Genomic DNA, 144,179 nt, shown 5'->3' on the forward strand with positions numbered 1-144,179 from the left:
TCTATGGCTGGGCCAGCCGAACAGTGGCAAGAAGGCTGGAACCACGCAACATTTACTTTATCTTAGTTCACCAAAACAAGGTTTCAGCTGCAGTTTCAAAGAAGCAGAAACCACGACCAGCCGGCAGCGGCAGCTGATGAGAACCAGAGAAGAGGGCAGCCCGCTGTGAGACAGCTGAAGGGCTGCGTGGGTTTATCTCCAGTGGGCTCCTCTAAAATGGTGGCGGGGACAGACACCTGTGGGCTCCCGGCTGGCAGAAAGTTTTGTGCCATTTGTGAAAGCTGAGCACGACGGGGGACAAAATCCCAACGAGGGGCCATTGCAGTACACCGTGAAGAAAAAGCCAGTCTCCTTTACTGCTGCCCTCGTCCTAACTTCAGTTCGTCACTACGATAATCTTGGCGTGCAAGAGAATATTTCTCCTATAACCTCCCATTCTTGTTCCCGCTTGCTCAGTTTTCGGTGTCTTGCTGACAACGCTTAGCTTGGTTAAGTAGCACGACTCTGCTATAAATCTCAGGTACAGCTCTGTTCGCAGCAAGTTAGACCAAATGGCAGCTAAAACTCTGGCAACTCCCTGCAGCCTGCTTTTGCAGGACTCCTCCAACTTTTCCTGCCTTTGGTGGATCAAAATCAGTGGGAGGCAACTATTATTATTTTTAGCAGAAAGCAGAGTGCAGGAACCATAAACTGGCTGGAAAGGTCCGAAATGTGGAAAATCTGAAATTATACAAAGGCTTGTTTTCAGTCCCCATTTATTATCATAAAGCAGCAAAATCTGATTCTCTTCCTATCACTAAAGCTTTCTCACTGACCGGTTTGCCACATTTCTGTTGGCACCTCTCACCACAGGTGTCCTTGATCCAAGGTTTGTATCTGTGATTCAAACAGTAACGAAGGAATGCAAATATTTCAAATATTGAATTAGTTTGGATTGAATGTCATTTTTGAGCAGTTTTGGATGTTTGCCTTTAAAAGAAGCAATAAAGAAGCAAAAAAAGAAAAAAAGCACCCACCTTTTAAATTTAGCTTTCTGCACTAAGGTGATTAACTCTCTTCCATCCCAATCCCCCCAGTCACCCTGTGTTTTTACTCTAGTATTTGTATTACCACTTTGAGAATAAGTTTCTTATGATTTTGCTTTGTGGAAAACTATGCGCCAGCTTTAAAGCTTCTACAGTAAGTTTTTATTTATGAGTCATTTGTACCAAAACCAGACACTTTTGGAACTGAATGCTGCCAAGTCAGGACATCTAAGGAAAACAAAACTGAAAATTTAACATTAAATCTTTTTAAAGTTCCTTACAATGATCTGACAGCAGAAAACCTCCTGCCTCTCGTGATATTTAGAATTTCATATTTTGTCATATATTCTCCTAACTGTAAGGAAGCAGTCAGAGGTGATAATTTCTGTTTAGGTAGTATGTCTGCGCTTTTGCAACAGTTTAAGCATTATTATACTTGCCATTTTAAAACAGGTGATGCCAAGCAAATTTTTGGAGCCGTCACCCTTTGGCCACACGTACACATGTGCTGACGTGGGACAAAGGTTTTCTCAGCGGGAGCTCATACTTTCTGCTCTACTCATACCTATTGGGGACCTTAACGAGCATTTATCATGCTGGTCTAAGTTGCTCTCTCTCTTTCTGTCTTGCCATGATGAGTATATGATCAGAGCAAGTGACGTCAAAGCCCCAAAAGTTCGTATCTGCAACACTCGGTTACATAGTCCTGCTTTTTCCTTGGGTCTTTCTCTCCCATGTGTTCAAATCAGCTCCTACGTAGACAAGAAAAGGAATGAACGCAATGAGCAGCAGAACTTTGTCATTCAGAAGTGACTTCTAGCTTGCCATTCAATCTACCCTTTTGCAAACACAAGTCTTTTTACTGCAAGGATGCTAGGGAAGTTAATAAGCAGATGTTACAGATCTTATACTAATGATCTTAATAAAGACTAGAAAGACTGCTTTTCAAATAGGTAAAATCACGTAACATGATATTTCCTATTTGCATGTTTTAAATATGAGACAAAGCATGGGCTCTCTTGATAATTCAGTTCCATTTTAGTAGTAAAATGCTTCTGGATTAGGTATGAATTAATCTAAAAAGCTAAGTATGTAGAACAAATAGGAGTCTCTCCACTCCTATTTTTGAATTTAAAAAGAGGATTGGGATGAAAAAGAAAGCCAAAACATCTCCCAGTATAACATAAAAAGAACAAAATACATCATATCTTCATTGAGGCAATCTTAGCAGCTTTACGCAAATATTTCTGACTGACCATAAAGATTTGTAATGTTTCAAAGGGAATGTGACAAAAATCATTAACGTTTCATACAAATCAATTATACCTCCTTCCAAGTACTTTGAAGTCTTTCAAAATCAAAAAACTGGTTATAAAATGTTCTTTCCAGATCTTTCCCTTTAATCTTTCAAACATTCACTTTGCCAGCTAAATCAAACTCACTTGCTGAACACAAAATATCTACACAAACAAAGATGAACATTTTTGCATTTGTGGAATTTAAGCTGCTGCCCCCCTAGAGCTCAAATGAATGCTGCAGAGTCATCCTGGCTGTCGTTTTACTAGATTGCTTGTTTGTTTGTTTGTGTGTTTTGTTTTTAAGGAAAAACTAACTTTTAGTATCTCTGTGGTTCCACCTAACCAACTAGAGAAAACCTGCTACCGTATGGGACATACGTCACCACTTCTGTGCTTTATTATTTGCTACTATCTTTTTTTCTCATTAGGAATCCAAGTCACTAACCATGTTCGATGGAAAAATACAAGTTTACTGAAGGCTGCAACTGAGTTTTGACTCTCAGGAAATGCAGTTCTAACTCATTTCCTCAAGTGCCTGCCTATATATTTGGGGATGGCCAAGATACACAATTTATACCATTCAGGCATTCTCCAGACATTCGAAGTGGGATGCAATTTTCTCTAATCCTAGATTTGCCCATTTTTTCCACTTTGCCAGCCAAAAAAACGTGTTTAGAGGATGCGTTATAGGTGCCTGTGGCAACTGGGTATGTTTATCAGGGCATCTGTTGTTGCACCTTTTTACTGCTCTGTCAGAAAACTATTTCCTTTTATTGCAATTGGAGTTTTCAGTTTTCTTTCAAGAAACCCCTCCAATATTCAGAGAGCCTTTCGGTGCGTGCTATTAGTGCCAAAAAATAAAGTTTTACCAGACCTCTTCCCAACATCTACTTTATATGCACCACTGCCTATTTTTTATTAGGTGTTATTTGGTATCTTTTCCACACTATCCCTCCTCACACAAGAAGAATGAGTCAACCCTTTTCTCTTAGTCTCTGCAGCTTATACGTATTAAAATTTCAAGCCAAAACTGGACTTTGCAACCGTCATGTGTTTTTTCCCATAAGCACGCAAGCTGTAAATTGTCAGTTTTAAAGCTACCTGCGCAACAGTACAATCTGAGCCTCCTCCACAAGTGTACTGCCATTTGTGTTTTAATTTTCCAGTTACGCTCTGTATTTCCATAGGGAGCCTCCCGTTTCATAGTCTTTCCTGGACAGTGGTGCAGGGCGTACCATTACTTTCACGGTTTTTGCATGTGGTCCTCTGAAGCCTTCAAGCTGGGGGGAGCTCAACAGAAAACGTTGTGGCAGAAATGGCCAGGGAAATCCCTACTGCGGGGTCTGCGTCCCTCCAGCTCCGGCGTGTTGTGGTGCCGGGCTGGGTGCTACCAGGGGCACCGTCCCCGCTCAGGACAAGGGGCAAATGGGGTAGCAAAGGTTTTACTGAAGGCTGTGAAGTTCTGGTGGGGCTGGACCTCACTGGGAGGAGAGAGATGATCGAGGAGGGCAATCACCAGTCTTGGAGCTCTTTGAGAAAACCCTCAGATCTGATTTTCTGGCGTGACTTCAGACTTTCCTCCACACTACGACCACGCTCGGTGATCACTGGACTGTGTGATGATCAGGGTGTTTGTCTCTGGGCCCGATCCTGAACTGCAAACTCAACCTGACCTCAAACCTGCCTCATCACTACGGACTTGCCTGGTGATCCGGGCTCTCGGTCCAACTCGGATCCCGTCACCGGCCCCTCTCTGCTCACCTTGCCGGGGGCTGCGGGACTGGGGCCGTGCTGGCCCGCTCTGTGCCCTGCTCCTGCCTCGCCGCCAGCCGCAGCTCCCGTCTCGCCCTCCCTCAAGGGAAGGGAACCTGCCCCTGCTGCTCCCTGACAAATGCTTCCCCTCTGATCTAAAGGCCAGGACACCGAAGCTTCTCAAAAATACAATTTTTTAAAAATACAGAAAAAAAGCAACTGACTTTTTCTGCCTAACTTTCTCAAGAAGACATTTTGAGTGAAACTTTTCAGAAACAAGTCATCCCAAGAAGGGCACCTGGTCTGGAACATTTCACCCCAATGGTTGAAACGTGGCAGGTCTGAAACTCTGCTCTAAGTGGCTCTGAAATGTTTCTTTATGTTTCCGTGCCATTTTGCAAGAAAGGGATGCAGGGACTGACGAGAAGAATGGAAAGAGGGGCCTGGGCAAGTCAGCAAGGCATCATGAAGGAGCTAGAGGAAGCAAAAGGAGCAGAAGGTCAGTCTTTCCTCTCCGGGAGCTCCAGTCATTCCTAGGAAAGAAACGTGAGCTGAAAATTGACTCCAACTGCTGCAACCAGCTCAGATTCGCCATCCCGGTGTAAGAGAGCAGGCAGGAATTTCAAGTGGCATCTTGACCAGTCGCACTCAGAGCTGACATACTTTGGGGAAATATGGACAAACGCTCTGGTTTAGAGAGCTAAGTATTATTCCTGCTATTGCCATGGGATTGTTTATGCAAATGAATGTCATGCAGGAAGGGTTTAGAAGGAATGAAAAATATGACAGCCTGTAAGTCAAGACACTAAATTGGGTAGTTGAAGTGAAAGGGACTCTTAAGTCAGACTTCTTAACTTTAGCCTTTTTTTAAGCTCAGTGCCTGATTTAACTACAGGGAAAAGAAGGCCTTTGTTAATGACTTAATCCTTTGCCTTTCACTGAAAAAGCTTGTGCATGTAACATACAAAAATCATAGAGCAACACTGAGAAATACTAGCACTGGTGTTTCTTATCTTTGCACTTCACAGGTAAGTATGTCATCTTGGCAGTAAAATGGAGGTGACCGTGCTTAAAGCAGCTGTAACTTTCCCCTCCCCACATACCAGAGAACCAAAAACTGGAGACATCCCTCCTGGAAAATTAAACATTTTCAAAAATACTTAATCTTCTGTGTTCTGTTCAGCAAATTTGGGGGGTTGTTTTGGGTTTTTTTTTGCCTTCTTTCTTCCTTTTTTCACATGCAGCACAGACCATTTACAAAAAGAATTACAGGTGGCTTCCTGAGAGTAGTGATCCAGGAGAAGAGGAAAGGGACAGCAGCCTTAGGATGTTTTCTATTTACAAATCCCAACCAGGAGGTTTCTGTTCCCTCTCATGCTACTTTACAAAACTGTCTTGAAAACAACAATCAAGCCACAAAATTATTCAGCTACTAGTTTTCCAATGTTACTATGAAATAATTCAGATATTGCACGCCCCAGTGTTTTGGGGTTTGGGTTTTTTTTTCACTTGTGTTTTGTTAAAGAATGATTTTTGTAAGGCTGACCTAATGTATTTGTGATTTCCCTCTGGGACTCTTGAATGGAAGTGCTAGGGAGGAGAAAAGCTTTTATGTGGCTTTCCCTTCCCCATATCTTCTTTGCTGATCTAGAACCATCTGATCTTGGCTTGTGCCTAAAGGCAAATAGACCAGAACTGTAACTGCGGTGTGATGGTTTCAGTGATTTTACAGAAGAAGGTTTCATCACAATGTTCCCCCTTCTTCCCAAATCTTGAGTAACAAAAAGCCATAAACCAAAGAAAAAAACATTTCAGAGCAAGGTGAGGAGAAGCCAGGAAATGGTTTGTGATGGCAGGAATTAGGGGAACTTAGTTGAAATTAGGGATGGCAATGTGTATTGCTATCACTCCATGACTTAATGAACTTCAACAACAAGCCTGAATATTTTTAAAGGCCCTTGGGAGAGCAGAAAAGAGAATTTCTGATCTCTGAAAACACCAAAGAAGTTTTACTGGTTTTTTTCTATCAAATTACCAGCTGCTATGGTTAAAAACAAATCCTGCCACCATCTATTTTGTTAATTCTTTGTTTTTTTCAGAAAAAAGAGTATAACTTGTAGACCAAAACCTTATGTAGGTCACTAAGGTTGCATAAAATACTGTGTAAATGCTGTCATAAAACCAAACAAAGCAAAATTATTCTGCCGTAAATAACATGTGGTTACCATTTGTTTACAATTTAGTCCAGCTATCAAAACAAGCTAAACATTTTGATAAACGGTTCACAGTCATTTTGTAAAAAGCACAGATTAGGGGAGGTATATCCAACATCTGCTCTTCTAGCTGAACCTCAGCTCCCTCTGCCTGGGCAATACGCAAGCTACCAGAGCCCGGGGTCAGGCTACATAGGCTAATGGTCTATGCTGCTCACTGCATTTTGCGCTGATGAGCTGATTCCAGTGAAGCCATCCTAATATTTTAAAAGAGAAGAAAGAACTGCGATGAATTCCCTCTTTGTTTCATTTAATTCTTTATGAAAGAAAGGATTTATAAAGAAGAGTGGGACTGGGGTTGACAACATAGCATTTTCTTAGTACACAAATGACTTAAAATCAGCAATTGTAATTTGTCTGGAGGATAAACACGGAAATATTTTGCACTAAAGAGCTGTTGGAAGTGATGTGCAGAGGGGGAATGTCTGGTTGCCTGTGGAGACTGAAGGGAGGCTTGCTTCAAAGCCAAGTTTCAAATATCATCTGTTTTCACTATAACACTATGTAACAAAACAAGCCCCAGTAAAATTTTCATTTAAGTGGGAGAGAATTTAATTGTTTTGCTTTTTTTCACTGTCATCTCTCCTCTAATTCAGAAAGATGTTTGAAGGAATTTTGTTTGCTTGGGTCTTGGACATAAATAAAGAATGTGCACTGCTCCGGAACAGATGAAGTGTTGCAAATTGGAACTAAAAATGTAAACATGTTGGGAAGTTAGGAGCGTGTATGTGAGAATGTGTACGTGTGGATGCATTTTTTGTGAAGTGAAAGAGTTTATATAACAAAAACTTTCAAAATCTACGGATAAAGACTCTGTCCATAATAAGGTTAACTATCAACGAATGCTTTTTTCTCCCCAGTTTACTGTGTTTTCATAAGTAGGCTAGAGAAAAAGAGATCAAGCAAAACTACTCAGTGAAGACCGGCACTAAAGTGAATCTGCTATGCAACCCTAAAATCAGAAATGCTGTCTATCTTCTAGCTAAGTATCAAGTGCACGTGTTATTGCAGAAAGGACATAAACTGCATCGGTGGACAATTGCTTGCAACTGACAGATAGGAAACCTGGAAGGGATGAGCAAAATGACCCCTGGTCTTAAGTTTCTCTCTTGTGGCAGGGTGATACTCTGGGCAGGCGATTCCTGCGTGACAAGGAGTCTCACGCAATAAGGATGCACACTGAAAAACGGCCAAAGTATGGCATTCAAAGTTGCACGGCTACTACCTGGACTGACTGTGTGACATTAATTGTGGCTATAGCTTGATTTTGTGCTCAGTGTGTGAGTAAAATGGTAGTTAAAGATGCCCAAGAGAGCAAACAACTAAATAAAATACCGTAACCTCTTTTAAAAAAGGAAAAGGGAAGACCTCTCGGGGGAAGGTGGGGCTCATGTCTCCTGAAGTCAGGTTATTGGGGTCAGCAGAGCCCCATCGTATATAGTCTGGCAAACCCCGCTACTGACAGCGCATCCATTACTTACCACACTGCCCTAGCGAAGGCATCTGAGGAAAGAATCCAGTGACAAATACTTGGGCAAGATTGAGCAATTCAGTCCCCAAGAGAGGTGAGATTAGCAACGCACCGTGCGGCAGCCAGCTGAGGCCTGACGACGGGTAGCTGTACTTTGTGCTGCTGATGGATGAGGCTCGTTTTAACGCCTGGAAATCCTGTGGAGGGCAACAGCACGTAATGGAGCAAAGGGATGGATGCCCAGGGGACAGGTCCTGGAAAAAACAGCTAGTGCAGCGTGTGCTGATATGTATGACGATATAGACACAATAATTGAAATGGAAAAAACCCATCCAGAACGGGAGAAAGACACGTTCGGTTATGCAACCCACTCTGTTTATAAGGCAAAAGGAAAGTCTGTACTCCCACCTGATTTTCGGAGGACTGCCTTACACAACACTAGCACAGCGTGGCCCACTTGTGAGCACAATATAAATAATTCCCAAAGAGAACTGTCCTATTGTTCCTGTCCTCTCTGCCAAAGCTTCAGTCGCCACAAAAGCATGGCATCTCTCTTCATCCAAGCTGGTCAAATTTTGAAATGTTTTCTGGTAACTGTAGGCTCAGAGCAAAAAGTTCAGGGAAATGAACAGAATTTGACTTCCTAGGGAGCTCGAGCGTGTGCCTGACCGGCTTTGATTTCTAAGAGGCAAGCTCTACGTGTACATTTCCTATAGCATGACCTTACGCTCGTAAAAATCTTTCGGAGACGACGGAAACCCTGCTTAGGGAACCTCAGATTCTAGCTGCTGGGCAGACTGGTTGCCACTGGTTATAATCTCACTGGCAATGTATCAGTGTTGTGCTGTTCTGCTGACTGACACATTGCCTGAACAAAGAAAATCCAGGAGACAAGCCTAAGATTGAGTTAAGGCTGTAACTAGAGAGGTCTAAAGGCTTGTCTGACTGGTGAGAGGGCCTAACCTTAGGGGAAAAGCATAAACAGGTACTTTTTAACACGTCTTTCTGACATTGATCACTTGTGGTCTAAGAAGGCTTCAGCCAGGGATGCAGCCTTTCTTCAGCTCAAATGCTATTACATCATCTCTCCCTTTTACCCAGTTACGTATTTTCATCAAACCCATAGGGACCCTGATCTTTGAGATGTCCCGCTCTCTCCCCTACCAAAATGTGACTGAAACTAGCCAATAGGTTCTGAAAGCTGAGGAAAACTAAGGACAGACACATGTACAAAGTGATGGCGTTTCCATAGTAAATCAGGCTGAAACACTTTCCGGCATTAAAATATTATGCAGAAGCTATCATAAGGTCATTCCATAAAATAGAAGAGCTCAAAAGAGAGACTTGCATGGTCTTAAACTATGGTCATAGGTCAACTCAACAATGTTTGAAGAGCAAGGATGCCAGGAAGTGGGAAGAACAATAACAAAGCCTAACGTTTACAATAGAAGAGGAGGCAGACACGAAAGCCAAGTCAGAGGCAAAGAGAAGTTACAGTATGAAAAATACTAATAATCACCCCCTGCCCATGATATTTTAACTGTGTTCAGCTGCTTTGAAATTGTCTTCTCGATATATGCTTTTGTGCAGGCAGCAAGCTTTTGACATCGGTTCCCTAAACCACACTGAACACACAGTAAAGCATTATGAACCATTTTTCACCTAATCCATTTTTACAAAAGTAATGGCTGCCGCCTGTTTCACCCTTTGCTTTTGATGATGCCGGGCATCATGCTGGGCAAAGAAGACAATGTTGTTCAAGGTTTCTTGGAAAAAATCTCTGTTGTTATTATTTGGCAGTTCCCTAAAAGTGCTGCACTGAGGAAAAAGCAAATGCTGAAAACAACTGAGAAAAAGACACTCCTTGTTTTCTCCGTTCATCCCCCTCCCTATTTCTACTCTACTCTACTTTAAAAGTAGGTGAACTGGATCCAGAAGATCAAAGGATCATCTCAGCATGGAAAAGTATTCCTTTTCAAGGAGCTGCTGGGAAGCAGTATAGAGAAATCAACACAGTAAGACGTTAATTGTGAACAGTTTAGCTCTCCGTGGGGAAGGATTCCCCACGTCCCTGAAAAATGGTGTAAACTGTGCTACAAGAAATCACTCGAGGATTATGGAATCTGCTGGGAGCAGGGAGTCAGCTGAATGCTAGAGATCATTTGTTTGAAAGCAAAAAGGATAATCACAATTCTTAGGAGAGTTACCATTTAAAATGGGCCTTACAAGTTTTTTCCACTGTCCAATTCTTCACAGCAGGGTAATTCAAGTGTGCTCAAGTTCTCACCACTACGAGTGACATACAGGGCAAGGTTTATCAAACACTTGATGGTAATCACCTATAAAAAGAACTGTTCATATAAATGTAAAAAATTATTCCCAGATCCCCTTCTTCTGGCCTGTCCTTTTCAGCACTCAGATGCATGCTCTTTCCAGTAAAACACTGGTCCCAAGCCTAGCATCCACTTCACTACAACTTGGTTCCACAGACCAGGACAGAGGCAATAATGAAGCACAAAAAGGGATTTCTAGTATACATGGAACACAATGTCCTCAGACAGAGCAGACAGCTTTCAAATACAAGCTCATATACTAGAACATACAAGAACTTGATAAGCAAAAAGTATATTATCTAAATCAGAGAATACTATTATTTACCATTTCATTCCTTCAGGGAGAGGGTACCAGTCTGATGCAAAAAAAAATCAACTGTCTGCAAAGAGAATGTTTGTTCAGAATTTTCCTTTCCACCCATTTACCTGAAAATGGGAAATACACTGAATGAGAAAATAATCCACTTGCTTAAGGTCAAGACACTGACTTAACTTTTTTTAAAAAATCCAAATAAAACTGTTTCACGCTACAACTATCCTCACCCAACAACCTGCATTTTAATTTATAGCCATTTAAACTTGTTTCCTCAAAATGAGTAGAAGTATGTGGAGACACATCCTATGCTAAGCTTGTTTCTGTCACTCGTCTTTTCTGTATGGCATGGGGTATGTTATTTTAATTTTCTGCTTAGTTTCCCTCATAATGCACTAGGCCATGGAACTCCCTTAAAAGAATATTGTATTAGCAAAGTTAGACAGTTAAACACAACGCAGGAATATCCAGAGCTTCCCAAATTAATGCAAACGTTTTTGGAAGCACTAACAAACTTGTAATTTAGCACTGAACATCAATCTCTGCTCACAGCTGGAGTAAAATCTTGGTGGCAGGAAAAGGGCTGCCGGAGCACTGCGGTACTCCTCACATCTTCCGTTAAAGCATTCAGTATTGATTTTTACCAGAGACAGAACTGCAAGACTAAGCAAGCCACAGGCCTGAGCTAATGTGGCAGTTCCTGTTTTGCCTGTAAAGTGAGTGGACTGAACGGAGACACCATCGCATGAAGTATCAGAATAACCCTTTGGACACTAGTGCAGGCATTTGACCTGCTGACGTTTCAGACAAGGTGCCAAATTTTCTGAAGAGTAGGAAAATACACGTTCCGTTTTGCAGACAAATCCATTGTAACGCTGTAACCTTGTATCAGCTTTTCAGAGATAAAACTGGATTCCCAGAAAGCTTAAGACCATGATGAACTTCAGTTTCTTGCTATGTAACATCATGGAAAGCAAAATTGACCTGCTCACACTCGACGTGCTGATCTTAGTGATAGTCTCTTTTCCAAGTACAGTATATAGAGCTTCCTATGACTTCTTTTCACAGAATGTCAAACTATACACTTACTCGCTGGTGCAAATAACACACTGGAAAGAAAAATAAGAGAGAGGAAGAGACCCAGCTTGGAAAAAGAACCATCAATTTTCTTTTCAAATGTAGCTGAACAGAAGAGTTGAGAGGAAACAGATTAATGATTAAGAGTGCGAAACTAGGACTTCAGTGTAAAGTTATTATCATGTCCAGATGTTGTTTTTGCCTTTGACAGTCATTTGAGGTTTCACTTACATAAATACAGATATGCATCTAGTCTTAAGGCACCTACATGCATTTAAAATGCCTGCAATATCTTTAAGAAACTGACCTTTATACATTCTGTACTCCAGTTCACCTGTGAAGTGAGGAAGATGGTGATAGGGTAAAAAAAAACCAAGTTTGTTTAAACACTGAGTACATAATTTACTATTAGTACATAATTAGTATTAATAGATACATTCAGCAACGAGCTGAAATAGTTCTGGATAATGATCTTAAATCCATGTAAAGTTTGGGTATATTAGATGTGTACGACTGACACCTCTTAACGTATACTGCATCTCTTAAAAGTTCTTTGCTGTTGGAAGCTTTTTAAAAATCAAAGTCACTTAAAAATGGACTTCTTCCCTTGAAAGTATTGCGTATTTCTGATTACTGTGCAGCCAAGTTGAAATACTCCCTCCATCTTCTATTCCAAAACAGATGGCAAATAATGAGCAAGTTGGAATATCCTCTGCTTATAGTATTTAGCTTGCGGTTAAGGACTTTCCAACTTTCTGGGTTAGCACCATCTCACTAGAAAACTGCTGTAGATCAAGGAGGACTAGCACAGCTGACATAATTCAGTCTCAAACCAACCTTCCTATACTTAATAGCTTCTTGTGTCAGCATGTGTCCTAAGCTAAAACATCTCAGATTGAATTTGGCTACAATCTAAGAGTACAGGGATGTGTTTTGCAGACGAGATTGGCAGGAACAGAGGAGCTTAATGTGGTCAGAGGTTCCGAAGGCAGTGGAAGCACTATGGCTGCTGATGCACCCAAGGTAAAAATGGAAGGTTTTATCTTCTCTTCCCTAGTTCCTCTCAGTTTAGACACTTAAGATTTTTACTGTGCAGTGTGCCACCACTCAAGTGGGAGAGGAGACAAAGTGGCAAGAGTTTTCTTAACGTTTCTCCAAGCCTACCAAGATTGTACTATTCCAAAGTAAACAGCTACCCTGAAAAAAACCCACAAGTCTTAAGCAATTAAATTCACCATGCCTACTCATGAAATTGTTATTCTGTGACATATGTAATTACCAATTAATTATCCCTCATTTTAACAAGTGACAGTAGGCTAGAGGCTTTATTTTTCATTCCACGTAAAAATACATCTGTAGTGGTGTAAAAGACAATTGATTTTAGGTTTTTCAGACTAAAATTAACACAAAAAGTTTCTTCAAACTGATAAAACAATGGAAGTCACACCTCCTTAAATGTGTTTTGGTAACCTTGTTTATTCCTTTAAAAAAATAATTAACTACTATGTCTCAAGTCTTTAAATCATGCTACTTCTTTACATAGGTTAATATCAGTTCAAGACTATCAAACATACAGTCCTTATTAATTTCAGTCTTTCTTAAATTTTCTTGTTAGAATAGTGGCTACGGTTTGTTCAGTTCTTGTCTAGTCAGTTTGCTAATATGGCTTATGTTGAACTCTAAACCCCTGTTTTCAAAACTCTCCTCCTTCAGCTAGCAGATTGATGCAACTTCAGCAAAACTAGTTTTAGCGAAACATGATTTGCAGAGATTTCAGAAGAATTTTCATTATCTTGTTTAAACTAAGATATGGCAATAAAATAGAACCACAACTTTGGTTTACAAAGCATAGCTTTAATTATACAGATTGCTTCAATGAGTTTTCAAATATAGATTTAAAAAAGTCACCAGTGTTTTACTATATGCTTTCTGAAATAACATTATAACATCTACTTTTGAAATACTTATTGCTAATATCTTAATATTTGTCGAGTTTTACCAAGTGTTAACTATTGAATATTTTTGTTTAAGTGTTCAATAATAATTAACTCATCATTGAAATGCCATCTATAGACATTCTCTAGTGTATATATGCTTTTGCAGGAATTCAGGCATTACTCTGATTTACAGGTTATGAAGAGCTTAAGTATGTCTGCTAGACTGAAATGGGAGCCATGCTTAAGTTACAGAAAAAAAAGCAGCTAACCTACTGAAGTGGCGTAAATAAGAGAGAAGGTAATGACTCGGTCATAAAAGCTAACAAATTTATATACTTACAACTTCAGTTTTAGTCTTTTCTTGGTCTCATGAAGAATGTGAAATACCAGAAGTGGATGATTGCCTGGCCCACAGCATTCTAGTATAATCACAATAATCCGGGGAATTCAAATAGATTGTGAAGAATTTCACGTGGAACAAATTGTATTAAAGAAGATTCTTTAATGAAATGTCATTTTTGACTCATGGAGTAGATTAAGTAATTTGGAGGGAAGTCTTCAGGGCCAGTCAGGCTCCAAGTGGATTTCTTTATGTTGTTCCCTAACACACACCTCAAGAGGTAGCAAGGTAGTTTTATCATTACACAAACTGAATTTTGGCTTCTTTGCTGAAATTATCAGCAAAGGCACCAACTTGGAGGTGATTTCTTATCCTATGCAAACTGCTCAGCCACAGCTCCTTTTGAATAAGCCCAACAGCAGTCAGAAAGTGGTTTCTACTGACCCATGTGACAGTGAACAAGTAGTGAGAATCTGGTATTCCATTAATAATCTCCCAGTCACTTGCTTCTTTCACAGTGTCATTTTCAAACCAATCTTGCAATGTCTGTAGCTTTCTACACCACTGTAACCTGAATTTGATAAATCAACTCTTCTACAGAGCAGGAATTTCTTTAACAACTTTGTTCAGACTCTAACGTGACATTGAATAGCAGTATATACTTTGAAAATAGATTCAGATCGGGTTTTAATATATTTCTCAGTTGTATTTTAGTTTCTCCGAGAGTATCACTGATTTGCAATCACCTTAAGATAGCTGACTTCTGTGTAATTCTTGTTGTGTCACTTGAGAATATAGTATATTAGAAAAAAAAAAATACAGTTCATCAATGAAACACTTTCATTTTGAAAAAAGTTACTTTACCTGTAAGTTATGGGACAGAAAGAAGGCAACTTAGGTTAATTGTGTTACATAGAAAATGCAGTAACGACCAGAATACAGTCTTAGAGGCCTGGAGGTTTAGAGGTGTGGAATTTTTGGTTTTACAAAGTAGTTTCAGAAGAATCAGAAAGGAATCTGAAATGATGCAGCATAAAAATTGCAAGGATCTCACGATTAATTTTCATCCTGGAAAGGTTCAGGCTGAAACACGCTGCCTGTTCAAACCTTCTGGTAGAGAACATGGAGGATCATAGCTCTTAAAAATGCTGTCAGATAAACATGTCACCCATGTGACCAATGCAAAACCATCGTCTGCTAAAGCTCCAAAGGCATTAGCACTTAACAGAGGTTTCCAAAGGCCAAAATCAGTCTCTTCAGTCACTAAATGAAGATTCACTATCAGAACTGTCTTCTGCTTTCCCATCATCTCCCCAGGCAGGCACAGGGGCATCTGGGGTCCTGCAGGCAACAAAAATGTTCTATTGTAAATCCTAGAAAGTGGCTGAGAACACAAGCAACTTAGCATGTAGTGCTAATGTTCTTTCAGTACAATTGCATGCACTTTATTTCCACAACACTTAACAGATTAACTGTTTATGGTTTACAAACTCACACCTTATTGGTATTGCTCCACTTACAACTGAAAAATAAACACTAGAAACTGTAATTCACTGGACATCAAAACTCTGTAGACATTGGTTTGAATGCGCACCTTTGAGGTTATTGGAAATAATGACAGATCACTAAGAAGTGGCAAACACTTGTAGAAAGAGTTGAAAGCAGGCAATACTGATTAATTCAGTTTTTTTTCAGTCTTCAGAGGTTCTAGGGCTGAAAGGAACATGCTGTACACCATTAAGCAGTGTAAATAGTACATGAAAAAAATAAGACAGGAAATGAACAATATTGTATCCAACTAAAACTGCAGGGATAATTTAGAGAAGCAAAAAAGAATTACTCAGAGTGGAATTTGGCTAGAACATTGGGTTAAATTTGACATGCAAGAGCAGCCATGGGATTTTTATTGACTATAAATGATCAGACCTCTTGTATTTAGTTTTGAAGAGAATATTTAAGATGGATCTTAATGTGTTGAAACATTTGCTCAGGCAATCTACTGGGAATGAAAGGGAGAGAAACAAGCCATCTAAAGACTAACTAACACTACTGGCTGAAGGTGCTGGCTCTCCCTCGAGACTCCCTCGTAAGTATGTAATGAGTTTGACCATACAAGCAAGACTGAGCCTGGTAAATTCTGAAACCAAGGTGGAAAATATACATGCAATTATACTCGGGGAAGAGGAAGAATGATCTTCACAGAAACTAGCTTCTTGTATGATAGTTAACTGCTCTCTTTCATAAAACATTACATTTTAAACTAAGCCAACAATTGTATTATTCGTCCCGTTGTTATTTATCTTGGGGCTACCCGTGTGTCATGCCACAGAATTTCTCTTCCAACTTCAGTTCTGTTCATTATAATTCCTCTGTTGGAAATCCTTAGGGTACCTTTAAAGTGTTTCTAAACATTTTGGGTGCAAAAATGAGAAGTGCATTAAAGAACCGTAAGACAGCCTTCTCCCTCCCCCCTGCACACCTCTAAAATAAATTAAGAAAGCGTTTACTTTCTCATGCAAATAACACTTCACAATATTATTCCTTGTTACCGTGGCAATGACAAAACAGAAGAGCTGTGCAAAGACATGTGATCTGGAGAGACCAGTGCAAAAACTCTCCCCTAGTAAGGAGAGGAAGATGGCAATGAGTTCCTTTAGCTCATGAGAGCAGGACAAACTCTCCTGGAATTGTAGACAGGCAAGAGAGGAAGGATAAGAAACAAAAGTTAAAAATAGATAAATTGGGAGCGTCAAACTCTGTAAAAAGTTGAGAAAGGAGTGGTAACAGAAGTAAAACAGATGAAGGAAGAGAGTATAAACAACTCCATATTATTAGAATTAGCATCTCTGCAGCCACAAAAAACCCATGCTCAGTCACTGGCAAATAGCTGGGAGAGTCTGCAGTAAGTGACTGAGCATACAGCAATATGCACATTTTCCTGATCTTCATTGGAACTGAGTGAGCAGGCCTAAGGAACCTGAAGATCCAAGAAATGTGGTGTGAATGGCAATATATATATACATATATATATATAAAAGTCTGTGATATTGAGACAAGAAAGCAAGAAATTTAAAAGGTCACCCCTGACTCCTCAAAATATTATGCATTATGCACCTTGGCAAATATTTAGCTTTCTTTAACCAGGCAGATTCGCTATACTATAAAAAATTGCTATACACTTTTCAAACCAATAACGTTTTAAAGAAAATCTGCCTAAGCATTACTATTGCACAGAATCTTTGAAGATGGACTTTGAGACCAAACCCCAAACATATTCCCTGAGCCCAAATCCACAGTAATAATGTTTCTGTCTTAACCCAAAAGCAGGTTACCCAAAGACCCAAAAGACAATCCAAAAGCAGGTACTTTTTAAAAAAGCTTTTGAAATTGTAACGTATTATCTTATTTTTATCTACTATAAAAATCCATCCAAACATAAAGAAATAGCAGCATTTACAGAAAGGTATGGACCAGAAATGCAGAGTAAAAAATACAACATTTTTAACACACATATACTAAACCCATGTTTGATAAACCTGTCTCAGACTTGCACAGGTTCTTACTTGTGTTCTTTTTCTTATTTCTCATTTAATCAGTAAAAATACGGAATGAGGAGTAACTACTTTAGGCTTATTTAGACACCAGGAAGTAGCTGGGAAATAAAGCAACTCAACATATGACCAATACTTCAGTTTTCCTATATTTTTATTTATTTTATTAAACAAGTGGCTAGTTTCAGAATAAGCCTTTCCAAAATGTAAAAAGACTTCACTGGAAAGGACAAGCGAACTTTCTAATACATTGACAGTTTTGGAGAGGATGCAAAAGTGTTTCAAACAGTTTAGTGGCTACAATGTAAGAATGGAAGTTAATATTTCACCAGTTCAACAAATTCTGTGAAATAGTACAGTAAAATGAAATTACATGTCAAATGTAAAATAAGCCTAAAATTCATGCTTATGGCCAGACAAATAGCTCTGAAAATAAGTATCTATTCTTAGTAGTCTTCACATCAGGTTAGCTCAATCAACAGTCACAATTTTGAACTGCTGACTTCAATTTACACTGTCAATGTTGAAGTAAAGTTGTACGCTCCATCTACAGAGGGAATCTGGAAACAACTGTGTTGTCCCTCATGCATCCAGCAAAATAAAACAGACTTTGTTCTTATTACTCTATAGTGATGACATGTTGTTATTGAAGTGTTGAAAGAAAGTATCTGGGTAAAACCTCATACTCTTAACAGTACAGTGAAAATGGCTACTGATGTATTATTTGATTTCTCATCGCTAAATGCTCATTGTCAAATGTTACCTTGTCATTGCTCTATCCTTTTCCTTGAACTGCACCACCTCTGCTTGGCTTGGAACAAGTCCTTCCATTTCCTCTCAAGTCTGAATGGTAAAGTCCTGCAGCTTTCTGTTTGGGAGGGTGCAGTACCTACCCATTTATATTCTAGTCTCTGTATTTCCTGGGCCTCGCCTTAGACTAGACAATATTGAGAAGACAGCTCATACCTGAGATTGCATTCCTCTTCCTTTGGTACTAATGGCCCTCTTCAGACCTATAAAATGCTAAAAACAGCCTTTCACAGAAGACTTCAAAACCTGTTTTAATGCAGATAACTTAGATTCACAACCTTTTCTAACACTTTTTCCCAAGTTTTTTAAGCACATGGTTGCATTCCAACCCTACTGAAAGTTACAAATTACTTACTCGAGAAGGTCTGGATTTAGCCCTTCAGAAATCATTTTGTTTCGTATTGCCATTACAGGAACACCCTGTGTAAGAGGAGGAAGAATAATATCAAACTACTGGACACAAACAGGTGAACTAAGTTCCATAGGTTCTTTTAGGCTACATTTTCATCCAAATTTATGCATATCACTTGTTGAACAAGAGCATGGAATGATAATCTCAGTTGTCATCAGTATGAACCTAGAAAGCGAGAAATGACTGAGATCAAAGGCCCTTTTAATCCTTCTTATATTTATGACAAAACATCTACAGAAAGTTGCACGGACGGAATCGGGAATGGACAGATATATCTGCAATTCATGCAGACAAAACAGGAAGCTGAAGTTATGTGTATGGATAAGAATGTGAAGAAAGCACAAAGTAGCACAAAGACAGCAGAGAACAGTTGTGCTAGAAAGATGAAGACTCGGACACGCTGAAGGTATAGCCAAAGAGGGAGGAAAACCAGGAAAGTGCATCTGCTGCTGCTCCGGAAGGATACCTTAAGGCAGTGCTAAAAATTGGAAAAGTCTTTAAAAAGCATGCAGAAAAAGGCAAACAGGACATGAGAACAGAAGCACAATTTAAAAGTGATTCCTACAAATACAAGTGCTTGTACAGTCAGGCTTGAATCTTCTATGACTTCTGGACAGATTTTAGCCAACTATGTACGTGTTAAAAAAATTCCGTCCTTTCACTGCAAGTCCCTCCACAGTTTCTACACTTTATTTTATTCAGCAACACCTAAACATGCCCTCATCTTGGATCACATACCCAAGAACACTTTGACCCACGTCGTCTTACGAGATACGTTCCAACAAACTGCTCCTATGTTTCCACTAGAGCTGCTCAGACAATTTGTTGCTTTGCCATCCCTGTTGCAAACCATCAGAAAAAGCCACCTGGACCACTGCATGCCAAGATAGAAGGGGAAAAAAAAAGGGAAAAAAAAAAAAAAAAAAAAAAAAAAAAGGAGGACACAATTTCTGATTTCCAAGGGACAAAGCTATTGGTGGTCTAGGAAAGTCAGGAGACGCCTCGCAACCTAAATGAAAAGTTGTGTAGGATTCTTTTGGCACAGGACAAATATCTTTTGTCCAAAGTAAGTAAAATAGTGATAAAATAAAGGGCAGCCATGACTAAAGTTCCAGAGAAGCATGTGGTACTAGTGACAGTTGCGGTAGATAACCTGGCAAAGTGAGAGCTAAGCTAGCTGTCTTAACTGTGTTTTCCTTGTGCAGTTTCACAGTAAGAATCACAATCAAGACATGTACATTGCAAAGGGGAAAGTATTTGAGTATTTCACGACAGTTTAAAATATTCGCTTATTCTAGTATAGATTTGCACACCAGGGATTGAGTGTCTATACACTGTCTCATACTGTCTAATGTTTTTTCTCTCGCTTGACTGCTCTTAGGGTTCCTTTCTCCAGCTCAAAAAATCACTGATGAAGTGTTTATGCGTCATTTCAAACCAAGTGAAAACAAGATTGAGTCAGATCAGGCAAAGCAGAATTCGTATTTGCTTTCCAATGAAAGGGAGCTCAGTATATGAACTTCTAAGAATGGATTGGAAACGGTTATGCTTTTAAGTTCACACTTGGAGAAGCATTTTATTCCAAAACTGTATGCATCAAAATATGTAAGAAAAAAACCCTCTCAATACCCTCATATATCATAGATTTACAAAACTAATCTGAAGTTTAATCAAAATACCCTTTAAAGTGCATTTTTTTCCTGAAGGAAAACAAGTAATATTGTACCTATATATGTTTATAATACAATTAGAGCATTCAATTACTTTCTCTTTCATAATTTTATAAGTTTTGCTCTGGAAAATCAGAGCCTGATACTGCTGTGACCCTAAATCTTACTAAAATAAAACAGACAACTATTCTAAATCTAAACAATAACTACACCGTTGAGCAATCCCAAGCACAAATACAGGCTGGGTGGAGAATGAATTGAGAGCAGCCCTGCAGAGAAGGACTTGGGGGTGTTATTTGACGAGAAGCTTAACAGGACCTGGCAACGTGCACTTGCAGCCCAGAAAGCCAACCACATCCCAGGCTGCATCAAAAGAAGTGTGACCAGCAGGTCGAGGGAGGTGATTCTCCCCCTCTGCTCCCCTCTCATGAGACCCCACCTGCAGTACTGCGTTCAGCTCTGGGGCCCCCAACATAAGGACATGGACCTGTTCGAGCGAGTCTGGAGGAGGGCCGCCAAGATGATCAGAGGGCTGGAGCACCTCTCCTATGAGGACAGGCTGAGAGAGTTGGGATTGTTCAGCCTGGAGAAGAGAAGGCTCCAGGGAGACATTATAGCAGCCTTCCAGTACCTAATGGGGGCCTACAAGAAAGCCAGAGAGTGACCTTTTACAAGGGCAGGTAGTGACAGGGCAAGGGCTAATGGCTTTACACTGAAAGGGGGTAGATTTAGATTAGATATAAGGAGGGAGTTCTTCACTGTGAGGGTGGTGCGGCAGTGGAACAGGTTGCCCAAAGAGGCTGTGGCTGCCCCATCCCTGGCAGTGTTCAAGGCCAGGTCAGATGGGGCTTTGACCAACCTGGTCTAGTGGAAGGTGTCCCTGCCCATGGCAGGGGGGGTGGGGCTAGATGATCATTAAAGGTCCCTTCCAACCCAAACCATGGTATGATTGTATGATTCTACATTGAGCATACAGGTCCACTGAAACGGCACAGGTGTACTTTTCTAACATAGAAGCCAATAGTAAATTTCCATTGCATTTGTCTCTGCCCATTTAAGATTTGAAATAATCCAAATCACTACACATTCATCCCAGTATACCCCAGCCCTACTCCCAGCCTGGTCCTGTGGCTCGGGAAGTGTGCAGGTTCTGGAGAAGCCACAGTACATATAGCAATCTTGCTGCAAAATATGTTTTGGTTCTCCATAGTGCAGAAGGAGGTCACATAACCATCAGTGTTGGCAATTCCTGATGATCAGTGCGCTCTCCATGTTTGTTTTTTATTTCAGTCCTTTAAAGCAAGGATCAGTTTGTATCAGGCCAGTCAGTATCTTGGCATCTATGCAGTCATGTTTGGTGTTTAGAATCAAGTAAGAGTATTTGTACTTTAAACATGAAGTTTATCTGAAATCGTGGACTGCTCCTCTCACACCGTCAATAGAATTGTTCTGAACATTTACTATAGCAAATAGGATAGACAACAATATATATAGTATGTATATACAACAAAATATTGTATATTTTAAAAAATAGGAATTTAGTATGCTCAACTGCACTCCATTGAAATGAGTTTGTTACTATTTCACAGAACAGCTCTATTTAGTGTAAAAGAAGTATTTCTTCATGGTGTTAATTCTTAAATACTACAAATATTGTGAGCAATAAATAAATGATCAGTTCAAACAAATCTTCAGCTAGAAGCTTAATTCGGGCAAATAAATAACACGAACTGAAATATTTGACTGGACAAGAAGACAAGTCTGGCAAATACAAAAACACACATTAATTTGTAGTATGTTAGTTTGACTTTCCTATGACACTATTTACAACTGGCAGAGGAGTCACCAGGAACTGCCAGTACAAAGGATAAATGTGGAAAGTGAGATCTCACTCCTCTAGCAGTCACCAAAAAAAAGTCAAAGTAATTAGACCATCCAGCACTTTCACATCCACTTTGAAGCCTGGCATTAAATCAATACACTAACATAGCGTTCTACTCTCTGCTACTACCCCACTGCTGGGTTTTCCACATGGTTTGTAATAAGCTACCCATAAAGTGCCAATTTGTGATTCAAATGAAAAATAAGGTCTGGAACATCATCCAAAGTACCAAGCACACCAATTGCAATAATTGCTCTGAAGAGGGAGTGAAACCATGAAGTTAGTTTTAACATAAGCAACACTTTACTAATACTATGACACAGTCATATTTTCCAGAATTATAATATGTATTTTAGAGGAAAATTTCCACTGACAGCTTGAAAATAAAGACAGATTTTTTTCTTTGTTTCCAATCTCATTTTTAATTTTGTGGACGTGAAGATAAGAGCTCTTAAAAAATGTCCCATTCACCTTTTCACTCCCTTCATTCATTTTCACACATGTAAATATTGAGATTACATTCATTTATTTCCTATTTATCTGTAGAACAGCCCACAGAGAGAGAGGTAAACAAAACCTGCATCATGAATAACAGAAAACTGAAGTGGAGCCAAGTAGTGAAGCAATTCTTGTGTCTCTATTTTGAATGCTACAGAAATATCAAATATTCCTGCTCTGGACTATACTAGCAAAGCTGTATTTTGTACCTTACAGCAAAACCAAACTGTGATCATGTCTGTGTGTAGGGAATGACAACAATTCTGCCAGAATAAGTACACTTTCAGTGGCATCTTCTGTGAGTCCAGCTAATACCACTCTGCATTTACACATCTTCACACCTTCAGTTGACAAGTATATTGGCAGAATTTTGTACAAAGCTGAAGCTCATTTATTAGAGATGTGCTAGAAATATTGTGATGTTTTCCTAGCTTAAAGATTACTGTTGCAAGATATATCTTCAGACACGTAATGTTCACTTACAGTGGTGTGTGACGTTCCACCTAAAATAATGGAGTACCCAAAGAATGATAAGAGAACTGACTTACCACTTGTACCATTTTGAGATATCTGGCATATCTTGGATCCTTGGCCACAGTTCTGACATTTTCTGTTACTACCTCTGTTTTCTGTAACCCTTCTTCATGTATATTGTTCTGCTGCATACAAAGAAGATAACACTTTAATGGTTAGGTATGCAGACCAGAAGCATGGAGAGATTTCAATCAATAAAATTTGTAATTTGAGAGTAAAGCGCAACACTTCCTCATCAAGATTATTCTGATTTACACTCATAGTATGAGAGATTTCCAAGATGTATGAACACACAAAACCCAGCTCTTTCGTTATTCACTGTCACAAGTGAGACTTCCTACTTTTAGTCACAATTTTAAATTATTGCACAGTATGTGGAAAAAAAAGCGCCTTTAATAGCCCTGTTAAGTTTGTTGTATTTAATGAATAAAACAGAACTAAATTTAAATGCTCACTTTATTAAAAAAAAAAATTTTAAGGGTTATATCTATATATCTCCTGTAGTGGTCCAATGCATTTTTTCCTCAAAACATTTATTTGATTCCCTGAAAAATGTTTCCTACAGATCATATAACTTTTAAACTATAGGTTTTAGTATAAACCATTAACCAAAAGGATAACATAACAAAATAAAAAAATTCTTGAGAGTAATTAATTTATAAAAAAGAAAAATTACATGAAGATATAGTACTATTTAAAGGACAACAGAAAAGTGCATATTTGCTATTAAACTAACCATTTGAAAGTAGCATTGGAAATCTCCTTTCAGGAATATCTGTCCCTACTTTAACATCTGCGAGGAGGAACATTTTAAAGAAAACGAAATAACAGGGACTCATTCTCTAACATGACTGAAGCACGCAATGCTAACTGTCCATTCTGTTTCCCATGTTGCTGGCTGCAAATTAAGAGTTACAGTCTTTAACAGGCAGGGAAAAGCAGCAGACTACTCCAGCTATTGCTGCTCCACAGCAACTTCCACCAAATAAAAGAATGAGCAGAGATTGAAATTAGAGATTCCAAGAAAAGAAAATATAATAGGAAACCAGGGAAAGAATTCCATCCACAAATGAGCCAGAAAGCCTCACTTAGTGAAGTGGTAATGACAGGATTTAAGTCTGGGTTAAAAAACCCAACCAAACACACACACACAAAAAACCAAACAACAAAAAATTAATTGCAGGGATAGGATCTTAATGTTATTCACTTACAATAAGCTGGCATTTTCTGTACATAGATGATAATATATAGAAAACATTCACTGTAATAACCTCTTTAAAATCAAGTATGCTAGAAACTCCAATTTGAGCTGAAAGCTCACATTCTAAAGGAAGGAGAAAAGAATTGGAATTATGTGTTTCAAACTGTTATTTTCATTCATGACCTTCCCAGTCCCCTGATGTAATTCACGTTCATATTTTAGTGTGATTGAAGAAGAGCAAGGAGGCATCTACCATCAGATTTGAGTTAGTTCCAATTACTTAAGCCACATATTCAAGAAAGAGAATACCCTTTTTTGTTTTAAGACATTCATTAAAACAGTTTCATTAGTGAAAAACATAGGTTTAGATCTTTACAGTTGATTGCTCTCTTCCAATAGACTTGCTTCTTCCATCTATTTCAAATGAGACTAGAAACTTGATGTGGAGAGGTATATTCCTTCAGTGTATTAGTTATGCTTCATTACTTACTCCAGACTGAGGTGATACAGCTGTCTGTTGATCTGTAGTAGTTTGTCCCACAGGACCATTTGTAACACTGTTCATATTTGCACTGGACACTTCAAATTTGACATCTTCTAGGCCAGGAATAGAGGCTAACTGCACAAAACATCATCAAATAAGCAATGAGCATATCATAAGTCCATGTGTACAATAAAATCTGCAGTATGCTGCTTACCATATACTCCCCAGGTAGGTTTCACATTAGTAAAATCATAACTTTTTATCACTAGTTTTGGTATTTTGATTGGCAAAAAAAAAAAAAAAAAAAAAAAAGATTTTTCTAATCAGGTGGCTTCTACAACAAAACCCCCAAAACACTGCATTGGAGCTTTCACTGCTAACACAGGGCTGCAGTGCAGGAAAGGCTTTGACACCTTCCTAGCATTTTGCTGCTGCACTTATCAACCACACAAAAGCCATGCCATCTTCTCTGCTACTTCCTCTACAGTGAAGAAATCATTACAAGAACAGCTCTATTACCTAACAGATAGGCGACTGGTTACAGATTTTGCCATCTTCTACATATTTCACTCTTTTTTAAGGAGATGCTGAGAGTGCAAATTAAATACACCACATATCTATTTGAAGGAAATTCTATTTAACATGATTATGAAGAATTCTGCAAGAATTATCAATACTGATCATTCCTAAATATTTTTAAATCAGTAAGAGTTAGTAAGCATTGTTTGTAGTACTACAGTATTTTTTTCACAAAGATCTTAATGAATGATTTCAAAATGTCCTACCCCTGCTCCCAGAAAAAACAAGCAAAATTGCTTCCATCATTATTGAAAGAAGGATTGGTTAAAACTCTACAGTGGGTGGTTTTTTGGTTTGGGGATATTTTTTTTTTTCTTTTAGCAAATTAAATGATAATATATGACTATAGATTATATCCTTTTGTCATTTTAGCTAAAGAAGATACATCAGATGCATTTGTGTTAGCTTAGATCCAATTCAGGTCACATTTCAATATCCAAAGTTTTACAAGGCATCTATCTAGCTACTTATACCAGTTGAAATCTTTACAGTCCGGTAACACAAAGATACTTTTGCTTTACAAAGGGGGCAAAAATTTCTTATTACAGTTTGCACGGCAAATGCTATTTCTTACTGCAACCCTGCAACACAAGTTGCATGTTTTAATATCGGAAAACTCCTCTCCATTTTCTTAAAACCAAACATTGCAATAAAATCAACATAAGTAATCTGCCATATAGTTTAGTTGCCTTTTCAAGATCCAAGTGCTCCTTTCCTGTTCAGTATGCTTAACAGAGACAAACCCAACATTTCCACTATGTGCTGTTGGTTCCTTTCTTCCATATCAACTACATGTTCAAACATTACGCAATATAAGTGGCAATGCATGCTAAGTGAGAATTTGCCGTGTGAGCAGTTTGCATTAACTCCTTCAAATCATTATGAAAACTTATTTGCTCAATTCAGGCTATGAAAAGGAAGCTAGTTCATGTATGTAGGAGGCTGTCACTGTTAGAAGACAAAGTCTGTACACATACAAACCTTTGCATCCAAAATATTGAGTGTTGTTTCAATTTGTTGGATACGGAGAGACAGCGCTGACAATTTCTAGAATAGAAAACAATTAGGACGTAAAAACACTCCCCTAGGCACTTGTACATATAAACCAGTTCAGATCTAGCTAAACAAAATCACTTTTGTCTTCTACCTGCTGAAGGCAGAGTAGAGTGTAAATGAGATGATAACGTTATGAAATTAATGAAGCAATGGCATTCCTTTTTATTACAGTAGCTACACTGGTTCAATTTTTAAATAATTTTACTAGGCAGTTAGTTTTCCCAAATAATGACTGACAGAAATGAAGACAGACTATGTACAAAAGAAAGCCAAAGTAAATAGGGTATTACTTTGGACAACTGGAGAATAATGGTAGACATATTGTACTCTCACAGTTACCAAAAAACCTTTCTTCAAAGCTTTTTCCAAATGTGGAAGATGTGATGTGTGTGTATGTAACTGAGCAAATACAAAGTAGAAAAATCTGATAAAGAATACAGCAGGTGATTGAAAGTCCTATACAGTCAAAATGCACAGTGAACCAGAACTAACCAGAAGCTTTATATGCTCCAGGTGCACCTCAATCACATTTTGACACCTCTTTTTTTTTTTAAATACAACTTAAGTTTTTCTAAATTACTCTATAAGAACTGTCACTCTTTTAACTAATCACTACCATACTCCACCAGACCTGTCCAAGTGAAGTTGGCTAGCACACTGGCTGGCAGATATGTACCACTCTGACAGCTTTCTGGCACATTGGCAAGATTCTGCCTGGCTCTGAAGCAGAACTTTAACACCCTAAGAAAATGGCAGTTCTGCCAATATGCTAGAAAAAGTAAAAAGAGACTGACAGGAGCTAGTCTTTTTGGATAGTGCACTGACTTGTTTACAGATGGTTCTTTGTTCGTGAAGAGGAGTTAGTTCCTATTGAAAGGAACTATGTGCCCTACATGTAGCTGGGGAAAGAGGAGGAAAGATGTACAAAAGACAGTTATATAACTTTATGGGTCAGTTCAACTAGACGAGAGCCAAGAAATTTAGAGTTAAGGATGGCGTCAGCCCTAATTTTGAATTTCTTGGCTTCTGTTGATTTACACTGGGAACTTTCACATTAAAAACACTTCTATACTTCATAAATACAAAAAACTTTTCAAGGAGTTTACAAACCAACTATTTAGTCTGTTGAGTAACAACATGTTTAGGTTAACTAATAACTGTTTTATTAAGTAGACTTCACAGCATTGCTGCGTGCTCAAGATGGCTTTAAATATATGTGTTCTGATTTCCACAGTGCCTATGTAAGAGGTAATTTTGAGATCATGTGACAACTGAGTTCTGGACAACTGACAACAGCATCACCAGGCAGTTACACTGTCCCATGTATCAAGTTACAATAAGTTTAAAAAACTAGAAAAAAATTACATTTTATCCTCTGAAGCTCCATATGTTGATGTGGTAGCCAAATTTTATACTTGTCACGGGTCTGGCTCTAAACTTTACTAACAAATAACAGAATTTCTCAGATTACATAGCCTAGTTTAATTGCATTTGACTGCTGCCCTAGCCCTGCTGGCTAGGGCTGTATAGTAGCCTTTGTTGAATAAGCTAGCGAACAGTTACAAAAAACCCACTAATGACAAGAAGGTTAAGCTCAAAGCCACATTAGAAAAGTCCCTTTCTACAAGGGAGGAAGCACTCTTGTCCTGTTCAGTGGACAAGTCTAGTCCTGTCAATCTGGTATATTTCCATTGACACTAAAGTCATCACAAAAACTTACTAACACTAAATATATGTATTTTTCTCTTTTTTACAAGACACTAGAATTAACTGCTTCATGTTCCATACTAATCACTTGCCAAAAATTTCTTTTTTTCCCCTGCATCAAAATTATTTACCTTCAGAGCTTAGTGTATCACCCTTTTAAATTAAAGGTGGTAAAATCTGAAAGCAAGTTTTGATGCACAGATGAGAGGGATACTGACTGTCAAAGTGGATTCAGCACCATAGGAATATGGCATCCTTCTTCCAAAATGACAATATCCACAGATGGAGCTGCTCAGAACAAATTCCATGTATCAAAAAGTTCAAAGACTGTGCCAAACACAAAAGTTTAAGGCAACAAGATTAAGTGTGGTATAATCAGCAGTTCATGTGGCTATCTTGGGGAAAAAAAATCTGTCTTAAGCATTTAGTCAAGAGAAACCTTGAACAGAAAGCAGACTAAATTTTTTTGGTTTAAGCTACCAGTATTGTTGCATCAAAAATATTTAAGTGAATAGTTCTCATTTCTAGGGTTTTTTTAATTGTATAAATTGACAGCTGGGAAAATAATAAACATACCTCTTCGCAAACAGTAGAAAAGCGGTTGAGAAACTGCACTGTGTGTACCACAAACTGGTTTAGAAATGCTACAGTTCTTTTCTGCTGAATAGCAGGAACCTGCATTAAATAATATAAGAAAATTAGATCACACATAGTTGTCAATTCCCACATTTGGATTCAAAGACCTGTTGAAAAATGTAAATGTTTTAGAAGAAATTATTTTAGAAATCTGTCCTAAGTGTGCTTGCTATGAACGCACATATATACAAACAAATTTTTAATATACATATATGTATACATGCATACAAATACTTTTTCGCTAAAAATCTACTAACATGACAGTTGAAAAGTTGCGGGATACACAGAAAAGGCAACAAGAACCACGTAAGTGAAGGACTGTTATCTTACTTAAGAAAACACTTTTAGATGAAATTGTGAACATTCCTGAAAATCAGTGTTAAAATTTTTAAAACACAGAGAGGAAATCAGAATCTTTCCTTCCAAAGCTTAAGAGGGAAAAGCAAACTTGGTCATCCATACAAATACTCAGTTACAACGAACACTATAATCAAAAGTAAAGAGCAGTGAAACTGCTGTCTCAGTCTTTAGTGGCTACCTACACTTTTCCTTATTTGCAAGTCCAGACTATCCTAAATTACCCTTTAGTGTCACTCCTCCAAGTCAGATCTGATGCACACATACTTTTCAGACCAAAAGGTAGGATGTTATGTTTGTCAGAAAGAAGTCTGGTGCTCATAATGTAACAGACAGTTGGCATTTTTATTTAAACTGTTACACAAGACTGGAATCAGGATCATTCCTGCAAATGTTTATGTATAAAATTATAGTGCCTCAGGGTTCATTACCTTGGACAATTGCTTTAAGTCTTAAACTTCACACAGGAAATTTCTCTATGGAATCGTAATTAGTTAAAGTGAAGGATTTACAAGGAAAAATATTTGCAGCCAAGCTTCAGCTGCACCAAACAATAGTTTGTGAATATAGCGACTCTCTGGCCTTCACCTCATCTCTGGTCTTCCATTTGTCAGCGCAGCCATTCACGACACTTTGCTAATCTTAAGACATCCTGATTTTTTGTGAGGCTTTTGTTGCCACTATCTCAAGTTGTCAGCCCATGCACGCGTACGGCAGGGTTTGCTAAAGCTCAACCCCGTAGTTTCAAAACTGTCAAACAGTGCTTACGACCTTATCAGAAATTCATGGGGTAGCACAGGGGATGGAAGGATCATTGGGGCAACAGGAACGTCCCACCTTTATGCTCTGTATTTGAGAAACGGCTAAAAAAATGGGTTTGCATCATTAAAAGACACGAATAAGCAGCTTTGCACGGGATTTGCCTCACAGCTGTAAGACTGCAACGGCCTAGCCTTTAAATATCAGGCTACCGCCTTTGGAAAACATTAAGACCGTGCTCCTGGAGACCCAGCTTAAGACAAGGCGAACCGCCTCCCCCCCACCCCCCAAGCCCCGCTGCGGGATCTCGGCCGCCGGTACGAAGGCGGCGGTCCTCGCCCGCGGCAGCAGAGCAGGGGCAGGGAGGGGGTCCGGCGAGGCCGCGGCGGGGGCTGAGGGGCTCGCCCGACCGCCGGGCCGGGCCGGGGAGCGGAGCGAGAAGGGGCTCGCCCAGCACCAGGGCCAGCGCAGCCGCCGCCAGGGGAGGAAGCGGGACAGCTCCGGGCCGCCGGGCGAGCGCAGCCCGTACCTTGGTGAGGTCAATGCCGGAGCCCACAATGGGCAGCCCGTCCTCGTCCATCCCCGCGGGGCCGTAGGCCGCGGGACGGAGAGCGGCCCCGCAGCCACCGAGCCGCCTCCCGCCGCACCCCGGAAGCCCCCGGCGGCTCCGTACGCGGCCTCTTGACCTCGGCCCGGAAACAAAACCTCCACTCCCAGAGGAGTGGGGGGCGGACCCGTGGGTCTGCGCATGCGCCGTCTCCTCCCCCCAGCACAATGCCTCATGGGAAACGTAGTCCGAGGGAGGGCGGGAGGCGCGGGGCCGGGGCGGGCACAGGCCAAGCCGGCCTGGCCTGCTGCTCCCGAAGGATGGCCGCACTCCTTTTCCCCAAACTTGTGTGGTCGGTTCTGCAAATCGCCCCTGCCAGGCCGCGGCCAGGCGAGGGGAGCCCCCCTCCTCGATCGTGGTCCTGCTTCAGGTCACACCGGTTCACAGCAGTATGGGCATCACAGCCCCAGGGCAAGGCTCTGGGTGAGGCAGGTTGTGAAGATAAAACGTCTTCCCCAGCGGTCTCGGACATCAGAGGAATGATGAGGAAAGCCAGTGATGAGGCCGTTTCTGTGCTCTTGTGCATCATTTGGGTGGTGAAGGGCCAGGCTTTGAATGTGGAGAATAAAAATAACGAGCACCGAATGACCCTGGGATCTTCTGAAAAAGATGAGAGCATGGCTGCAATCACGTTAGGAAGGGTTCCTGCACTTTAATGCTTACACAAAGGGAAAAAAAAGGGGTATGGTAAATCCAGCTGTTGTTTTTGTTTTGTTCAGCAGTACCTATCACTTGATTCTCAAGCGTAGGCTATAAGTAGGTCTGTTCCTTTTCACCAAAGGAACCTCAGAGGCACCAGGCTCCAAGAAAAAGCGGAATAGCATGTAGGTTCGCAAATGTTCCTCCTGAAGAATTTCCTAACTGGAAAATAATCAACCTGGTTTTTTTTATCTTCGAGTGGTTGCTTGTATTATTTTTCTCTACAACAGATTGAAAGGGCTGATCAGACCATTTAGAAGTAAGGTCCCAATACGAAGAGAGGTCGAACCACTCGTAACACGTTGCATCATCACAAAGGGCTTCCCGTCTCTCTTTTGCTCCCCACTGATGGCTACCTGCACTCATTTTACCATTTGTCAGTTACAGCACCCGGTGATCCCTTCCTTAAGGCTGTTCAAATTGCTGTCTTGGTGGAGAACTAGCGTTAGAGGAGGGTCTGTTTTCTGCCTGGTCCACGAGTTGAATCATATCAGCCAAAGCATGTGTTTAACACCAGAGTCTGGTGAGCAGGGTTACGGAGTAAGACCTTGCTGGCTTTGATAGCAAAAATACAGATAACTCTACCACCTCATGCAACTTCACCCATGGCATTTCAGGAGAACAGCAACAGAAATACTTCTTGGTTGGCCACACATCTGATTTTTTATGTTGTGCTTGACTGAGCTCTATGGCTGAAAGTGATAGGCACAGTGAAAGCTTAGAAATGGGACCTGAACTCTTGGTACTACCGATACTGTGCTAATAAAATTTTGAATGTGAGATCTACAGTTACATACAAGAGAGAGATTGTGAGCTGAACAGAAAGTATATTTGATCCCATTTTGTATGATATTAAATAATCCAGCTTCTGTATCTTCAACAGGTCTTCTAGGAGCCAAGACATCTTTTCTCTGGGATGGCCAGACAACTGATGAGGATCAAAGCCATTAAAGAACAAGTCATTAAACATTTGAGGACATGTTGCCTCTCTGGAGAGTCAGGAATGGCAAGTGCATATAGATCATAGGTCTAACTCCCAAGATGATTAACTATGAATGAAAGATGAGAAATGACGTTTAAATCCCCAAAGACAGGGCTCCAGCCAGAGAATTACACACACTTGCATTTGTAAGTAAACCCCAACTCAAACAGTACATGGAAATGCCATCTATTGGGTTATTTCATGAAAACTATTGACTCTCAGAATTTATTCTCACGTTAGCCAGGAATAATCAATTCAGAAAAGAATCTATCCTTTGGAAATGGGATGGGATGTCAAACTGAACACTGAATTCCCAGTCCTGATGTCTGGGCTAAGTTCGGAGAATCTAGGCTAAGCAACGAAAAATCCTGGAATGATGATGTGTGCTATGTTTGTTATTACATCAGAACAAAAGACTACCAACAGCTCAACCTGTTAAGTAAAACTACTTCATTTAAATTCTAAGGTTGTGTACTATTGGAAGGCAAGACAAATTGAGGTGATTTGGGGTCCTTGTTTACAGTGAATCCAGATAAAGTGTAGTGGAGGAAATACTTGGTGAAAATTCTTCATGGTTACATCTAAATGCTGGTACATTTAATAAAAAAATCTAAATTTAGAGCACTTAAGAATCAAACATAGTCTGAGGCTATCAGTAGGAAGCTTCTCATGGGATGAGATAAATAAAGATGCACTTATTACTTTAATGCCTTGAAGATTAGAACCCAAATGTGCTATGCTAATTTTGGTTTAAAATTTAACAAAATTCTCAATTTACCTGCAAATTATTACAGTTTGCTAAGCATTCTACAAACCCATACACAGAATCCACTGTAGCTATACACAGAATTGGATCTGCTACTCAAGTTTACATGAAGTTCTCATTTATGTACTGAAGCAGCTTTTCTTTGATTTTATATTTATTACTTTCACAATATATTTATTAGTAACCTGCTGTCATACCCACATCATTATTACTCTCTTACTAAAACACTATAGCAAAGTCTTTTTGCCCATACTGTTTGAATTATTGAACAACCTGTGTTTCATACTATGTTTTGGAGCAATGACATGTAGTTGGCAATTTCTCCCATCTCCCTAAGGAAGGACAGGGGGTTAGCCTACAAAGTTCAGTAGGTTTAATCTAGTTTATAGGAATTGTACAAATTTTTGCTTGGCAAAGGAGCTGTTTGTTTAAATTATCTAAGTGAATTATCTTGCCACCTTAATTACCTCACAAAAAACCCCTAAGTTGTTATATTCAAGAAGAATTAATCTCATTTACCATGAAATGTCCATAATACAAGTTTTCCAGGCAATGCCACAGAAATTTAATAATGTAAATGCTTAATCAAATCTTATCTGAATCTCTTGGTCTGTAAAGCTGGACAAGAAATCTCACAAGAATATGCTCTTCAGTGAACTTTCTGGTACTTCCTGCTTTTAATTTGGCCAAAAATACTGCATAGAAAAGTGCAACACAGCACTTTTTCTCCCAGCTGGAGTTAGGAAATGCAGGGTATGAAAAGTGAAAAACAGAGAGTAGAGGAAAATGATCCAAATTTTTCCAAAACCTCTGAAAAATGTTTTAATTGAACTGGTTTGTTGAACTGGAACTATTAATGACTGAACCCCCAATGGGAGGATTTATAAAAAATAAGTGAGTGTTAATATCCAGATTTACAGTGTGTATGATTTGAAAATGTATTTTGTACCAGCACCCATACCAGATGATAAATGTCAAATTAAGGAATAAATACTGTACAGCATGTAACTGCTGGCAGTTTATACCCTATGTATGTGTACATATATATGCAGGCATTTAAAGGCACAGTCATGCAGCTCCACCTTTCAGCGAAAGAAAGATTAAAGACTGTTTAACAGTTACTGAAATGCAGTTCAGCTGAACATTAATATTTTGAAGATGTTAACCTTAGAGATGCTGAGGCTAACTTGGAATGCAAAAGCTTTGTGTACAGAAAACTGATCAAGGCTTTGTCCTCATCATTACTAAAAATATTTTGTCTTGTGATTAGCGTACACTAAAAAGTAGAGGCAACAGCATGGGTATCAAAGCACTGAAACTCATCTGCTATATGTATTTTTATATTGCACAAAATCAGAGCCTCTAGTCAATTGCAAAACAAAACTGCACAAGCTGAAAAAAACTGGCAAGTGCTACTGTAACTTACAATGTTCATATGCATTTTGTATGCTTATATACTGTTACAGGTCCCAAGACACAATATTCTGTTAGAATCAGCACAGAACTCAAATAGCTATACAACTGAGAGGCAAGTTAAACAGAAACAAAAAGCTGATCCAAAAAAATTTCCAGACATGGTGTCACCTGATCCTCCATAGGGGCAATAGTTGTTTTTACTAAGGTGGTCCAATGAACAGCTGAAAAGGTCAGAGTGTGGATTAACATTTTTTTTATTTCCCATGGAGTCTTCTAAATCCATGCTTGCAAAGGGTATTCTGGCAAAGCTTTCTATATGAAATTGATACTGCCTCAATGATTTTTCCCTCAACTGAATTAAAAAAAAAGTCTATCTCAATAAAGTAGGTATGTCAGAATATGTACAAATGTAGCAAACAGAAGGTTCAGAGAATTATCAACCCTTGACAGTTAAATAGACTGAGAAATACAAATGTCAGGTGTTATGTACATTCATTCATTCAAAAAAAAAAACAAAATGGAAATTAAATGATAAATGGTTTGCAGTTCTCTGAAAATGGCTCTTCGAGTTTCAATTTTCCAAGCACTGTGCTAAGGCAACATCAGAGGATTAACTAATTATTTTGTTACGTACAGAAGAACATGGGGAACATGCTAAAAACATTAGCTGCTCATTTTTATTTTTATTTTTTCTAAATAGCCATTTTATACTGGAAAGAAGTAATACGAAGAGCTTTGCACTTGGCAAGATGATTCCAATCCTTGGTAAATAGTTTTTAGTCCTTAAAGAACCAGAGTATTAAAAACAAGCATCCTGGCTTCTGAATTAACTGCAGAACAAAAGAATTTCTGCCCTCTGCCCCTTGGGTTTTAATCAATTTTAAATAAAGAAGTCTCAGTCAAAATGCACCTGCACATACCTAACACAAATTGCCTTTGTCAATATGAGTACTGAGTATAATGTATGATATTCTGCATAGCTAGGTGCTATGTAAAGCTTTGCTCTGAGAGTGTACAGAAAAAAAATAAATCTGCTTCAGTTTCACTACACATCCAAAAGGATAGCAGTGCCCCAGTCCAGTCCTTCCTCTCAGACCCACAAAGATTTGTAGCTGTGCCTGCGAGCCAGTTAAACCTCCCATTAAGTTTGTACTCTCTGGTCAAACTATGGATACGAGATGAACAAAGTGCTGTATCTTGAAACATCCTCCGGTCTGCTTATTTTAAAGTTCAAGCACACACCAGTCAAGACTGGAACCTATGAGGAACTTTATATTCATCTTTTAGGTAAATTTTGGTGGCAGTTGGAAAGCAAAATTTCTCAAGGATAAGAAATGATGAAAAATGAATAATGGTCTTACTTTTTAAAAGGTGACTGTAATCTCGCTTTTTGCTGTCCTAATTCTGAACTGGTTGTATGTGTCCAGCATAAATAGGGACAAACAAAAGAGTGTTTTAAAATCTAACTACTGCTAATAAGGATGGCTACGATGCTGTAAGGAGCTGTTACACTAGCTGAACATCTTGATATCACTTCACTTGCAAAAGCATGCAAAAAGGATACCGAAGGCAGGAGTTGTCTCTGCCTTTTACTCTTTCCTCTTTTACTTCATGTCTGGGTCTTGTATGGGAGGAACAAGAAAAAATATGCTCCTAGAAAGCAGAATGTCTTTGATTGTCCTGTAAAAGGCCAGAAGTAAAAGGCTGTAAACAGAAAAAACCCATATGCTGTTTCACGTACTTGGAAGTAAATCCCTCTGTCATCTTAAGAGAAATAATACTTAAAATTATCATACTGATGATAGCTTCTTCACTGTTAGTGGTAACTAGTTTATTCATCAAATACATTCACAGACACCATTTTATGACAGCACATTATTGCATTTCTGTCTTATAAGATAGTGATGGTCGGGAAAGTTAATACAGAGACAGGTGTTCTTTCTGTAGGTACTCTGGACAATTTCAAAGTATTTGAGCCGTGTTAATTGAGCAAGATTGCCAGACTGAGATTGCTGGATACAAAATCTCTTAAAAAAATGCTTTAAAAAATTCATTTCACACCAAATACCATGTTAAAAAAGTGTACATTTTATTTTAAGGGAAGTAACCAAGTATCAGATGTATGATAACCGATTTTACAAAAGCTCTTGTATTTGCAAGCTAAAAATCAAACACAAATGTTTCATATTTCACTTGTTCCTTTCTTATGTTCTCCAAGTGAATAAATACCAGTACAAAGAGTAAATTCCTTTGTTTTACTAGAAAAGAGACATTATGCTGTAAAGTTCAAACTGAAGACAAATGCTTATTTTACATTTCAGTTACCCAGAAGAAAATTTTATGATCTCCTCCGACTGCACATAATGGAAGAGTTCTATGCCATGTTAAACCGGATCCTACAGCTGCAGTGCCAGTAAGAATGGGCTTTAAAAAAAAAAAAAAAAAAAAAAAAAAAAAAAAAAAAGAGAGAGAAGTATCAATACAAATTACCATGTAAATGATTTCTATACCACATATATCAAGTTGCATAGACAAATAAACACCATAGATTTAGCACTCCTTACAAATACAGTTAAAATACAACAGAAATCCAACTGAAAAATCTGATTATCTGCTACTTAGTTCCAGTAGCTACTTACTACCTTTAAGTAAGATACAGCAAAATATTCCATGATAACAAATGTTTCAACTATTTTCATTATTATTAACATTATTATTATTTTAAAGGCATACTTTCAAACTTAGAAACCTTTTTAAATGACATTAGTTCCTGTTATTTAAGCATACTCACAACTAATATGTTTGGAGGTAATATTTTTACTGTAAGCATTACAAATGTATACAAACTCCAGCAAAACCAAAATATTTCCTATGCTTTGCATTCATTGTTTCTGGATATATTTTCATTAATGATTTAAAATATAATTAGTTCAAACCTGTAAAATACACAACCAGCTAGTTTTAGCATCTTTAGAATTAGAAATACTGAAAATTTATTAAATAACAGGTTAAATGTGTTTTTCTTCCCCTTAGCACCGATAAGGCAAAGCAAAATAAAACATATAGATTAAGCAGCTTTTAAAAGAGCAGGTTAAGTGTGGTGTGGTTTTTTCTCCCTTAGCATGGATGACACAAAACAAAACAAAATAGGTAGACTAAGCAGCATTTCTGGATGGTTTGGGCTAGTTTTTAATTGTAGCTTTTAACTATTTATGACCCTGATTTGAAGAGAACAGATGCAACTCCAGTCAAAAGCTGAACTCAGAAATTTACCTGGGGATGTCCTAAATGATGAACAAGCAGTTGAGTAGTTGTCTTTCCTGGATATCCAGTGGTTGCAAACAGATTTTCATTCACTCGGGACCACCTATGAATAAAATGAATGTACTTTTCAAATATCCCTATCAGACTATCAGAAGTGCACAGGAAGTGGAGTTCTCTTCCTTGTGGTTAACTGTGTGAAGCTGTCCGATATTCCACTAACATCAGAGAAATAAATTCAGAGAAATGGCTTGTAAATGATTCACCACCCGCAGCCCCATATGCATGTTGTTGTAAAAAAGAAAAAAATCATGGGAATGTAGGTCATTCACAAATTTCACAAAGTTTATAGACCAGGTCCCCCTAAAAATTATTTAAGCGAGACGCAGCCAGGTCCCTAAGCTCATAACTGCCTGCATATACATAGATTTATATAGACAAAACCCACAGAACAGAGACAACACTTATACCTGAATAATCTGGCTCGATCGACATGGACGGGTCTCTTATCCTGTGGATAACTAAAACAGACATTCAGGGTAAAAACTGTTCTGCAAACAACTACAGCTCATACTATAAGTACCAAAAGCATGTATCATTTAAACAGTGAAGGGGACACATTGTCTACTCTCTGTGAAGAAGCTGAGGGAAAACCAGAGCATTCCTGCAGCTTACATCTCAGTTTGGAGTAGGAAAACTGAAGTAGTTATCCAGTTTATTATGGTTCAATAATTATCTATTTATGACTTAGAAGAAATTTTAACAAACACATAAAACTTACAGTGAAAAGTAAACAGTAGTCAGATGCTGTCTCAAATGGACAAAAAGACAGACAATGTTATTTTTAACAGATAAATAAAGATGAAACAAAGAATACCAGGGAATGATCTGTATTGATTTCATAATTCCTGATGAATGTTCATTTATTTACTGATTAGGTGATATAATATATAAAGCATTTAAGTGCTGTATTAGCAACATAGCCACATCTCTTCATGCACTGCTTAAGAAGAGAATAAAGAAACCTATCTCCTCTGTATAAAAATACCTGGAGCAAGTGATATCCCAGATTAGCCAATCACTTCCAGCAACTGCTCCAATTTTAAGAGTATTCTTTAAACACCAGTCTGCTGACATCAGCGGTGTTTGTTCACACTCTAGGGAAAGAATGGCCTGCTGTGTAATTAGATCATAGAATCGTATTGTTCCATTCTTCTCCGCTACCATCAGCTGTTAAGAGAAATCAACAGAAAGTTGTAAACTTCACATGTAATGAATCTTAGTATCTTTTCTACTCTATAGCAAACCTAGCATACTTTCAAGCAAATATTAATATTAAAATAGGTACAATTTTTCACTTTGTACCAGAAAACATTCTCCTGAACACCAATCAATAAAAAGCACTTTTATGCTACTGTCACATTGTTATACATAATATATCTTTAGGTACCTACATATATAATTTTGGTGCTTAGAAGCACCAGTTCTTAACCACCAATGCACTGTGCATTTAGAATTGTATAGCAAAAAGTTATCCTTTTAAAATTAAAAAGTTCCTGTTCTGAGTACAAAGAACTGACTGACAGACATGGTGCTGTACAAGGAAACAACAGTATTAATCAGTGTAACTGTAGAATCTGGATTCACGCTTACTGATTTTATATAATATCTCTTACTTCATCCTGTAACAGTCTGCAACAGATTTTATCTCGACTTTTTCCATGAAAGCAATATATTCAAGCAGTTGTTTATTAAGTATTGTAGTAAGAGCTTCCTGATTAAATGATGAAAGGTATTTTCTCCATGAGGAGACGATGGTTTCCAGATAGTCATGGAAGTCAAGGAATGCAAAGAAGCATTAAAACCAATACTCCAGTAACATCCAAGTTTATTTGGAAAAACCGAGATGTCACCAAAACATGCTCTTCTGCAAACTACAGGACATGGTGCAGTAAGCCTTTTGATTTGCAATAAGCTTTTCAGCAACCATCAAGTCTGTCAAGTTTTACTAGCTTTTTGAGGGGGGGGCTCGTTAAAAAAACAAACAAACAAACAAAAACCTCCTGTGCTTACTCTTTGATAAGGGTCAAAGAAAAGACAAGCTAATATGTAAGAATGCAATATTTTGGGGCAAATCTAGTAATTTTGTTGTGCTAACAAAGTAGCCCAGTAGCAAACAGTAGCAAACATTCAATTGTGATACCACCTGAATCAACAGTTTTCCTAGTTTTCTTAGTAAGGACTGGATATTGATATTGGTGGAAAGTGTGATGAGAATAGAAATCCTTCTTCCCTATTGCTGTGTAAATATTTTGATACCTCATTTGACTGCTTTTCTGGTTTAAGTGTGTGTTTTTGTGGTAATCTGAACAACTATTTGTAGCTGCTTAAGGCAGTTATTGATTGGCACAACAGGAATAATAAATACAAGATTGCAAGGACTAGACCATTAATGAAGCTGAATGTTTTGGTATATATCAGCTGATTAATCCTTCCTAGTACAATAAACAGATAAGTATAAAAACACAGTTTATTGATTTGTTTTGATTTTTCAGCACATATTTCATATATTCAAGCAAGAACAACAACAAAAAAAATCCCTTACTAACTTCAAACAGATACTTTTCAAAACTTGGCATGCTTTATAAGAGTCTATGTTATTGGTGAACTGTGTTACCATGACTGAGAAAAACTTGAACTTTTCACTGGTAACTGTAAGTTAATATGTAATCAGCAGAACAGTTACCAACAACAATTGATGTATGTAATCAAGAAGGAGTATTTCTGATGGGAGGAGTGAGGGACTGAGGGTAAAATGATTAGAATGAGAAGGAGAATTCATTTACAGTGACTTCACATTAGCAGATCCAACCAATATCCAGTTACAAAGTACACTAGCTCCCCAAACTTCATTCTTACTACAGCATCAAAGATTCATAGTTTAGATAAATCCACCCTCCTGTTATTTTAAAGGTGGTGAGGGTGAAGAGCTGGAAAACACAACCTTAAAAGCCTCCTCAGGATGCCAGCAAACACTCATTCCAGGAGAACGTAAAACAAAATGGGCCTTCTCATTTCCTTCCAAATCCCAGACCCTAAAGCAAAAAAAACCAAAAAAGCACAAAGTATTAAACTATCTATTGCCATTTGACAGCAAATAAATTAACTTTCAGTGCCTCAATACATTCACAAAGGAAGTGACTAAATGAAAAAATGTTTGTGCTTTATCACTTCAAAAGTCAGTAAAAGTCAGTGCTGAAGGTAATATATTTAACGTTCACGAAGTAGGCAGAGCCTCTGTTTAAAAGGACAATATCAAAATAATTTGACAAGTTTAGTTGTCTAGACATGAAATCTAGATGATACATTCCCACTTCATTCCTAAGTCAACACTACAGCCTTTGTACTATACCATAAATAACAGTGAGACAATACAAAGCAGGAAGGTCAGTGTTGGTGTAGCTGATACAAGCAACCTATAATGAAGTACCAAGCAACTTAAATCATGAACATTACCATGTAAAGGATAAGACCATGCACTGAAGTATTTTGCTTGTCTAATCTATGAATTTCCATTTTTTCCTGGTAAGACAAGATTGGGTAATGGAAATATAAGCAACTAAAAATGAAGCTAAGACAAACAAAAGGATCTACGCTAGGTAGCACTAGCCCACAAAGGGTCTTGGCAAGCTTTCGACAAATAAATCACATATGCCAGTTTAATCTTTTCCTTTAGAAGCACCTACAGTACATATTAGCAGTTAAAAAAAACCCTAAAAAATCAACAATATTTGGTCAATATGGATTGACAGGGAAGCATATGCTGAAACACCAAAACTAGGTTAGGTGATGAGTGAGTTTTCTTTGGATGCATTTGATATGAGTGTTAATGAACCATGAAGCTACTTCATTTAGAAAATGCAACTAAACCAAAACTGAGACTATTTTACTTCACAGCCACTGCTCAGCTGCCTCTTTTTCTACAAAATCAGTAGCTCAGTTGCAGGACAAAGACATCATAGTTGTGAACATCAGTCTGAACCAGAAGGCTGCATGCTATTCATATGCATTTGCACACTGAAACATACACATATATCCTTCTTCCTTGGCATGCAAAACCTTAGAAACAGCCAATTTTTTAAGTAGTGTTCTGCTCAGTCTTTTGAGTTAGATGAGTGGCTATGTACTATTATTGTTTATTCTAGAGGATTTTTGCTGACTTCCTCCAGACTTTTTCAGTTTATATCTCACCAGGGTGCTTAGAGCCTTATATTTAAGAGATTTCAAAAAACTCTTAAATAATACATCATAAGTCTAGACAAAATATATGGGAATAAAGTAAATATATTTAATGAACAATGTTGTTTTCTTATGCCAAACCACAACAGATCAAATATTTGTTCTCCCTGTAGAAAACACAGGGTCTCTAATCTTGAAGAATCAGTGTTCTTATTAAAAAAAGTCAAAACAAAAACCTGACAACTGTTTAAAAAAATGAAATATCTACTTGATTAGGTAATTTAGAAACATACAATACTTTCTTCTACTGCCAAAAATTTTGCCTTGTAGATTTGTCCAAGTCAAATCAACACTTTCCATGTGTATTTACTGTGCAGGGAGAAAATTATGATATAACAGAAGATGGTGAATCATTTTGGCCAAAGGAGCATGCCATCATGTTTCCTTCCCTGAAATGAGTGAGGTTATTAGGTGTTGAGACAGAAATTTATTCTTTCTACCTCCCTATGTTTGTTTTTTATAAAATGCCAAACTTGTATCTCTTACTTTGTAAGAATGGTAAGATTGTTAATAACAAACAGTATAAGAAGGGGAAAAAAAGTATAAATGCCCCTCTTATATTTCCTTCTTTCTTGATTGATAACAAAGATGGTATCAAACAAAAACCAAACAAAAAACCAAACCAGGCAATACATATCAAAATAGATCCTTGTCTGAATGCATCAAGTCCATGCTGGTATGGAAGTTTACAATTACATATGTGTTCAATTAACTCTTTTCAATATTTCTTTGTGACTAACCCAAGTAAAAAATGTGCAAAGACCAAAATTTAGCCAAACTGATTTTCAGTTACTCAATTGCTCAGTAATCATAACCAAATCAGCTACAGATGCTAAAAAACCCCTCTAGTTTTGTCCACATTCCTATCATGTAAATCAATCCCATTCAAAACCCTTGAAACTTGACTAATATTACCATGATTTTATACCAAAGCAAACTAGTGTCTAATTTTCTTCAAACATCCTTATTTTTTGTAACCCTGCAATGTGTCACCCTCTTACCTCTCCTCCTCCTCCCACCAACCATTGTTGTATAGACTTGTTATTGGGCTTGTGGTATTTTTATTGATATTTAAAAAAGCTTCCACTATAAATTTGAAGGAGAAAAGTTTGAATAACCACAGCTGAAACAAGGGCCAAAGTCTGAATAATGGAAAGCCTCAAAAATAATATGTAATCTGCTCCGTAAATTCATTATTTTTTAAGTAACTAAGGACTGAGAAACTACATACTGCAGTGCTCACAAAATTTAAACTAACACAAAATACAGATAGTTTGCAAATGCCGTTAAAGAAGATTGAGATACTAGTTGTCGTGGTTTAAACCCAGCCAGCAGCTAAGCACCACGCAGCCGCTCACTCACTCCGCCCCCTCACCCCGTGGGATGGTGGAGAACATCAGGAAAAGAAGCAAAACTCGTGGGTTGAGATAAGAACGGTTTAATAGAACAGAAAAGAAGAAACTAATGATGATAATGATAACACTAATAAAATAACAACAGTAATAATAAAAGAATTGGAATGTACAAATGATGCACAGTGCAATTGTTCACCACCCGCCGACGGACACCCCATTAGTCCCTAAGCGGCGATCCCCTGCCCCCACTCCTCCCAGTTCCTATACTAGATGTGACCTCACATGGTATGGAATACCCTGTTGGCCAGTTTGGGTCAGCTGCCCTGGCTGTGTCCTGTGCCAACTTCTTGTGCCCCTCCAGCTTGCTCACTGGCTGGGCATGAGAAGCTGAAAAATCCTTGACTTTAGACTAAACACTACTTAGCAACAACTGAAAACATCAGTGTGTTATCAACATTCTTCTTATACTGAATCCAAAACACAGCACTATACCAGCTACTAGGGAGACAATTAACTCTATCCCAGCCAAAACCAGGACATTAGTACACTTCTCGTCACCCACATCCTATGATTAAACAAACAAATGACAACTGCAGTTATCTCAAAGCGCGAAGATATTCAAACTACATTGGAACAACTATATTGTATGTTGTATGCATGAATACGGATAATGACATGCTGCATATATGCAGTAATTTTATCACACAATGGACTTTTATTAAAGTTGGCAAAGTATTCATTAGAACATCTGAAAACCTGTCTTGTGGCAATGGAGATTATCCTTATTTTATATTCTAACTTTCTGAATTCTGAATAATTCTAACTAGAGAGCAACCCCAAATCTAACTGAATAAAAATCATCATTTGCAATAGCAAAAGACCAAAACCATATCGCAACCTTCAAGCATTTCTCAAATCCCCAGAAGATGGAAGTAAAAAAGGGAATTCTTTCAACATAAGGTTTCCAACAATTTTAGTGACTGGAGTGGGGGCTAGAACAAACCTTGACATCTGATACCATTCCCAACCACAAAGCATGATCAACTATACTTGAAACATTACTCACAGATTGCTGTCTGACCTACTCTTAAAAATGCCCAACATGGTTTGTTTTTTTTAAATAATATCTAACTTAAATACTTAAATACCCCTTGCTGATGTTTCTTTATATCTCCATTGGACATATTCCATGTGCAAGGAAAATCCTATCACCCCTGAAAAGCCTAGAGGACTGCGGAGAAGGAGAGATTCCTGTTACAGAGATCACACAATGAAGTTAAAGAGCGAAATTGTTCCTCATTAAGCACGAGCAAGGAGAGGAAAATCTCAGAAAAGGAAAATGGAAGTGCAGAGATTAGTTAACACCATGGAGAATACCATCAACACTGGCCTTGTCTCAGGTCTTCTGCCAACTCCATATGGAGGTGGTTATCAAAGACCTGAATAGGACACTAGGCAGGACATGAAAGAACAGAAGGCTGAAGTGGAACTGTAGAAATCCCTTCTAGCCGTTCAGAAGAAGAAAAAGGTTTAATATTCAAGATAATTTTTAGTCACTTATTTTATTTTACTGACAAAATAAAGAATTTAAGTTTTTATAAATCAGGTAATGCACTGCCCAACCAACCGTTCACCGCTGCAGAATCTGTAGCAGAATTCCCTATTCAGCACACTGTGCGAAACAAGCCACAAGAGTGGTTGCATGGGGAGAAAGGGAAGATTCATCTCTGCTGTCTAGCACTAGTCCACCAGGCACAGCCATCTTAAACTATCTCCTGACTCAGCATACAGGTTCCTAAATTTGTGCCTGTAGAACCTTTCCTTCACTTATTTTTGATCCATGAAATAAAAGCCTTTTCACAGAGTAAATGTATAAATACTCTTTCAGAAAGTTGATACATGTTCACCATTTTCTTTTGGTGGTCAAAGCAAATGTCAATGTTATTAAAGAATTAGTAATTAGAATCTTTCAGATTTGGGCATTAAAATCCATGTTACCTCTAGCCTCTTGTAATACCTACTTGGATATGCAAGCATTGATCTATTTTCACTGGTAACTGTGATTCTGATTATCCCCTGCAATGTTGGTAGAAGTGGGAGAGGCAGGGGAGCTGCACATGTACTATCTCAAGGGTCTCAACTGACTTCTTTGCTATGTGAATTTCAGAACATGCACACTCAGAAATGAGTCCAAGAAATAAACACTATTACTGCTGAAATATCCTTAAAGTTATCTAGAGTAAAGCCAGAGACTAAGCAGTATTTTTGCAAAAATGTGAAGCTTCTGTTGTATCCTTTCAACCAAAGAAAAATTAGCTGTTAAGAGTTATCAGCTTATTGTTTCAATGTTGATGTAAAACTAAATGTTTCTGTGGTATGACTGTTACTGAGAAACTCAACTACAATTCTGCCAATGACTTTATAAACTACAAGGTAACTGCTAAACAAATCCAATGCAATGATTTCTATTTAAAACAATTTATAGGCTAGAGTACATTCTAGGACTGTAGCTACCATTTCATCCACATACTTTGAAGACTTTCAAACTAAAGGCTTATTCATACACAGTTAAGACCAGACTGAAATAACTTTCCAAACATTTGATTTGAAAAGTGTGTTTGGTTTTTGTTTTTGGTTTTTTTTTTTAAGCTGACTGGATACTGTAACAGGAGACCAGTTAATACTTGCATATTGATTGTGAAGTACAACAGAAGTTGTTGGTTAATACTTGCATCATGACTGTAAAGTATAACAGAAATTGTGTAAGACTACATTTGGGGGACATACAGGGATGCATACAAAAAGTGTGCAGTCAAAAGACTAGATTCTTAAAAATAATCCAAGACTCTCCTTTATTTTCATCAATGATAATGCATAATTAGCTTGATAATTGTAATTGGCATACCTCAGAAAGGATAAATATTTTGGTGTGATATTTCTTATATTAAGGGACACTGGGGAATTCTATCACACAAACAGATGAAGATAGAACAACATGAAGTAAGATATCTTTTTTTTAAAATTTTGGCAAAAATCCATAACTGAGTGCTCTAGGAATGGGAAGATATAAATAAAATATAATTTTGGAGGCAGGAATAAGTGAGGAAGGCAACTTTTCAATATAGCTAAAGACTGAAATATTTATTGAATTAACAAGGTAAGACTCAAGTGCAACAAGCACTGGCAACACATTAAAGAACACAAGACAAAAAAACCCAAACAAGTTACCATTGGCTTTCCTTCATATTGCCTAGAGAAAGACCTACACAAAATAACTAAGACATAAGAGTACCATGTAAACAAATACACTATAGATTAAAACCCCCTGAAAACAGATGAAACACTACGATAAATTTTGAGACTCTAGTTAATTTAGTTTCCAGTGATATCAAACCTTTCCCCACAATCTCTGTCCAGGGAGCAAAACTAATCTTCTGATGGACTGGCTTTTGTGGTATGTGCAAACAGAGAAGGCTGAACTTGACAGTGACTGATAAATAAATTCACAAAGTCCTTCTCTATGAAGAAACATGAGCCACAGCGTAAGTAACTGAACAGAACTCAGAAAGGAATCAAAGATCAAGTACTTTCACAGATAAAGTGGAAGATAAGTCAACTGTACGTTCTTTTCTATTACGCACACATAAAGAGAGGAAGATGATGTAGTTTAAGGAATAATTAAAAAAAAAGAGAAAGGGAGGGAGAGAGAGGGATGGATGAGTCCTTTTCAGCTTTTTAAAATACAATCCAATCCAGCACTTCGTGACCATAAGAAAGTGCCATGCTGCCATTATTAAGGGCCTGACACTGTCAGTAATCTTTCAGTTCAATATCAGTATGGAGTATGAGGTGGTTATCAATCAGATTGAATTAACCTTTTAACAGTCAGAATTTAATTTTTAGCATGCATATGAGACTAGTGGGTTTTACCAGGACGGTATTTTGCATGAAATAATCCAAGAAACATCAGATAATGTCAAAAAGGGAGGGGTGTCTGTTAAGCTCGTGCTGTTTTCCAAACATTTCCTATGTTCTTCTTGCAAAGGCTTCATTAAGTATCAGAACAAAATGATTTGTACATCTGAATCCCTACAGCCTCCTGTATTGTGTTTCCAAATCATAATGAAAAAGCCAGCAGTTTTTTTCTTTTTTTTTAAGAGGGGTGCACAGGGAGTTGCACATCCAGTTCTCATTAGCAAAGCAGGACTTGCATGTTCCTATACTTAATGCAAATGATCAAAGTGTATAATGCTTTATAATTTTAAGGAATTAAATGAAATATTCCTTAAAGCTATCATATAAGTTTTTATTCATTAAGCATGCTCTTATGATACCAAGAAATGGACAAGCAAATTACTTTAATTACAAATAAATATTACATAGAATTTTGAAACTGAGATATGAAAGGTAGATCATGAAGAAAAAACAATTAGATATGAAGGAAAACAATTAGATTAAATCCAGGAGGTAATTTACTTTTCTTTTCTGTCATGACCAAGTTTGGCTTTCAGCAGAAATGTATAAATATACTAAATTTGATATTTTAATGTATACAAAAGATATTTACTTGTATTTTTTTCACTTCAATTATACTCAATATGTTATAAATAAAACTGAGTCAAGTTTTTGTTTAGTATAACAGTAGTTATTTTAGCTATTTCCTCTGCCAGTCTTTTACCATCTTCTTTAGAATTTTGCAGTCAAGCTTTAGAAATGATTTTATTTTCTTTCTCCATTTTTTAAGAAAGAGTAAAGCAATTATGAAATGCCTAAAAAAGTGAAATACAGCAAAATTTGAAAATTACAATATCCTGCCAAAGGTATAAATTAGCTATGTGCTTATCAACTGCTTCATCCATCTTGGAACACAGCCATCCTTGGGACAAAATGAAGGAAGTAACATATGATATTTAGGACCCAGAATTTGAATTTTTCAATCACCTTTGCAGATGTAATTTTTACCTACAGGAATTTTGATCTTTAATATAAATGCAGTTGTAACTGCAATGTGGTGGGTTTTAAGTGTCTTCCAAAGGTGTCTTCTTTCAGAAAAGCAATTCTTTTTAAGGTTTTATTAGTTTTGAGATTCTCAGTGCAGAGAAATGTGGGATTATGAATGCGTACAGCATATTTACATACCAACACCTCTTCACTTGTCTATGAATGCACATAACACTTTTCTTCACAACTATGTAACATAGATGGCTACTGCAGTTATTTTTATGCAAGAGTATTTTTAATTCAGTTCTACTTCACAGCTGGGAAAAAGTCCTGTGTTGTGAGACCAACAAAGCCAACAAAGACTACGTGCAAGAAACAACAAGAATTCCTGAATGATATAGCAGCAATTCAATGGTAAGAACATTGAATATCACCAGTATCTGAGTTACACTGTCTGTCTTCCAACCAAAATGACTGAACCCAGCTCTGAGATGTCACTGTTGCAGCAGCTTGTAGCAAGATTTTTTAGTGCATGAAAACTGAAAATTTGAGTTCCATGGATATCTCTGCTAAACTTACTGCTGAGTGAAAACCAGGTAAGATCTAAACATGTTTGTGTATATTCTGTACATACTGAGGCATTTATTAAGACTTAAAAGTGGAACTCTAACAGAACAATACCCAAGCATTCAAAACTTCATGTTCTTGTACTAATTGTTCTAGAACTTTATTCCAAAGGTATTAACAGATGATGTATCCTGAGAACAATTTCAGGATAGAAACTCAGTACAGACAGAAGAATTATTCCTCTTCTTACATTACTGCTGAAGCAAATTACACAGTAAGTAAGGAATGATTTTGGTAAGTCCCAAGGAATGCATTTTCCATTAGTTTTGAAAGTGTAACCTTTAAATTCAATAAAAAAAGTCTTCATGCTCCACATGCATGAATGGAAAAAATAAGAACTGAAGTAGCCAAAAAAAATCCTACTTATTTCCCATGGCTTTTAGCCAAAGGCGTTATGGTTTACTGCATAAAATATCTTTCAGAGTTACTAAGTTGAAAACTTGATAGTATACATTAATTATATCATTTTTATTTCCTTTTAATTTATTATCAATTAGACTACTGGTTTTAAAACAGTTCCCTTTCATCCTAGGAACACTGAGCATTTCACAAAATAAATTTCATAAAAAAAAGGCCACACATTCAAACAGCTCTTTACTGAATAAGCCCAATATTAGTTTAGATTTACTGAAGAAATTAAGAATAGGAAATAAATCAGAACAAGCTACGAATAAGTCATATACTTCTACTCTTCATTCCTAACGATTTTGTTGGGAATATGGACAGGGCGTCTATGGAAAATCTGTCTACTGGACTAAGTAGTATTTCTGAGTTCCCTAGGGGTGTTAAAATCACAGGCCTTTTAGATTTTCTATTTATGCAGGGCAGAGTAGCTCTACTAAAGCTACTAAACTGTGATTAATATCAGTTGATGATCTACCCTTTAAAAAATCTCATACATAGAGTAATCATTCTAAGAGCTATTCCCTTCTCTCTTAAGCCATCTTCTACCTGCTAAGTGAAAAATGACCTTTTTTTCCCCCCTGAGTACTATTTGGTTATTTATATAGGAATTGGTATGGTGGTATCTTCAAAGAGCAAATACATGATTCGTGTAATCACAGAAAAAAAGCTAAACCAGTTCCTTAATCGAGAGAAGTTTTGAATTATCACAGCTATTACAAAGAAAAGTCAAAGATAATGCTTTCTCAAGTCTCTTGCTGCTACCATTGCAGTAGCCTTGCAAAGCCTGCATGGCTGCCCTCCTGATCTCTCCAACTGTGAGCTGCATTGGAGAGATAAGAATAGTAGCTTTACAGATTCATGTGCACTACTAGAAGAGGAGGATGGGGGACCTATTCACAAGGAAAAACTCCCGTACTACAAAACCTTAACCAGTGTTTTTCAAAGTATTTAACCACCATGCTTCCTTTATACTTCCAGTTACAAATAACTAAATACATGGGTTTGAAGCAGCTATAATCATGGTATTATGAGCTGCCAGTAGCACTGTATTAGTATGGTACTGTCCTTAGGCTATGTAATCCCACCTCCTAGTAAGGCTAATAAATTTGGGTAGACAGACAAGTTCACATACATATACTGGTTTTAAACTTGACTGATGATGACAGAATAGGTAAGAGAGGGGCTGTATAGTTCAGTGCTGAGCTATGCATGTCCTCTCTCCTATTCTCATTCCTTTTATTCCTGTCCCAGCAGGGGAAATGATAGTGTACATAACTCCAAGACAGTTTTTTCACATTGTATCTTGTTAGTTCAAAACGTTGCTTTGAAAAAAAACAACCCCCAAGTCACAACAAAAAGCCAGTCCACAACTTGGTTAACAAGACTAGTCCACTTGTTCTCTTGTTAGTGGGCTATGAAGGCTCACCAAAAAAAAAATAACAAAAACGCTTATTTATTTAAGCAAGCATATAAAGCATACACGCCCAGAAAAAGCCAAACACTATCTCAATAATGTTTTGAAGAAAATGCATACCTGCAGGTGTGATCATCACTTACACTTGCAACTTCTTGACCTTCTTTGGGAGCAAACACCAGATCATTAATGTAATCTGAGTGGCCATCAAATGTCTGTCAACCAGAAAAAAGAAATACTTTTACCTTATCGCCGACTGTTCCATCAGTTCACAATGTATTTAACAGACCCACTAAAAGAAAGATGTATCAGTGTTAAGATAAAGCCATCATTTTACATGGAAGGTAAAAAAAGTATTTATCAGTAACTGGAGTTCTTTAAAATATTTAATTCATGTGTAGATTCATACTGTAGGTGAAAAGACTCCCCACTATGCCTTGTAGTTGCTACAGAGGTCAGCTTGATGCTCTTGCTTGACAGAGATCAGTGAATCACACCAGAACTTTTTAATCTCCTTTCAACCACTGAATTTTGAAGGTAAAAGATAATAAATCTCAGAAAGAAAGAGAAGAATGAGCAGGAAGTGGATGTATGCATGATCTACATATCTTAAAGAACTCCGATTACTGGTAAGTAACTCTTATCTCTGAAGAGTAGTTTTTACTAGGGGTTTCTGCAAGCAGCAAGAGTGTTTTCCTGAAGGAGCAATAAAACACCACTTGTCCAGTATATGCCCTCTTCCTAGCAGTCAGCACACAAATTGCCTGAGGATATGTCCACTAAAGATGGCAGACCAAAAGGCTACCTTTCGAAAAAACAGTGAAAAAACTCTCAGTGAAAGATGAAACAAGACAATGCACACTGAAGACTTTAAGAAAACAAAAAATGAGGAATAACAGTACAAGCAAAACCAAGCAAGCTGTACAACACCTTAGCAATTAAGCACAATTTCTATTATGCATTTGAGAAGAACAGACACAGTGCTTTGTGCTCTCTACTTTATATGCTGTTGTGCTGAAGAGGAAAGAAAATGGGGTATAGTGCACACTCTTCTTTTACTGTGAAATAATAGATCATCCATTCTCAAATAATAGGATATGAGCACTCATGGTGTGAATGTACATGTGAACTGTCACTCAAAAGCAAACATTTACAGTTGTATCAGAAAGCATGAAGTCATGTCAAAGGGAACCTTGTTACTGTGTAATTGTTCTCGCCTGAAGCTTCTTAATCATGACATTTTTATTTCAAAGGACTGAGAATAATTTATCTGTAACAAAAACCAACTTAGCAGCATAGCTTTTCTGAATAAAAGCAAAATCCCAGTTTTAGTAAAAATTAAAAGTTAGGTAATTTTTACATATTTTGAAGGCTTTTCAGCTATCTTGGCCATAATATCAAGACACCTTTTTTTTTTCTCAATTCTATGAAGTGTTTTGTACTTATTGACAGACATCAGTAATCTTTTGAGGTTTACAGTATCCTCAAAAACCTAGGTTAAAGAACTTATGCATATTTAGCATTAAGCAAGCATGCAAAACTCATCTCATTTAGGGTCCAGTCAAAGTGCAAAGTACATTCAAATTCATTCACATGGGGACTAGGTATGAATAAATCACCTCTGGTTTTATTAGAAAATCTGTAGCTAGTTAAGATACCAGTTTGCTCCATCTGAGGATTTACACGTATTTTCTCTCATTAAGTACACCTAGGGTCTTTTTGACAGAAATCTCACTTAAAATTTTAAGTCAGGCAAATGTTCATGTGTAGATGTTGTATCTGTTACTGTTCCATCCTCTTCAGTCCCACTGATAAAGTCTCAAGGCATAGCTGCTCTTGTTTTGCCCAGCAAGGTATCATAAAAAGGAGACAAAAATATCTTCTGGATAATAGCATGACATGGAGAGATTGCAGAAGAAAGCAAGGTCGAATGAAAACAACCAGTTCCACAGTTTTCTGAAAGGAAAACACACTATCTGTTCTCTAAAGGTAGCTATTCTGAGGAACAAATGCAGAACTGATTAAAAAAAAAAAAATCTCTCAAGCATGCACAATAACTAAATCACCCTCTCTAAAAATTTTATGAATGCCTCATCAATTCAATACAGAAACATTTTCGGCAGCCAACTTAATTTTTTGCAATAGCTCATAATTTTATTAAAACCTAGTGGCTTATACTAGAACTAATACATCCTAAGATGATGCTAAACTATTTAGACAGAAATGCCAAGTTTTTTGAAAATTTTCAGCATTCTGAATTCAAATATCCTGCCTCATTTTACTTCCACAGTTCTGATGAAATATGCTTTTTATTAAACAAAATTTGAAGCAGGAGAAAGAAGCCACAATCCACTTCCAAATGAAAACCTCAAAAGAAGAAAAAGATTTCATGAAGATCCATCAGTCATATTTTACCTTTTGTTTGTTGTTCTGGGCTTGATCCAACCCATAAATTTTGGATTAGTCGTGTTGACAAAGTAATGGAAAACTCAGTATGCTTCAAGTTCCTTGTTGATAATTACACCAAGACACTTTTTCCACTGGGAAAACAGAGTAAGATTACTCCGTCTATCCCTCCAGAAGCAACACATACTAATTGTTTACTATAAAAGACAAAATGTTCAGGGATTACATTTTAACTGTAATCACATACTTCCTTCAGCTTTATTTGCACATTTTGTACCTCTCCTGAAAATCCCATGTGTAAAGTGTGCACCGTACAATGGATCAAAGTCTTCCACGTGTTCATTGTAAGTTCAACCTCAGGTTTATGAAGTAGCTTTTCTGAGGTATCAATTGACTCTTAGTAAAAAACCACCATATCAAACTTTATTGAAAGCCAGCTCAGCATAGCTCACTGAGTATTTGTGAACATCTGAGATTTTGCAAATACTTTAAATCAGAGTTAGATGTTACTTTTTTCTTGACAAGAAGTATATAGTACAATGATCGTCCAGGTAGAAGAAATTAAGATGACTACCTGGGGAAAATATTTTCCAAACTTTTTGTCAAAAAACCCCCAGAAGATAGTCTCAAAGACAACATTTTTATCAATATAAACATACTAGTCCACATTCTTCCTTTTCACTAATGAGTTCCTCACTATTAGGTAAAAATAGCTATTTTTAGCTGTTTTCTGACTATTTTTAACAGTAGACCAAGCTGACCCAGTAACAATATGGATTTTTACTTTTTCCTCAGTCTCAGTACATCCTTAATGAAGTTCTTAGACTGTTAATTCCAGTGGTGGAGCTGGCATAAACAAAGCTAATAGCTTTAATGTTAAATTCAAGCCAATGATCTTTAGTCTCCTTATGTCAAAAAATTAAGAAGCATCCATGATATCTTCAGCTGACAAAAATCAAATCCTGTGATCCTTCTGTCTACATTAGACAGTAGAGGAGCCTATTTATACCAACTGGAGTTGAGTAATTAAGATATTGTAATTGCTTGTTTCCTTCTGGGGCAAAACAACTTCCATACTTCTAGTACTTACAGCTGTGGCTGTTCAGCCTAAATACCATGTTCTAATGTCCAACGCCTGTTGTATTAATACTCTGTAGTCTCTATACTCACTAGAAAAGAAGTCCTAATGGTAGAAGAATCAGTTCTCCACCAAACCTTTTTGTATGAAAAATAACTGCTATCTTAATGGAAATGTAAATGTGGCATTTCAAATTTATTTCTAGGCATCCAGTCAAAGCTACTGTGTAATAAATTCCCCTAAATTAGAAGTGCATGTTTTGAAGTGTCATGTGTGTTGGTCAGATACCAGAAAAAAATCTTGTCAGAACTGGGAAAACAATAACCCATCACAGAAATTCTATTCTGAAAAAACAGCACTCAGCAGACTGTGCTACTGAGTTACCCCATTTGCTTCTCTGGTTGATAATATAGATCATGCATTGATAATAAGCTAGGAAAAATCATCTCATTGAGTATATTAAAAATTATTGTTGTTTTAAAAGTGTGTTGTTTGTAATCTCATTCTAATTCAGTAATAAACAGCTTACTAGAATTCTCCGTTAGAATAAACTTGCTTATTTGAACTTGTATGTTAAAAGTTTAAGCTCATGAATTATCAAAGGTGTGTTTGTGTGAAATTATAACACTGATTATTTGTCTAGAAGCAATTAGTTCCTAATGAGCAAAATGGCAAATCCCATTGGTAATTCCTAGTGTTAAGTCTGGGCTGTATCCCACATCAAAGTGGAGAGTCTGAAAGATGGTGCAGACATGAAGTCTACTCTGAAAGGTATAAAAGAATACATTTTGCTAAGGACCAGATGATGTAGGGACAGGAAGAGGTATGAAAGTTATGAACTATTACAGCTGTCACATTCAATTTTTGGCAAAACCACATAAAATTGTTGATCATTAATTAACCCCCAATAAAAATAATTAACATGTTTCATATTTATTAAACATGTGGAAATAAACACTCATCCATGGCTTGAACCAGTGTCCACTGAAGTCAAGAGACTTCTCATTGATTTTAGCAGACAGTCCATCGGGTCCCTTGTTAATCCAAAATAAATAAATAAATAAAAATTTAGATGCTGAATTTAGCTGAATAGAGCCTGTAGCACCACATTCATCCATATGTTTGATTATTTCCACTTATTAACCATCCATCATCTACACTGTTATTGATGATTTCATCCATTCTCTTTCTTCTGTGTGCTTAAGTTCTATAAATTTCTCAAATTGCAATAGACATACATAATTAAGTAACTTTACATTCTGCTAAAAAGTTAAAAGATTTAATTCACAACTTAACATTAAAGCCTGTTGTCTGCAGTATCATAAAACTGGCAGATATTATATAAATAGATAACTTTAATAAGGAATGACAGACATCAACTCACAAGCAAACGGCTTTAAGAACTTTTAGAAATATTTTGTCAGAAGTGCCATCCAAGTTGATTGTAACTATGTCAGTTATCCTACTGCCTGGGTGACAAAGCCATGTAAGATGACCAAATATGAAAGAAGGAAATTAAGGGTAGGTGCACGTATGAAGTATCATAAAAAGTACTTTTTTTAAAGAAAAGACATTCTGGTTTTTAGTAACATCCATCTTTTCTTCTTATGCCACACCTTTATTCATTCCATTATCAGTATGGCCACATAAGTGAAATCTTTAATTCACTTAGTTTCTATACAATAAATATAATTGTCTTACTAATACAAATTACCAAACCACAAATGAAATTCCATTATTTTCTCCTTTATACTCAATACATAACTCTCACCAAAAGAGGCATTACCATATTCCAAAGCACTAAAAAAGAAGCAACTCTCTCCCCTGAGTTTTATAGTATTACTTAGCCTTGCTTATCCTTGGCTGAGACCTCAACAAAACAAATTCAAACTGGTTAGCACAAACATCTAATTAATATTAGTACTTGGACTGGGACACTGTTTCAAAGGCAGAATTTTGAAGAATATGTATACATCCAAGTGACATAGGAGCTGACATGTCTTGCAAAGAAAAGAAATCACCAGAAAACCAATTTTCAGCTTATAAAGCGAAGACAGCATTTAGACCTGTCTTCTTTTATATCACTGGTTTAGGAACACTACCACCTACACTGAAAGAAAAGCAAGTGAAATTGTATTCAAAGTAGACATTTCCTTTGTCTCCATCTTAGAAATAAACAAGTGACAGCCTATGAGCATGTTTAGTGTATCTGTCTGCAGTTATATACTAAATTCAGTATTCCTTCTATTAAATTTTCTACTGTTTGAAAGAGTTGTATTGCAACTTCCAGTTCCCCATGAAAGAGAAATTACTAAATTTGCTTTTCTTGTAGAGGAGTCCAGTAACCTATACCACATAAAATTTTACAGGTCTGTATATAAAGGAACCTTATCCAACATGGTACTTGAAATTTACCTGTAGAACATTCTGTTTGTGTGTACATTTTAGATGATCCATAAGCCTCTACTTGCTTTTCTTCAATTTGGTTAAATTGTTACATAAATACTTCTAAATCAAAAGATCACATAGCTGATAATTACAGTTATTCCCACTTTAAAGACTGAAAAGTATATACACTTGTCCTGGTTTCGGCTGGAATAAAGTTAATTTTCTTCTAAATGTGTATCCCAATGTTTGAAGGTCCCACCACCCATTGCTCTCAGTGTAGTCCTTACCAATCCATTGTATCGCTACATTTTCCTGGAGGCTGGTGCATGACAGGGGATGTGATATACCCACTCAATGCCATGCTCTTTGGACCACGTGTCTATGAAGTTGTTTCGGAAATTAGTCCCATTGTCTAACTCAATTCTTTCTGGGGTGCCATGTCACCATAAGACTTGTTCTTCAAGGCCCAGGATAGTGTTCTGTGCAGTGGCACGGGATACATTTCCAGCCATCCAGTGGTTGCTTCCGCCATTCTAAGCACACGGCACTTGCCTTGGTGGGTTTGTGGGAGTGTGATATAGTCAATCTGCCAGGCCTCCCCATATTTATATTTCAGCCATCGTCCTCCATACCACAGAGGTTTTAACTGCTTGGCTTGCTTGACTGCAGCGCATGTTTCACGTTCATCGATAACCTGGATATATAAAATGGGGGGATTTGGCTGGGGGGCACTGCGGCTCAGGGATTGGCTGGACATCAGTCAGCAGGTAGTAAGCAATTGTATTGTGCATCACTTGTTTTGCATATTCTATTAGTAGTAGTAGTACTATTTTTCCCTCCTTTTCTGTCCTATTAAACTGCCTTTATCTCAACACACAAGTTCTACTCCCCCTCGCCCTGATTCTCTCCCCCATCCCACTGTGGGGTGGGGAGTGAGCAAGCGGCTGTGTGGTGCTTAGTTGTCAGCCAGGGTTAAACCACGACAACAATACAATGATTTTCCCTAGAGATGATGGATATAGGATCTGTCACAGTTCAGTGCTCTATCTCACACAGGACATTAAGCAAAATGGGCCAGAAGGGCAATTAAACATTGGACTTCACTAAAGACTAAATAATTTTCTAAAAATCAGCTTAGCTGCCCTTACCTTAAATTCATTCTTGTCCTGCAGGTCTGAAGTGAATAGCCTTAACTTCCTATCAGAAGCTGCAGTACAAAACCTAAACTCGACAGACAAAGAAAAGCCCTTCAGTCAATTAACACTGCAATAGCTGACTTTTTATCAGTTTCTCTTCAGTTTAAACCTGCAAAGTGACATGCAAAGGAACATTCAGATTTTGAAAAAACCCCAAGCTTCCATCTTAACTTTTCTGCTTTGGCAACAAGCAGAGTTATAATTGGAACCTATTGATAAAATAGTGCTTATCAGGTGCCACGAATACTTTTTCATGGAAAGAAACACAAAATATTTTAAAAAGCTAAATCTGAAACAACTATCAATTACCTGAAATATCTCTCATAACAGCCACTCAGACTTCCCTTGGAAGAAGTTAAGTGGCAGAGCACAAAAAAGAACCCTCATTATCACTGTTTTAAAATACTGAAACATAAATTCATAAACCAATTTCTAACATATTTTAAACACGAGACTGTACAAAAATGCAGCAGTAAGCACCATCATAATTTTGAAGAGGCTTACAAGCTATTGAGAACATTTTAATTCTTAAGTACATATTTAAGAGTTAACTATCTTTCTAGATTTACACCTTAACGGGTCTCACAAACAACATCTCACCTACTCCTAAACACAGCCCATACTATGCAGACCATTACAAATAGCTTTATAAAGCAGGCCATTACAATAGCCTCATACTTCGTAAAGTTCTTAAAAGAATTCCTTCTTCACAGATGTACAAAAGAAAGAACTAACTACATTTTAGGTCCATTAAAATAATGAATAAGGAAAAGAAAAATATTTACTGCTAGTTCACTGGGGGGAGGAGCATTTATTATAAATACCTTATCTGGGGAGGTAAAGCATCAAGTCTAGTTTCTGGACTCCATGCTATGGCATCAACTCGGATTCCATGATGAAACGTTCTTAGTGTCTTATATTGCATGCCTTCCACTTCCGCATCCTCCTCCTATAGAAACAATGTAGTTAGCTAATCCAGAACAATGTCTTGATGGCTTCTAGCAAGTCAGATTGATATGAAATTGAAAGGCTTTCAAAATTACATGTATCTGGGATCTTTTTAGATTGTAACACCCTCAAAGTAAAAACCTGGAACATAGAGAAAGTATTAACTTGAAATATGTAAGTACTTAAAAATACATGACATGATTCTAGTCTCAAGCCTGAGGCCAATGCAGAGCACAAAAATCAGAACTGAGCTACAAAGATGCTGAGCCCATTCTTTGTACAAGTAATATCTTCACAGATACAACTAAAGCCACTTATAGCAGCATGGTAACAAGAAACAATGGGAACAAAAGCAAGCACGTCATTTAAGCTATCTTCTCTCCAAGTTGTTTTTACACTATGGAGAAATGCTAACACTTCCAGAACAACATTCTTCAAACATCAGGAGCTAGAAAGGTACCCGCTGTCACCTAACACGACCAAAATTATAACTTGTCTATTCTTCCCACTGGTGAGCACACTGGATGGCAGGAAAGGTGAAACAAGAGTTGGGGTTGTGGACTCAGTCAATCAGCTGACCTCTAAAAAACTTTTAAAAGTTTTCAAAACATCTAATGGAGCACCTGAAAGGATATTTCTACAAAATTTTCTGTCACAATTCTGCTTTAAGGTAAAGAACCTCTCTGTGTGCCCTCTGCATAATGTCGAAGCTAGGAAGAACCTAGCTGAGGAAGCATGAAATTATCCAGAGTTTTTCAATGGTTCTTGAAGCAAGGAGCAAGAACAGCATTTTCTTCCCCTACTCTGAAATACTCAATGACTCCACATGTGGAAGAGAAGGGAAGATATGAAAATTATAGAAAAACTACCTTGTACCAGTGGTTGTCAAAATTTTTTCTTTTCAAGTCCTATACCAGAAACAAGATAGAGGGCAATACTGATGACAGTAGGTTTTTGTGGTTAGCACTAGGTGCTTTTCAGAAAATTTCCAACAGTAAGACTTTGGGGAATAATAATAATAATAATACCAATTATGCTGTTATTTGTATTAGATAAAGTACAAAAATAATACTGTATAATAGAGAAGTGAGTTGAAGAAAAAAAGCTTAAATATAGATTCCAAAGATAACAGTTGTCTCCTATTGATTTTCAAGCATCTAGGCAAAGAAACCCCTAATTAAAAAAACTTATACAGTATAAAAATATACAGTACACAGTATTTTACATTTTTAAAACTTTCATAATATGATGACTCTAAATAATTTCAAGGTAAGAAAACATATTTTACAGTTTCTCACAGCCTGTGAGAGAGATCCAATAAAAACAACTGGGAAAGCAAAAAAAAAAAAAAAAAGTTTAGGTAATTATTTCTACAGTCCTTCCTTAAAAGAAATACCTAAAAAATTAACACAGACACTTTAGTTGTAAAGTTGAAAGTAGTTGTAATCTTTGCTGTTTCACAGGCTAGCTGAAAGCTTTAGAAGGTAATCTAAATAGCAAATGTACATAGAACAAAATATAACTATGCAAAAAAGGGAGCCAATTACCCTGTGATGATAAAGAACGTACAGCAAATATTAAGTCATATACTTCCAAAGTTGCGTGCTTAAGTTCTCAGAAAGCAGTCACCAACATTAGCAAGAGATACTAAAATGGGATTACTCTTCCAGTAGAGCACTCCCATTTTCTTTGCAGTCTATTCAGGGACTGCAGTGATAGGATGAGAGCTAACGGTTTTAAACTGAAATAGGGTAGGTTTAGATTAAATATTAGGAAAAAATTCTTTACTGTGAGGGTGGTGAGACACTGGAACAGGTTGCCCAGAGAAGTTGTAGATGCTCCATCCCTGGATGCGTTCAAAGCCAGGTTGGATGGGGCTTTGAGCAGCCTGGTCTAGTGGAAGGCGTCCCTGCCCATGGCAGGGGAACTGGAACTTGATGATCTTTAAGGTCCCTTCCAACCCAAACCATTCTACAATTCTATTCAAACGGAACTTTATACCAGCAGAATGGTAAGTTATACCATTGTGGATGTTATGTATATACTTATATTTTTTCTTGAAGAACAAATATCCCAGACTTGCTAATGTAATAAACAAGTAAAACCCTCCCCTGTTTAAATGGGGAGGGAAGGAAACAGGAAAGCGACGAGGGTCTTTGTGCAGTAAAGGTGTGGGCAAAGTAAATTTCAGGAAGCAACTAATAAAATCAACAACAACACAAACTAACCTGAAATCTGCACGTCCCAACAACTACGTAATTATTGCCACCATATGCAATGAGGGAACATGCATCTCCACTATCAAACGGATTGAATTTTACCACGTGCACATAATCTTCACAATCCACAGTGTAAGCTGTGTTTCTAGTAGAATCTTGCTTCATTTTCAGTGGACTAAGTCAAGGTATCATGGAAGTGATGTCTTCTTCAGGAAGAAAATCTACATTCCTACACAGAAAGTTTTAAAAAGCACGCATTACTCATTTGTGTTAAGAAAAAATGTAAAAGGTATTTGTGGCACAACAAATCAAAATTTCCTGTAATGTCGTATTTAAGAACACAAAAGCTGCCCTTAGGCTCATTATTTTTAGGTGTTGTAGTTTCATCAATCAAAAGATTAACTAACCTAACTAACATACATTCAAAACCATCTCTATAGACTTCAGCAATAACCGCAGGTTTTGTGCTACTGCTGGCAACCCAATACCAAGACAAGAAATTACGTGACCGTACACACCAGAAGAGTCACATACAGAATTTTAAAACTTTCAACCAAATGACAAGAAATGACACATTACTACCTTCAAATTCTCTTTGCTTGTGTACCTTTTTAAAGACTCTGTGTGTCTAACTAAAAGCAGAGTTAATCATGGCTGCAAAGCTGTAAATGAAAATAGTATCATGCATAATATTGAAACATGGTTTCATGACTTAAGCCACTCCAACTGCGGACTGAGCACCTATACCTCTGTGTACCAAAGAACTTGTACTTTACTGCATTCAACCAATTTTCAAGCATATCAGGTTCCTGTGCTAGAACACAAGAGGCCAAGATACACAACTGATTTCTGAATCACTCCTTTTAGTCCCAGCACAGATTTGACACTAGTTTAAGCCTTTGGGGAAATCAGATCTTTAATTACACACCACGTGGAAAACCAGCTTTAAATCTCAGACCTTTGACAGATTTTGCTGCGTTAACGACCTGCAGGTCTCAGCATCCAAGACTGAATACTTTGCTTGGGAGCCACCTGGGTCTGACACAGGCATCACCAAAATGCAGAGAGACTCTCCGTAGTTGCAATGTTTATTTATTAAGAAAAACCACCACATCAACGTAAATACTTTAACCATATAGGTTGTACAGCTATGCTCCTAAGGCCAAGTGCAAATCTTAACCCTATCCGTGGTTTTCTTCCTTTAAGGCTTCCCACGAACACAAGCCGCCAGACTTGTGTGAAAATACCAAGAATGGTATTAGTTGCAACCCTTTAGGAAACACAATTCAGGCAACCGAGCCGAGTGGGTGCCCGTTACCTGCCCCCCACTCCCTTTAACTTCCTACTCCCTCCTTTTCCCTTCAGGGCCCAGCCGCCACTCCCGAGCCAGGCTGCCAGCGACTCCGCCGGTCCCACAGCCCTACCGGCCCTCTGGCAAGGGCGAGGGCCCGGGGCTCGTCCGCACAGCAGGCGGGGTCTGACGGGGCTCTGAGCTCCCCTCACCTCAGGGCGGGACGCCCGCCTCACACGCACCTCCGCGCCCCAAATCACCCACCGGCACCACCAGCGCCTCTCCCGCCAACAGCCAGCCGCCCCTCCCACCCCAGGAACAGCAACCCCGGCCTTCCGGGTCAACGGCTCCCGCTCTCTCATTGGGCAGCTGCGGAGGATTTAAATTTAAACCGCCGCTGAGGGCACTTGCGCGTTCTAACCGTCCCGCTGCGCGAGCGGCTCTCGCCTTCCCGCCCGCGCAGGTAGCGCCGCAAGAAAAGCGGGAGCGGTTCAGCCGCGCCGCGGGTGGGGTGTAAGGGCCGCGGTCCGCCTCAGGGGGAGGCGGGGGTGCCGCGGGTTCGCGTCCCGCCTGAGGCGGGGGAGCTGCGCCAGGCTGGACCCTGGGGAGGGAGGACGGGACGGGGCCCTGAGGCGGCCGCAGCCGGGGGTTTTCAGCTGGGGGAGCGGGGGCGGTAACGGTAGTGTCGGCTCGTGGGGTTTCGGGCTTGTTTCGCAGGCTTTTTGGCTTGCTCGGGCTGTTTCTGCTCCGAGTGACAGGTCTTGTCCCTTGGAAACCCCTCAGAGTGGGGTGAGAGAGGGAAGTGTCTCCGGAGAGATTTCTGTCAGCCCCGCGCTGACTTGCACCTGCCTACCTGTTTCACCCTCTGTGGCCCGCATGCCTCGTTCATGTCAAGGTAAGATAATAAAGTAGGCAGTCCCCTTCAAACGTTCTGGAGTGTAAGTAATTGCAGTTGCTGTTGCAGTCTTGCTTGTTATCTGATGTCTCCTGTTTCCCGTGTCCCTCTCCTACATTTCATCATTTCTCCTGGTCATACCAATCACCAAAAAAACTGCTGTGGACTGTGCCTTAGCTAGGTGAAATAAGGGGAAAGGTTGGTTTTGTGTTCTGAAAGTGAGTGGTATGGGTATTGCTCCTGTACTGTCACTGCAGTGTTAGGGAGCTATGTTTCAGTAAAGAACAAGTTTAAAGAGGGCAAATTTTTCAAAGAGTCTCATGTACCTGTGTCTTGACAAATGCAAAAAGGTGAAAAAGCCTGGAGCGTGAAGCAGTCAAATTCAAAACTGATACTGAAACTCATTGCCAAAGGAAGTAGGGGAGATAATGACTTATCAAATGAAAAAAAGAAAAAATACTATATAGGTAACAAAAGCATTTAGAGATGTCTTTGTTAGTAAGTCTTAGAAATATTAAATCTCTTGTTTCCAGGTTTGAAACGTTCTGATAGGCACTGGCCTGAATGTATAGAGAATACGGATAGTATAGAAGACACTCTCTGGGGCATTCAGACTGGCTGCTTTCAGAGACAAAAGACTGTCATATTTGCGATAATGTTTATTCTTTTATGTTGGCATCAGTACAAGGAAAATAAGGGGTTTTCATGGAGACGTCATACGTAAGCACTTTTAACCCATTATCTTCATAGTTGCTCTGTCATAGCTGAGGCGAGTCTTACTAGACTTTTGGTTTAGTGAGAAGATTTTATTCTAGGAACTTGATCTGCAAGAAGATACAACAAGATTTGCACAGCTTATGCTGTGGTGGAAGGTGAAGTCGTGCATAGGCCTCTTGCATAGTAATATTAATTTTTATTTCTCTTAATTATTTCTATCTTCTACTCTAGACAATGAGTGCTTTCCAGCAAAAGATTTTAAACTCAATCAAGTGTTTCAGAAGACAATGGCCTTTATTTTCAAACTCTGAAAGGACTACTGTATGTGGAGCAGACTGCATGCTGATGGCATTACAACTGTCAATGGCTGAAGTCAATAAAGAGGTTAGCATTCTTTCAGTATGTTCTTGGTACTCAGTACATCTCAAACGTGGTTCACTTACTGCGTTTTTTGCTTAGACACCTACCTGAAATGGCCATTTTGGTCACTTCATTGTTGTTTTAACTGAGGGACAGATGCAGCGAAGCACTAAAATTAGTATGATTAAGCATACTGTTGAATCAGGGCTTAGAAAAAGAACCGCAAGACAGATGGGAGGATGGAAATGTTTTAAGTGTATATCTGAGTACAGTATTTTTGCTGCCATATACTGGGGAATGCTTTAGATACTAGTAGTATGAACTCTGTTTCTTTGGTGAAAACTGGAAAACTTGCTACAGTTGCAAAATTACTGGTTGCATGTATTCTGAGGTCTGACTCAAATAGAAGGACCTCAGCTGAAGAAGTTTAAAGACATGAAGCGGGGACTGGTATGTAAATCAAAGAGCAGGCTGTGGATGAAAATGAGGAGTCTAGCTGTGAAAGAGGAGGGCTAAGAGTAAGCAGTAAGGAAGTCACAGGTTTCAGGGGAAAGAGGAAGTGGTGGCAGGGAAGTGGCATCGGGAAGATGTAGAGTATGATAGTATGGAAAGGTCTGCAATAAAGATGGCTGTGAGAAAACAGAGATTATGATGAACATTGGATAAGACACCAAGATTTGGGAGCAAGGTGAAAACAGGTGCAGAATACTGCATATAACAAAACTCAACTGTAAAGGCAAAGTACTGGAAGACCTTCAGCTATAAGTAAGACCTTGTTTATTCTAAACATAAATATTTAGATTGTAATAGTTTTTTAAAAATATATATATGCAGCTTGTTTTAAAGTTATTTTTAAAGCTATGCTGAATAAAAATATAATATTTTTGCTTTTTTCTGTTCTATTAGCACCGTGGAGATTTCACAGTATCGCTTAGTGATGTGTTGGAAACTTGGAAATATTTGTTACATGACAAACTGGGATTATCATACGAGAACATGAAAGAACCTGAAAATTATGCTGACGTAAAAGAAGCTTATCATGCCTTCTTAGCAAGAACCAATATGTTAGATCTCATAGACATATATCAGAAGTTTTATGGTCTTGGACTTGTATCTGAAGATGAAAGCATAGCCCCTGTAAGTATTTGTTTGTTTGATCTCTGATATTGTTTTGACATATTTTTGATTCCAGTTATGGATTTATGACACTTCTAAATATACACAGGAGCTCTGAATTATTCACAAGTTACTTTGGTCTTCTATTGGGGAAGCAGATGAGTTTAAATTACTAAATATTTTAAAGAGATCTTAAATTCACTTCAAAATTCTTTCTTTCTGTTGTCCTGCTGGGTGGGTGGGTCCCACAGCTCTTCTATGAGTATATCACTCTTTGCCAGAAATGGAACTGAAAAATGAATTGTAGAGATTTGGTAAGACTGGAACAAAGCTTCGTGATTAACACTTGTCATGGAGTTTTGGTTGTATGTTTGTCATGCTTTAACCCCAGCCAGCAACTAAACACCACGCAGCCATTCGCTCGCTCGTCCCTGCTCCCAGTGGGATGGGGAGGAGAATCAGAAAAAGAAGTAAAACTCATGGGTTGAGATAAGAATGGTTTAATAACTAAAGTAAACTAAATTATAATAATTAATAATTGTAATGAAAAGGAATAAAACAACAACAAAAATGAGGTAAATAAAACCCAAGAAAATACAAGTGATGCACAATGCAATTGCTTACCACCCGGTGACCGATACCTGAGCAGCAATCCGTCCCTCCTGCCCAACTCCCCCCAGTTTATATACTGAGCGTGACATTCTATGGTATGGAATATCCCTTTGGCTAGCTTGGGTCAGCTGTCCTGTCTGTGCTTTCTCCCAGCTTGTACACCTGCTTGCTGGCAGAGCATGGGAAACTGAAAAATCCTTAACTTAGGATAAGTGCTACTTAGCAACAACTAAAACATCAGTGTGTTATTAACATTGTTCTCACACTAAATCCAAAACACACTGTACCAGCTACTAAAAAGAAAATTAACTCTATCCTAGCTGAAAGCAGGACAATGTTGATATGCAGTCAAAATATTTTTAATGGTTATCATTTTAAAAATAGCATACTTTTAAAAGCAAAAACTATCCTATACTACATGTAGTTCCATGTTAGATTTTTCTAGAAACCAGAAGAGGTTCCACTTAGCCACTCAGTCAGCAGCTCTGTTGCAGTTTATTGTGGCTCAGATGTTCTTACGACACTGCACGTGAGGCCATCGTCTAGGCTAGAGAAGTTCTAGTGTGTATTCCACTCTTAGACAATGAAAGTCTATGAAAAATGAATTTGATTAATCTCTATCTTATTGGATAAAAATGTATGTAAATAGCAATTAAGATAAGTTTGAAACACAAGCATTCCACATGATTTTATTTGATTCTGTGCTCTCTAGAGCATGGAAAGGTCAAAAGGATATTGATACTGAAAAAAATCATGAATGTTGGATTTAGATGCACATACTTCTAGCTTGTAATGAAAATTAGAGAGGAGTTAATTGTCTGCTTTTACTGCCCGCTCTCAGCATTGCAGACTTTTTTCTTTTATTCCTGTTTTCATGGGGAAGATAGAGAACTTGAGTACCTTAATGACCTCATTCTAAACATGATATAGGATACTAAATGTTCTCCAAAACATAAGCAGCTGCTTTTAGTGCAAGTGTATTACAGAACTCTTTGAAATATCTTTTCTAAGTTAATTTGAATCTTACACCTCATTTCTCTACTAACACAGTTGTACTTTTAAACACTAGAACCAAAAGTAGGTTGTAAGGGCTGCGTTAACCTCAAAACACTAGCAAACTGGTGGAGACATAGTTTCACCAGGTTTTAATACTACTTTTGCTTTCTAGTCATCTTCATATTTAAGTTTATTCTGATTTTGTTATTAAAGGTTCAACTGTTGGAATTTATTTCTGGCATAATGAATGTACAAGAAAATAATGGTTATGTTCTTTCTACTCCTTCTACACCAGTCAACAGACAGAGCCAGAAGAATGTAAAGGTAAAAATTATTTCTCTTTTGTAATGTTCTGTATATATTGAAAAGATGAAATATAACAGTTTCCTTTTCCAATTACTGGTATTAAAATATTGCTGGTTTAAAAAACCGGAACGTGTGTATTCAAACTCTGTATCAGTTGAGTATATTGCAGGTGTGTGTATGGGGCTAAGTGCAGAAATTTATATTCTGGCAGACAGTCCTTTTATGGCAAGCACTTGATGTAGACTTAAATCTGCCTTGAAACGCCAGAGAATAAATTTTTCAAGTACACCATCACTCAAACATTGCCTTGACTAAGAGTTAAATGATTTGCCCAATGCTGCAAAGTGAAAGTGGAAGGTGAAGTAAACTTTGCTTTCACTTTATTAGCTCTTACTGCCTTACATATGGAAGAAACCTGAATAGCCACTGTAGTGGTAGCTGTAGAAAAGCAAACAAGGTTTGTCTGTTCCAGTAGAGGACTTGAGAACTTTCTGGGAATACTGGATTCTTTTCTTTTACCCTTTCAACCCCCAAAACAAGAATCTCAGAATACTATATAACAATGTCTGAAATACTAGAGCTTTAGTCATTTCCAAGCTTGCTTTTCTCATGATAAGTGGCAACTTCAATTCAATATTTGAGTACAACTCAAAATATTTTTCTGAACGAGAAAATATTTTCTGAACTAAGGTTCTCCCCAAGACAGCACTTCCACCACTAACATAATGGCTTTCTTGCTCCTCTGACTTCTGTAGTAAAAATATTCCTTCTCTTAAATCTATCTTTTCAGACTGTCACGTATACATGTTTTGTTTTGGTTTTTTTTATACTGCCTGCATTTTTGTTGTATACATCCCATTGAGTAAGAAGAAATTCCATAGCAAATATAGGTTTTCTCATTGTTTTTCCTTTTGTTAATGGCCTTTTTTGTGGTCTTTGCTTGCAACAAAACTGTAAATTCTTCAGTTCTTGGACTGTTGTTCTTACAAGGTCCAGAACAGTGCTGCAATATAAACAATTGCAATGTTATGTTTTGGTTATGTGGGTGAAGCTGGGTCACAATTTATGTACAAACTCAATCAGTGGAGTTTCTGTGATTGAAATCCCCTGGGAGCCAAGGGGAAAATTACTGAATCTGGGGGAGAGCTGGCAAGTTGTTTAAAATCTTAGCCTATTTGAAGTTAATGACAAATCCTTATGTGGTTTAGTAGTGCTAGTATTTTGCCTTGGGATAGAAAGGGAATATCTGTGAAGAGGTTTCCAAGTAGAAATTGATAGCCAATTTTAATAGCTAGAGATCCAACCCTCAAATATTTTGTGAATATTCAACTACAGTATATGTAATTTTAACATATTAATCATGCTTGCTTTTGTCAATACTTCCAGAATCCCCATACATAAAGTAGCATTTTGAAATTATGCAAGGTGAAATTCTTACTCTTCCAAAAATAATATCAGTACATATCTAATTAGCTTTCAAAAAGAAGGAACATAATTTAGTAGCGGGATGACCAATTTGTGTGATGCTTTCTTTTACAGGTGACAATGCTGGCAAAGAAGTGTGTTTGTTCATATTTAAGCCTGTTGGTGAATTCTAAAGATGATCTGTCATTGGCTCATATTCTAAATGTTCCTGAAAGAGGACTTGGTAGAGAAGCCTTCACTAACCTAAAACATGCCTCACAGAAGAGAAAAATGTCCATTTTCCTGGTATGTGTGTCAAATGAAACTTGCTGTAGATCAGAGGCAATGAAATAGCTCTATAAACATAAACTGTTGCTTTAATCTCATATGCAAGACTGACATTTGCAAGCCAAGTCAAATACCACCATAAACACAGTTTCTAGGTTAAAAAGACACAACAGAGATTCTATGTGAAGACATCAGTGCTTGCTTGGTCACGAGATCTAAAGATGCTCGGAGAAAATAATTGTGTGCATGTGTGCCTCTAGAGCTCTAAAATGTGATACCATAAAAACAGGCATTGAGACTGTTCGTCCCAAATAGTGACAGAAATTGTGAAAACGTTTACTATCTTAAACATGAATATAAGATACGCTTTTTGTAATTGCTTTTAAAATGTTGAAGTCTTGGTAAATAGTGTGAAGTGAGGTCATGAGTATGCATATCAAAGAAAAAAGACAGAGGAAGAAAAGATGGCATTAGACTAGATGTTGCTCCTTACCAAATACCTCTAAAAGCAATTGTGGTGGGTTAACCCAGGTGCCCACCAAAGCCGCTCTATCAGTCCCCCTCCTCAGATGGACAGGGGAGAGAAAATATAACAAAAAGCTCATGGGTTGAGATAAGGACAGGGAGAGATCACTCACCAGTTACTGTCATGGGCAAAACAGACTTGACTTGAGAAAAATTAATTTAACTTACTACCAATCAAGTCAGAGTAGGGTAATAAGAAGTAAAACCAAATCTTAAAACACCTTCCTCCCACCCCTCCCTTCTTCCTGGGCTGAACTCTGCTCCTGATTTTCTCTACCTGCTCCCTGGCAGCAGCACAGGGGAACAGAAATGGGAGTTGGGGTCAGTTCATCACATGTTGTGTCTGTGGCTTCATCCTCCTCAGGGGCGGGACTCCTCACACTCTTCCCCTGCTCCAGCATGGGGTCCCTCCCATGCGAGACAGTCGTCCATGAACTTCTCCAACGTGAGTCCTTCCCGCTGGCTACAGTTCACGAGCTGCTCCAGCGTGGGTCCCTTCCATGGAGTGCAGTCCTTCAGGCACAGACTGCTCCAGCGTGGGTCCCCTGCAGGGTCACAAGTCCTGCCAGAAAACCTGCTCCAGCGTGGGCTCCTCTCTCCATGGGGCCACAGGTCCTGCCAGGAGCCTGCTCCAGCGTGGGCTTCCCACGGGGTCACAGCCTCCTTCAGGCATCCCCCTGCTCCGGCATGGGGTCCTACCCAGGCTGCAGGTGGAGATCTGCTCCACTGTGGACCTCCCTGGGCTGCAGGGGGACAGCCTGCCTCACCATGGTCTTCACCACAGGCTGCAGGGGAATCTCTGCTCCGGCACCTAGAGCACCTCCTCCCCCTCCTTCTGCACTGACCTTGGTGTCTGCAGGGCTGTTTCTCTTGCATGTTCTCAGTCCTCTCTCCAGCTGCTGTTTCTGTGTGCCCTGAAACTTTTTTTTTCCATCTTAAATATGTTATCACAGAGGTGCTAACCACTATCGCTGATGGGCTCGACCTTGGCCAGCGGCAGGTCCGTCTTAGAGCTGGCTGGTATTGGCTCTGTTGGACATGGGGGAAGCTTCTAGCAGCTTCTCACAGAAGTCACTCCTGTAGCCCCCAGCTACCAAAACCTTGCCACACAAGCCCAATGCAGCAATGAGTTTGGGTTAAAAAAATATCACAAAGCAGTATTAATATTAACAAAACTAAGCCACTAACAATGTGTTACAATGAGCTCCAGTTTTAAAGCGCTGTAAGTGTGTATTTTGGTTAAATAGTAAATCAGCATTTTTCTGTGCATTTGTTAAACTTGAGACATTTGGAACCTAAAGTATTTCTGTGTGTAAATTACTTTTTTTAGAGCAACTTGGTGATAAAACCCTGCCTTTGACATGTACACTAGAACAGAGGCCAAAAATCGGAAGGGCGGTATTGTAGTATTTTCAGCTTTGACTAGGAATTTGGGGAGGGTAATGCTTTCCAGTTATTTGCAGCTTGATTGGTCTTGAAATACTCTTTAAGATGTGATTGGTATGGGACATTCCTGCTCATTTTATTCTCAAAGGCACAGAGCTGAAAGAAAAACCTCGAGACAGTGGTATATTCTCTCAATGCACTTGTGTAGGAATATAAAAAGTTACAGCATCAATGTGCAATGCTCATAGGCTTGCTGCTAAAGAATCTAGTTTGGTATGTGAGGTGTATTTATACTTACAGTAGTTATAGTCAGCACAGAGCCATCTCAAAAATAGTTGGAATAAGATGAGTAAGAATCCTTTCTCCAAAGAACCACTATAGTCCTTTATATTCAAAATAATCAAATTTTGCATGCATGGTGGCCTCAGTGCAGACAACAGCAGACCAAGGAAAAACAGTATGGGTATGTAACAATCACTGAAGCAGCTGCATTCTCAGATTTTTATGGTTGAATAAATATGGAAAATTTGTGAAATCTCAGTTCCAGAATTAATTATTTTAGCTCCTAATGCTCTGTTAACATTGTATAAAAAAAAGTATGTGCTTGGACTGGATTTATTACCTCTTCCTCACAGTTGCCAGAGGGGAAACTTCTCTACCGTGTAAAGAAATCTTCTTTTCTGGCATCTGTGTCTTGTAGAAATCTTGCAAAGCCAGAATATTTTCCATTGGGAAAGCAAGGTCCTATGAACTGTACTTGATCCACAGGAAATCTTTAGCACAAAGACAGGAATACTGGCAGGTTTACTTTCTTTGCTAGAGTAATTCCAGTTGTACTCTTTCCAGTCCTAAGAGCTTTATGATTTAGCTGTATAGTCTGAAATTAAAATTTATATGTAGAATTAATATTACTGCATCTGTGTCAAGCGTGTTGGATTGTCATCTTTACTTTCACCTTTCTAGAGAACTGCTAAGCTTTTTATTCTGACTGTTGCCTTAAAGTTTGAGGAGTTGTCCTCTAAGGCGTACTGCTTTTGGGACATCTCTTGTTTTCAGTGTCTTTATAGCATATAAAAATATATGGAAACTTTCAGAATTGGGTACCTGTATGGTATGTTCTATATGACAGAAGCCTTAACTGTCACTATTATTCAGAAGATTTGAGTATACATTATTTTTATTTGCGCCTCTGAAAATAAATATACTACTGAAGTCAACTTTTACATGCTTATGTTAAAATTGTTCTTGGGTCATAGACAGCTGTCTGAATATAACAGTAGTTTCTGTGAGGTCAGCACAAGCATTTAAACATCAGCAACAACAAAAAAATTCTATACCCTGTGTTAATAAAGTTTTTTCTAAGCTGTCAAAAGGCCAATGAAAATATAAATTAGCTGGGTCACTTTTGCTTTGGCTTGTGTTTTTTTTTTTATACTGCTGCACTATTTAAGTATTGATCTTGCAAATATTTATGGTGAGATGTACAAAGCTTAAGAGGTATTCTATTGATATCAGTTAAATTCTTTCTGCTATCAACCAGCTGTTATACAGTTTGCAAATCTGTAGGAGAGGCTCACTTCAACATATATATATTTTGTGTATGTCTAAAGTTTCATATTTCTGAATATTTCTTCTAATAGATGGCAACATCTTTTATCCGAACCATAGAACTTGGAGGAAGAGGCTGTGCATCTTCATTATTTGATCCTTTAAAAGCCCATGTAAAGGGGCTTTCAAACTTTGTTAATTTTATTGACAAGCTGCAAGAAATTGTTGGTGAAATCTTAAATCCAAGGTAATAGAATTTCTGTTATATTTTTGTCTTGTTGAGCACCTTTTTTTTTCCTTTCTTGTGCATGTGTCTCGAGGAGAGGGAATGAAAGAAAATCTAATCATTTACTTATTTAATAATTCAGAGTAAATGTTTACAACTCAAACCTTATTAGGAAATATAAAAATTTGAAAAACAATTGGGGCAAGCTTATAGATTTTTAAGGTTACTCTTTGTATTACATTTTTATGAAATCAGTGGATGTATGGCTGTTTGGTTAGTTCCCTAGTTGTAAATGAACTTCCAAAGATTTCAATCTTGTGGGTCTGGTAAGTACCTAAACTAATGTGCTTTACTTCTTGCTTGTTAATTACTTTCTTTTTGTCATTTTGTTTTATATACCTTTATATAAAGGAGTCTTTATTGCTGCTGACAAATGGTGACATCAGTTATTTAGCCTTTCTTTTCTTTTTAACCTCATAAGTGAAGCATAAGAATTATTTCTTAGGAAGGGTCTGGTGATTTTAAATGTTTTTCAAGACCTGAAGTTAGTCTTTTGGGCAGGCTTATAAATGTGACATTAATTAGAGAAGTGTAAGTGTAACACAGGAATTTGAATTGGTAAGTGCTGGCATTAGTACAGAGAGAAGAGCAATTTTCTTAAGCATTATAGAAGTTAGTATTTTTTTTCATTTATAATCAGTAATTTTTCTATAAAAAAATTTAGCAAATCAGCTGTCCTTCATACTAAAGAATCTTTTTTTTAGACTGAATTGAGTCTAATCTGCACAGCTGAAAACAAAATGTTATAAGCAAGCCATAAGCATTATTTAAATTACTGTTCAGATTGCATTGAGGCTGGAAATGGGAGGTATTTCTGAAGTTGTTTTGCAGTTTTTGTTTTACTTTTAAATTGTGTTTCTTTGTTTTCATTTCAACATCCTGGATGCCAGAGACATGCTGTCTGTGCTGGTGATTAAAGAAAACTTTTGATTCAACATCTAATGTATCCTTTTAGATTTATTTAAATCATCTGGCACTGTACGTTGATAAAAATGAGAAATGGAAAGACACTTATGTGCATGAACTTACTTTTCAGGGTGGAAAGACCACTTTTTTAGGTATATACAGTTCAGCAAAGTGTAACATAAAATGCTATGTCTTGTTAATTACCCTTCTGTTTAAGGCATGTGAGAAAAATCAGAGTGGAATAGTTGCTGGGAATTATCAGTTTCTAATTTGGAGAATTCTCTAGAGCTTGGAAATTCTTTTCAGCGTTCAGCTATTTATTCTGTTGCTTCCTCTGCTGTATCTGCTGTCCCATTTATTCTGGGATATATATCTCATTAACATCAGATGCTGGTGTGTTCATTAGTTTGCATGTATACATGTAGGTGTTATTGGTTGTATCACTGACCAAGAATGGAAGGTAGTTGCACAGTGGTGTTTCTAGTATCTCTTGTATTCTATATAGGCTTTATAACCTCACGATGTAAAATACTGCTATTTCTATGTATGTATCTATATAGTAGCTCAGTGCTTATAGAAATATACCAATCAGTTGGCTGTCTTTGAAAGAATCTTCATTAGTATGCTGAAGTTCTCAGATATTATAGGACTGGTATATAGCTTAGAAACTGTAAAAGTCACAACATTGATGAACAAAAAAGTATTTCTCTGAAGTGTTTGGTAAGCCATATGAGCGAGGACTGTCTGTATGCCCTGCCTGTGATGTGACAGTTATGAATTCCGGAATATGCAGTTTTACACAAGAAATTTCTCTAGTTCTTTTACTACTGCATTCTGAAGAGCAGAGGGAGAAAAGCAACAATGCAGCAAAAGATCCCATTGTTTAATCTCTAGAAGCCTGCTGGGAAATCTAAGCAAACGACAACCTGTCTGTAGTATTGCTGTTTCTCCGATGCAGAGATCAGCCAAGTTGCAAAAAACAGGTCTTGGTATTTGCTATGCCACAAGAAAAATGCAGTATTTTTGGTTGTTTACTTAATGATTAGAAGTCTGTTATTTCAGTTTCATCTTGTTACAGTGGACATCTTATGAAACTTGAACTTGAATAAAATACAAAGTAGCCAAATAAATGCTTGGTACATTGTGGAACACGTTGAAAAGAGGCTTTCTTCATCTGCCTGAGTTAAGTTCCTTTGCTTTGGAAACCTAGAAACCAAATTGAAGATGTTGGACGGTGATGAGGTGTGCTTAATAATGTTTTGAACATAACAGGACATATGGTGCAACCAAGCACCTGCCAACCTATGGAGAATAACAAAAATGTGTTTCTCATCCTCAAGTCATTAGGCTAAGAAAGTGAGTAGTAGATAAATAAGGGAAGGGAAAACTGTCAGAGTGGAAATTTAATGAAACTATGATGATTTGATTCAAATATGGCACGAAGTGCAAGCAGACCTGATAGCAGGAGAAATGGAAAGATATAATGAACTTAGGTAGTTTCAAGGTGTGTTCACTGAGCGGAACCTACATTCTTACAAATCTCTGGAATTTTGAAATGGTTCAATTTTGCCTCTCCTTGTTCTCCAGATGCCTAAGATTAGAAGAAATCATTAATCTTTCACGAATCAGTAGCATGAACATTCCTTAAAGTTTGGGGATGCTGTAAAACTTGTAACACTAAAACTATTTACCGATTCTTGGACAGTGTTTATGCAGTAAATAGAGAGCTTGCATGTTCTACTTTTTGTGCCTGTTTCTTGACAAGAAACATATCAATGTTGTATTTGTCAGTGAAGTGGATGATTATTATACACCTGAGGATCTGGAAACTCTTTTCTGTTGGTATAAATGAAAAGGTGCAGTACTAATCCATCATTCTGGACATGTTTCTCTTTTAGGCCAAACAATAATGCTTCTTGCATCTGGAAAGAACTTATTCTATTTCTGGAATGACTTTTTTCAAGTTCATAAAATGTGTGTCGTGGTTTAACCCCAGCCAGCAACTAATGTGCGTGACTTAAAACTGAATGATGGAATGGCATTTGTCTTATTGGTTACTGCACTTGTTGGCTCATATAGAGATGCGTGTGTGTGTATATACATATATATATACACAATTCAAAAGCCTCAACTGATTTTGTAGAGTAGCAAAGTTGGTAGATGGGCAGTAAATTTTTGTCTTGAATTGGGCCCTGACTTCGCTGTAAGCACTGACCACTAGGTGCCACTATTGCACAGCTCACTTTAGTAGCTGTTTAAAGTTAGCTGTATTGTTTCATTCAACACATTTGAGTGAGTGTGATGCTTTGGAGTGGGTCTTCATTTCACGTCCGTGAGCAGTCTTCTGCAGTCAGTTGTAGAAGTTATACAGCTTGACTTGATCATGCACGTGGATTAGTGCATTGAGCTTTCCCTTGACAGGGAAAATGCTATTTCTTATGTGTTGTCTTTGTGAAGCTGTGATTGCATCTGGACATGCAGTAGTATTTTGGGAGAGAAAGCACATGAGACTTCATCTGGTCTTGTGCTGAATGTTTGAGTTAATTGGATAGCATTCACACAGCCCTGGAGTTTTGTGTTCTAAAGTTGCTGGAGGGTTGTGCAAGCATGTGCAAAACATTGTCTATAGGACTCCTTAAATGTAGGATCATAGAACGATTCAGGCTCGAAGGAGCATCAGGAAGTTTTTGGTCCAACATCGTGCTCAAAGCAGGGTCAATTATGGGGTCAGCCTAGGTTAATCAGGGCTTTATGCAGTCAAGCTTTGTGCAGTCTCCATTCCTGGAGGTTTTCAGTCTCTCTTGGCAACCAGTTCCACTGCTTGAGTGTCCTCATGGTGAAAAGTTTTTTTCCTTATGTCAGGTTGGGACCTCTCTTGTTTCAATTTATGCCTGTTGTCTCTTTTTCTTCCACTGACTGCCAACATGAGGAGCCTGGCTCCATCTTCTTGGTTACCTTCTTGTAGGTATTGGAAAGCTGTTAGATCCCCCTGAAGCTTGCTGTTCCCTTAGCTGCTTCTCACAGGGCATGTCTCCCTAACCAGCTTGGCAGCCCTCTGCTGAACTTGCTCCAGTTTATCAATGTTTTTTGTGGACTGGGGGGCCCAAAACTGGACACAGTATTCTAAATTTGGTCCAACTAGTGCTGATTAGAGAGGGATAATCACATTCCTCAGACTACTGGCTATGCTACCGTTGATGCAGCCAAGGATACTGTTGGCCGCCTTTGCTGCCAAGGCACGCTCCTGGCTCATGGTTAGCTTGCTGAACACGCATCAAGACTCCCAGGTCCTTTTACATAGAGCTGCTCCCTAGCGTGTATCATTGCAAGGGGTTATCCTTTTCCAAGACTTTGCATGTCCTGTTGAATTTCATATGGTTCCTGTCAGCCCATTACTCCCATCTATTTAGGTATCTCTGCATGGCAGCTCTGCCCTCAAGCATATTGACCATTCCATCCAATTTGGTGTCATCTGCAAGCTTGATGAGCATGTATTTTTATCAGTGAGTCACCACCAGACATTTAAAAGAAAAAAAACAGGTTCCAGGATAGTCCCCTATGGTACTCCATTTGTTACTGGCCTCCAGATACAGTACATGTTTACTACTTTCTAAGTTGGATCATCCAACTAGTTTTTAACACATCTAGTTGTCTGTCCATCCAGACTGTAACATCCAAACTTCCATGTTGAGAGTATTTTCTGACAGTGTTGAAAGCTTTGCTAAAATCAAGGTAAGTGGCATCCACCATTCTCCCCTGGTCTGCAGAGCCAGTCTACTATAGGAAGCAAGCAGATTGGTCAGGCATAATTTACACTTGATAAATCTATGCTTACCATTATCAGCCTGCACCTAATCCTTTGCATGCCCATAAATGTTTTCTCAGAGGACATTTTACATTATTTTCTCAGGTAACAAAGTGAGGCAGCTGAGCCTGTGTTCCCCAAACTACCCTTCTGGTCTTTTTTGCAAACACTTGTGTTTCTCCATTTGTCAGGGACCTCCCCTGTTTCTAGATTATTTGTTCATAACCTGTCCCTTCTTCATCATCCTGTGTAAAGCCTTTTTGCATTGAAGCTCTGTCATCAGTTCACTGTTTAGCCAAGCTGGTCTACTGATATTTCTACATGTTTTTCTGAATATTGTGATGGACTGTTCTTGTGCTTGTAATATGCTGTCATTAATAAAGTGTCAGCTTTCCTGAGCTCCTTTGCCTTTTAGAATTATCTCACATGGGATTCCATGTACCAGTTCACCGAATAAGCTGAAATCTGCTCTCCTAAAGTCATGGTCTATACTACTTGCTTTCCTCTCTCCCCTAGGATCTTGAACTCCAGTATTGCATGATTGCTACAGCCAAGGCTGCCACTGATTCTTTTTTTTTTTTTTCCTCCACATCCCTGACCAGTTCTTCTTTGTTAGTGAATAGCAGACCCAGCTGTGTGTAACCCTGTGTGTCACCCATCCAGTATCCCTGACACCCTCTAGATATCTTGACTGCTTGCATCCTGTTGTGATGCTCTTCCAGCAGATGTTGGGGCAGTGCCCTGTAAGAACCAGGGTCTGATACAGAGCCTGCTGAGACTTGCTTTAAGAATACTTTGCCTGTTTCCTCACATGTATTGGGTTGACTATAGCAAACTCTGAACCTGATTCACAAGCTCTCAATGACCTTCTTGTCTGTCCAGTAGAAGAGCTCCTCCATACCTCTGAGCTGCTCCTGCATACAGAGGGCAATCCCCAAACTTGTCTTTCCTGAAGAGCTTGTTGTATTCATCCTTTGCAGCACTCCAGCTGTCAGGCTGTCCCACCATGTCTTGGTTATTCCAATGAAGTTGTAGCTCTGTAACCATGAGGAGCTTATTCCTTCTAACTGGTTTTATTGTGTTTTATTGGATAAATCTATTTACACTGTTTTAGAGTATTTGCAATGCGCTGTTTCTCAGTAAAATACTGGGAACTTAGACACTCTAACCTTAGTTTCTAAACTAATAGCATCATTGAAATGAAGAATATTTTGATGTTTAAATATTTACAGTGAAAGTTACTGATTATATAGAATGACCCAAATTAAGCCTATATTACCATTCTAACATGTTAACAAACATTGTGCTTGTGACTTAATTAAGGATGCTCTTGCATTTTGAAGAAATAGAAAAATATCAGAAAGGCTTATGTAAGAAAATAATTATTTAATAAGAAAAAAAATTATGTTTAAACCAGACTCTTAAAAAATTTTCCCTGAAAATGCTTGCCACTTCAAAGACTAAGGTACTTTAACAGAATTTTGAAGTAAATTATCTGCTTTACATAAACATTTAACTTTCTAATGGAAATACTGATATACTCTAATCTGATTGTCTTCATTTAAATTTAATGTTGAGAATGTTTTAAAATATATTTAGAAGTAAAAAATTTTTAAAATAAACTTAATTGTGGTTTAAATTGGATTTGCCAGAAAATAGAAAACTTTAGTTGAAAAAGCTGATCTTTTGAGGGTAACTCTGACTTGAGACATCGCAGTTCAAATGTGGTATCTTAAGTGTCCCAATTGTACAGTACTGCATTTAATTAAATTGTGATTTGGTAATTTACTTTCCCATTCCTTAACTCTCTAATTTAGGCTGGTGCTGGAGAATACACGGAGCATTATGTCCTAGATATTGAAATTCAAGTATAGTCCCTTAATTAAAAAAGACACGGAGGCTGTGTTTCTGTGGCACTTTTATATCAGTGCTGGATTGAAGAATCTTACCCTTATGCCATCATACAGATATCAAACTACTAGTTCATCTGTTTCCATGGCCTCTCTCTAATCCAGATTTGAGAAGCAGTCTGGCAGCTCCCTGCCCATAATTCCAATCCTGGTAACTTTCAGTAAATTGCACGAAAGTGATTATGTCTAGAGGGAACTATTAAGTTGGATATGTTATGGTGGAACAATGGAACCGTAGCATGGAACATGCATGGCTGCTCATCAAGAATCTTACTCTGACAAGAGTAGTTGTTTACTTTTATATTAGCTTTGTCACTGGACTTGAGGAGCGTTGCTTGGTATGACTATCCAAAATTAATCTTGGTGAGAGCAGACACTCACAGAACACCAACTTTTTTTTTGTTTTCAGTAAGTTCTTGGGAAGATAACAGATCTTTTAGATGGTGGCACTTCCTGAGGAAGAGTCAGTGTGGTTTCTTCCACCAAGCTAAAAGATAGAAATTTTTGGCAATACAGCAAAAGCGGCAGCAGCGACATGGAAAAATACTTAGCAACAGGATTCTTTTTTGCTGTGCTTTTACTGTGGGTCTAATAAAATGCAAACTCCGAAGGGTCCAAGGTAGGGTCTTCACCTAATATTTCTGTATAATTTAAAAAATTAGAGTAATAATGCATTCATCTGTTGTTTGAGGTGGAATTTTTTAGTACTATGAGTGTTTTGATACAATTACTTTTTCTTTTATAGATACATTTAAAATCTAGATGAGTTCACTGATACAATTTTATTGTTGAAATTTTGATATCTAAATTAACATGAACTACTGATTTTTAAAAAACTTTATGCATATAACATAATTAGAAAAAATATTTGTTTTACTTTAAAGGCACAGTTACTGCTCTGTTAAAAGCATTTGTATTTTGTATTGTTTCTTAGATAAATTTTGTCCTGCTCTTCTACCCAGGTAGATGAAGTTCTAGACTTAGATTGCTACTCTCTTCATATAGTTTTAAATTAAAAAATTGCATAACTGTTCAGGTCTTATCAAGCTCCAAATCAGCTCTCTAAATCCATAACAAAGAAAAAAGCTGTGATCCCCTCCCACCCCATGATCTCTAGGTGTTTGTAATCTGTTTTAAGACATTTGTTCCCACTACATAAGTTAGATAGTTATATATTTGTGATGTATTTTTTACCTCTGTTGGAGAAGCTGAATGAATAAAAATGTTGACCTTAGTATAATAGAATTTTGATATATTATTTTCTGTTCTTGGAATAGGCTTCAGGAGTCTGTTCTGCTTTTTATCAGGTTTTGAATATTGTCCATATCCTCAACTCTTTTTTTTTCTGTATGCTACTTTAGTCTTTTCCGCAAAGATGTATTTCCAGAAAAATAAAAGTGCTTCTGCATCATATTAACTTTGCACACTAAGGCCCCAGTTCTGTAAGAAGAGCTCTTGCGGATGTTGTTTAGATTTTAGGTAAGTAGAGGAGCTTGTTTATGTGTTAATCTCAGTAGGAACAAAATAGACAAGGCATGCAATTAGTTTCTTATAAATTAATTACCTTAACATAAGAAAAGACGGTTTGATAAGGAAAATGAGATAGAAATAGATAGGACTGGGGCACAGATGATGTAAGGCCAAAAGGGTTCAAGCAGGCGCAAGATCTGAGAATATTTTTAGTAGAAGCAACCAGTGACAGAAGATAGGATTTATACAATGCCTCGTTAACAAGTAGAGTTTTACATTGTACTATTTTTTTTAAACTCCCTTTAGAAGCACTGATGCAAATAAGGCATTTTTAGCATGTGATTCACTTTATCTTTCATGTAGATATATGTTTTTCTCTAGCTATAAGATGGGTGAGGTGAATCTCACCTGAACTGTCTAGTCCTCTTTTAGTGCTGGTTCATGCTGAAGATGGTAAGCCATTCCTTCTGTCAGTTGATCTAAAATGTTTGGGAACTTGTTAATGTAAAAAAAAAAAGTTAACTGAACATTGTCGGCAAAACTAAACACTTAGAGGCTGCCAGTGAAGTCTTAGTTCACCCGCCTGAGATGCATGCTTTAACAGTCTTTAATCATGTGACCACATGCTTTCTTCTCACCACCTGACCAGTAGTCCTGGCTTTTGTGGATAGGAAATAAGAATGTAAATTGAGACTGTGTAATGGAAGATAGTAGTGCTTGTTGGACCCTCTCCAGCTGCTGAAGCAAATGAAGAATAGTGCAGGCCATCAAAGAAGGGAAGGGGTGCTTGGTTCTAGGTCTCTTCTGCTATGGACTTACTATGGAATAATGGACAGATATGCTGATGGTCACATTTGACTCCACTCAGTAGAAGATCACCACTGTACTGTTGGATCCAGGCTTTTGTGTCTGAACATTCCCTGCCAGACAGTGGAAGGTGGTTGTTTCTAAAGGGTTGGGTTGTTTAGCATTTATAGTTACTCTGATGGATTTTCTTTGGTTATTTCTATCATAGATAAAGTTAACAGTGGGTTTTCTAGTTGAGATTTCTTTCAGTTCATACTTTTTGAACAAAGAAATATTGTTGCACATGACTCTGAACAGAAGATGATATTATTTATTAGCTTTTAAAAAAATTTGCTATTTTACATCTGTCATAGTTGTAACTGACAGATGTTTACTGCTAACTGGATTTAATAAGAGTCCTCCTTCAGTATGATTTAAAAGACCATGGATGTGAGACTGAAGCACTTTATCATAGAATATTTCATGCCAGCAGCCTACGATCTGAATGAAACATCAGAGAAAGCTTGTTAGCAGGCACGCTGACTGGAAAGGGGCAAGCTCTCTCCAGTTCTCTATTGCCTTACACTAAACAAAGCAATGCCATTTGTCTATCAAGTTCATTCTTGAATTCACTTAGGTTTCTTGCTCCTCTTTCAGAATTAAGAAGAACTAAAATTCTTATCTTTTGCTGCTGTAATAATTATCTGAAGACTGATAACTTTGACCATGTAATTCCATATTCAAAACAAACTTTGCTGCCCTTCTAGCTGTTAGGAACTGCAAAGTGGATAACAGTTTTCAACCTTATTCCATTCATAGACATTTTTTTCTAGTACAATGCCAGATATTTTAAGTTCATTTAAGTTCAACTGATTTGTTATGTAATATAAACCCATAAAAGAGTAATATCAGAGCAATCTGGCAGAGGGTGTCTTTTTTGTAAAAAAAACCAAATAAAACAAAACCAACCCAAACCAAACAAAAAAACCAACCACCCTCCCCCCCAAAAAACACCCCCCCAAAAAAAAACCCACAAAACCCAACCAAAACACAAACAACCAACCCCCCAAAAACCCAAGTTGCATTTTTACCACATTTTCCTTTTATCTTCATGCTTTTATAGTTAATCTTTTTAAACCTCACTAACAATGAAGTCCTAATAGTGCATCTGAAATTGCTCAGGTAACTTGATTGCTTTAAATGGAACTATTACATTTATTGTTGAATTAATGTATAGTTTCATTTTAAAGATGGTTGTTTCTTAAGTTGTTTTTGATCCAGTGAATTGTCTTATCAGGGAAAAGGATGCTACTTTTTTTACCACAGAAAGGACTCTACAAACATAGACAGAGCCCTAGCCATCTCCATTTGTGCTCTAGATGGCATCTACAGAGATTAAAAGGATGCCTCTCCTATTGAGACTGACTTGACTGTACTTTTTGAAACTGCTAGACATTGTCAGTTAGGGCTTTCTGTAGTAAGCTTTGAAATATTCATGAAATAGCACAAATAAGGTAGATTCAACATTTTATAAGTATATTCAAGACTAATAAAACAAACCTCACAACATAACTTATTTTGTTGTATTCTGGTGTAAAATGGCATAAGCTATGGCACACTGTTTCAGTACTAATCCACACACATTAGATCAGCATTTTATGTCTTGGCCTGTTTATATAAATTCTGGTTGAAGTATGAATAAACTTTTCCTTTTCTTTGCTCCAGTTAGTACTGTGTGTATCTGATGGGGGACTGGAACTCTTTCTTGGAAAAGAAGGAATATGGGGAGAAAAAGAGATTAAATGAACTTTACTTCTAATAGCAAATATCCTTAGTTGGCATTGGGTAATAGAGGCAAAAAACTAAACATAGAAAATACTTTTATCACAGGGTTTTTTTTTCCTCAGTGAAAAGCTACAAGGTAATTGAGTCACATACAGAGCATAACATTTAAATTAAGGGCATGATTATTTTAATTAACTGATGCCCAGTGCTATATGTATAATAATACTTTTTCTTCCAGCATACATACATGTATATGTGTGTAAAATGTGTGAAAATTATAACGACGTAGATAAGCTTAAGATACCTGTAGACAGAAAGGACTGAACCTGGCTTTCAAAGACAACTTCAGTTAATCCTTTCACTTGCTGGTTTGTCTTGGAGTTCTAGGTTCAACACAGTATTTATGGAACTGATACTACTCATTTAGTACAATGCTTTTCTCATTTGAGGGTATTATTTTGGAAACTCTCAGTATAGGGCTGAGGGAAATAAAGCAGTTTGGCAAGAAGCATCAAGAGACTTGGCTACAGTTCCTATATGCATCTTTGAGACAACTTTTCTTCAGCAGTGCTCTCTTCTTACCTCTTGACAACTTGCACTGTATAGTTGGATTTTTTTCTTTTTTTTCCCCTTGAACTTTTCATTCTCTTGTGGTTAGACTGAATTGTGGTTTTTGGAGCAGAGGTACACCAGCATCTTTTAATCTTTTTTTTTTTTTTTTTTTTTTTTTTTTTTTTTTTTTTTTTACTATCCTTTCTAAGATCTGGATAGTTCTTAACCTGTGTGCAGAGACACTTCACATGGTGACTTTTCTTTTGGCTAAGTGCATACATTGTGCCTCAATTTCTGCAAAGCACAAGTTTTTCTGTTAAACTGAGCCTGCAAATCTAATGTGAATTGAATAATCTTTAATCTGTAAAAGTTTAAAGCTGAGAATTGTGTGGAAATATTTGGGTTTGACCTGGAAAAAAGCCAAAACAAAGTTTCAAGTTAACTTCAGGTTTTCAAAGTTATTTACAGGAGTCTTGTTCAGCCAGAATAAGTCAAAACAGTAAGGTGTCTGGCCAGTTCCCTCTATGTATTTTAACAGGAAACAATGTAAATAAACTAGTTTTTCTCTGGCTCAATTCCTATTCTTACCTAGCTCTGCCCACTCATTTTATATTTTATATGAATGTAGACACATGGAGTTTCATTTGATGGAGGTTCTCCTAACTAGAACTCTAAAATGTATCTTCAGAATTTAACATGTACAAAATATACCTTTCTTTCAATTTGCAAGGTATCCTTTTAGGGTAGGTAGGCAGGAGCATGGAGGAAGCTGAAAAATTAGTCATCATCTCACTCTTGGCTATGTTGCCTGGAGTAATAAAAAACCTTTGCCATTGCTTTGGGTTTTTGGCAGAGGTGTGATTTGCAGCATCATAGATGTATCTAAAAATTCTACTATATGTGCCAATAGCAGCTCAAGAGTTCAGGGTGTGTGAATAAATATGGAGTTGTTTTGTGCAGTCCATGGTATAGTTAAATCAAAACTATTGGTGTCTGAGCTTGATAGGCTGATGTTAGATTACACTCAACATGCTGCATTTTTGCTTTGATTTGGATTATAAACCTAACTCTTAGGAAAAAAGAAAAGTTAAACTTCAGTAATACTCCTGTTAAAGGCAGGATTTAACAGGCTACCCTTTTTTAGGGTTGGCCATCCTATCGAATTGTTAGATGTTGCAGGAAAGTGACTAGTGTTTCTTAAAGTCTGGAAAAAGAAACTGTAGGTTAATTGGAAAGGGAAGATGGATGATTGCAATAGATCATGAAGCAGATTGACTGCAAAGGAAAAATTCTTGGAGCAGGAATTCAGAATGAACACAACTGCTGTTGCTTTTGCTGCTTTTGTCTGACATTATACTTTGGTTTTATAAAACTTTAAAAAAAAAGTCTGACGAAATCAGTCTCATAATTGAACTTAGCATCGCAAGCATATCTGGCTTCATTGGAAATTTTTTGTCGGGAACATGGTGACTGGAAGGCTGAGGTGTTTTTTGCTTGTTTTCATTTAATTTTTTGAGTCACTACTGTTACCGCAGAGAATCTATGTTACTTTAAGGATATGAAATGTGATTGTACAACTCCAAAAGAAGTGTCCCCAAGCACAGGATCTTGTCTCCAATACTGGCAATAAATACATGCCTTGTAAGAACAGAGAAAATGTTTATGATGCTTCTCCTGAGTGCTGTCTCAATTTTTAATTTCAGTTCAGGGTATTTTCTGAACACAGAATTCTACCTATTTTTCCTGGGAATCAGTTTTTTTGAAGAATGGGTCCTTTGTGCCTCTTGTTATGATTTTATTTCTTCCTTTATTCTTACATGTGTTATCAGCTGGTATTCAAAGGTGAAAATAACTATGTGAAAAAGTAAAAGGGGAGGGGGGGAAAAAAACCCTAAAAATTAGAGCTAAAAATAAAATATAGACTACCACACTCTGAAAAAGATTGAGGAAAATACGCAGAAAGAGAATGAAATTGAAGACAAAATGTCATGGGGAAATAATGAAGTCCTTATGTATATGTGATGTTAAACAGAAGATAAATGATTACTTGGTGAGGTGAGGGGAATCTTGATTATAATCTACTTTGTTGGTCTGGATAGTGGGTCCATGTTCTGAGAAGACTGGAGAATTAATGATAAAGCTTCCAAGCAGCCTGCAACTCCAAAAAGCTTTTGGGAAAAGATGCAATATGATGTAGGAGCTGAGTGGTTCTTATAATGCTTTTTTTAATTTGCCCAAACTCAAGCAATGGTAAAACATACAGTCTTTCGCTTAATGTTTTATATAGGTACTGGACAAAATTATTAAGCTTTTAACCCAAAGGGTTTATTCTGTCTTTCACTAAATCTTCATTAAAGTAGTCAAGACACATTTGTTGTCTCAATATAGCTTTTGATCATCTCTGAGATAAGATCTGTGATCCCCTAGCTAATTCACTTAACCTGGTTCATAGTCATAGGTCACAGTAGGGCTTCATGACTAGCAATTCCTACCTTCATACTTCCATATGGCTTTTGCCATAGCCACCACACCATTACACTTGCAAAATGAGCAATTCACTCCTAGCACTTGGATTCTGCATTCTTGTGATAGGACTATGCTCACTATCTTTATAAACTTTAAGTTATTTTATTTTATTAATTTTGAACAGTGTTGTTCAGGGCAGCACTTTCAACCCTTGAGTGGAAATATGCACTTATAAATGGCCAGTGGAATTCTTGGAATTATAACTGCTTCTCCTCATTCACCAGGTCTGGGTAAATGAAGGTGCACTGTCACAAGAGCCTCAGTCCCTGTAGCCATTTTTTGGACACAAGATCTTTGAGTTTTCTTGTGATTCTTCAAAAATTGATTATTTTTTTCTTTTTTTTTTTACATACTCGGATAATGCAGTCTACTTGGCAGCCTGTTCTGTTTCCATTTTCATAGAATATGTGGATCTTGCAAGTCTGAGGGAGCAAGACATGGTGCAGTTCTCTCAATACTGCCTCTTGGAGCATCATCTGTACAACTGTACCTGCTAATCAGTCAAGAGACCTGGTAGTTCTAATGCAAAAGTGATCCCAACAGTAGTCTATCGTACATGCAATGTGGATGGTTCAAGGTACAGGACCACAAAATAAAATTAACAATCTAAACATAGTTTAGGTGCACTCACAAATGCTGCCTTATCCTTCTGTAAGAAGAGTTGAAATAAAGCCCCTATATCAATCAGATTCAATTATTTATATCTTTAATGTCAAGCTGCATGGACATTTCATAATTAAGCTACTAAGTTCTTTTCTGTAGGCATTTTTTCTAGTTGATGAAAAAAGAGATTAATAGTGTATGCCTTTATGGCAAACAGAGATGTTCATCTAGTCTACTTAGTATCTATTTAAATAAAATTGAAAGCAGATTGATATTTTGAAGCACTTTCATGAAGCACAAAAGACTCAAAAAAATCTAATAGCCTGTTAAATTGGAATGCATGTTCTAGTGAAACATTTTGTTTACACTTAGCAGCTTATGAGCAAAACAGTAACTATTGGTTTAAAGACAGTACTTATCTTTGAACTTTTATGGAGAAGTTAGTTTTGTGTTGCAGCTCAGAGTATTACTAAATGCTGAATTCATTACCTTTCCTTATGATATTTTTTTTTTTAGCAAACTATTATGTTCGACAATACTTCTACACTGCTGTTTGATTTAAAAGATCAAAGCTGTTCTCTGAAGAGTTTTGATTAACTGTGAAGACTGGCTATGTTCAACGCTAATAGGTATACAAGTGCTGCCAAGATTAATGTGGAGATGACCCTGTGCCTATTTTCAGAATCGCAGGGGGGCGAATTCTGTCAACAGTGAAGATGCATTTGATAAAAGGCCGAAGCAATGGGGATCCTTTCTGTCAGGCAGTAGAGGAAGTTGTACAAGATTTGGATTTGAAGATTAAAAATATTATCGATTCACAACATGAAGTCTTGACTGCCAGCACTACTGGAGTCAGTCCAGCACGGGTAATGGGACTTCTTTTCTTCTTTTTACTATTTAGCTTTACAAGAAAGCAAATGTCTTTTGCCTGTTTTGTTTCTTTTTCATTTTTTAAAGGGCTTTATATAGAGTATTATCTTTTCCTAACAGTACAGAGCAGTGTCATTTCCTCTACACTGTGGTTTAAAAGTTGTTGAAAGACTTATGCTTCAGGATTACAGTGTGGATTTCAAAAAGCTGATTTACTTAAACTAAACTTCTCACCTCAAAATTGTGAATAAAATACTCTCCAAACTTAATTTGTTCATGCAGTTATTGATGTAGATACTTATAACTGTCAGGTTTACCACTAATTTCAAGGCAGTAGAGCTATAACAAATTTCCAAACAAAAAAACCCTCCTGAAAGTGGAATTAAGATTTGAGAACATGTATCAGTAATTTTGATTAAAATACACAGGTTTTAATTAGCTCAGCATCAAGTGTTTCAAAGGGTAAGGCATTCAAAGTAAGGTTAAATATGAAGGAAGTCCAAAACATGGTGAAATGGGGAGTGGAAGGAGAATAAACATAAAACCCCAAACAATCAACTTGTAAGTTTTGTTCTTTCAGTATTTCAACACACTAAGGAAACTATTAATTATTTTATTTTCATGGAAGGAATCAGGATATTTAAAGTTCTTTGTCAGGTGTGGAGAGCAGAGTACAGGCTTTTTATTTGTGGTTTCTGTACTTTGAATCTACTCAGGTTTTATTATGAACTTTATAGTGATGAAAACATTAACCAGCTTTAATTATTTTATTTGTTGATATATAAAATATCTAATGTCATGTGTTTTTGTCTAGGAAACTCTTTAAAACTTATAGACACTTTGAATGTGTGTACATTGTTAGAATGCTTTGTTTTGTGAAATCACTGGAATTACCCTATGGTAACATAAGATTTTAAACAAATTTTAATCAGGCTTCAAATATGCTTTTTCTTTTCTGAGAGGTTAAACCAGCCAGACCCTAGTGGCTATTTAAACTGGTTTAAATGTGTTTCCACTGAGCAGTTGGAGTATGTATTTCATCCTCATTTTTCTATTTTCCCTGAACCTTTCATCACTGTATTTCTCTGCTTCCCTTTTATATCCTTCTATTTCTTTCTCTTCCCCATCTGAAAAATTGATCACTGTTATCAGTTCTGTCTTTATTTAGCTACTTGTATTACTAATAAATTTAAAAAAAAAATATTTAAATCATTATAAGCCAGGTAAAACTATTTTAGTAAAACTTCATTTTTCAGAGAATTAACCAAAAAATTGCTTTTCCAAGATGGTTTGTGTTTCTTATTATTCTCTATAGGTCAAGTTCATAGTCTAATGACTCTGTAGAAATGTTTACCAGTATCCTTGTTGAGGCAGTAGATAACAAAGGTGGTTGTATCCTGATGTTGTTAGGAAATGTGGTTAAATACTTAACTTCACAGTGCTTTCAATGGGATTAGTATTTTTCTCAAAATGGGAACCTGAGGCCAGGTTATGAACTTAATTATATTACTGTGAGTCTGTGGTTCTATGTTGAAATTTTTACCGATTCTTGAGTTTAAGTTAATTGATTGCTGGAACATCCCATCTAGTTGTGGATGGGCAGATTCTACTATAGTTCTCAGTGAGGAAACTTGAGTATGTAGGAGAGGATGTTGTCCTTTAAGCTAATCCTTTTCACTGTGGTACATCCATAGTCACCACAGTATGGATGTAACTGAGAGCCACCAGAGATGACTGTGGTCTGGATGTGACTGATGTGCCACTTGGCTTGACAAATCTAGTGCTGTATTGGGTTTACATGGCAAGGTTTTGGTAGTGGGGAGGGCTGCAGGAGTGGCTTCTGTGAAAAGTCCAGAAGCTGGTCCCACGTCGGACAGGGCCAGTTCCAGCTCGCTTCAAGATGGATCCACCGCTGGCCAAAGCTGAGACAATCGGCGATGGTCATAGTGCCTCTGCGATAACATTTAAGAAACGGTAAAAAATGCTGTGCAACAGCAGTTGGGAGAGACGAGTGAGAATACGTGAGAGAAACAACCCCGCAGACTGCAAGCTCTGTGAAGAAGGAGGAGGAGGAGATGCTCCAGACACCAGAGCAGAGATTCCCCTGCAGCTTGTGGGGAAGACCATGGTGAGGCAGGTTGTCCCTCTGCAGCCCACAGAGATCCACAGTGGAGCAGATATCCACCATGCCTGTGGAGGATCCCATGCTGGAGCAGGTGGATGTGCCCTGAAGGAAGCTGTGACACTGTGGAGAGCCCACACTGGAGCAGGTTCCTGGCAGAAACTGTAGCCCATGGAGAGGAGCCCACGCAGAAGATTTTCTGGCATGACCTATGACCTCATGGGGGACCCATGCTGGAGCAGTCTGTTCCTGAAGGACTGCACGCTGTGGAAAGGACCCATGCTAGAGCACTTGTTGAAGAACTACAGCCTGTGGGAAGGAGCTGCAATGGAGAAGCTCATGAATGACTGTATCCCATGGGAAGCACCCCACACAGGAGCAGAAGAAGTTGAGGTAGAAGGAGCAGCAGAGTTGAAGTGTTAGGAACTGACTGCAACCCTCATTCCCCATCCCCCTGTGCCACTTGGTGGAAAGAGGTAGAAGAGTTGGGAGTGAAGCCGAGTTTGGGAAGAAGGGAGGGGTCCTATTCTGATTAGTTGGGAATGAATTACATTAATTTCCTTAAGTCAAGTCTGATGATGGCAATTGGTAAGTGAACTCCCTGTCCTCCTCTTGACCCCATGAGCTTTTCATCATATTTTCTCTCCCTGCCCTGTTGAGGAGGGGAAGTGATAGAGCGGCTTGGGGGGCACCTGGTGGCTAGCCAAGGTCAACCCACCACAGTCCTTTGTGGTACCTGATGTGGGGCCTGATGAATTAGAGCTAAGGACAGTAATTGGGAGAGGTAAGGAGCAAAATATGGACTGAACATCACTAGAGAGCTGAATAAGTGTGGGGAATTTTGGGGTTTGTAATTGTGGTGAAGGGACGAGGGGTGGAGTGTCTGTAAATTGTCTGCCTTTGTTGGTGTTGTGAAGATGCTATTTTGATTTTGGTGTGGGGAATTCTCTTGCTGATGTAAATTAAGTTTGTGAAGATTGTGTGATGAATGTATATTTTAATGATAATTCTTAAATATGTGATTCACAGAGTTCAGCGGTGGGAAAGGGACTGATATAAAATTGCTTATTTTAGTGGAGCTTGGTGTGGAAGAACATTTTGCTAAGCATATAGAGTGGTAGGTTACCATTACTAATTAAAAACCAAAACAAACAGTACAAAAAAACCTCATAAGTTTTCCAAATGAACTTGAGCTGTATAAAAAATTAGAGCATCTGTATTATTCCATTAAGATCTCAGGACAGCAAAGATTAATGCTCTGTGCTGAGTTTCACATATAGCTTGTTTGTTTTGTTTTTTGTTTTTTTTTAATTGTGTTTTGTTTTTTACTTTATAAAGAAACTCCCAAACCCTGATGCTATAATTTTTCAGAAAAATTGTTCCATATTCAGAATAAGCTCTGTTTCTGATAGGATGTTATGTTTTTTTCATATGTAAGAGATTGAATTACTTCTTTGAGTGCAAATTTAAATTCTGATCTTAACTATAGAGCTGAAAATGATGCCTCCACTAGCTCCTGGGAAGGCTACTTCCTCATAAAATGTACCTGAAAGGAGTTACTTTGTTAGAAAAATATTTGCTTTTCTCCTGGCAGTGGCAGTTTTCTTCCATCATTGCTCAGTTTTCCTCCAAATACCTGTTTTATAAGAATCTAGAGCTCCAGGAAAAGTTATTACTTTATGCAGCAGGAAGCACTACTTTGTGTTGAAGCCTGCTTGAGTGACTAATAGGAATTATGATTAATTTCTTCCTGAGAAAATTACTACTGTAAATGGAATCTGGCTGGTGTTTCTGGAACCAGCCAGAAGAGTCTGGAGCAGCTAATGGTCACTACCCTTGAAGGACTGATCAACAGTTTTCTTGAAAAAACAATTCAAATCATGATTTTAAGCTTACTAATAAGATTTTTATGGCAAGGATTGTTGTCTTGCCTAAAGTTCTTATTGTGCCTTGGACAATAGGATTTTAGTCTATGATTAGTACACCAAGTCACTGTTGTTGTAGTATATGAGATTTCTGAAGGTCATCTTTTGGCAGTTAGGAGGTTATGTTATATTCTAAGGGTTATTTTTTTTCCTTTGTGTATAACCAGTCAAAATGATGCCAAATTTGTACTTTTCTCATTAAGACAAATTTACCGTGACACACATGACATTTTATAAAAATCTATGATGTGGTGATGTAATGACTGAAGAGGTTCAGAATAATTTTTGAGGAAATTAAATGGTACTGAAATAGGCCAATTCTATAAAGCCAAGTAACAACCATTTCTGTAATTGCTATTTCTAGCTATTGATTATAACTTATAGTAACTGACTGACATGTGTTGCTATGGTTTCTTGAAAGCTACATACACTAATTGATGTAATCAAATAGAGAGAGAAATAGAATTTGATCTTTTCAAGACTGTGTTTAAAAGGAGTTAACTGATTAGATAAATGTAGTTCATTGCTTGTCCTGTCATTCTGAACAAAGTCAGGCTATTCAATGTTTCTGTGTATTGGTAAATAGGAAAGCCTATAGTTTTTAAAATCTACTACTGTGTATTAAGCACTAAATTTCTCTGTGGAACTCCTAGTACTTTTAAAGAAAAATATAGCAAACTTGCAATTCTTGCAGTCCCATAGTGGCTATGGAGTTCTACATCTGTACTGCTGACTGTAGCATTGAGCACTTCCAGATGTGGATTATTATTTTCTTTAAGGAATTCTTTATTCTTGTGGAAAATTGTGAGGAATTCATCCTGTTCCAAACAACAGGAGATTGTGCCAAGTACCTCTGTTGTCAAATCTTGATGGAAATCTCAGTTTTAACCAACTGCTTTAACAGATTGTTAGTCAGAGGAGTTGGACTTCACCAGAATGTGTTTGTGTACCCCATAGCACTCATATTTGTTGTGAGAAAATAATATGTTAATTTCTGCTGCACAGTTTCATCACAGATTTGTATATTTATCTGTGTGGCTTGCTCATCAGTGTATACCTCCAGATGGTAGTGATCCAAACTCTACTAATTGCTTGTGTTGAGGAAGAAACTTTCCCATGAGCAGGTTCCTCATAAATGCTTACTGCAAAAGGGAAGGAGGGGATTCTCACACCTTGTGTTGATATGGGTTGCTTTTGGAGGTGAGCTATTGGTCTGGCTTGTTGACCTTTTCTGTTGTATGTTCCTTTTAATTTTATCTACTTTCAGCCAAAATTGCATTCCATAAATCATGGCACTGTGTATTGTGGCAGAGATACTGTAAAGGTCTTACTAGTTCTTCTGGATGAAGAAGCTGTCAGCCCTCCTACCCAGAACAAAGCAGAACTATTATATGATGATGAAAGCTTAAATGTGTTTGGAGTCACCTCTGTTTTGACACTCTTCAGGTGAGTACTAGAAGGTTTTTTGTGTTTGTGTTAGGTTGTTTTGTTTTGAAACATCTTGTACTGAGTGGCTAACAAAGCATTGATACTACTTACACAAAGCAAATGACCAAAATGCAGTCTGTTGTGAGGTTAGCTGGAAAGCATGCTTAGAGCAGTCTCAAGTTCTGAAAAGTATTCTACCTCCTCATTTGCGTTTTCTGTATCTTCAAGATACTTTTGCAATAACGGACTTTTTGAGCTCGTACATTTCTGGGCTGCACAAAACCCATGAAGGAATATCCTTTGCAACAAATCTTCCAAATACTCACCTCTTAAGTTGAGTTTGAACTCGTAAGTGCAAATACTGTCTGTTCAGTAGCTAATTAGATTCCTATTCAATTTGAAGATGCCTTCTTTGTCTAGCTGTGACACAAGACATTTTTGGATTATATCCTGTTTTCTTCCTTATGTTATCATTTTGTGGAGACAGTTTTAAGTATTTTTTTCGTATCATGATCCACCAGTTGGGATAGTATTGCACAAGGGATGTTGGAAAAAATTTACACGCGTGAAGATTTACTAGTAGGGTCTGTAGCTGATGGCATACATTGACTCTAATGGTGAAAGTTGCTTTTGGGGAAGAATAAAATCAAAAGAGGGAGAGGAGAGGAAAGAGAAAACTCTCCCTGGTGGCTAGCTGGGAGGTAAAACCGCCAGGGTTCCCAGACAAGCATCCTCTGAAGTACGGTGGTTGGTTCCCCAATAGTTATTTTCCCAGTGTAACTATATTGTCTTCATAAGGACCTGCTCAAACCCCTTATTGGTTGTCCCTGCTTTTGGTGCCTTTAGTGGCGATTGGAGCATCTGTTCATGAGGGCAGGGGCTGCGTGGCCAGTTGCTTATTAAGGTCTGTGCATGCATGTTTGGGGGTTCCCTAACATAAGAGCTAGAATGAAAAGGGTAGGAAAAGTGGGGAAGAAGGGGGTGTTTCTTATGCTGGTGACAGTTGTTTCCCATGAGAGCCCCACCATAACAACACTATCAGAGTGTGTAGGTGCAAGGCTGTGAGGATAACAGCAAGGAAAGAGAAAAACAGTGATAGGTCCTAAACTGGAAGATGGAGGATCCTAAAAGTTGAAGAATTTAAGAGTTCTATTAGATTTATCGTTCAACCTCTTTTATGAAACCAAAAGAACAAGCACATTCTAATTAAAGTTAAAAAAATTAGTTTCACTAATAAGAATTCTAAATAAACCTGTAATAATTTTTAATTTAAAAGGCAGCTTGTAACAACATATTGTGGAATATTTCTTTCACCTCTCTAATATCTGAGGATGGCTGTAGCTATACATTTCTATTTCATTATGTAACAAGCCTAAAATAACCACGATTTCAGTCTCTTATTTTTTTATTACTTCAGATACAGGAAAATTGATCCACATTACTGTTTATATTGTTTCATTAATAAACCTCTGTGTGGTTGTATTTTTATCAGAATTAAAAGGAGCTTAGTCAGATTTAGGCTATTGCTTTATGTGAATGGAATAAAGGCCCACCTGAATTCTTCTGAATTAAACATTGCTATTATTCAGAGCTAGAAATCTTCTTTTTTTTTTTTTTAAGTAACTCTTTAATTAAAAATGGGCTTTAAACCACCTATTTCTGAATAAGAGTGCCCACTGAGTGCTTTGGTTTCACTTACCTCATTTGATTTTTCAGCTGAATTAATTTTCTTGAATTTTCCCCCAAAAGATAAGACATTTGTTTGACTTAAAATCTTCTTGGTGTAGGTGTAAGCAGGTACTGCTATCTGGGATTTTATATCATAATCTAGGCAATTCTTATGTTTTCCTTAGTACTACTTAGGGGTCAATTTGGTTTAGATTTTATTTTCCAGTCTATAATTTTTTTAATATTATCTGTGCGCTTCTATTTAAAAATTTGTGTTAGAAGTAATTTATTCAAAGTATTGAATTTATGATCCTAAATAATTGTTTTAGGAATAAAAAACTGCAAAAACTGAAATGAAACTTGCAAACAACACCTGTTCTCAGTTTTTATCAAATCTGTGTTCTGCATTTCTCTGGCAGCTTCACTGTAAGGCTCCAGTTGCTTTATGAATGCTGTACACCTTAATACTACACAGGATAGTAGCTAAGGTGTCACTCTGATTTGTATTGGTGTATGGGCACCTCTATGGTCCAGCACTTCTTTGTTAATGCTTTGTCTCAAATATTTGATCTAGAGTGTTTGCTGTCTTTTTGCCAGTCTATTGCTAATAGTCATTCTGGAACAGTTTACAGGATAAATGGCAGTATCTTTGGCAGTAAATGTCACTGCAGTTTTCAGATTCTTTTTGCTAATCTGATTCTGTGTATCAGATTGTTGGTCAGCTCATATGGTAGTTATTGTTTTATGGTTTTTGATCACATGGTAGTTATCATTTTGAGGTTTACCACAATGCTTTTTGTTGTTTCTAGAGATTTCATTACTGAAGAATCCCAAAATATGTTTAAAGTTTGTGAGTAGTTTTGTCTGGGTTCTGGTCAGTTTGAAAGAACACTGTTAGTTTTCAGGTGAAGACTGAGGTTAAATGAGAGCACCTCTTTTTCAAAACTTCAGCATTTCAGGAATTTTGCTTGATTTGTTTTACTCTTCTTTTAATAAACTTCTAGATCAATTGGGTAGATTTATCTCTCTGCACTGAAATCCTGCAAAAAAGCTACTGCTGAGAAGCAGCTGTTGTATTTAACTTTTTGTTGGCTTGCTTTAATTAAAAATATTTTCATTGTAATTTGTGAAATACATGCATATTTGGGAACTGAAAACATAACCACTGGCAATACATCCTCAGTGTTTTAGAACATCTTAAGCAAGCTGAAGTTTTTCTTACTTAATCTGTTCTTTAGTATATCTGTCAAATATTTTCCTTCTGTAAGGACCTAATTTCAATCTTCTGGAAAATATTCTTTTTTAGATATGCATTATAGAAGTTCAAATAAAATTCTGTTGCTATTTTTGTATTTTGAAGCCGCATGCAAGGCAGAAGTGTGCTATTTTTTCCCCTAGTAATTTTAAAATTTTAAGCAAACATAAAAATGTAGTGATGATATTGAAATCAAAATAAGGTGATTCTGATATAATTAATGATATTACTTATGTTTATTATTAATTATTATGTTTATTATTAATTAGAGTTAAATTTTGCATGATCATGGATTAAGTATTTTCATAACTTTTTGCAATAAAGGTTCTGTTTTTCTGGGTTTGCAGGTTCAACAGGTATTCAGGGTTTGGGACAACTTTTTGTTTGCTGCTGTTTTTTATATCATTCCCATCATCTTCCTAGCCTATTAATGTTAAAGCCAGTCATTATTTCTTGCTCATTTCTTTTCTGGCTTTTTAAAATTTCCTTCTATTTAAGGAATACCCATGTTGATCTTGGGTACAAAACAATCTCTTGAAAACCCATTTCTGTGGGCACTGAAAAGGAAACTAATCTATGCATGCACTGGAGAAGCAGTGATGATTTAATCAGCCACTTATCCTGAGGAATCATTTGTTGTTGGAAAAGTGGGATGCTGAGAATTTTGTCATTACAGGTTACAAAGAGGACTCATGAACCAGAACAAGTGTAGACAGGAGCATGCTGAAGCCACATATTTTGGCAATTTAAATAGCAAAAACATTGCAAGGTCCTGCAGAAATTTTGCACAACAGACAAATAGAAATAAATAAAATAAAATAAATTTTATTTATGGAATAATTGAATAGAATGAGCTAAATAAATAAAAATAAAGAATGAGTTATTTTTTAAAAAAACTGTCCTCATATGCACACTGGCCTGCCATGAGCATAAACAGAGAAGTAATTATTTACAGATGCACAGATTAATTCTTCTTATTTCAAGACCAAAAAATCCCCTCTTATATGCATCAATAACTTTTCATTCATGTACGTAACTATTCACATACTGAAATATAGGAGTGTGGAAGCATTTTGTTTGAGTACTTCTATTGAAACATCTGTAAATATGAGGAAAATTATTCTGGATGTCAACGAGATGCTACTCAAGGGGCTGTAAGTAGAATGGTGACTTTGTAACTAATCACTAGCATTACAAATAATAATACTGTGGCTGCAGAACTATGATAGTGTAAGCATGCTACAAAATGATACCAGAAATTGGAACTGTAGGTTTGGTTTCATTATACTGTCTTAAGTTGTCACAGTACATGTAGTTACTTAGGCTTGGAGACTACAGATACTTGCTTTCCTCTTTCTGAGGAACTTGGTAAGGTAACTATTTTTCTTAACTAATTGCTTTTACATGTTCTAAATACTTCTTATCTCTTTTTAATATAGATCTCCAGCACAATCCAGTGGATATTCTCCAAAACCTCTTAGACAACGTGTTCAGGAATCTATGGATGAAAAAAAAATTAAGGTACTGTGTAGGAATTGCTATGCGACTATAGATGCACTGAAGTAGTAATGCTAAAATGAAAACAACAGTGTTAAAATTCTCAAATACTTGGCTGAAATGTATCCCACAGCTAAAGAAATGTAATTGTGATTAACTTTTGGTAAATGGCCTAACTCAAACATATGAGTGGAAATATGAGTGTAATATGTTGTAATATGAGTGGAAATATCTGAAACTCCAGAAGAGAAAGGCTTTAAACTTAAAAGTACTTCCTAATCAAGATCTCTTAATGGAGCCATACTGACTTAATCTATATCTCTTCATTTAACCATCAATGTATTTCAGGACTATAGAAGCTATCTGAAAACAGAGATAAAACTGAACACAGGCACTTGATTTCAGTTCTGATAACGTCAGCATTCTAAAAGTGTAATAATGACTTTTTCATTGCATTTTTTTAGGGTTCTTTTATTTGTAACATTCTGAGGGCTTTTCCATAACATTGCTTTGTGAACAATAAAATGAAGATGCTAGTGTTTGCTATTTTGTAGATGAAATGGAACATTATAACAGTATGTTTGTATTGGGAGTGGCATTATTCAAAAGAATGACTTCAATGTTTCTGAAAACTGCAGTCTTCCAGTGTACTGAATTTTACATTGACAATTTTGAGGAAAAAAGACCAACTTGAATGTTGGGACTGTGGAAAGAGGCAGAGCTTGTATCTTTCACAGCATTTCAACAGAGAACTAAATAAAAGTAGTGACTTAATATTTTTACAAATTTAGCCCTGACAACAGGTGAAAACACAAATGTAATTAGTATATAAGGAAGAAAACAGGGGTGTTTTAAGCCAGAATTAGTTCTAGAACAGCAAAATGGAAAAAACCTTTCTGTCACTGGATATGAGGGGAATTTTAACATATTACATGTTTGAGAAGTAGAAAATAATTAAAAGGAAGTAATGAAAAGCACTGTCAGTATTTCCAGCATATGTTTTAAATATACGCCAACTTCATTCTGAGTGCTTTTTTTGGAATGGGGGTGGGGTGGATAATGGTCATTTGGGATACATGTACTAATTATGGTGAAATTTAGCTTAAAACTCATAGGCAAATTACGAAAGATTGAAACTGATAAAGGATCTTCATTATATTAATTTTACAATAAACAGTATATTTAAATTGCAGCTTTACTCATCAAATAGCAAAAATGTGGTATGCTGTTTGCATAATACATTGAAATAGATGGTTTTCTTATCTAAATAGAGGTTTTGTAATTGGATTCATGAACAGCTGTGTTCAGTATCAGAGTACAGAAATTATTATCTAAAAGTAATTACCTGTCACATTTGAGACCTCTACTGGAAACTTCGGAGGTTTTTGACAGAAACTATCAAAAATATGAATCTTGAGACTGATTCATATTATGAAACTATTTTAACATTTTTGGAAATACTTTTTTGCTAATCAAAAATACTAGACTAGCTACCATAATTTCTATGCAAATAGTAGTTCTTTCAGAGGCCTCTGAATAATTGTATGAGTTATACTTCAGAAGCAGGAATTGCATGCAAAGGTTCATCATAACACTCTCCTGTGCTGCTTTTGTAGGGCCTGACTCTAATAAGGGTTCTGTGACTCCTATGATCCTTGTTAATACAATACAAGAATCTGACTTTTTCTGTAGGACTCATGTCCTAGTCTTGCTTCACCATGATTGATGAAATAGAATGTACCTGTAGCAAAATAGAATGAAACATCTAATGTTTTCAGGCAATGAGTTTTGAGGTCTTTCAGTCAACTTCTCAGACTGATTTTGATGCTCACCAGGTGCCTAATACAATTGAGGATGACTATATTGAAATATAAATGACCTTTTGTCTTATGAAAACAAAAATTTAAAGAGAATAAGCAACAGGTCTAAAGTCTGTGGTTCGCACTTCTAAACTTTCTTTGGCATCTTAGAAGACTGTAAAGCTTTCTTATAGTGTTATCTGTTGTAGATTAAAGCTGTGATGGTGAACTTCACTTTAGCAATATGGATGGTAACGCGATTAAAACGTTAAACTGAATAGCCGCTTGGGGCTACACAACTCATATCTTAGAGCAACATTGAGGCTGCTAGACTGCCTCTAGTAATCATAATCAGTCTTCTTCATGGCTTTTTTCCAGCGTATCCTATTGTACCACAGAGACAAAGTACAGCATGGAACTGAGGCCAAATATCTCAAGATGTTTTTCCATTTAAAAAAATGAAATAAAAATCATGCAGTTCAGAGTATGAATGTTCCTCAATTATGTATCAGCAGAGAGTCCTCTTACTCAAGATAAGACGTTTGAGTGTTTCACATTATGTTTGCAATTCTCTTCTGTGTATCAGCCAAACATTGCCATCTAAACTACACTATATTCCTGTGAAGTCTGGAATTATTCTTCTGGTATTCCTATGTTCACTTTAGTCTTGCTTTTCCTTCCAGTCAACTAAAATTGCTGTTGCCAAACAACTAATGACTTTTCTAACTGAAAACCCGATAGTTCTCTGCCATTCACTTTTGATCTCCTTCCTCTCATGTAAAATCCTGCTTTCTTTCTTGAAACATTCATCTTTCATTTTGTCTTTTTCTGGTTTTCTTTCTACCTTTCTAACAATTTATACAGATTTTCCTTTGCATGTTTCTACTCCTTCCTTTTCTTCCTTTTTCTATGAAGACTTTATAGGGCCCTTTCTCGTCTCTTTCTGTACCTTCTTTGTAGATGAATACATCTACAAACAGAAGTTCAGCTATCATCTTTATGAACAGTTCACAGATCTATGTCTGACCTACGTGTCCCTTCTGTCAAAACTGACATCTTTTCTTACTTCTATACCATCCTGTGAATATCCAGCTGTTGATCTTGAGGTGGTATGTCTATCTTTCCTGGTATATTTAACATTGAGGACTGTATCCTACCTGTTACTTTTTCACTCCATAACACCTCTGGAATATATTCTTCTCTATCCATATGTCCACTCAACTATAAGTTATTAAATGTTCATTTTGATTTTTGATGTGCTGCCATGTATTTTTCTTGGACTTGATAGTTGCCTTTTTGGCTTATCTTTCTTCACTGAGATTGCTGTACAAAAAGTTGTTATCAAAGTGATTAGACACTAGATGCCATTCTGCTTGCATCTCAATCTGTTCGTTTAACTTGTAGTACATAAGCTACTTGTTTTAACCTATCCCAACCCATTGATTATTTCTGTTTTGCTGCTTTGAGATATGTCTTTGCTTACATTCAGCCTGCAATACCAATCTTCATTGTTCATTTGTTAATTTTCAGACTAGCTCTTTCAGCTGTCTGTTTTATACCATTTCTTATGGCTGAAGAGATTTCCTACAGGTATGGTATCTGCAGAACTCATTATCATCTTTTAAAACCTTTTTCAGTACCTTTAAATCAACCTCTCCCCAAAACTTAGCAGTGCTTTGTGTTGAGATGGATGCCCATTACAATGACTAATTTCAGTTCCTTTCTCTGTGAATCCATATATTTCTTGTCTTGGATTGTAATGTCTCTTGGTAGAAATAAATTTTGTTCAGTCTTTACTGTGCAGCACACAGCACAATGAATTCCTTGTCTGTGACCATAGATCTCAAGTGTTGTAGTAATATTTATCACCTTCTTACACTGAATATCAGTCTTCGTTATTATTTCATACAACCACACTGAAATGTGTACAGGTTGCTTGTAAAATTCACAGTTGTAAATTTTTTGATGCATGATGCACTCATTTTAACAATCGACTCAGAAGAGATACCAGACATTTGGTTTTTGAATAAGACAATAGCAACAGGGTGTTTCTTCTCAATGTCAATGATTCTTCTGAGAAGTTTCTTATGCAATATGTATGATGGAAGCATTAGTTCCATAAAATTGTCCTGAGGACCTTTTTACCATGCTGCCTCTGATAGGTGGTTAGATGGTTAGTCTATAGTACAAATTCATGATCTCTCATTAGAACTGGTCCCATAAAAGTCTCCCTTTTCCATGATACTTGAGAGGGGAATTAAAACACAGTAGTGACGATTAGTTTGGTTGTATGCTGAGTCCCATCAAGACATATGTGTTGAATAAAGAAACTTAGGAAAAATCCAGCAAGTGAAAGGAGAAACACTTCTTTAAATTAAAAAAAAAAAAGAAAAAAGAAAAGAGAGAGGGGAAAAAAAAATCATTATGTCCTTTCTTTCCTTAAAAGGAACTGATCTCTCAACTTCTGCAGAATTATGTGGAGGAGTGCAGATTGATAATATTTAGACCTAGGGCATAGCATCATGCATATGTGTTTAGTATCTAGAAATATGAAGAGTGGATGAAATATACAGGTAGCTATGAACTGGAATTGGTGTTTAAAAATAAAATAAATCTGTGGGTATTTCCATTGTGCCAAAATAACTTCCTGGCAACAGTGAAAGACAAAGAAATATTTTTGTCTTTCAATCCTCATGAAATACTGGAAGAGATGCAGAAAAATCACCTAACTATAACGGCATTTGTTAGGAGGCAAAGCTGTTGCTCTTATCCGTTGAGGAGAAAGAAGTCTGGGGAACTAGCATGTTGCATTTTTTCATTCCCTCCAGCAAAGCAGGTAAGAGTAATAATAAGAAAGTCAATCTTCCTTTGAGAGACAATTTAGAGTTTCAAGTTTGTTATCTGTTATTTAAGTGAAGTGTCTTCTGGTGAATGATATTTTGTGGAAGGAGTCTTTCATTCAGAAAGGTCTATAGAACATCTACTGAATTATGTCTCTTGTCAGTTGTCCTTATCACTCCTTTCTGCATTATAAAATATGTAGAAAGTTTAATTGGACAGGAGAGAGGTATTTTATCTAAAAAGTTTACATCCAACCTTATGTCTGCCTCTTTGAATCATACTTCCATTTATCTGAAATGGGTAGATACTCTACTGTTTGACTACTTATTTTGTTGATTTCAATGGGGTTATGTAAATCCTGCTTATTGGTGAGAGGGGGGAATGGAAGGGCTGTTACAATCACCTGCTTTGTTTAGGTTAAAGAGCAACGTAAGACAACAAAAATGTTGCATAATAAGGTTTTCATGTTTCTTCTGCACCAGAAAAGATTAGTTAGACTTTCAAGTTGTAGGTGAAATACTGTTCATGAACTAATGGGATTAGATGAAACTGAGAACTTTAGGAGTTAAGAAGGAAGGAACAAAAGCTATCAGGCTGTAAGCATGCAATATATGAGAGAGTAACAGATCTTTTTTGTAAAGTTAGGACTGTTTTGGCCCTTTGATACATTGTTTTAGAAATCCTGCTGCATTGTTAACACATTTACCCTGAAACAGCTGCAAGGACTTTCAGTAGTTTGGCATGTTTTTTTCCTTAATGTAACTGGAGACAACCTTTCCTATATGAGGCACTATTTCCCTCCAACTGGGAACATAACTGTAGTTTTAGTTTTAAAAAGAATTTGTGGCTTAAGAACTCTAACAAATCTTGGCATGTTTGAAGTTCATTGTAATTTTACTGTGTATAGAAATCCTTCCAAGGAAAAAGCTCCACAAAGCAAAAAATCCCTGTATGCCTTTCTCATGTGACTTGTTCATGCCTATGTAAAATGACTTAATACCTAGCTTCATGCACTGCTGTTATTTTTCATTGCTTAGTTGTCTAAATGCTGTTACTTGAGAGAATTGTTTTGCCTATTTGTGATTCCAGTACAAATAAACTGTGACTTGGACAACTATCAACAGGAAGTTATCAAGAGTTTTCTGTATGCCCACTATAATTGTGAGCAGAAAATTCATAGTAATAGAGAAAACAATCTTCCTCAGGTCTCATCTATTGTAGCAAGAAATATTTATTTCTAAGTGGAATACAATTATGGAGAACACTAAGCAGATTAGTAGTTTCAATGTGTATGGAGTATGCAAAAAATGAGTATCTGGAGAAGAGAGGGGGAGGGGAGGAAAAGGTTATGTTCAGCATAAAATCTGAAGAAAGACATTAATATTAGCGTCACTTGATAAACCACACTTGTGTAGAAAGTACCATTTTTGTTTCTGCAAGACCCCTAAACTACTTTGCTAGGCTCTGTAGCTGTGAGTTTTGAGTACTTTAGAAACCCAATAATGAGGTGATTTGAGGCTAAATGTTCTCAAAACAGTAGTCGGTTAATTTGGGATAGCAAAAAGCTGGTACAACGTCATGCTAAAAAAAATTTGATAGTTTCAGTACAATAAAAACTTGCTATTACCTGAGCTATTCAGGACATTTTTCATGTTTGAATAACATGATGCCTTGGTTTGGCAATGATACTTACCATTTATTTTGTTACTCTCCCTTTGCAATCCCTTCCCTTTTTCAACTTTCTCTTTCAACTTACCTTTAATATTTTTCTTCTAAACGGACAAGGGTAAAGGTGGAAAAGAGACATTTTCTCTTTTTATCTCTTTTCCTCTTCCAAATAGTACTCTAAATGTTTGGCTAGAAAATAAAAACATGTGTTTGTTGTTACTGATGTAGGTTTTCAAATTCTATTATGCCATTCCAGTGTATAAAAAAACAAATCTCAACATTCTTAGTGACTAAATATTGGCAGTACTGTCTGTATGCAGATGATGGAAGGAGATCTGGAATAGATTATCAACTAACTTTTAGAAATAAATAGAGCATGCACCATTAATATTTCATATAAAAGTGAATGTTTTATATTGGCATCTTGAACAACTGAAAAACTTCTCTAGATATAGAAGTCAAGGTGGGAAAATGTCCTGCTTTATCTACTCATTAGGACTACTAATTTACCTAAATGCTCTGAAACTCTGTCTTAAATTCTGTCATACTTTCTTCCAGCCGAACAGCGATAACAGCTAACCCTTTTTTCTGAAATACAGCAGAATTTCTTTCTTTGTACAGGGATAATAACAACATCCCACTTGCTTGTGAAGAGGAGAGGGGATAGTAAGTCTGAGTTTATTGCACACCATTTGTGTGCAACTATTTGATTAGCAAATTGAGCTCCCAACATCCTTTTGCTCTCCCAGAGGTGTGGGTCATTGGGCTGGTGCCCTCAAAGCAGTGGATTTCAGTGAATTTAATGTAAAAGAATTCTAATTTCTAAGAGCTATTTCAAACTGTTGACGGGCTTCATTATGTGTGCTTCCATCAAGTTTTAAGTCACTCTTTTTTTTTTTTTCTTAAAAATTCCAGTGAAGCTCTACTTTATAATTCAGTGCTAGACTTCTTGTGCTCTTTTGTTCTGCCTGCAGGCTATTAAAATTTATTTATTGCTACCTCACTCAATGTAATACAGTTGTTTTTACTAGTAAATATACATTCCTAGACTAGTTGGGAAGTTTGCTTCAACAAATTTAGTCTTGCCCTCTTTATTTATATATACCCTCTAGAATAGTACTAGCATCAGCTGAAACAGTCATATTTGGTAGAGCTTTGTATACTGTTTGCAAATGACCAAATAGTATGTGATGCAATACAGAGTGGAGTTTTGAGGCATATTTCAAGCTTCAGTGAAGTTGAAACAGACAGATGGGTTTGTGCTGCAAGTTTTTCAGTGTTTGGGCTTGACTTCTGTCCTTTGACTCCACATATTCTAATCCCTGCAAACTGAATCAGTGAAGTGTCAGATGGGAGTGGTGAAGAGAAATCCTGATGTCCCAAAGAATAACTGGATTTATTGTTGTTTATAGAATGGTAACTATCAGGGTTTCTTGCTCAAGTCTGGTGTTCTTTGTGCTGTGTTTATTATAGCTTCATCAACTCAGCACAAATTGTAGCTTATTTGCCTCTCACAATATGAATATGTGATAGAATTCTGTGCAAGTTATTGTTGTGTAATTTTTGATGTGTGTCGTTTGCTGAACAATAATTAAGAATTGAGGGAATTTTAAAGGATTAAGGTGGAGTGTTTAAGAAACATAGCAAATACAGGAAAATATTTTTCATTAGTATTGCAGTAACCTTAAGCTTAAAGAAAATGTAAGCCCCTTATATTGATAGAATCATAGAATGGTTTGGGTTAGAAGGGACCTTGAAGATCATCTAGTTCCACCCTCCCTGCCATGGGCAGGGACACCTTCCACTAGACCAGGTTGCTCAAAGCCCCATCCAACCTGGCCCGGAACACTTCCAGGGATGGGGCATCCACAGCCTCTCAGGGCAACCTGTTCCATGCCTCACCACCCTCACAGTGAAGAACTCCCTCCTTACATCTAATCTAAGTCTATCCTCTTTCAGTGTAAAGCCATTACCCCTTGTCCTGTCACTACCTGCCCTTGTAAAAAGCCCCTCTCCGGCTTTCTTGTAGGCCCCCTTTAGGTACTGGAAGGCTGCTATAAAGTCTGCCCGGAGCCTTCTCTTCTCCAGGCTGAACAACCCCAACTCTCTCAGCCTGTCTTCGCAAGAGAGATGCTCCAGCCCTCTGACCATTTCCATGGCCCTCCTCTGGACCCGCTCTAATGGGTCCATGTCTGTCTTGTACAGGGGACTCCAGAGCTGAAGGCAGTACTCCGGGTGGGGTCTCACCAGAGCAGAGCAGAGGGGGAGAATCACCTCCCTTGACCTGCTGGTCACGCTTCTTGTGATGCAGCTTACAATACCGAATATTGTATTTGTATAATTCTGAATATTGTAATTGTACAGTAGGATGTTGATTAAGTTTTAACTAGATTAGAGTTGCATTTCTAATTATTTCAAATTCTTAAGCTTATTCTGGTTATAGCTTCTCTATCCATCAAAACACTTTCTGAAAAGAGTATAATGACATACACTTAATGACTTGGTGATCTAAGGCATAAACTTGAAGCACACAAAACCTTGTAAATGTCTGTGTATATAGTCTTAACTTACGGTAAAAGTTTTAAGTACAGAGTAGACTAACACTTAAAGATTAGAATTGTTGAGAGTCAGGCTGTCTAGTTCTTCCTGTTAAATTTGCCTTTCTTTTTCAGGCTGTTATCTGGCACAGAGAAATTGCACTTTGGGAGTGATGGACAAGTGGGAAAATTGGGTCTTTTTAATTCTTGAAGGGAATACTGAGTTTGAAGTAAAACTATATATGTACAGACATATTAAGTCAGAAAGAAGAACTAAATAAGTTCTGTAAATAAGTGTGATTTCTTTTTTTTATTATTTTTTTCTTTTCCCCAAAAAGAATAGGTGTGTTCACCTGGACAACTGCAGTATCATGAAGAGATACTTAGGTTGCATCTCAATGATAAAAAGCTAGAGTCTGTTAGCTTATATGCATGAAAACAGTATCTGATGAAAGTGGTATAAATGGTGATTCAGTTTTGTGGATGAAGGCCCCTGTGAAAGAAGGTTTCTGAGAACATTTTCTTTCTTTCTGTCTAAATCTGAGATTTTTGAGTTGAAAGAAAAACATATCTACAGGGGTCAAACCTGAAATGTAAGATTTAAATGTGTGTGTTAAGAAGAGAAGTAGACTTGCATAATGCAAACTTTTTAATCAGAAAAGTGGCTTTAAACCTGTTATTTGACAGATCATTCCTGTTATCTATATTTATGACTACATTTCTTTTGTGACAATTTCTTGCTTTTTCTTTTTCCTGATATTTGTACTGTAGCAGCTGTTCAGCTCAGATTTATTTGAATTCACCTGTGCTGTTATAATAGAATTATTAGCTAAAAATCCTAATATATTGTAATTATCTGCTCTGTGCTATACTTTTCAACATATCTTAGTATAATCCAGTAGACTTTCAAATGGGAGTGAGGGCAGATTTGTCTTGCAGAGTCTGTAGTGTTTGTGATAAATTGGCCAGAATCTACAAAGCTTGACCCTGAAATTCTAAGCTGATGTGAAGCTGTAACTTAAGTGTAAACTGAGGAAGTTTGATGTGTAACCATTGATTCCATTAAATATGGATATATTGAATATATTGAAAAATTTTATTTAATTTTTTGTAGTTGAGCCAAATATTTTGATTTACCTGTGCTATGAGACTAGGTTCCCAGCTTTGAAGACTAGGAGGTGGAGATGAGCATGCAGAACCAGATAGTGGTCTTCAATACTGTAGATTTCTGGCAGCTTATGCTATATGGGTATGTTATGACAAATGTGGAATTAGACATTGGCATTCAATGAGGAAATGGCTTTATTTTGTGAGTAAAAGGGAAATCTGAAATTTGCCAAAGAAAGATCTGAAATAATACTTTATATTCCAGTTTTAGGTATAAGTATATTGAAGTTTCATTTATATTATCTATCATTCCTTTTCAGTGTTGCTATTATGCTTTCCTCTATGTATAAATTGGTTAAGTGGTGAGACTCTAATCCTATACTTGGCATTTATGAACTGACATTTCAAAGATGATGACCTGTAGAAGTATGATAATTGACTAGTAGCTATGACAGCTACTCAAAATGATAGAGTCTGCAGTCTTTTGATAAAAAGAGGGGGCTAACTTTGACAGAATATCTTAGGTTGAAGCTTTAAAGGTTAATGTGTAACTTTCTGAAAGAGATGAAAAAAGATTTTAAAATTATTTTAGGACTTTAATAGAATAATTTATTAGTATTCTTGAAATTTATTAGTATTCTTTACACTTTGTAAATGAATACTTCATAAATATCTTTTATGTGAGCATACTCATTTTTCTGGTATTTTGCGTGATCTAAAAGCTTTCAAGACAGAAGAATGGGGAAACTTATTATTTTACTTGTCTTGCAGGTGTTGTCTTTTACTTTTGTAAATAATTAAATAAATAATTAAAGCTAATACCAGATTGCTCTTTGCAGATGAAGCAATCTTCAATCAATTCTCAGTTTGCCTGTACATATAAAAATGAGTTGAGTGAAATAAAAGGTCAACACTTCCTCAGCAGTAGCCAAATCCCAACCTGCATACATCCTGCACAAAAGCAACATTTAAAAGCTGGATATCTCACAGGTAAGCTGTAGTAGGACTGAATAAATATATGTGATAGCTAATATTTCAAATGTTACCAATCAAGGTTTTAGTAAAACTCAACTATAAATATGTTTTCAAGAAAAAGACAGACGCGTCTCGTTGCTCTGTGTATCCTATGATCAGTTAAATGTCTTTGCATTAAAATTGTAATGCTAATGCTTTGAAAATATAAACCTGAAAAATATGTATTGATGCTATCTTGAGGTAAAAAAATTGAGACATTTTACATACATTACGTAATGTTTCTTCTTATTTTACAAAAGCAAGCCAAGTGAAATTTGTGGGTTTGACATTAAAAAAAGGGAAAATTTGTTTTACTCCACCATAAACCATATCATATATATAATATCTAGACCCTTCAAGCATCTTTTCCAATATCTTAAAGCTATAAATCCACTTTCCTATTATGTGTTTTTGAGCAATGTCATTTTAAACTGGCAGTACGCTTATGAACACATAGCAAATGTAACTGCAATGACCAGCATAGTTTTGTTTTACTGATAAAGCACTAGTTTTGATTTAAAAAAATCACATGACAGTCCTCTGATAGAAAAAGGGTGAATAATCCCAGGTAACTTTTTATTTCTTCACATATGTTTTTGATATTCTTACATGACAGAAGGTATGGATTCATGTCTTGATGTACCGGTGCTTGGAACTATTTCTGAAAATGTTCACCAGACTAGAAGTTTTACAGAAATGGGAAAGCTGAGTTGTCAGCCAAGAAACAAGAACTCCAAGAATGAACAGATGGATTTGAATAATGACAACGTAATCTGTGATAAGGAAAGTGAACCATCTTTGCAAAAAAATGCTAAAAGACCTAAGACTTCAAACAACTCTCAGAAGGAATTGGACAGCAAAATTGGTGGAAAAAGAAAACACAGCAAAACTACAAGCAAGAATAAGTTGATTGCTGGTCAGGCAAAATTAACTAACTTTTTTCGATTATAAGGTTTTGTTTTGACATACATGGTACATTGACTGGTTCAGAAGTTGTAAAATTTTGTGAGAAAAGTGTGAAATTCATTAATCGCTTCCTTTCATACTCAAATAAGTTGAAGTAGCTTGTGTGTAATATTAGACAAATACAAGTCTGGATTATGCAGAAGTCTTTTATTTTTTTTATAACAATACATTGTTAGTAATTACAGCGATGTTCTTTTTTGCTAATGAGTTATGTTTCCCTCTACAAAGCGATGGGAAAGTATTTTTGTATGCATGTGTATAGCCACACTAAAACACAGTAACTTCAAATTACATTAAATTCATAGTAAAATCTTTAATCTTCAAAGAAGGTGGTATGGATCAGTAGTTTTCAGACTTGCCAACAAGGTCGATAGACTCTTCCCAGCATACACCTGAGCACTACAGCAAAAAAGAATCTTGAAAGTTTAAATCATCAGAGAACTAGACTTCTTTATGGCCTCTGGAAATATTAATTCAACAAATTTAACAAATGCTTCTTCCCCTGTGCACTGAATTACAATAGACATCGAGTTTCTAAATGAACCTTTATCAAATAGCTATATAGACATTGCATTATACTTTACCAGAATGAAATAATTTTTGTGTAAAAATGAAAATATACTTACTGTCAAAATCTCTTCTTCCTATAGGGAATTTAGCTGAATTTTCTTCTTCTGCAGTCTCTCTTTCCTGTATTGAGTCAATATTTTGAATTTCAGTGTCAGCTGGAAAAGCCATGGCTCCTTTCAGTGCAAGATAAGGTAGCTGCTTTCTACCTAAGTTGGTTGGCATAACATGATTTAAGAAATCATGTCTGGAACCTGTGTCCTGTTTCAAGGGAAAACAAGACTAGCAGTTTATCTTTATTTAAAGTCAGTTGTGTTCACTTTTTATAGTTGACTTTTTACACTTTATACTTAGCAGTGCAAGTATTTTATCTTTCAAGATGATATTTTAAAAGGAATGACCTGCATTACGTCTTGGGCTGAAATGGTTTTATGGTAAAGAACATGATAAAATAATAAGTCTTATATTTGGTGAAGTTAATAACCTGTTGCTGCATATAGGGACATGCTTAATCAAGCATAAATATAGGGTTTTTTCCCCCACAAGTTTTGGCTACATATAGTTCTGTAAAAATCAGATTTCTTTTATTCAACTGTCCAAGTTACACATTTAAAATCTTGGAATTAGATACTTACAGATGAAGATTTATTCTTTACTATAGTATGTTAAAATGATAGTTTTGTATATTCACCAAGTTATTGCTTTAAATTATTGTACTTGTTTTCTTATTGGCTATAAAGAGAATTTCCATTTTACAATTAAGCCAAAACATAAAACTGAAAACTCACCAAAAACTTTATTTTTCTGTCATCATCTTTGTCCAAAACACCGCTGTCTTCAGTCTCATAATGCTTCAGCAAAGGTATAGCTCCTCTGTTTGCAGTTCTAGCTCCATTTCGAAGAGTTTTTCCTAGATTTAATGTGGTTAGCAGCATATCTTCATCTTCTACCTTTTGCAGAGATTTTGAAACTGAGAGTAGAAAACCTTGAGAAAAAAGAGAGAGAGAGAGAATTAACATGTATGCTGAGATACACATTCTTAGTTACTTAATGCTTGCATAGAAGTTAAGCAGTTTTCAAATTTTAAGAAAGCTTTTCCAGTTGTAAATTAATATGTTCTCCATCTGTGCCCACTTTATATATTTTACAGATTGAATGGAAACTACTTCAGTGGATGATGAGTTCACTCTTTTAAAATGACTCATATTAAGGAGTAACCTTTTCTATAATCCTTCTAATCCCATCTGTTGTTCAGAACTACTTAAACATTTCTTTAGCATGGATAATTTGTTTCTTTGTATGTTTTTAGAACAGCACAGATTAGTTCCTTTTGATGGATCAGTATAACAAAGTTCACAGAAAAAAAGTGATGTCCATTTGTGTTGTTTATAAAGCCTTATCCTCCAGTTAAGGCAATTTAAGAAAAGGAACTAATCTACATAAGTAAGCAGGACTGTTGTAAAGGTGTGATCTATCATAGTTTTTGATCCAAACTGATTCACTAAAGAGTTGAAAAGCCTGAAATTTAACAATAGCTTAGACTGCTGCTGTGTTAGAGCTGAAGTCATTAATTTGTGTTTCAATGTCTATTAAGTCAGGTTACATTATCCAGAGCTCATGTCTAGAAATCTTTATTAATACCCAAGTAATTATATCTGTATGCATTTTCTTTCTGAAAATGGACCTTTCCCAGCTACAAATATAATATAGTTAGATATGCTTGCTAAGAATGTAGAAAGGAAAGTAAACTTCAGTTTTTCATTTAAAAAGTCTTTGAAGTCTACCTATTACCCTGTGGAAGGAAATGTAGGAGTTTCTGCATAACATTTCTTTTTTTTACCTTATCTGGAAAGCAAATGGGGCCAGCTCAAATTTAGCTAAAATTATCTTTTAATGTCAGTGATACAAACCACCTGTTCAGTGGCTGTGTGCCTCTTAGTTGGCACCCAACTCTTGAATTCATGTTTGTTTTAACCTTTAGGTTAGGGCAGGGAACCAAACATCCTGCTAGTCAAGGCAAATCACTAGAAAACGGACCAAGCAGAAAGAGTACTGGTTCCCCCTTGTTTTCCTCCCTCACTTCCTGTTTTGCTTTTCCTGCTTTTTCTCTGTACTGTCGTACACTAGGAACACAATATAAATTTTTATTAGCAAAAGTGATTTCTTACAGTGGTTCTCCCCCCCCCCCTTTTTTTTTTTTTTTTTGGTACTGATGGTCTTCACTAGTACCTACCACTGATGTTGTGCAAAGGAGAAAGTAAGATTGGTATTTAATAGTCTAGACAAGTCTACAGCACATCAATGGAACTCACAGATAGCAAGTATACATTTTGTCTTTGTAACTCTTACAAGAGGTCCAAGGAGGAAATATGAGTGCTGCTAAGAGGTGTTGCATAGTCTTAGGGAAGTACAGAAAGAATAAGAGTGATTCCTGCTGAAAACAGGCAATGATACAACACTAATCCACAGACTGAGGATGTTATGTAGAAGAACTGACTAGTGTTGTTGGAACTGTGGTATTTTTAATCACTGTTCTCTGCTAAACTTCCTGGAAAAGCAGACTGCCTTGCCAAAGTAACTTCTTGGTAAGAAGTTTCATGGGAAAATATGTCCTGCTGGACTAAGAAGATTTTGACTAAGAGACATTTTGGGTATACCCACTTTTCCCCAAATGAGAAAAGTGCATTTAATCCTTTCTGGGCAGAGCATCTCTGACAAATAGAATTATTGCTTCTCATTCTTTTAATTTCCTTGCTTGTAGAGCCTGTACTTGCCTCTGGGCAATCAAAGTGGTTTCTTTTCTTTGACTTTAATTGCCTGGCTACAGAGGAGACAAATTTGGAAGTCAATTGTATATGGTTTTATACTTCTCATCCAACCTCCCTTTGCTAATTTGTATTCTTCCCTCACATTCAGTATTTGTACAGTTTTGTTCAATTATTGAAGCAAAAGCCATGTATGCTCTGTAATGGTACTTTTCATTTAGCTCAGTCTAGGCAGAACAGGAGTGCTTTGGATCTGCCGTTGGCAGCAAACCTTTCTCTTTATATGTTGGTATATGAATTAAGAGTTGAGGAACAAGCTATCCACCCAGTAATTGTGTGTGTGGCAAGAGCTTCCGCTTATCTGAAGCTATGGTACCTGCAGGTATGCAGCATACATCACATATGGCTTGCTTTCAAATGCTTCTCTTTCATTTAATACACAGCACAGTTAAAATAAGAACTGACCTAGATCAATTGGAAAGTCCATCTACAGTGTCTATTTAGTTTTCTACTGTGTTTACAAGCTGATGTCTATGGAAGAGTATAAGATCAGGGCAAACTTATGGTACTCCTCCCAGTATCCTCTAGTGCTTCTTGAACTGGCTGTTAATTTTTAAGGATTGTTGAAGATCTGAGGTAGTTCTAGTGATAATTAGTAGAACTTCCTAATTAGAATGCTAAGAAATCAATAACTTCAGTGACTTTTCTACTGGTTCAGAGCAGTAGATAGCATTTGTACACCTGCACATTTGCAGTGCACCATGTACATCTCTTCATAATGCCTCTGGGAATCCTAACACTCTGATGTCTGCATTTTTTCCTTTTCATCTTGAAACTTTAAATTTTAGTAAAAATGTAAAATGTTTTAATATACCAGCTTCTATGTTTTATCGTTTATCAAACTGTCTTTTTATTTTTATAGTAAATAATATAGTGCTGCTTACAGAGCAGTAACAATTATTTTGAGAAACATTTCTTGCTCCTGCATTGTGTTGTGTAACAATGAAATATGAACTCTTAACATCTGAAATCTGATGTGGTATATGTGAGTAAATAAAATCTACATGATAATATGCCTAGAATTTGTGTCATACTCATTTTGAATTCTTCTAGGAATGGGTTATGAAACAATTGTAATAGTTTTATTTGATCATGTAACTACTGTATTTGCCATGTACAAGTGTTTGAGCCTAATGCCTACTATTGACTGAACAATAAATAAAACAGATGTATATTATATAAAGCCAATTTTTTTTTTTTTTTACTATTATCAAAACTGGAAAAACTTTTCCATGCAAGAGAAAGTATTTAACCAACCTTAACAAATGATTTTACTGAATCTTAGAATAGCACAAAAATACCTGGTCAATGTTAATTTGCCCAGTAGCATACTACTTCTGATTTTAAAAGATGGTGGGGGTTTTTTGTTTTGTTTTGTTTTTTTAGTTTGGATCTTGTAAATTTTATACAAACAGCTGTATTTTAGTCCTTTTTGAGTGCAGATGGAAGATATTTGTCCTTTGAACTAAGAGCCACACATACTGAGACTTTGGAAGACTGATTTAAAACCAAACCCAAACTCTTCATAGTGTTTTTGTTCATTTGTGCAATCCTCTAGTAGCAGAGAGGAAACGCAGACTTTCTTATTCCTACAGAATGTAGAAGCATGGAGTTATGTGCATGAGACGTGTGTTTCCAGGGTGCTTAAAACATTTGGCTAGTTTTGAGTAACAACAAAGCATTTTCTTGCCTTGATATATAACTGAATATATTAGATTTTTTTTTTTAATTAGAAAAAAGACATTTGTGGCATTTATTTTATTAAGAGATCCATTTTGGCAATAGAGTTAACAGGATACATTGTGCATTGTGTCAGAGATTTAGGTGAATCTGTTTTAATTTCTCAGGAGTAGATTTTTTTTTTTTTTTTTTCCCCCCTGATCCTTTTTCTTGTGACCTTGGACAGAGTAAAAAGAATAGACTGGTGGTATTAACTGATTTGGGCATTTTGTTTAGCACTGATACAAACGGAGGTAAAAAAATTTCAGAAAATATTTATTTGCTTAAGAACTGCAGTTCCTTCTTAAGCCTTGAAGAGGAATCTTAGATTTTCTGTACTGGTTTTGAGCTAACCAGTTGTTTTGCTTCAAACTAGAATGTAAATGGAATCTAGCGAGTGCATTTGACAAGAAGCTGGCTACAGCTGGTCAGTAGGAAGTAATGAGGTTATTCATTGTATCTGAAATCCCAACCCCTTCTTGGGTATTAGTTGTACCACTTATAGTTACCCATATATTTGCTCATTTTGGACACAGAGCCTGGAACTTTCTCTTGAAGGTGGACACTCTTTCTTTTGAGTGACCTTAGCACCTCATTACATAGACTACCTTAAATACCTAACGTAAGTGTTTTAGTTCCAAACCCCTCCCACCCCTTACCCAACAAGCAGATGTTAAAGTGGAGATTCCGTGCGCTATTAATGGAAAGAACTTCTGATCAGTTCATAGGACATAACAGAGGTAATTAGCACACTTCATTACTGACTGTAGGAAATTAAGACTCTTGCCTAGCACTGATTCGTTGTTCCTCCCTGCTGAATTGGTAGTCACCTAGAATCAACAAGTTGATTTATCGTGAATTAGGCACTATGCTGCTTATAACAGGACAGATCTGGACTTGTGCAGGAGCACAGTTCTAAATATTTGGAGAACTTAGTCATCTTCTGTTTATGTGGCAGGCGAATGTACAAGGGAAGAGTGGGGATGAATCCCTGCAAACTAGGTGACTTTTACTGAATTTCTGCCCAAGATCCAGAATAGCCATTTCAGTCCTCTGTTGAATTATAGTCTATGTATTTCTAGAATGAAATGTTGCATTTGTGTCCTGCTTTCAGCTGGGACAGAGTTAATTTTCTTTCTAGTAGCTGGTATAGTGTTATGTTTTGGGTTCACTACCAGAAGAATGTTGATAACACACTGCTGTTTTCAGTTGTTGCTAAGTAGTGTTTAGACTAAGTCAAGGAGTTTTCAGCTTCTGATGCCCAGCCAGCAAGAAGGCTGGAGGGGCACAAGAAGTTGGGAGGGGACACAGCCAGGGCAGCTGACCCAAACTGGCCAAAGGGGTATTCCATACCATGGGACATCATGCCCGGTATATAAACTGGGGAGAGTTGGCCAGTGGGGCAGATCACTGCTTGGGAACTAACTGGGCATCAGTCAGCGAGTGGTGAGCTATTGCATTGTGCATCACTTGTTTTGTGTATTCCAATCCTTTTATAAGTATTGTCATTTTATTGTTATTATCATTATTAATTTCTTCCCTCCTGTTCTATTAAACTGGTCTTATCTCAACCCACAAGTTTTACCTTTTTCCTTCTGATTCTCTCCCCCACCCCACTGGGTGGAGGGGAAGTGAGTAAGTGGCTGCATGGGGCTAAGTTGCTGGCTGGGGTTGAACCATGACAGCTTGTGTTACAAATAAATTTCACATTTGGGAAAACTTTAAAATATTTTATGCTGGCTGTTATTTTGAAAGGAATTTCAGAATTTCATTTGGAGGAACTGCATAGCAACGTACATATTTCGGAATTGTACAGCAGAGGAACAGAGTAATGCATGCATAGTTCCTTCAAGGTAAAGATAACAATAGGTGCATTGGTCATTTTGTCCATCCTTTCTTAGGATTCTTCCTACTGAATAAAATGATCTGGTCTTGTGGGAATAATTTGCAAATACACTATGCTTAAAATTAATTGAACTGTTCTTTTCACTGTTTAAAAACAAGCAAAAAAACCCCTGAAACCAATACCACCTCCTAAGTTTCTTATTCCAAAAGACCTTTTGCAAAACAGTCCATATGTAACTCTATTAAGGAATTCCCAATTAATCAGTAAAGTGGAAAGAGGAAGGAAGATTCCTCAAACAATGTTCTTCACAAACTGCTCCAATGTGGGTCCCTTCCCACGGGCTGCAGTCCTTCAGGCACAGACTGCTCCAGCGTGGGTCCCCCACGGGGTCGCAAGTCCTGCCAGAAAACCTGTTCCAGCATGGGCTCCTCTCCACGGGTCTACAGGTCCTACCAGGAGCCTGCTCTGGCGTGGGGTCATCCCTGGGCTGCAGGTGGAGATCTGCTCTACTGTGGACCTCCCTGGGCTGCAGGGGGACAGCCTGCCTCACCATGGTCTTCCCCATGGGCTACAGGGGAATCTCTGCTCCGGCACCTGGAGCACCTCTTGCCCTCCTTCTGCACTGAACGGGGGGTCTGCAGGGCTGTTTCTCTTACGTGTTCTCACTCACCTCTCTGGCTGCAGTTTCTGTTCCCCAGCAACTTTTTTCCCTTGTTAAATCTTTTATCCCAGAGGCGCTACCACTATCGCTGATGGGCTCGGCCTTGGCCAGCGGTGGGTCCATCTTGGAGCTGGCTGGTATTGGCTGTTGGACATGGGGGAAGCTTCCAGCAGCTTCTCACAGAAGCCACCCCTGTAGCCACCCTGCTACCAAAACCTTGCCACGCAAGGCCAATACAGTTTTATATATCCATCTTTGCACTTATATTCGTATTCTGTAAAAAGAGTTTGAATTAGTCTGTTTTGATGTAAAAATCTGCATTTCTGAGAGAAGTCCCTAGTGCACAAAATTATTGTGGATGAGCCACAGTCAATTTTTTGAAACCAACCAACAACAGGAATTTCCTTATAAGAATATTAAAGAGGCTAAGAAAGAATGAGCCTCTTCTCTTTGCAGGCAGGTGAGAGGATTTCAGCCAAGAAAAAATACAGGGAAAACCAGGATGTGCAACTGCAGTGTTTTGAACTTCGTCTGAGTATAGGATACCTGGCAAAGGCCATGAACCTGGCTATCCAGTGCAAGTCTGCTAGAATTCCTGTGATTTCTACTCTTCACCATTACTGTTCATATGGTTTTGATAGTGCTGAGGTGAGCCATTTGCTTTGTGTAACTGACACTGAGGCAGGAGAATTTTATTAGAAATATTGCCTCTTGAAAGTGCTGGACCAATGTTGCTGGATCCATTAGTGGATCAAGCCCTTTAAAGGGCAGTGAATACTGTTGCTGATTGATACACAATGATCGTAAGACTGACCATGGCTTGCATTTGAGAGGAGCAGCAGTTTTTCTGTTTGCAACTTTGTATGAAAGAAGTCTGGTAAGGTAAAGGAATGTTAATACCAATATCGTCACAGGTCTTATCCATCAATCCTACTGAAGGTGTACTTGTGTTCCTCACACATCAGTACAGATTCTTTTCATGAGCTGAATTCTGAGTCTGTCTGCATGATGAGAGTTGACGTACTGCTCACATGGGACAATGAGATGAATGAATCCAACTCTACCACAATTCCTTTTTACAGACCAGGCGTACAGTAAATCAGCACTACATTAAAATCCAAACGGTTGGTTGGTTGTTACCTGATTTTTTTAATCAACAATGTTAATTTAGTTCTTCTTTACATTTCATTCCCTTTTAAAAAGATTTGCATCTTCATCTGAGTTGTTGCTACTAATGTTTTGTTCTTATGACAGAGTATAAGCCTCAAGTTTCAAGAATCTTGTTTCTTGTGAAGCAATAACATTGCATTATGAGTCCACAAAGTATTTTTACACTGCTTTGGATGTGTGGTACGTTCTTGAGACATGCTATTTTGTAAGTAATTCTCAAAATGAACACAAAGGCCAGAGGTGTTTACAAGAAGCTGTGATGCCTAAAGAGAACACAGAAATACTCTAGTATACTTTTCATGTGGTAAGCTGAGTCACATACCTAAGGCGTGGGTCTGGATTTCTCCTCCTGGGTCCTAGCACGAGGAATCAGATGTCTTTTCATTCTGTTATTGTGAAGTGAAATTCAAAACCTACAAAGGACCCACCTGGTATTCTCTCTTTTGTTTGCCATGCTAGTCCTTGATACTGACTATTCTACTGTTTACTCTAGCAACGCCGTCTCCACTAGCAACCTGGTCAAGTGGAAGGTGTCCCTGCCTGTGGCAGGGGGGTTGGAATTGGATGATCTTCAAGGTCCCTTCCAACCCAAACCATTCTATGATTCTACTCCTGCCATTCATATGGTATTAGCACTGTGGTGTACAGAACCTTACAATATTTGTGAGCTCTTCGTTACAGCAGTAGGTCATTATTGCAGTGCTTGTGATTGTTAGCCAAGATCTAGGAGTGACATTATGATTTAGTGACTATTGTATCCTTGTGACATTTTTTCTTGACTATTATCTATGCTGGCAATCCAGCCAAATTGTACCTGCTTCTGTTATATCAATTACTGTCAGGTCTTCTTCATCCCAAGTATGTGAATTTTGTATATGATTGAAACATCTGTCTCACAGACTCTGAGGAAGAGGAGTTGCAGGCTGTTAATCATAGTGTTTCTACACTGTGTTACCTTTGTCTGCAGATGAGACTGTGCTACCACTGATGCTCAAAAGTACAGCCAGATACTTATAAAAGTTTTCAAGAGTTACTGCACAGAATGGCAGTCACACTGGAGATTTCCAATGGAAGCTCTCCAGGTGAAATCACATAAGTTTCTGGACATATTACGTACCTCTATGCCAGCATGCCTTGTAATTCCCATAAATGAGGGCCTGTTGGAGTCAGCCAAATTACTCTGGCAGATGTCTACTTCCTTAGTGTTGACAATCCAGATGGGTGGATTGTTGTTATCCAGTGCTTTTAGCAACTTTGAACAAGTCTATAAACACTGGCACTGGGATTGTTAACCGTGGCAGCAGTCCACTGGACAGATGAGCATCAAGGTCTACAAAGATCAATACCACAAGAGAAGGAATTACACAAAACTTTAGTTAATTAGAAGCAAAACCGACCTGCTTGTAAATTATCTCATTCTAGTTGTGAACTAATGCTGTTTTAATCAGGGATGTCTTTCATGGAAGATAGCATTGTTGTCAGTCAAATATCAATAATTATTTGCATTGATATAGAATCGTGAAAGGTTTGCCTTAGCCAGAGTTATATTTTGTAACACTCAGTTAATTTCCCAGCAAAAAAATAAAATGGTTAGCCTAGTATATCCCCATGCTTAGCACTTGTTTGGCATACCTCATATTTTGAATATTAAGGGTCATTTTGCCCAAAGACAAGAAACATCAGCTATTTTCTTTGGGAAATGTACTGCTGCAATGACTTTTGATAAACATTATGACTTCAACTTGGTCATTCATTTAGATGCCAAATTTTGGATACAAGTACTGTTTGCAGCTAAAATTACTCTGTCTCACCATTTTGGGGGATGATGTCTGCCATTCATAGTTGTATCCACATTGATCCACATTCAGAGAATAATTACTTGCTGACAGTATGTCTGATTCTCTGAGATGTTACCAGCATGGATCCCATAATATACTCTGTTTTCATTTTTGCTGGCCCTGCCTGCTATGGACATTGAATTGTAAGTGACTTTGAAGGGATCAGGGGTTCCCTGCCCTTTATGCTGTACATGTGGGTATGAAGCAGCTGACTACACATGATATTTATATATGAGATCTTAATTTATTAAAATGGAAGTGGTACATACACACAAAGAATAGAGCCAATATAGATTACAGCTTCAGCTGGATGACTTATTGCTACTTTTCATGGATAGTGATTCTTTTTGGATATATAGTGATTTGCCAGTGTTGTTCTACTTAGGATTTGAACTCAGTGATAGTTCCTCACCATCTGCTGAACTCGTGTACAGTATCACACTTCAAACCAGCTTGCCCTTCAAAATAACAGGCCTATTGAAGAAAAAAACAAGAACAAAAAACCCCAGCACTGTCTTAATTAGTATTATGTAGGGATGGTGCAATCTTGAAATCTCATCTATGTTTTTGACAAATGTTTTTCTTGACCAAAATGGAAGACAAAGGTTGCATTTACCCATTGCTTACCCAAGCCAAATTCAAATTTTTGGAAACTTGAGCTACTAACCATTTCACAGATTTCATGCTTAAAAATTGCTGTTTAATGAAATTTTAGCCATTAGCTATTTTTCTGAACTGCTAAGATTAGATTCAGTTGAACTTATTTACAATTTCCAAGATATTACTAGTATGCAGTCATGATCAAGAGTTAGTTGCCACTACCTCTTGATTCAGAGATGCCATCTATAATTACAATCATTGATTTTAAATAAACATACTAGGCAATTCCTGGCAGGAACAATCAGGTTTTAAGATTGGATTTTATTGTAAAATCTATAAATTCCTGCCTGCTGGAAGGGCAATACAGCAGGTCATAAGCAGTCCAGGAGACATCTGGAGTGCACTGATGATGACTTCTTCACACAGGTTGACTGAAGAGCTGCTGAGGGGAAGCACTCTGATGGACCTGGTACCAATAAATAGGAACTGGATGTGAAGATTGGTGTGTCCTTGGCTGCAGCGACCATGAAATGGTGGAGTTCAGGATCGTGAGAGAAGAGAACAGGTCAAATAGGATCACAACTTTGAATTTCAGAAGAACAAAATTTGCTCTGATTAGGGTTCTGCTTGGGACAAACCTACAGGATGAAGTCCTGGAGAGAAGACAGGTCCAGGATTGCTGGGTCACCTCCTCTAAACTCAAGTCCATCTGAAAGTCAAAGGAAGGTGGTAGGAGACCTGCATTGATCAAAAGAAGCTCCTGACAAAACTCAAACACAATTATAAAGGATGTGGAAGTAGGGACTTGGGAGACTACAGAGAGACACTGTCTGAGTGTGCGGGGACTGGCTTAGAAAACCCAAGTACGAGATGGAGTTGAATCTGGCGAGGGGTGCAAAGGGCACAAATGAGTTCTACAGCTTTATCAGCAGAAAAAGGAAGAATTTGGAAAATGTGTCTGCTGCTGAATGGGGCAGGGAACTGGGAACCAAAGGACATAAAAAGTCTGGAGTTTTCAATGCTGGGTTTGCCTCAGTCTCTACTGATAGGATTTGCCTTGAAGAATCCCACATCCCTGAGTCCAGAGGGAGCATCTGGAGTAATAAGGACTTTTCTTCAATAGAGGAGAATCAGGTAGAGGGCATTTAAACAAACTGGACATACATAAAGGGGGTGTCCCTGCTTTAAGCAGTGGGTTGTACTAGATCACGAGGTCCATTCCAACCTCAACCATTCTGGGATTTATAACTCTGAATTCAGTTTTACATCTCAGTGGAATCTCATGTTTGCTAAATTTACATTTTCCTAAGCATTAGTATACCACTAGCTTAACTTTCTTTTAATTTATATCTCCTGCTTCAGCCAATGTATATTTAACCTGCATTGTCTACCTGATTTATTAGTTCATCTAGCAAAGAATCTGGAATATTCAATAAAAATGTTTTCTTTAGGATGTAAAAGTGAGTGGAAGCAAGTTTAATAACAACAGGATCTGTAAGTGATCAGAGTGAACTGGTTTTCTTTCTGCTCTTTTGTAATGAAAATCATTCTTGTACATTTACTTAATGAATAAATGTCTGAGTTTGACATTTAGCATAAGTATTTTTAACCTGAAGTAATGAACTTGTTCTTTCTGTCTTGCAAGTCAAAAATATCTGTCTTGCAATATCACTGCTTTATGCAAGAACAATTTTAATCATTAACAACTTTTTGCAGCATTTGTATTTGTGACTTCTACTTCATACATATTTATCATGACTTTTAAACTTAAGATGTAATTATATTAATGTATTTTACATTAATATGTTTAATAAAGCCATAGAACATTCCAGAAAATGTAATACAAGACATTTGAATATGGATATGGTATATTTATTGGTATCAAATGATGGTAAGCCATATATTCATTGGTGGAAAGTGGTGGAGAGCCATTTTTTTCTTCATATTTTAATGAATGGGCAACAAGTGCATATTTATTACATTCCACAGGGTTGTTAAGCATGAATAGAAACAGAAGTCAGAGAAAATACAGAGAATTCAACTCATGTGGAATAGTTCCACACTTCTTGACAGTTTTGTACAAAGAATATGACCTACTTGACTTCTGAATCTGACTTAATTTCTGATTTATGCATAATATGTAATGTTGGCTCTAAACTGAATATATATGTTACCGAAATCATGGAGTAATATGTGACAAATGGTGTGGTAAGATATGAAGATGTCCAGGGCAGATGCCAAGCTGGTTCATTTGCTGCATCCTCCTCACATATGTAATTTGAAAGAGGAAAAAAAAAAATGTTTCTTACAATTATTATGATATTTTTATAGTAAAGCAGTGCTTAAGAGCACTTACGTATTAGTCCTTATTTGGCATTCTCCTTGCACTTCTGATTACATAATCTCTTGAATATTTTTGTAGATGAAGTCATAGACAATCTTAAAAACCAACAGTGTTTTGATGTTAGAAAAATGTATCAATTGCAATCATCTGGATTTTTTCCTGTTGTTGAATTTTCTTTCATAAACAGGCAAACATTTCTAGAATGGTAAGGAAATTGTTTATCATCAGCATACTAAAATGGGTACAAAAGCTAAACAGTTACATATGACATTGATTATATTGAATAAGATCGTCCCTGCAGTATTTGCCACATGGTGACTGTGCAAAATCATGCTTCCGATGACGTGCTTAATTGCAGTCCTTTAAGTGTTTTTTCATTTGAAATAGGCAAGCTCTACATTTTGCTAGGTATTGTCATTAACTTTACATATTTTTGTGAGAGCTGTAAAGCTTAATGAAAAAATGGTTTTAATTATCAAGAGAAGCTTATATAACACATCCTTCCCATTTTAAACACTAACTTGCTCTTGTAATCAGTTAGAGATGAAGCTTGTCAAATTCGTAAACATTTTATCAACCAAGAGAGATCACTGTAGTTAAACTTATAATTAGACTTAGTCATACACGTGTTTTAGGAAATAGCAGAATTTGGCCATCAGATAATGAACTAGAATAGTGAAAATGTGGTGAAATAGAAAGCAGGTTAGGTTTACATTGAATGTAATTGTTAATTATAGTTTTAAATATAAAGATAAGAAATTTATGTTGATGATTGTCATGGTTGAAGCCCAGCCAGCAACAAAGCACCATGAAGCTGCTCGCTCACTCTGCCCCCCCGGTGCGATGATGAGGAGAAAATATAAAGAAACACTTGTGGGTCAAGACAAGGACAGGGGACAGGGAGGGATCACTTACCACTTACGGTCATGGGCAAAAACCAGACGCAACCTGGGGGAAAACCAAAATCAATTTAATTTACTACAAATCAAATCAAAACAAGGATAGTGAGAAATAAACCCAAATCTTAAAACACCTCCCCCCCACCCCTCCCTCCTTCCCGGCACAACTCCACTCCCGGTTCTCTCTCCCTCCTCCCCTCAGCGGTGCAGAGGCACGAGGAATGGGAGTTGGGGTCAGTTCCTCACACATTGTCTCTGCCGCTCCTTCCTCCTCAGGGGAAGGACTCCTCACTCGTCCCCTGCTCCACCGTGGGGTCCCTCCCACGGGCTGCAGTTCTTCACGAACTGCTCCAGCGTGGGTCCTTCCCACGGGCTGCAGTCCTTCACGAACTGCTCCAGCGTGGGTCCTTCCCACGGGCTGCAGTCCTCCAGTCCCAGGCTGCTCCAGTGCGGGCTTCCCCGTGGAGCGGCGGCCATCTTGGGGGGCCTCCACCCCCTGCTCCAGCATGGGCTCCTCTCTCCTGGGCTGCAGGTGGGCATCTGCTCCCCCGCTCCCCTCCGTGGGCTGGGGGGGGACAGCCTGCTGCCTCACCACGGGCTGCGGGGGCATCAAAACCTCCTCCGGCACACCTCCTCCCCCCCTTCCTCACTGACCTCGGGATCTACAGAGGGGTTCCTCTCACATTCCACTTCCCAAACTCCGCTGCAGGTTTCCCCTCTTAAATCTGTTCTCCCAGAGGCGCTACCACTGTCGCTGATGGGCTCGGCCTGGGCCAGTGGCATGTCTGGCTTGGAGCCATGGAAGCTTCTAGCAGCTCCTCACAGGAGACACCCCTGCAGCCCCCTCCCCTGCTACCAAAGCCCTGCCACACAAACCCAAAACACTGGTGTGTTCCATCATTTATTTTGAAATGTATGATATATGTTGAACTAAGCCTGCAAATGAAAATGCAGTGTTTTGTTACCTGTGTGTACGTGCCTAGATTTACAATAGTTTGAAAACATAGTGGGTCTCTCACACAGAAATTTCATGTGTGGGAGGTTGAGGTCTTATGCTCTCACAAGTGTCAAATCCATGACATGTAAGTAGTATCAATAAATACATTCTGTATATATCATCTGCTATAGAACAATTGTTTTAAGAATTAAAAAGTCTGAATGCAACTTTCTTGCATTCCTTGGTCAAAACCAGCCAGAATATTTAGTTACTATTAGTCCAAAAAAGCTCATATGTAGAGCAGAATGAATATAAATGCAAAACATTTCTAGTATTGACCAGCAATAGCTTTTCATTAAAGTAAAACTATCTGTGTAAATTTATACATAGACAAAAACATAGTATAGTTAGTTACTATCTTTGAGTATTCTGGGACTGTATCTTGTTTAATGATACTCTGTTTGCAGAACCTATGAAAGGAATGCACATTTTGAGTTGACATTGAGTTGAAAATACAAGATAACTCTGGAAGTTCATGAAAGATGGCTCTGTGCTTTTGGGAATAGGTGAGATATCAGTTCTTTCTTTGACAGGTAAGTCTCAGTTTAATCAGCAGTTCATATAGCCACCTATGGTAAATTATGAACTTTCTGTTCCTTTAAGTTTTCAAATTAGGAAGGAGATTTATTTGGTAAATACTGAATCAACTGTAGTGCCTAAAATAAAAAAAGGTACATATAGAAATATATTTTTGTCTCTGTTTTGCTTTATAAATCTTGGGTCAGCATGAAGTATGCTATATACAGTTTTTCATATGGTGCTTGATAGTCACAAAACTAATGAGAGATCATCCCTCTTCAGTCTTTGCAGTCCCATGTGAACTATCCAAAAGGTTATACTAAGAGCAAGAAACTGCAACTACACAGTAGTCACCTAAAAATCATGTTTAAACATGACTGACTATATATTCATCCATTGAATAATGTATCCTGTTAACAGAAGAATTACCTGCATAGGTGATTAGGTTTATGCACATATATCTGAGAGTGTGACTGGAGCCCAGTATTTGATCTTTTGTATAAGCAAAATCTTTGGAGTGAAGAGACTAGAAGCTGTATTTTAAAATTGTAACAGTAACAACCAGAACTCTACATTTAATGTTGTCCATCTGCCCTAAGTAGGTAGGCCTAGTGATTTTGCATATATTTTTCTGGCATACAACATGCAAAAGCATGCTTTCAAATGTTATGAACCATTTATTAACTTCTACAGCTTAATCTTTATATCTATTATCGTGCCTCTCTGTTAGTGTAACATGCTCTGCTGTTTCTGTATAATTTATACCCAGAATTAGGGTGCTCTCTCCAATACAACATCCTTGCTTTTTTTCATAAGCATTGTAGTTTTAAGGTTTCCTCATAATTTCTGATGGGTTTTTTTTGTGTGTAATAAAGCTTGTAGAATTCTCTAAATGATTTCTGTATCTGCTCTAGTAACTTGCCATTTAGCTAGCATATTTGAAATTCACTTTCAAAAATCTCAAAATATGAGTTAGGTTGTTTTAGCTATAGCAGAATGAAGAAACACAGGGTTTCTTTATAGTTGCCTATGTACCTTGTATCTGTTTTAAAGTTTTAAAGAATGGAGGTTACATTAAGATAATTTTAAAAGGATAAATTAAAATACGTTAAAAAGTGATTTTGGAGGATAATTTTGGAAAAAAATTTAGGAAATTATAGAATACATTTTATTCTTTGTTAATTCATTTGTTTACCACATAATGTATTTGCAGTCCCTGAAAATATTCTGAGTTTGCAACACTATGGAGAATTTGGCTTTCTAAAATAATAAGGCAATGAGTAGTATTCCAACTGTAGTTTAAGCTATAAATGGAAAAGTTTAAAAGGTGAGCGGGAGCTGTATTTAGCTAATAAGACAAGCTTTGAGCTAAATCCTATAGCTTCATCCTTTTAATCATCACTTTCCTGATGTTTATGGTGATTCGGGATCTGGGTGAGGTAAATAACATAACTAGGTTTTGTGTAATTTATTCATGGGGTTCATTTGTCACTTCCAGAAGTGAAATGTGTTAGTTAAGCACTTAATGGAAGAGTCAAAATAAGGCCTGTCTGAAGCATTCACAGATATACAATTATCACATTTTAACTAGAGCACTTGTTATAGTGTGACCTTTCATGTAAAATACATATATACACAGCCATAAAAAATACGTTTCGCTAAGAATTTATTCTGTGGAAGTATATTTGTGCTAAGTGCTTCTGAAAGTGAGAGACTACTGGTAGCAGGAATACTATTCGTGGAAGGGGTGACAAAGAACTGCTGCAAATGAGACAGTAAACAATCACATTTGCTTCATCCTGTTTAGAGAATAAAAAGAAAAGTGAATTTATATCGACAAAGCACTTAACTCCATTTCTAACTTACTCATGTCAACAGTATAGCCAGTGATTAACTCAGGCATCTCTTGCATTTTCCAGCACTGGTCCTGTGTTACTGCCCTGTGTTACAATGATTACACTGTTCTATTGGGATCAAAGTTCCTACAGTGGTTTTTGATGTCATTGTATATCTGTTCGTCAACTGCTATTTCATAACTGGGGCAGGTAATATACTACAATAGGATTGCCAGTAACATTATAACAGCTCTTTCCCAGTCCCAGTTTGGTGATTTCATGTGTAATCAGGGAAATTTAGTACCATGATGGTGAATATTAGTTCTTGTCACTGGCATTTAATTTTACCTTCAAATGAAAAAAACCTATATTAGAGTAATTCAACTGTACACTGATTTGAAAAAAACTATTCTTTAGCAGAATGCTGGGGAACAAGTAGTTCTCTGACATACACCATCCCATTCAGTTCTTAGTTTTATATCTGGCTGGCTCCAGAAACTGATGGGAAGTAACAGCATTTGCACTGCATATTTTACATGTGCCTCACTAGACCTAGGCAATTTATTCACCTGTAGATTATTCACTGAGAAATGTACTTGTGGCTTAACGGTGTATCTGAATAGAAGCTGAATTTATTACCTAAGCTTGTCTGATCTGCAAATAGAGGGCAAAAGTCACAAAATGATCATGATGCTATTCTTCTACTCATGCCCCAATGGTCAGGCAATTTGTATACTATTTGTTTTTGACAGAACATTTTTTAGTTTTCACTGAGTGAAAATAGTACAGCTGATCATGGCTCTTGTGAGCATCCTTTCCTATTGTCCCCTTAAGATCATTGTATATAATAGTGAGATAAAAAAAGAAACCCCAAAAACTTAGGGTTGATTGAACACAAGATGGATGTTCCACAAGAAATTCAAGGTTCTCTAACCCAAAAAGGAATGTTAAAATTTATGACATATGCCTGATGATTTTTAGCCTGACTCCTTAAGGAAATGAGACTTAGGCTGTCATACTGAGTGTGTAGATTTTGTAAGAGTGTGTTGTCAGCTTCTGCCTCTCTGCCAATTTCAACCAAATTTGTCTGCAGGGTGGAGAAGTAGGGATCTTGCAGATAAATAACTTCCTATCAGTTTAATTGAAGTAAGTGGCTAGAAGAAGAGAGACCCATTAAGTTTCCCAGCTGAAAGACAAGCTTGTCTGACTTTATGCTTTCTTATACTCTAGGCAATGAATGTGGATGAGAGTTCCAACTACAGGAAAAGCTTCAACTGGAACTTACAATAATGACATAAGTCTGAAGCTCACTAAGCTTCATTAATTCCAATACTCATGGAAGTGTTTGTTTAGGTTGAAACTGAGTACTAGTTGATGCAACACCATTTAGAAAAATGAGCATGAGGTGGAAATTTAATCCCAGCTGTCCCAATGATTTATTCTATGATACTGGAAAGTTACTTTTCCTGCCCCCCCTTGCCCCCCCCCCCTTTTTTTTTTTTCACATTTAAGTATCCTGCAGCCCAGGAGAGTGTTAGCCTTCTTTTGCAGCAAGGGCACATTGCTGGCTCATGTTCAACTTGGTTGAACTCAATTAGGTTCTGGTCAGCCCTTTTCTCCAGCCTATTGAGGTCCCTTTGAATGGCAGTACAACCCGCTGGTATATCAGTCACTCGTCCCAGTTTTGTATCATGAGCAAACTTGCTGAGGATATACTCTGCCCTATCATCCAGATCATTAATGAAGGTGTTGAACAGGATTTCACCTAGTACTGAATGTGCTTTACACCCTGGGGTGCATGGCCAGTTACTAGCCTTCAACTGGACTTTGTACGACTGATCACCACCCTCTGGGCCCAGCCGTTCATCCAGTTTTCAATCCACCTTACTGTCTGCTCATCCAGCCCATATTTCATCAGCTTCTTTATTAGGATCTTACAGGTGACAGTGATGAAAGCCTTACTAAAATCTACATAGACAATATCCACTGTTCTCCCCTCATCTACCAAGCCAGTCGTTTCATCATAGAATGTTATCAGGTTGGTCAGGCATGCCTTCCCTTTCATGAATCCATGCTGAGTATTCCTGATGACTAGTCCTTCATGTGCTGGAAAAGGTTTCCAAGATTAGTTGTTCCATCACCTTCCCAGGCGTAGAGGTAAGGTTGACCAGCCTTTAGCTCCCTGGGTCCTACTTCCTGCCCTTTTTGAAGACAGGAACAACATTTGATTTCCTACAGTCCTCAGCCACTTCTCCCAATTGCCATGATCATTCAAAAATTATCGAGTGGCCTCAAAATGTTGTCAGCCAGCAACCTCAGTGCTAGGGTACATCCCATGAGGGCCCATGGACTTACATATGTCCCGCTTGCGTAGTATTCCCTAACCTGATCCTCTTCCACCGAGGATAAATTTTCCTTGCTCCAGACTTTGCCCCTGGTCTCCAGGGCCTGGGATTCTGAAAGGCTAATGTTGCTAGTAAAGACTTTGGGGAAAGAAGGCATTCAGTATCTCTGTCTTTTCCATGTCCTCTGGCACCAGGGCCCCTGCCCCATTCAGCAGCAGGCCCATGTTTTCCCAAGTCTTTTACCATTTCTGTACTTACAGAAGCCCTTCTTGTTGCCTTTGGCATCCCTTGGCAAATTCAGTTCCAAGCGGGCTTTGGCTTTCCTAAATTCATCTCTGCATGCTCAGACAGTGTCTCTGTTCCTTCCAGATTTCCTGTCCCTGCTTCTACCTTCTGTATTATTTCCTTTTTAAGCTTGCGTTTTGCCAGGAACTCCTTGTTCATCCAGGCAGGCATCCTGGCATTTTTGCCTGACTTCCTGCTCATTGGGATGGATTACTCCTGAGCTTGGACGAGGTGATGCTTGAGTATTAACCAGCTTTCTTGGGCCCCCTTCTCTCTCCATGGCATTATCCCATGGAATTCTTCCAAGCAAATCCCTGAAGAGGCCAAAGTCTGCTTTCCTGAAGTCTGGGGTTGTGATCTTGCTTTTTGCCCTCCTCACAAGATCCTGAACACCAACATCTGGCAGTCACTGAAGCCAAGGCTGCCTCTGACCTTCGCATCCCCAACAAGCCCTTCCAAGTTTCTGAGTATGAGGTCCAGCAGAGCATCTCTCTTCTTTGGCTTCACTTGGGTCAGGAGGTTATCATCAGTGCTCTTCAGGAAACTCCTGGATTACATATGCCGTGCTGTGTTGTTTCTTCAGCAGATATTGGGGTAGTTCAAGTCCCCTATAAGAACCAGGGCTTGCCAGCATGAGGCTACTTCTATCTGTCTGCAGAAAGCCTCATCTGCTTGTTCTTCCTTGTCAGGTAACTTATAGCAGACACCCAATATAATGTCACCTGTACTGGTCTGCTCTTTAATGTTTATTCATAAACTCTGCATTGGTTCCATGTATTCCAGCTGTTGTCACATGAAGGGCAACTCCACTGCTTCATCTTCTTGGCTTGTCCTTCCTAAAGAGCCTGTTTCCCTCCATTGCAACACTCCAGATATATGATCCATCATACCACGTCTCCATGATCATAACAAGATCATAGCCCTGCAACTGCACACAGATCCCTGAATTCCTCATGTTTATTCCCCACTGAGCAGGCATTAGTGTACAGGCTGATTTCCCAGAAAGGGTTTGGAGATTTTTTCCATAGTGTTGCCTTGTAGGCACTTCCTTGCTTACATACAAATACTTGAGGTGATCCTGCTTAAGCTATTTTGTGTTCACTTTCGTTCATACCACTCCAGGCCCTTTGTTCATCAGCTAGGTCCTTCAGTCCCTGACACGGCTGCTGGTATTTCTCTCCTTCCCCTGCCAAGGCTAAGAGCCTGAATCTCTTCTGGAAATGGGTCTTCATTTTCTGTATTGCTGAGGTGCTTTTGAAAGTTTTACTGAAGGAAAGTTATAAGCTCACTTATTTTAAAAGAATCTTAGTTTTACTTTGTCATTTAATGATATACACTGATAGGTAAACAGATATATTAGTCATTGATTGGCATTCAAGAATCATTCATGTCATAGTTATTGAATTCATATGTATCTATCTGGAAGACTGGAGAGAGCAAAGTTTAGTAGATAAAATGATTATGCTTTCAGTGAGAATTTCTAAATTGTTTGTAAATATTTAAAGCCACAGTAGTTCACAGATATCCTAGGTGATAGAACTTCACTTACTGATTTATATGCCAAACACATCTGTAAACAACCTTGAGTAAGGATCTGAAATATCACTTATGTCCTTGTTTGAAGATTTAAATTAAAGGAAAAGCCCCACTCTGACAGTGTGCTTCTTAGTTCTCATATGAATTTACTGAGTTTCTGATCATTAGTTTCAATCTCTTTGTTGGCTAGCTAGTCAGAAAAAAAACCCCTAGTATTAAAACCTTTATCTTCTTATACTGGAAAAAACTAAGTCATCTATTGACCTTTGTTAGACTATACGGGTTTGGCTTCTACAGTTCAGTATCTAATGTAAAATCCTGATTTAACTGCATTAATTACCTAGTTTATTGTCATAATACAGCCTGCAAAACAGCAATTGAACTTTCTTTGCTCTAAGCAGTGAAGTTTAAACTTCAAAACCTTGCACTGAAATATACATTGAGATTATGAACTTCAAGATTTCTTACACATTGTATAATACAGTTATCTTGTTATTTTGACTTAATAGCATGCACAGGCTTAATATACCTGAAACTTTGAACCTGAAAATTAAAACATTATTTTTGCTGTTGCTCACAATAAGATAAATATTATGAAACAGTAGAGTCATAAAAATAATCGAAAACGTATTAAAAAAGGAAAGCATTTTTTGTGTTCTGTTGATTCAAATATATAAAAGGCATGTTAATTCTGTGAAGTAGTGTACCATATGCAAGAATGCCACTGTTTTCCAAATATTACATCACATCTTTTCAGTATGATAATAGCTTTAGGCATGAAATAAAACTTTGATTGCCATTATTTTAAACTTATGTGGAAAGATGTTTATGGTACTCCTGGAAATACTGCATTGAATTGCACTTGTTTCCTAGATTTATATTGGGCTAAAAGAAGTCATTAGCGATTTGCATTTTGAGAACATTATTGGTACAATATGGTGGTGTGAGTCACCAAAAGCTTAGTGACATAAAGAATTACAGCCTGAAGGAAAAAAAAAAATATAGTTTGCCCAGAGTACTGCATCTGATTTAGTATATTATGATCAGAGATTTGAATTGCCTTTTTATATCTTGTTTTTCAAAATATGAATTTGGTGCTGGTAAAAGGTACTGACTCGGAGTTTTGAAACGATTCCTCTGTGTCCTTGAAGAGGCACAGCAAAGGCAGCAGCAATTTGTGTCTGTGAACAGATGTAGCAGAGGCAGCAGAATTGTGATCTTCCCCACACAATTCAACTATATGCCTTGAATATGACGTTAAAGCAGCGATGCAAGCTTCTGGGTAGCATGTTGAAATTGTGTTCCCACTGTCAACAGAACACAGCGGTGCCTTTAATGCTGTTGTGCCAGAGTTCACTTTTCTGTTGTCTGTTGCTCTAATGGGCTACTAACTATGTGAAATGGACTGGTGTGATGATGATGGCAATATTAGCAGGTGATCAAAAAAAGTTAGCCATCACTTAACCCTTAGTTCCTCTAAGAGGCAAGATAACACTTTAAGGAGACTGGGCATATCTCCATTTCAGACTTACTGTTTGCTTCTTAGGCAGCCTTAACTGGGAATGTAAGAAGTATAACCTCCAATGCTTTCTGGTATACACAGATCTTTCTTCAGAATTTACTATGTATATAGTTTTCCAAGGAAGAATATTTGAAAGGAAGAAAGTAAGCACTAATTTGGAACTGAAGAAGTGGAAGAGACTGTGAATTATCAGGAGCAAATCATTAATTTAGGGTTTATCCCATGGAAATATAGTTTCTGTTAATTGACTAAATTACAATATTTTGGCCAAATACGGATAAAACAAATTCTTTTGGCAGAGTAATAGGCTTCAGTTATCCTACACTAAAATTGACACAACAGTTTCAAGCAATAGAAGTTTTATCTAGATAGGGAATTTTCAGCATAAATAGATGTGAACCTGTTTTAGTAGCAGATAGTTTGGGATCTTTAATCTAGATAAAACTACAGCTAGAGTTTTGTTTCCTGATAGCGATTACATATGAATATATTTCTTATTAATTTCTTGTGGAAAACTGAGAGGAAATCTCCCATGCCAATTTTAACCTTTTGGCTGTTTCTACTCCAAACTGCATGAACTTTTATTCTACCCAGTGTTCACAACACTATCCTGGTTAGTTCTTTTTTCCTGGAGACTTCTTGTGTTTGCAGCCATATGGTGCATGAAAAAGAGGGAATAGTATCAGCTTTTTCAGCACAGGCTCGCCAGACTGCACAGTAATAGGAAAGGCTGCTGCTATAAACCTCTGCTGCTCGGAGGCCTCATATACTAAAACCAGCATTGTTAAAGTCCAGCATTGACTTTGGTGATTCAGTGGTGTTAACATCATTGAATCTACATATTTGTTGATGCTTTTGTATTCTATAATCACGATATACAGTCATACTTCTTATAATGATGTTACTTCATATTTTACAACAATTCTTGACTAATATTTCATGACTAATTTTTCATAAGCATAGGCACTTTCATAAGCATTTAATGGAGGAAGAATGTTTATTAGATGATAGCTTTATTTCTTTAGTTTTTTTGCCAGAAAATGCATGTGGCTGGAGGACACAGAAACTTTTAACATTCAGATATAGAATAGTAGCAGTAGCTCCAATTTGTAAAATTTTAACTGAACAGTTTGGAACAGAGTAAGATACTGGTTCCTACTTTATATTTTAACAAGAATATCATGATGATTCATCAATACTGTAGACTACACAGGAAAAAAAGAAAACCAAATTGCTCTATGAAAACTTTCCCATTTAAGTTTATATTTCAGACTATAGCCCTTCTTTCTGTGGGACCATTAAGAGGATCTCATTATTCTACCCACTGTTTTTACATAAAACTTGTAAAAACTTACTGTCTTTGACATCTCTACACCTTACCAAATTTCTTGAAACATGCAGCCAGTTCAAAGTTGTAAGAAAAAAATAGATGCACTGCTGCATGTATCATGATCACACAAGATTTATTTCTCTATGAAACCAGTATAAAAATATTTTAATGAAGAAAACTTAGTCTTTTGTAGGACTTGTTCCTTTGTGTTTTATAAAAAATTATCACAAACTAAATTTCATGCTTATTATGTTATTGATTCTTTTGTGTATCCTTCCACCAAAGAATGTTAGAAGAGGTCTTAATCAGATTCTATTGAAGAATAATGCAATTCAAGACGTTAAGATGCTTTTTGCAAAGTGGGATTCTTTTCTTATACATAAGTAACACACCAGAGAGCAACTTCTTTTTCTGTCAAGGCAAATTGTAGTAAAGCATAAAGCTTGGCACAAGCTTGTTCCTCACCATAGGTATTTCCACAGTTTTTCTTGCAGAATTCTTCTGTCTGAGAGAGAACTCAAAGGACCAGCTGATCTAGCTGCCTAAAGGAGACAAGAAGATAGCTTTGTATACTTGTGCAAGGTCCTAACACCTGGCTAAACTATTCTTAGCCTAAACACTTAAAATAATTTATACTACTCTAATATCTCTTACAACATGTTCATGTGCTGGTTTATTTTTAAAATATTTTTTAATTGGTTAAAATACCAAAACCAAACAAAACTGTAACCCACCCACACCCCTCTCCCAAAATGTAACCTTTACTAAATCAGCCTCGATCAGTGTACATTGGGTAGGTCAGACCTGTTTAAATATAAATTTAGACTGGTTCTAAACTGGGCTCCAAATCTTTCTTAAAAGTGCTTAATTGTAGTCCAAAAATCTGTCATTCAAACTTGCTTAAACTCATAGCGCTTGGAAGCATAAATACTTACTCCTACTGAAGTTACTATGATTTTTAAATATATTGCTTTTACAAGAAATTATATTAACTTCTCTGTGGCTGCTTGCTGCTATTTACTAGTGAATCTGGATGACTGTCAGAAATCTAGAAAGCTACTAGAAGTCTAAGCAGGAAAAAAAAGTACTTAAACTGCAGCTGACTTTTTCTGGGTAATATCAGCTGCCTAAAAAGAAAATCCCCACCAGCTCTTTTTTGAAAATTCCATGTAAGACTTATGACTGTGAGTCTACTTGGTCTAGGTGATGAAATTAATTTTCTTCATGGAATGCTTTTTTGCTTCTTATCATTTAAGTTTTCTTTTTATGATGATAGCGTTTGGATAGCAACAAAAATGAGCATTTCATTTTTTTAATTTGGTAATTAAAAGTAAGAGGGATTTCTTTTTTTTTTTCTCTCCAAGTTTTTAGTGAAATCTCAATTTGTTTCTATTTAACACCAAAAAGCTAGTCAGAAGAGCATTTGCACTGTGTCTGGCTATTTTGTAATTAGTAGAATAATCTATTTGTTTTCTTGGAATATTGTGGATTCCAGTGTGATGCAAAAACACTGAAAATGATTGTAGGGGAAGGTCATAGAATCACCATCACTAGCAATCTCTAAGTCAGTCATGGCTATACTCATCAGTGTCTTTTATTTTTGCCTGTCTTTGCTTTAATGAAATAAATGTCTAATCCCAGGATTGTCTTAGATTTTGAATTGTTTTGTGCCAGAGACATTGCTGTCTTTTGTCTGGATGAATGCATAGTTATGACAGTTCATTAATAAATAACATATTTAGTTATATTTTGTGCCAAAAATAATTAAAATAACTCTTGTTAGAATGTGGATCCAAATACTAGATTTAGTTTCCTGTATTATTTCATCATTCTGACTTATTATGTCCTCCTTTCTTTAATCTTAGAATGCATACATTAGAGGTCTACCTCTCTTGTCTGCCCATAATAACCTTTACTAAGCAACTTTCCTAATGACTAAAAGTGTAAGAATCAACTAAAGCAGTAAACAATTCCAGACATGGTAAGAATGAATTGTATGTGTATATAAAAAAAGAAAACATTGTTTGATGGAAATCTTGACTTTTATGAAAATGTAGTAAGAAACTTGCACTTGGAGGAAATATTTTAAAGCATTTGAAAATAGACCATAGTAAGGAAAAAGCTATCTTTGACAGTTTTTCTTCCTAGGTAGTTCTTTTCTTTGTTGCTGCTGAGAGTCATCTAGCTTCTGCTGCATGATCTGGTTTTGGCTGGCAGCATGGAGACTTGGGTCCCCAGGTGGAGGGCAGGCCCTGCACTCACACTACATTTCAGAAAGAATCCCATGGAAAAGCTAATTAAATAACAGAAAGCAGGTAAAGGGTTTAAAAATCAGGGTTCATTTTTTAATCAGCTATTTTACTTTCAGAATTTAGGAAGTGGTCCAGCTGTGAAGAGAGAAGTCAGCAAGATGGAGCTTGTGCTTTGAAATCCTTCAGCTGGTGGTATGTGTAGATACTAAGATGGAATTTTCCTGAGTGAAACAAAATTACTTAAGGTCACTGACATTTTATTGCATCTCTTATACCATCAGCAGATGGAAAAAGATTGTCAGGAAAAGAGGAACATAAGGTCAAGTGAGCCCTATCAAAGAGTATCTAGTGCAATATGATGGCCAAGTACAGTCCTTACAACTAAGAGGTGGAAGGAAGTTGTAAGACCTTAAATCAAGGTTCAGTTTCTGCTTGCATCTGTCAAGGTTTGTATAAAGCCTGGCAGCACCTTTGGCCTTGGTGACAGTGGAAAGATACCTGCAGATCCACCAAAAGTGATTTTATTTTGGGAGGGTCATATAATATCCCTATCCAAAACCAGGCATAGACAGCACAGAGAGGTGATATTTGTCTCAGAGTTAGATAGTACAGTTGTTGCCTCTCATTTCAGCCCAAAGGGTCTCTGACATCTTTGCCTGTTGTCAGAGTCAGTGAATTAAGTATTAAGGGCTTGAAACTGCCCCATCAGTGAGATAGTTCGGTGAGAACGAAGTTGAAGGCTTCTTTTCTTGATTTGGCACTCAACTACTAACAAGAATTGCATCTTGGACTTTAATAGGCTTTAAAGCCTACCCATTTTCAGGTTTGTCAGTAATCTCAAAACTGCTTCTTTTGACAGAAATTGTTGCTCTTCCCTTTTTATCTGCTTGATTCTCCTTAAAAAGGTTACACTCAGTGATGATATTGCTCAGTCATGCAGCTCATCCCATCAGTTTTGAGTAACATCAGTTGTGTTAAACATAAGTTCAGAAATGCTAAATTCTAATTGTAGTTTATATCAGTTCTAAGAGCCTAGGTGATAGGCAGATAAATTCTTTACATGCCTTTTGGTGACATGATTTTGTTCTTGTTGATTTGAGTTTGTCTTAAATAAGTGTTCCTTTATTCCCACTTTTTACCCTCCCTTTTTGTTATTAAATGCGTTTCTCTCTAGTTCACCCAACAGTCCTTGACTATTCAAACAGAGGTTATCCAAACTATGTAATGCTCTCTCACCAAGGAATGTGAGCTTCTTTTCTATAAAACTATTTACCTACCCAGTGATTCATTTCAGAAACTTCATTTTTCTTTGTACAGAATATAAGATCTATGTTTGGAAACATTTCATCATTCCCAGTTTATAAGCTATAGATTTCTTCAGAGAACTGTCACATAAAGCAGCAGTGGTAATAACTGTCTGCACATTTATCTTCATTGTACAAATGTGATAAATTTTGAGACACTCCGCAAAGGAGTTTAGTTCAGTATAACTAATCTTTTTTTAAAAAAACTTAAGTGTTACTATCAATGTCAGTATTTCCATATGCATAAAATTTGGCAATGAGAGTCAATTACTTATTTCTCCGAAGATGGCTGAACATCCTGTATTTCCTCCAAGATCAGTATGAGTTCATTCTGCACCATGACAAATTATGTTTCTAATCTAGACCAAAAAACACTGTGTAAGAATACTTTTTTCTCTAGTGGAAAAATGAAATCTTGACTAATTCTTGACTGGTATTTATTTTGCTTTTACATGGATTTTTTTTTTCCTTTTTTTTTTTTTTGGCGTTGACATTTTCTGTGCAGCAGGAGATCTCCAGTTTTCAACCAGATATACTTGCATGTTTTAAGAAAAATTGATAGTTCTTTTAGAACTGAGGAAGTTAGCTTTAAAAGTAAGATCTGTAGCTCTCAGAGGAAGTTAGTGTCAAGAAGCAGAAGTTAAGGAAAATAAAATAACTTTAGTAAATTAACTTAAATTTAAGAAATCTGTACTTGGATGTTGTCTGATTGCAATTCCTATTTCCTACTAGCTAACTGAAAGCTTTATATAATTTCCACTAACACTGGAGTCTTAGCTCATATTGTTTGGCCCTTAGCTGGATTTCTTCTAATTTCTTTTCAATTTTAGTCAGAAAACCTTGTTGGCATTTCAAGAGATTTGCAATCTGTAGCAGTCATATTATACAGAACAAGAGGAAGAGTCTGTGCTTGGTCTTCTGTTTAACAGGAAGGCTGTCTTCAACAGAAGTGCTCCACTGCTATTGCTTTTGCAACATATCATTACAATCAGTAGCATTTGTTCCATGCTTTTTCAGCATCTGTGAAGCAGCAGCTGGTTACTGCTTTCTTCATCATCAAAGTGCTTTCAAGGACATTGGACTAGAAACTTCTAGGAGAATTTTATTAATTTGCAAACACAGGAATATGAGTATTTCAATGTTGGTTTCAAATGTAGGTCAAGAAAGATGTTAAAAAATATTGGGGAAGGCTCATCCACCATGGATGGGAATGTGTGCGTTGCTCAAATGTGAAAAATCTTCTTGGAAGCAATGGAATTTTCTTCTTATAATTTTGATGAATCTCCATTATTTTGATAATTTTAATTTTAATTTTCTTCTTTATAATTTCCTTTTATTTTGCTAGGGATACCAGTAATAAAATTGGTCCCTTTAAATCTTCCTGTCGACGTAAAATGTCTGCATTGAATATACTTCACTCCTGGGATTTACACAGCTCTAACACAAATAAATCTTCTTCAAACAGAAATCTGGGCACATTCTAGCCACCTCTAACCCTTCTGCAACATTAAACATGTACAAATTGCACTTAATTGATAGCCATCAACCTACATTTTACTTATGTGAAGTTTGGCAATGAAAGCAAAAAGATGTGGACATTTCAATTTAGAAGGCATCATGCTATTGGCATGTCCTTTGGTTATTTGTTCTTACGTGTAAGTGGGATTCCATTTATATGGTAAAGGTATCAAGAAATGTATCATGAAGAGCCAGTTGCTGTTTTAGCCGATCAGCAACTTCCTTTTATTATAATTCAACATAAACTTGAGGAAGAGAAGATCCAAAATGATCAACACTTAAATGTTTTAAATAGGTAAGAAATGGCGGTAGTGGCACTATGGAACATAAGAATATTAGATCATCTCAGTGCTCTGTCATATTCCATTTACTTCAGGCCAACCCATTGCAGATTTTGTTAACAATAGCTAATGTCTGATGCAATCAAATATATAGCTAAATTGCTTTGATGATACTTTAAGATGACATCTGTGTGCTATTTGTTACACCTAGAAATGCAAATTAATTCTTGCTTTCAAAGTTCTTTTAGAGTGGGTGAGACTGGTGATTTTGGAAAGCGACGTAGCAAACTTTGCTGTTCGGATTTCTCCACCTATCAACATATTGTTAAAGTACCTGTAATTGCATTGCACTTCCTTTGGTAAATATAAATTCAAGGAAGTACTTTAGTTAGCTATTATAATTTTCCCCAGAGCACCTCATTTATTTTATCCTGTTATGAAATCATAGAATTGTTGAGGTGGGAAGGGACCAACCTCCCTGCTCAAAGCAGGGTCAACTACAGGTTGTTCAGGACTGTGTCTAGTTGGGTTTGATTATCTCCAAGGGTGGAGACTTCACAACCTCTCTGGGAACCTGTTCTGGTGTTTCACTACCCTTACAGTAAAAAAGGGGGTTTTGTTAACGTTTGAGTGCAATTTCCATTATTTTACATACCATTGCCTCTTTTCCTTCCACTGGTTACCACTGAAAATGGTCTGGCTCTGTCTTCTCTACTGCCTTGCCTCTGATATTTATACACATTCATAAGATTTCCCCTGAACCTTTCTTCTCATGGCTAAACAGTCCCAGGTCTCTCACACTCTCCTCTTATGTCAGAAATTGGAAGTTATTTTGGATAGGTGAGGAAACCATCATTTAAATTTTTGTAATACAATTCTAAAGTTTATTCCAACTCTTTTACTGATGTATTTTTGTTATTCCTCAGAATTTTATTATAGTTATGCCACTGCTGACCCTAACAACATCACATTCTTCCCCCTCCCCACCTATTAAAATCTCCTGTGTCCTCTGCATGTCTCTTTAGTGCGTAAAGTGAAAGGATATGTCTAATCATCAAATATTTCTCATTAGAGTTTGAAAAATTATAAAATTACAGTGTCTGCAATTGCACTACATTTAAGGTATGGCGATTGGAACAAATATTGTGGAATAGTGAAGTACATTTATTTAAAAGGTCTACTCTGCTTTTGATTTCTCTAGGAGGTGAAAGTGGTCCTTTCACATAATCAGCACTAGGAAAATCTTGCACTAGGAAAATCTTGTCTTGCTCAGTGTCTTTTCTATTGCTCCGCCATCTTTTTTTTTTTTTTTTTTTTTTAGAATAGGAATGTATTCTGTTTGTTTTTTCTTTTGTAATGCTTCCTTAGTGTTTGTGGCTCACCCTGTTCACACAATCATTTCCTCTTGGTTGATAATCTGTTCTTCCCTCCCTCAAAATGGCCTAAAAGCATTTCCTCCCTTTGCCTTTTCCAGCATTTCTGCCTGTCATTAAAAAAAAAAAAAAAAAATAAAAAAAATCTCCAAGCTAGCCCTTCCAAACTGGCAGCCTGGGTGCTGTAGCCCTGCATCCCTTAAAGCCAAATGCTTTAAGGCCACTTGAATTTGGGGTACTGAAATAGCCCAGTAAATGCCAAGAGCTAGGTTTATTCAAATGGCCCTAGGGAATTAGCCTCTCATTTCTTACTAAAAGACTGTGAGTACATAATCTCTGGTTCTTGGCCCTTTAAATTTGTCACTGTTGGTTAATATTTATGAAATTGCTCTTTTATTTAAGTGCTTTAAAATTCCAGCAAAACCACTGACAGAAACTATCTATGTTTTTCCCTAATTTCTTTTTTTCAGTAACACTATCATATTTCTAACTAGATTTCCTTCTTCAAAATTTCTGTCCCATGAATTATTTCTAACTTCTCAGGATAAATATTCCCCAATTATACTAAGCGCTGCAAGTCTGCACTCTTATCTACTCTCCTCTATGCACTGTCTTTCAACAGATAAAGGTCAATGAGGGACAAGGAATTTGACCTCAAATGAAAAAGACCAGGCAAAAGGTATTTCATGGGGCTTGCATACATTAGCAAGTGCTAAATGTTAAGATTTTTACTCTAATTCAAGTGCTTACTTAGACTGGTAAGCATGTGATTCTGCAGAAATGTGTAAGAGGTTTTAATCTCTTTCTTGCAAATCTTTACACCCACAAATGAAAACTTAAAAAATCAATAGCAGAACGCTTTTTTTCCATTGAAGTATGCCTTAAAAGAATCACTCTTTTATGCAAATTGCAGGATATAAAAATAAATAATAAAACACATGACTATGAAATAAATCAGGGTATTGTGATTTCCTAAGGAAATCCCAGGATTAGGGACACTGCATCTTCACTTTTTTTTTCTCATTGATTTGAAAATTAAGACATATGAACTCCAACTCTTTTTACTGTTGGTATATTCCTGCACATTTTGATAGTAACTGAAATGAGGTCAGTTAACCATATCCCTGCCTTATGTTGTCAGGAAATATAGCAAGGATAAAATAATGTAGTAGGAACTTTCTTTTTCTTATTCTTGATTTAAGTGTAAAATATTTACCTGTTTATTAGAATTTATCCTCTTTGTTTCTCTAATTTTTTTTGCATCAATTACAGTTTTTCTTTTGCTGAAGTGTTGGAAGTACATGCCTCAAGCACGCCAAAACAATTCTTTTTTGCAAAGTCTTTTTAAATCCATAGTGTCTCTCCACCATCCTACCCTTACTTTTGTAGTTCATAGTTTTATAAGAATGATGAACAGTTTTTAAATTAAGCACATTTAGCTATGGAGATAGAGGGCTTTTTTCTAACTTACTGGTTCCTGCCATGTGCTTTTCTTCATATTAACTTTTAGGTAGCATTTTCATTTACCAAATATAGCTTTATTTGGAAACCCAATTAAGATAATGGTTAAATTCTCCCCCCCCCACCCCCACCCCACCCCCTTCCCTTTTCCCCTTGCCTATGTGTTTATGAGCTTTGTTATTGTGAGGAATGTTATAATAATATTATCCACTTAAAATTTTTCAGTAACTCCATGATACTTCAGATCCGTCTTGCTTCAATCACATTGAGCCAAAATCTATGATTTCTAATCAGTAAAGTTCTTGACTCTAGTGGGAGTTTTGCTCAATTTAAGACCTGCAGCATTTGGCCTGTAGTTTTTCCTGTACTAAAAGAACTCAATCATGTTTTCATGAAATAAACCTAGTATTCTCTTCTATTGGTTTTCCTTTCCAGGATCTCATTTCCTCTAAGACATCTGGCACGTAAAATTGGCTGACAGGAATGTTGCCTGGTGCATGAGCCTTGGAATGTTAGCACTCTAAAGCTCAGTGCCATATCATGAGTGTGTTTTTCATAATGTTGGGAAGAATGAGTTTCCAGTTTAGTCTTGTGCACAGACTCAAGATTTTTCTTTTAACAGTGCCTTGACCAGTTGTTATATGTAGGGGCTGAACCTCTAACTGGTAACATAGAGAGCAGTAACGTGTTCAACTAACCAGTCTCAAAACAAGGCACCAAACCAGGAAGGCTGGATTTTCTCTCTCAGTTGAATGACATGAATACATTCAGAATGAATGTAGATGATTTTCTCCCAACTTGTGTTTTTACTTATCTGTTGCAAGGTTGATGGACTGTAAAAATATTTGCTTTGCAGAATAGTCATGCTTTCTGTCTTTCTTGCAAAACAAACAAAACCAAACTCCAGTCCACCTAAAATCATTCTTTAGTTCCATTGATATGAAAGGAGAGGTTTGCATTGATCATACTAGGTTTTGGATAGGGCTCTTAAGCAGGCTTATAGCTGAACTATTTTTAGTTTTCTAATATAAGGAATGTATAATTGAAATATTCAAAGCTGCTGTCACCTACTGCACATAGCATATATGAGTGGTATTATTCTGTTAGTCAGACTTGCATTGCATTTGAGCTGTCACACATTCAGCTATACTGAAGTCAGGGAGCTGCAGCTCCTCTGAAAACCCTCTGAAGGTTCTCTGTCTGTCATATTAGACAGTCAGGTGAGTGCCAAATTCACTGAACCTCACCAAACTGCATATATTGAGGCTACAATTGCTGCAACAAGTTAGAGAAGCAAAGCTACAGAGCAAGTGGGGGTGGGGTGGAGGAGAAGGCGCAAAATGAGAAGGCAGGACTGAAAGCAAGCAAGCAAAAAAGGATTTGTTAAAATCAATGAGGAGAGGAACAAAATGTGCACTGC

The 144,179-nt window shown here is 37.3% G+C and overlaps 4 protein-coding genes across 7 annotated transcripts; 1 reads left to right on the forward strand and 3 right to left on the reverse strand.

The window, feature by feature from the left end:
- Positions 1-13,129: 13,129 nt before the first annotated feature.
- On the reverse strand, positions 13,130-30,604 carry CCDC53 (coiled-coil domain containing 53). 2 transcript variants are annotated; one of them, XM_010566299.1, is made up of 7 exons: positions 30,485-30,604; positions 28,780-28,878; positions 26,422-26,487; positions 24,868-24,996; positions 23,191-23,298; positions 18,536-18,600; positions 13,130-15,160 (listed from the first exon to the last, which is right to left on the reverse strand). In XM_010566299.1, the coding sequence occupies exons 1-7, from the start codon at positions 30,533-30,535 to the stop codon at positions 15,076-15,078; spliced, it is 603 nt and encodes a 200-aa protein (XP_010564601.1). In that variant the 5' UTR covers positions 30,536-30,604; the 3' UTR covers positions 13,130-15,075. The 2 variants fall into 2 exon arrangements, with proteins under 2 accessions (XP_010564601.1, XP_010564600.1); XM_010566298.1 differs by having other exon boundaries at positions 23,191-23,301.
- A 5,890-nt stretch (positions 30,605-36,494) lies between these two features.
- On the reverse strand, positions 36,495-62,552 carry NUP37 (nucleoporin 37kDa). 3 transcript variants are annotated; one of them, XM_010566302.1, is made up of 10 exons: positions 62,466-62,552; positions 60,972-61,191; positions 58,620-58,744; positions 57,748-57,820; positions 50,848-50,942; positions 40,691-40,781; positions 38,735-38,916; positions 38,157-38,207; positions 37,699-37,792; positions 36,495-36,849 (listed from the first exon to the last, which is right to left on the reverse strand). In XM_010566302.1, the coding sequence occupies exons 2-10, from the start codon at positions 61,125-61,127 to the stop codon at positions 36,736-36,738; spliced, it is 981 nt and encodes a 326-aa protein (XP_010564604.1). In that variant the 5' UTR covers positions 61,128-61,191; positions 62,466-62,552; the 3' UTR covers positions 36,495-36,735. The 3 variants fall into 3 exon arrangements, with proteins under 3 accessions (XP_010564604.1, XP_010564603.1, XP_010564602.1); XM_010566301.1 differs by having other exon boundaries at positions 62,496-62,541; XM_010566300.1 differs by lacking the exon at positions 62,466-62,552 and having other exon boundaries at positions 60,972-61,198.
- A 1,547-nt stretch (positions 62,553-64,099) lies between these two features.
- PARPBP (PARP1 binding protein) lies at positions 64,100-109,886 on the forward strand. Its single transcript, XM_010566303.1, has 10 exons — positions 64,100-64,249; positions 65,132-65,362; positions 67,163-67,273; positions 68,795-68,965; positions 72,499-72,653; positions 87,718-87,901; positions 93,220-93,398; positions 97,743-97,824; positions 108,592-108,742; positions 109,383-109,886. Exons 1-10 carry the CDS (start codon positions 64,100-64,102, stop codon positions 109,715-109,717), a joined length of 1,749 nt encoding a protein of 582 aa, XP_010564605.1. The 3' UTR covers positions 109,718-109,886.
- A 195-nt stretch (positions 109,887-110,081) lies between these two features.
- Positions 110,082-111,336, reverse strand: PMCH (pro-melanin-concentrating hormone). Its single transcript, XM_010566304.1, has 3 exons — positions 111,088-111,336; positions 110,359-110,560; positions 110,082-110,131 (listed from the first exon to the last, which is right to left on the reverse strand). The coding sequence occupies exons 1-3, from the start codon at positions 111,334-111,336 to the stop codon at positions 110,082-110,084; spliced, it is 501 nt and encodes a 166-aa protein (XP_010564606.1).
- Positions 111,337-144,179: the final 32,843 nt, after the last annotated feature.

This window comes from Haliaeetus leucocephalus, unplaced genomic scaffold, assembly GCF_000737465.1.
Source record: "Haliaeetus leucocephalus isolate CR32 unplaced genomic scaffold, Haliaeetus_leucocephalus-4.0 Scaffold206, whole genome shotgun sequence".
Classification (NCBI taxonomy): domain Eukaryota; kingdom Metazoa; phylum Chordata; class Aves; order Accipitriformes; family Accipitridae; genus Haliaeetus; species Haliaeetus leucocephalus.

What these genes read in the sequence shown, in the direction of transcription:
- NUP37 (XM_010566302.1), bottom strand. Translation starts at nt 61,127, where the DNA reads ATGAAGCAAGATTCTACTAGAAACACAGCTTACACTGTGGATTGTGAA. An exon ending in GCTTTACCTCCCCAGATAAG is followed by an intron (nt 57,821 to 58,619) that starts GTATTTATAATA and finishes TGTCGAGTTTAG; the next exon opens with GTTTTGTACTGCAGCTTCTG. An exon ending in TGGGATATCACTTGCTCCAG is followed by an intron (nt 38,208 to 38,734) that starts GTATTTTTATAC and finishes TGTCTGTTTTAG; the next exon opens with TTATCCACAGGATAAGAGAC.
- PARPBP (XM_010566303.1), top strand. Translation starts at nt 64,100, where the DNA reads ATGAGTGCTTTCCAGCAAAAGATTTTAAACTCAATCAAGTGTTTCAGA. An exon ending in GAAAAATGTCCATTTTCCTG is followed by an intron (nt 68,966 to 72,498) that starts GTATGTGTGTCA and finishes TTCTTCTAATAG; the next exon opens with ATGGCAACATCTTTTATCCG. An exon ending in AAAAGCTGGATATCTCACAG is followed by an intron (nt 108,743 to 109,382) that starts GTAAGCTGTAGT and finishes CTTACATGACAG; the next exon opens with AAGGTATGGATTCATGTCTT.
- CCDC53 (XM_010566298.1), bottom strand. Translation starts at nt 30,535, where the DNA reads ATGGACGAGGACGGGCTGCCCATTGTGGGCTCCGGCATTGACCTCACC. An exon ending in CCGGCATTGACCTCACCAAG is followed by an intron (nt 28,879 to 30,484) that starts GTACGGGCTGCG and finishes TATTTAATGCAG; the next exon opens with GTTCCTGCTATTCAGCAGAA. An exon ending in CTAAATCCAGACCTTCTCGA is followed by an intron (nt 15,161 to 18,535) that starts GTAAGTAATTTG and finishes TGTTGCCTGCAG; the next exon opens with GACCCCAGATGCCCCTGTGC.
- PMCH (XM_010566304.1), bottom strand. Translation starts at nt 111,336, where the DNA reads ATGTGTATCTCAGCATACATGTTAATTCTCTCTCTCTCTCTTTTTTCT. An exon ending in ACAGAAAAATAAAGTTTTTG is followed by an intron (nt 110,561 to 111,087) that starts GTGAGTTTTCAG and finishes CCCTTGAAACAG; the next exon opens with GACACAGGTTCCAGACATGA. An exon ending in AGGAAGAAGAGATTTTGACA is followed by an intron (nt 110,132 to 110,358) that starts GTAAGTATATTT and finishes TTTTTGCTGTAG; the next exon opens with TGCTCAGGTGTATGCTGGGA.